This window comes from Ziziphus jujuba, chromosome 1 (genome assembly GCF_031755915.1).
Source record: "Ziziphus jujuba cultivar Dongzao chromosome 1, ASM3175591v1".
In the NCBI taxonomy this organism is placed as follows: domain Eukaryota; kingdom Viridiplantae; phylum Streptophyta; class Magnoliopsida; order Rosales; family Rhamnaceae; genus Ziziphus; species Ziziphus jujuba.
The window spans coordinates 12,477,746-12,621,924 of NC_083379.1; the positions used below are offsets into that span (position 1 = coordinate 12,477,746).

A 144,179-nucleotide genomic window follows, 5' to 3' on the forward strand; every position below is an offset into this window, starting at 1 on the left:
TGTGGCATCTCAACATGGTGACACACGGTCACATTTATTAAGTCACACGTGGCACATTGTTACACATTTAAAAATAATATTAAAATAATACAGTATTTGAAAAACTCTACAGGTCTATAACTAAACCACATGTCCAAATCGGACATGCCGCTAGTCTACGGACTCGTATCAACGAGTACTTCACAACCATGCATGAGTCAAAGCTCAACTTTGCATGAATAAAAAGTCAACTCCGGCACCCCTTGGATAGTTTGGACCTCAACTTGTTTTGCCCATAATTTTCAAACCGTAGCTCCGTTTTCAACGTGCTACTAGTCTACGAACTCGTGCTAACATGTACTTCGTAACGGTACCTCAGTCAACCTAAAATTCCATCCAAGTCAAAAAGTCAACTTTTGACCCCTTCGATCAACGGTCAACGGTCAACGTCAACGATCAACGGACAACCTCGGTCAAAGTTGGAAATTTTCCGTTGTACTTTGGGACGGGGTGTTACACATATCACCATGTATTTATATACATCACCGCACATGTATATATATATATAATGCATGTATTTATCAATACTCCCATACACATATATACAGAAAACACACACACACACACATATATATATAATATACAATTGAATTTAAATCTCCATTTTTCATATTTAATTTAATTTAATCAAAAATACCAACCTCTCAAATACACATCCATAGTTTACAAATAAGATATCAATGCGAAGCTAAGGATATGGAGAATGTAAGTCTGACTTTCGATTGGCTTGAAACCACCGGCGGTGGCCAAAATTTTGGTCGGAAGCCGCTGCTGACTTGCCCCTCCTTTGTACGCCATGAAGGAGCTCGAATTGGAGCAAACGAAGGTCACCATTAGCTTCAGAGGATCCAAATTAAGGGAAAGGGACCAAGAACACAGTCGAAAACGGCGGGAATTCGATGACGAGATGGGCTGCTGCCGCCGGCTTCCATGGCTGTTTCTCGGCGCATCAACGGCTTCCCCAGCAACCAGATCACACTTCGACGAAGCTCACATGATGGGCTGCTGGTTGGTGTGGTCGGTGCAGCTTGGGTGCACCAAAACACGGCGGATTCGGCCGAAGAGAGAGAGATGACTGCCACCGCTTCCACAGCCCGATCTGGGCGCATCACCAGCTGACCAGCCACCAAATTTGACAGCCAAGCTCGCCAGCGGCTAGGCTATGCCTATGGCTGGCACCTCTGAGCAACGGGTGGCCGGAAATGATGCAGGTCGATGGACCCGAGGGAGAGAAGAAAGAAAAGACAAGAAAGAAGAAGAAGGTTTTGGGGGGGGAGCTCCCTTTTTCCCACGTGGGGAGAAGAAAAAAAGAAAAAAAAAAAAGAAAAAGAAATAAAAACAAAATAAAATAAAATAATTAAATAATATTAAAATAATATTATTGTATAGAATAATAATAAAATAATATGGTATTTAACCATGGTTGACATATGACATCTCACCGTTGTGACACATGGCACCTTTTATTAAGTCACACGTGGCACACTGTTCACATATTTAAAAATAATATTAAAATAATACTGTATCTGAAAAACTCTGCAGGTCTATAACTTTCAAACCACATGTCCAAATCAAACATGCCGCTAGTCTATGAACTCGTATCAACGAGTACTTCACAACCATGCATGAGTCAAAGCTCAACTTTGTATGAACAAAAAGTCAACTCGGGCATCCCTTGGACAGTTTGGACCTCAACTTGTTTTGCTTAACTTTCAAACCGTAGCTCCGTTTTCAATGTGCTATTAGTCTATGAACTCGTGACAACGTGTAATTTTTAACGGTACCTTGGTCAATGTAAAATTTCATCAGGAGCAAAAAATCAACGTTTGACCCCTTCTCAGTCAACGACAGTCAAATCCGGTCAATCTTAGTCAAATTTGAGAAATTTCAGTGTAATTCGGGACTGGGTGTTACAATGGATCTGAGGAACAATGAATTAACTTAATCCCAAATACTGCATTCTCAATTCCTGCCCTGTTTTCAATTCTAACAAAATAAATGCCAACCCATATAATTTCCCTGATCACAGAGACAACTGGTTAGATTAACGAAAGTTGATGAAAGAAAATTTTTACCTGTGTGTTAAAGAAAATTTTTGACTAGTGTACCTCTGTAAATCCTTCAATGCATTTTAAACGAATACATTAAGAATTAAATATTTTAGTTATTCCATATCACCTTGCAAAAGTCACAACAATTGTATTGGACATATACCTTTTTTAAGTTAAAATTTTTAGGTGCTCCAGAACACCTAGAAGTGATAATATATAATGCTTAAAAGCTCTTACCATAAATTATAAACAACTTATGCACTGAGACTCAACTTGGAAAGAGCCAGACAAAAGTTTCATACATTTGCTTCGTGGGAGTGCATCTTGTGTGTTTGACTTGGATGCCCCCTCTAGCATAAAAATACTCACAAATGGTAAGCATAGCTCTTTTATGACATGGAATAAATATTAGCAGCACCTCTGGCTGTTAGAGAGGACCGAGAATAACAGCATTACCTTTACTTTTATGAAGTCCATGTCACTTTCCTATCTTGGTTTCCTTTTCTGCATGTAAGAAAATGATGGAGGTGCAGCAACATAGCTCGACAGCACCAGTAGCACCAGTAGTAGCACCAGCATTAGCAACAGCAGCAATACAGCAGCACCAGCAATAGCACCGGTAGCAACAATGCAGCACTAGAAGCAACACAGCAGCACCAGCAGCAATACAGCAGCACCAGCACCGGCAGCAACAATGCAGCACTAGCAGCAACACAGCAGCACCAGCAGCAACAACAGCATGCTTAAAACAGCAGCAGCTTCATCATGAACAGTAACAGATGCTAAAACAGGGGAGAACAAAGTTCTACAGTACCATACAAATGAAACCCAATTTAAATCTTGTGGTCGTTAGCTTGCATGTGCCAAGGTTCACGTCACCCAAATAAAAAACACACCATTTTGATATTTCTAGAGTAATTGTTTAAAACGCACCGTTTTCATTTTTAGGTTTATATATGTAATAGTTTGCCACTTTTTGGGTAGACAATTTTTATCTTCTTCAACATATGAAATAGCTTGGTGACCAAGTTGAGTTTCCAGCACCTTCTTTTGCTGGTTGTTTGTGAATGATAAATTCATTTTTTTTTTTGTTTAATTGAAAGCTTCTACATCAAATTGGTATCAAAGCTCGGAGATCACCGGGAATCCTGTTATGGCCAATTCCGATGAAGGGAGCAACCGTACCATTGGAGAAGACCAGGGTACGAAGGCCATTTTAGCAGCCATCCGAGGTGTGGAGCAGCAAATCAAGAATCTTGCCTTAGTTATCCAACAATCTTTGCTACAACAAACCTCACCACCAACTTTAACACCATCGGTTGCTGGATAGAGAGAGCGAGAGCTAGCTCGCCTCCCACAAGCACCAATTCGGACCCAAAACACCCAGCCATGACCAGATTTTCCCTTAGCAACAGATCCACCACCACCACCTCACTCTCCACAAAACGTTTACCCCAACCAGCTCCCATTGCCGAACACCGACTCAGATGATGACATTGAGGCAACTCTCTTTGACCAACCACGACGTAGGCTTGGAGATCCCTTCCCTAACCACCATTTTGGACAGCCAGGAGCTCCACCCAGGTACAATCAACATCGAGATACAGATTATAAAATCAAAATTGATCTGCCCATGTTTGATGGCCAAATTGGTATAGAAAGCTTCCTAGATTGGATTCAAAATGTTCAGTCATTTTTAGACTACATGAATATCACTGAAGCACAACAAGTTAAATTGGTGGCTTATAAGCTCAAGGGAGGTGCTTCTGCTTGGTGGGAGCAATTGCAAGCCAATAGAAGGAAAGAAGAAAAGGAACCTATTAGATCTTGGCACTGAATGAAGCAATTGCTCAAGGCATGGTTCTTGCCAGAGGATTATGGCCAATTGCTCTATGAACAGTATCATAGTTGCCACCAAGGTAATAGAACTGTGAATGAATACACTACTGAATTCTTTCGTTTGAGCTCCCGTAATAACTTGCAAAATATAGAACGTCAATAAGTGGCTCGATATATCCATAGGCTTCAAAAACCAATTAGAGAGAAGCTCCATTTAAGCCCCATTGCTAACCTTAATGCAGCTGTGAATTTAGCAAACAGAGTAAAGAGGCAACTATCAGTCCCGAATTCAGTTACCCGACCTCCCCACAAATGGAAACTTCTATCAGACTTCTACTCCGATAAACTAAGACCATATCAACAGCACCATAAATCAACCAATTCCACTTCATATCCTACCCATCCCAACTCCAAACAACCACACAAATAGAACACCAAAGCTACAGGGAAAGCACCATTATTCCAACCCAATTATAACCAACCTCCAAGACCATCTAATCACCTCACAAATGCCAATCCTTATGCATGGCCAATACCCAATCAAATGTTTTAAATGTAATCAATTGGGATATAGGTCCAATGAGTGTCCTTAACGAAAATTGATGCATATGCTTGAGGAATTGGAAGAAATTGGTGACGAAGGGGATGAAATGGGTGCTGAATTTGTAGAAGCAATTGATGAGGTTAGTGGGGATGACATTAGGGGAGAGCCTCTGATATGCATATTGCAGAAAATGCTCTATTCAGCTAAGAAGCTCACATCTACCCAACAGTATGCACTCTTCAAAACCAAGTGCACCATTAATGGAAAAGTGTGTGAAGTAATCATAGATGGAGGCAGCACCGAGAATGTTATTTTAAAAACATTAGTTAATGCTTTACAATTACCCACTAAGCCTCATCCTGAACCTTACAAGATTGGTTGGGTTAAGCAAGACTCCAAAATTTAAGTAACCGAAATAAGCAATGTCACATTTTCTATTGGCAGCAACTATTTTAATACTATTGAGTGTGACATAATTCGGATGGATGCTTGCCACATACTATTGGGGAGACCATGGCTTTTTGATCGAAATTTGCAGCACAATGGGAGGCAAAACACATACTCATTCATTTGGCATAATAAGAAAATTGTCCTCTTACCACCAACCTCACCAGGAACAGGTCCACACAAAACTTCCAGAGATAAGCTCAGACACCCACATCAAAACTTGTTGGGCCAACTTAACGCTCTTAGTGTCACAAAATTCCTCACAGTACAACCACTCTCATGCTTTAATTGCCCTTATTCACAAAGATGCAGAGATGACAGAGAGTAACATTACTATCCCACTAACCATTCAACCACTCTTTGAAGAATATAGTGACCTCTCGCCAACTAAACTGCCAAATGAATTACCTCTTCTCTGTGATCTACAACATAATATTGACTTACTTCCTCGTGCAAGTCTTCCAAATCTTCCCCATTACCAAATGAGCCCCAAAGAATATGCAATCTTGCAAGGTATAGTAGATGACCTTTTGTCAAAGAACTTGGTACGTCCAAGCCTTAGTCCATGTGCCGTTGCAGCCCTCCTAGTTACTAAGAAAGACCAAACATGGAGTATGTGTGTGGACAGCCGAGCCATTAACAAATCACCATTAAATATAGGTTCCCAATTCGTCGGTAGAAGACATGTTGGACAAACTTGAAGGTTCTAACATCTTCTCTAGATTAGACCTCAAAAGTGGCTACCACCATATTAGAATCCGACCAGGAGATGAGTGGAAGACCGCATTCAAAACCCGAGAAGGCTTGTATGAGTGGCAAGTGATGCCGTTTGGCCTTTGCAATGCTCTAAGTACATTCATGAGACTCATGAACCAAATTCTCAAACCTTTTATTGGACAATTTGTGGTGGTATACTTTGATGACATTTTGGTGTTTAGCAAATCCAAAGAAGACCATTTAACTCATCCAAGAAAGGTTCTACAAGTGCTGAGGGAGAATAAGCTATACCTTAGCATTCACAAGTGTGAGTTTGCCATTGACCGACTTCTTTTTCTTGGTTTCATTATCAGCAAGGAAGTAATCCACACCGATCCCTAGAAGATACAAGCCATAATTGATTGGCTTCTACCCAAGAATGTCATCGAATTATGAAGTTTTCATGGCCTTGCCACTTTCTATCGGAGGTTTATTAAGAATTTTAGTAAAATAGCTACACCATTAACAGCAAGTCTTAAGAAGGATGATTTAAAATGGGGACAACCACAACAAGACAGCTTTGAACTTTTGAGAATAAACTCACCAATGCACTAGTCCTAGCATTGCCAAAATTTGACAAAGTGTTTGAAGTTGATATCGATGCATCCAAGGTGGGAATTGGAGCTGTCCTCACTCAAGAAGGCTGGCCAATTAGTGAAAAACTTTGTCCAGCCCGGCAGAAATGGTCCACCTAGGAACAATAGCTCTATGCTGTCATTCATGCTTTTGATCATTGGCAACACTACCTCATTCAAAAGGATTTCATTCTCCATAGTGATCATCATCCTCTTAAATATCTCAATTCATAGAAAAAAATCAATGACCTGCATGCTCATTGGCTTGAGTTTTTTCAAAAATTCCACTACACCTTCAACCACAAAACTAGACATCGTAATACTGTAGCTGATGCATTAAGCCGAAGGTATTCACTCCTCACCATTTTGAAATTCAACCTCCAAGATTTTAGCCATCTCAAGGAATTGTATGCTAAAGATGAAGATTTTTCTTTCATATGGGAACAATGCCAACTCCACCACAACATGGATGATTATCACATTCTAGATGGTTATTGTGAGATCCCACATCGATTGAAAAGGGGAACGAAGCATGGCTTATAAGCGTGTGGATACCTTTCCCTTGTAGATGCTTTTTAAACCCTTGAGGGCTGGGTTGTAAGAGGATTCCCCAGGCCCAAAGAGGACAATATCTGCATGCAGGTGGTCTGGGCTGGGTTGTTACAGATGGTATCAGAGCCAGTACCCGGATCGGTGTGCCAGCGAGGACGCTATGCCCCAAGGGGGGAGGATTGTGAGATCCCACATCGGTTGGAAAGGGGAACGAAGCATGGCTTATAAGCGTGTGGATACCTTTCCCTTGTAGACGCGTTTTAAACCCTTGAGGGCTGGGTTGTAAGAGGATTCCCCAGGCCCAAAGAGGACAATATTTGCATGCGGGTGGTCTAGGCTGGGCTGTTACAATTATCTTTTCAAAGGTAACCAATTGTGTATTCCTAAGACATCACTATGAGAGTTCATAATGAATGATCTTCATTCGGGTGGCTTGGCTGCACATGCTGGATGTGATAAGACCACATTAGCTATCATCCAACGTTTCTTTTGGCCTAGAATGACTGCCCAAATAGCCTTTTTTGTTGCTCGTTGTCCCTCCTGCCAAATTGCCAAAGGTCATACCTAAAACACTGGTTTGTATACTCCTCTGCCAACTCCTATTACAATTTGGAAGGATCTTTCTATGGACTTCATCCTTGGCCTTACAATGACCGTAAGACGAGTTGATTCTATTTTTGTAGTCGTTGATAGCTTTTCCAAAATGGCTCACTTTCTTCCCTGTAAGAAAGCCTCAGATGTAAGATTTGTAGCTCACTTATTCTTCGAGGAGGTGCTCCATTTACATGGTATTCCAAAAACCATCACTTCTAATAGAGATGTCAAATTTGTCAACCATTTCTGGAAAGTTTTATGGAAGAAATTTGATACCAAGTTGCAGTATAGCAGTCCTTACCATCCCCAAACCGATGGCCAGACCGAAGTTGTTAACCGCACACTTGATACCATGCTTCGAAGTCTAGCTTTAGACAAACCAAAACAATGGGACTCCCTCCTTCCACAGGTTGAATTTGCCTATAATAGCATGGTCAATCATTCCACCGGTCTTCCACCTTTTGCCATTGTGTATACAAAGATACCCAAAAATACCATTGACCTCATTTTACTTCCTCTGTCAACTCATCAAGAAGCTGCCACCTTTGCTGAAAATTATGCCCAGTTTCATAAGGAGATTCAACATAAAATTGAGAAAGCCAACCTCAAATATAAGGCAGCTGTGGATGCCCATTGTCACCATAAAACTTATACTGAAGGTGATTTAGTCATGGTTTACCTGCGAAAGGAAAGTTTCCCTACCGATACATACAACAAGCTAAAACCTCACAAACTTGGTCCTTTTGTCATCTCCAAATGTGTTGCGCCAAACGCTTATCAACTTGATTTACCTGAAGATCTCCACATCTCTCCTGTGTTCAATGTTGCCAATCTCCATCCATATCTTCCTCAAGATGCTTCTCCTACTCTTTCTTTACAACTTGAGGATGAGTTTCCTGACACCGGGTGCAGTAACATAGCTCGGCAGCACCAGCAGCAATACAGCAGCACCAGCAACAACACCAGCAGCAACAATGTAGCACTAGCAGCAACACAGTAGCACCAGCAGCAGTAACAGCAAGCTCAAAACAGCAGCAGCTTCATCATGAACAGTAACAGATGCTAAAACAGGGGAGAATAGAGTGCTACAGTCCCATACAAATGAAACCCAATTTAAATCTTGTGGTCATTAGCTTGCATGTGCCAAGGTTCACGTGACCTAAATAAAAAACACACCGTTTTGATCTTTCTAGAATAATTGTTTAAAATGCACCGTTTTCATTTTTAGGTTTATATGTGTAATAGTTTGCCACCTTTCGGATAGACAATTTTTATTTTTTTCAACATATGAAGTAGCTTGGTGACCAAGCTGAGTTTCCAACAGCTTCCTTTACTGGTTGTTTGTGAATGATAAATTCATTTTTCTTGTTTAATTGAAAGCTTCTACATCAGAAAATCCATGTTCATATTTGAAAGCTCATATTGAACTTCACAAACAGGGAAGTAAATACTTTTGACTAATTGCTCATCCAATGATTTAATATGCAACAAATGAAACCTTTTCAAACTATACAATCAATGTTTAGGAATCACAAAAATGAACTAGATGTTACACCATCTATACCAAACCATAATTTTCAATTTACATGCTGCAAATAAGAATACCAAATTATTTATTCAACTAATAATTACCACCAATTAACTATATAAAGGAATTTCAACAGGAACTTAGAACTGACTGTTTTTCATAATAATCAAAGAGCAAAGTCCATTTCTCTGTTAAGAATATTTGTAGACAAACATTTGTGAAGAATATTGCTTTTAGTCTTCAAAATCTTCTTGTTAAACGTTCCAGGTTTGACCTATGTCCTTCTGAGTGCGAGCTTAAAATGATTAACAGAAAAAACTATTGTATAGTTTCATTTTAAAATGCCATAGAGAGTTCATTCATTTGTACCCCTAACAGGCTTTAACAATACTAATTCCAAAAATTAATGAAACACACAATATAAAATAAGAATTGTTAATCTCTAAACGGTGTTTTATTGAAGTTAGAAACCCAATTGACTAGAGAATGGTGTCATGGTGGCACACCCCAACAACAATCATTAGTCACATAATACACAGCATCAGCTAAAAACTTGGCAAGAAAGCGCTTAAGCACATACTATATTAATAGATTTAGACACAATATTGAGCAAGAACCTTATACCTTTACATTAATAAAGCAATCCACATCATCATCGATTTCCAATCTTGGGGGATTTATTCCGTACAATATATTTTTATACTTTATTGAGTTTTTAGCCGCTCTATTTGCTCACCTCTTGTACCAGTCTTTATCAATAAAAGTTTTATCTCTATTTGTCTGTGGTTTTTTTGGGTCAAAAATTTTCCACGTAAATCTATGTGTGTTTTTTTTCATTCTTGTTCTTCTATTGCTGTTGTTTTTGTTCTATTTTTTGTAACAGTTCAGCTAAAGCAACTCCAAAGCTATAGAGATCACTCTTTTCTGTTAACTGGCTCGAGTGGAAGTATTCTGGGTCTAGGTACCTTAGGGTTCCTTGAACCAAAGCTGTTAACTAATTTTGGTCTAGTGGAATCAATCGCGAAGCTCCAAAATCATATACTTTTGCTATGTAATTGTCATCCAATAGTATATTTGTGGTTTTTACATCTCTATGTATAATCGGTTTAGTAGTTATGGAATGCAAATATGCAAGTGTTCATGCACTTACTAATACTATCTTCAACCTCAATTTCCATGGAAGTGTGGGTGCTTTGCCTTTGTTGTGAATATGCTGGGAAAGAGTGCCATTGGTTATGAACTCATAAACTAGTAAAGGCACTTCTGTCTCTAAGCAACAACCCAGAAATTTAACCACATTTGTATGATTAATTTGCAAGAGCACAGTTACTTCATTGATGAACTGTGCGGTCTGTGTTTGGTTGCCAATTTTGGACTTCTTTAGAGCAACTTCCCGGTTATCTGGTAATATTCCTTTGTAAACTTTTCCATAACCTCCTTCACCAATTACTCGATTTACATCATAATTTTTTGTGGCCTATTTAAGTTCTTCTGCAAGAAAAAGTTTGGCTGTTCCAAAATTTGGTAGCCGTTGTTGTAACATTAGAATGCTTACTAGCTAGTTTCATTTCATGTGCATGCTTGCTGGTTTAGTTTGTGTTTTTCATCTGCTATGCTTAATTGAACCAACTTTTTGTGTAATTGAAAAACCCAAAAAAGGAAAAAAAAAAGAAAAAAGAAAAAAAAAGAAAAACGAAGATTATATATGTCCATGCAATATCAAGCAAGAAGTTGAACATTTGATAATGAGTAATGGAATTTAGTCAAACAAATTGCTAAAGTACCTGAACTCAGTATCCAAAATCCAAATCTAGATAATTAAACATACATTTGTGCACTGTCCGATATAATAAAAATGTTTATAAAAGATTACATGTCCTCAAAATTTTCTTGTCAAATATGGAATTTATATAATATATATTTATAAATCAAGCTTTTACTTATTATCTTTATCTTTGTATTTTAAATAAAAATAAATCAAATTACTTATTTGTATATGCAAATACTTTTGGTAAAGTACATATAAATACTTAGGATGCATACCTAGTGCAATATAGAGCAAGAGAATACTCTATGATTGATGGCTAACATTATTTTTGCTGCAATAGGAATGTCAACGGGGCGGGGCGGGGTCGGTTTTTGAAATATCGTCTCCGTCCCCGCGGGGAATTTGCCATCCCATCCCCGCGGTTTTCCCCATTTCTTTAGATATGGGGCGGGGACGGGGATTTTGCGGGGCGGAGACGGGGAGGGGTGGTTTTCCCCGTTTTTAATTGATATATATTATTTTCAAACAAATTAATTATTATGGTCTTGCATGAATGATTTTCGAAAATCCAAAGAGTCAATCTTGTTTTCCATAATGCAATGAGTCTTAGCAAGACCATGTTTAATTATTAACACAATATCATGATGCTGACCAAAAAAAAAAAAAAAAAAACAAGTGCACATACTTCGGCCATATTTTTTTTTTCGTTGAATGATGACAAGTGTGTGAGGAAATTAAAATAAACAATTATATATTCTAGGCAGTTTTGCCGCAGTGGCCAAATGCATATATATATATATATATAAATAGTTTTGTCAGAGAGACAAAGAATTCATAGCATTAAAGGGGATTAAACAAGTATACTTCAATGAATGAATCGGATGCAAAATATAAAATTAAAATATTTTGAAATATTTTGTAAGGATAGAAATAAATAGAAGAAATGAAATAAAGAAGAAATGCTATGATCCAATCACTAAATAAGAAATGTTTTAAAATTATTATTTTGGAAAAAGAAGAAGGAAAAATTGGATTAGAATCATTTGTTATAGGGGCAAAATAAAAAATGAAAATAAAAAGTAAGAAAATGAAATAATTAGAAGAAAGGAAAAATAGAAAATGGAAAGTAATAAAATAGAACTTCAGAAAATCAACAGCTTTCCATCTTGCTAACTAGAGCTGGTCCCCCTTCCTAAATGTCAACCGTCCAGACCCCCAATCCCAATCCGCAAACCTCAAACGCCTCCCCACAAACGGAAAAGTAAAGAAGAAAATGTCTGATTTAGAGCAATGGCAGAGAAAGCTCTTACAAGAACAGAAAAACAAGAAAGAAAGAGAGATCTAGTAGCACAAGGAGCTCAACCGTGTTGTTGCAGCAGGTGGCGCGGGTGGTGAGCAGCAGGTGGCGGTGAAGGCTTAAGCAGCAGCTGCAAGTGGCGGCAATGTGTGTCGGGGCAAGAAGAAGATGAAATGAGGGGTTACAAGGGTAGGGTTGTTTTGTTAGTAAAAAATTGGGAATGATAAAAAAATAAAAAATAAAAAAATTAAATTAAATAAATATATATATAGCGGCTCGGGTTCGGGCCGGGGTATTTATTCCCTAGGCCTGGCCCAGCCCCAAATCGGTTTTTCATCTAAAGCCCTGAGCCCACCCTGTTACCCTGATTTTTCGGGGAAAAACCGCCCCATTAGGGGCGGTGCACTGTGGTTTTCGGGGTGTGCGGGGTAAATTGCCATCCCTAGCTGCAACTCGTTCCAGTACTATTGTATCCCTTTGGACATATACACTCCCATTTTCCAGGTAAATTAATGCACTTGCCAGGATCGCATTTATTTGAATTCTCGCATTCATCAATATCTAAAGATTAAGAATATATATATATATATATATAAGTATCATCGGATCGATTTGATAATGTTATGCTAAATTTTGAAATTACAACCATTGGATTTAACAGATTTCTTTAATAAGGTTGGCCCTATCTTTTAAAATTAAAATCTAAATGGTAAATTTCATAGGTTTTGGTGTACTTTTATTTTCCTGACTATAGTGATATCTACTGATAAATGCTGAAAATATATAAATAGTATTTAATTTCCATATATATATAGTGATTCAAAAAATTTCTTTCCACATATATACAGGTTTGCTTCGCAGTTTTAAAACATAAAAGAGATTTAAAATATAACTAATTAATAATTGTTAATACTCCCTCCATCAGTCAAACAATAATTATTCAATTTATATAATATTTTCACATGACAAAATGATCCTTATTATGTGCTTAATATAAAAAAAATCTATTAATCTCTGTTGAAAAATTAATTTTATAGTAATATATATGTAAGTCTTTAATATTTTCAAAATTGAAAATTATTAGACTTAGCCAAATAAAAAAGAAGGATAAGTTTGTCATTTTGGAATAAAATTATGTGTTGACTAACAACAAAGTAAAATATAATTCTTTTACTAGAACTTGACTATTATAAAGTACAGTTTTGGTTTGGACAGAAAATTTCATCCTCTCCTGGAAGTTTGACAAAAATGCAATTAACACTTATAGCTTTGAATTTTCAAACCACAAAAACAGAAAAAAATTAGAGCTTTGAAAAATCGCCACTAAAGTATGACCCTAAACTTTTTAAGTTAACCATTGTCAAAAAAAAATTAATTAACATCTATTTTGTCATTATGTATTTAATAATAAATATTTAACTTTATTAAATAGAACAATACATGTTAATTAAATAATTTACTATGAATTTTGTTTATGTCACGCTTAACTGTTAGATTCGATACCAAATTTGGCATCCCCGTTTGGAAACACTAAATCGGGGAGCATTGCTATAGCAATAGCATGCCTTTGAAGATATTTTAAGTGTATGTTTCATCAAGATTCATGAAATTTACATTAATTATAATTTATTCATTTATATTGTAAAAATTACAATTAGCATCTATATGTAGGGAATGTAAATTAGATTAATCCAAAAAGTGTGAATGAAAAAAAATAAAAGAGGAAGATAATAAAAAATTAATACATAATCAAATGCACCCACTAAATAATAAATTATATATTAGCAATAATTTTATTAGTAATCATCATCCCCAGTGCAAAAAAGAAAAAGAAAAGGAAATTAAAAAAAAAAAAAAAAAGACATTTAAGATCTGGTAGGTGGTATCTGGTATCTTATTATGTAATAGTGACATTATACAAAAAAATGCTTTTCATGTTCTGGATCCCATGTTTTCGTAGTTATATTTAAGTTGGAACTTCTCACTCTAAAAGTAATTTTTTTTTTTTTTTTTTGAAATAGAAAAAGACATGTTTATTTTTTCTTTGGATACTTTAGACTTATTGTGCTCTATTTAATTATATTTTTCTGTAGACAACTGGTCGATGTCACCCACCCCCACGTTAACGTAAGTTGCGTACACTGGACGTTTTATCACCCATTCAACGTGACATTGAATAAATTAATTAAGCTAGTACTTGGGTATGAAATATGCGTCTGGGTTCATACATGCTATATTATAAATGAGTATGAACAATATTTAACCAAAAAACCTTTAACAAAAAATATATATTTAAGTAAAAAACAAAAATGCACCAATAATAATTGGCTCCTCTGCAATTTGGTGGCTGGGAATGCAACCGGATTGTGATCGAGAGCTGGAGGTTGTAAAACGCAAGAGCCATGTCAAAACAAATCGCAGCTCTGACGGACATCATCCCTTTAATGGCAACCAATGCCTTGTACTCGTGTGGGGTCCAGCCTTTTCTTTTAAAATCCGGCCCATTAGGCTTTTAATTTTAGGATTGCAATTCTAAAAAGCATTATAAATAAATGTTTATAATATTCAATTTCAATTTTATAACACATGCATATTAAAAATAACATATATTTTTGAAATTTCAGATGAAAGAGTTTTAAAAAAAAATTTTGTGTATAAGTTTTATAGTAAATAATACATATTTTTTTGATTAATTTTCATGTTTTTATTTTTTTTTTGTTTTTATGTTAGTTTTATGTGTTTTTCGTAATCAAAGAATGACAACAACTCGAAGCTTTTGAAGCTTTTGAGTGGAGATCGTTGGACCAAGAGGCTGAACTCTGGGAAGTAGACAATAACTAATAATACAATTCTATTTCCACAACCTTCTATCGGTCTTCTCTCTTCCCCCATTTTTTAAATTTTCTACGGAGATTAATTGAGTATTAGCCCAAATCCTTAACCCTTTCTTTGCTTTTCCACTTCTTTTTTTTCCCTAGGCCACCCACGACTTGAACCCACGCTCACTTTAGAGGAAAGAACCCCTAATGGCTCGAGTGTTTTTTAAATATGACTTCTAAAATATTGCTTCTAACTTTTTTTGAAAATATTTAAATAATATTTTAAAAGTATTTTAAACTTGCAAAAATGTTTGCAACTCAAATCAATAAAGAATAATTTTTCAAGAAGTTCTTCTAAACAACCAAGAGCTCTAAAAGACAAATAAACAAAGCTTAGGCTTTAGCATTCAAGATTATAATTATTACAGGTTTTCTCCATTTACCAGGGGCATGTGAAGCCTATCCTTGGTGAATGCTATGTTGATTTTGAGTATAAATTTCATAAACAATTTTTTTGGTAAAAATTTGGTTTTCTGATTTATCAAAAAAAAAAAAAAAAAAAAAACCGTTTTCTGATTTTATTTCGATTGTATAATCTGTATACTGCATGTTTATTCTCCTATATATCGGTCAAACGACAGGAGATTAGATGAATTGCAGTAAATGGACACGTACTACGGAAACTACCATTTTTTTTTTTTTTGTTTTTTTTGTTTTTTTGGTAATACTAATACAGCAACTACTTGACTATAAATAAAGAGACGAGGTCAATAGTCTTCCATGGCCATCTTCTAATTTTAATTATTATTTCTTTTAATAAATTTCATTGAACGTCCTATCTCCAATAGTGTGATTCGTACAATTGGTTGCATAAGTCTTTACTCCAATAGTGTCATTCGTACAATTGGTTGGGTAAGTCGTTACATACGTATTTAACAGCTTGCGATGAATGAACCCCCCGCAAAGTTCTCACAGAACTACCAATTCATTATGACCTTAGATGAGACGGACAGAAATGTACTGGTGGTGAAGTTATCATACCATATACAAAGGCAAAGAAAGAAAGAAAAGTTGGTCACTTGGCTGTGCTGAATGTCCCTCCCAGAGAGGAAAAGAGTAAACATTTAAAATTCCGCAGCTCTTTTTGTTTTCTGTTTTTGCTTTTGTTTTTGTTTTTTTTGAGAAAAAATTTCCACAGTTCATGTGATACAATTTCTTATATTGGAAGAGACCACATATAATCGAGTAAAACTATAGTTTTTCTTTTTTTTTTTTTTTTTTGACCAACAAAAAAATGAGACATTTTATTTTTATTCAAATTTATTATAATAAGATAAATTTATTATTTTAAGAACATATTAACATTATTAACCAACAAGAATATATCGTTTAATTAAGGAAGATGTATTACTGCTCAATTTTTTTAATTTAAGGTAATAGTTTTGTAACTTTTAGAAATACCAAGATTAGATTTGAAAAATTGCAAAAATAAAGTGTTAGTAACATTTTTTTTTTTTAATTGTGATATAATAATTTCTATTCTAATTTTTATTCTAAAGGGAAGGGACATATTAATAGTTTCCACTCTAAAAGAAAAGGAGCTCGTCTCAAATTCCGAGGAGGGACATGTTAATAATATCTACTCTCAAATCCATCACAACACCTTGGTGCAGGTGATGTGCCTCTTCTCGGATGTAACAAACCCAACTTCTAGGCTACCTTCAAGAAGTGGCAATTTTCCATAGTGTACTTCAACTATCGTCCATCATTATATTTATTTATAGGACTTAGCATTTGGTTTTGCATGCTATAATACCCACGAATTTTACAATTTCCCAGACTACATTCACCCCCACTACCTTCATCAGTATTTGAACCTGAACCATGCGAGTACTAATTCTCTTCTTTACACAAATCAACTTTTTCCCATTGCTTTTTCTCCAAGTTAATCAGTCCATTAGGCTCATTATCTATTTCGTTCATGGTAGGCCTTTCCTGTCCTTTTACATTTGCTTCACTGGATTGGCGACTTTTCTTCATCCATAATTTCACCACCAAGTAAGCATTTTTCTTCAACTGCAGTGACAAAGAACGTTGCCAGCCTCTATCCGTGGTTTCTTGGAAGTTTATTATTATTATTATTATTATTATTGTTATTTATTTGTTTATTTTGAAAGCCGAAGTAGTTTCCATGTTAATGAAATAGATTTAAGATTCATAAATGTCAAACCGTGCGTTATGTATATTTGATAAAACTACGCATGAAGTAATAAACTTAATTATTATTATTACTATTATTATTATTATTATTATTATTTTTTTTTTTGGTTGTAAGATTTGAGAATAAAGCAAGAAAAAAGGGAGAAGCAAGAAAAACAGAAAGATATTTCCCAATAAACAGAGGAAAATCAGAGGAAGACTAATGTGCTTCCTTCTTACGTCTGTTTACTACCATAATTAAAGTAACAAAAAGCTAGAACAAACAGCACAATGGAATGGACTTCTTGCTGATGTGGAAGCTCTCTCGGTAACCCGTTTATAAAACTCAGCAACCATAACCAGCTGATAAAGTTTTCTTTCATACGAAACAACTATCGTGCATCATAATATTGGCTTAACATCTGGCTTTGCATACTGTCATGCCCAACAATTGCAGTACCACTACTCCTAAATCCACTTTTACCACTAGAATTTTCGTAAGTGTTTGAAGTAGAACCAAGCAAGTATTCATTCTCTTCTCCACATAAATCAACTTTTCCCCATGGATGTTTGTCCAAATTAACCAGTCCCTCCAGCTCATTTGCTACTTCTTTCATGGTAGGTCTTTCCTCCCCTTTCACACTCAAACACATTTTGGTAAGATTTGCAACTTTTTTTACTTCCTCAACATTTTCTTCATCCACAATGTCACCATCAAGAACATGAAGTAAGCAATCCTCTTCGATTGCACTGACAAAGAACATTGCCAGGTTTCTTTCACCTTCAGGCCTGTTAAAAGAAACTACTTCCTTGCTCGTTAGTAGCTCAGCTAAAACAACTCCATAGCTATATACATCACTTTTTTCCGTTAACTGGCTTGTATGGAAGTATTCGGGGTCTAAGTATCCAAGTGTTCCTTGCACAAAAGTTGTTAGCTGATTTTGGTCTTGAGGAATCAGCTTCGAAGCTCCAAAATCCGCTACTTTTGCTGTGTGATTCTCGTCCAAAAGTATATTGGAAGTTTTCACATCTCTATGTATAATGGGGGTAGATGTTGCAGAATGTAAATACGCAAGTGCCCCAGCTGTTTCCGATGCTATCTTCAATCTCAACTTCCACGGAAGTACAGAAGCTTTTCCTTTCTTGTGAATATGGTGGAAAAAGGTTCCATTAGCAATGAACTGGTAAACAAGTAAAGGAACTTCTGTCTCTAAGCAGCAACCCAACAATTTAACAACGTTCCTATGATTGATTTGCAAAAGAATCATCAGTTCATTGATGAACTGTGCAGTCTGTGTTTCGTCACCAATTTTGGACTTCTTTATAGCAACTTCTTGGCTATCTGGTAATATCCCCTTGTAAACTTTTCCATAGCCTCCTTCTCCAAGAACTCTGTTTTCATCGTAGTTGTTTGTGGCTCTTTTAAGTTCTTCTGCAGTGAAAATTCTTGCAGTTTCAAGATTTGAGAATCGTTCTCGCAATATTAATCCACCATTTTGCTCAAAGAATTTCCTTTTTAATTTTCTTAGCTTTATTTTCCTCATTCCCCAACACATAATTGAAACTGCAACCAATAACGCGAGGCTGACACCTGCATTAGTTAAAACGCGAATATTTAGTGAGGAATAAGATCAAGTTATATCTATTATGCGCACTAACGTAAGTAAACTAAAGTTGAAAATAATTATATAGTATACGTAAAAATATGGTTTATTATCTTAAATATAATTGAGATACATATTAGATTGTTAAATGATGTTTGTCTACTTAAATCAAACGTTTAGAGTAAATATTTTATATATATTATATTTAAATTAATGGGAAACTACTTTTGAGCTAAAGAGTTGGCTAGCAAAATTCTTTAGTCTAGTGATGATGCATATCAAACTTAATTTCTTGTTATGTGTAAATAGTATAATTAAAAGCCATAATTTTATTTTTATCATTTTTTTCAAATAAAATTAACTGTATATTTAATGCATATTTTATGAGTTCGAACATACTCACCAAGTGCAATATAGAGAATGAGAACTCTCTCAGATTGATCTATTGCATCCTTCTTGCTGCAGCCCGTCCCATTAATAATTTTGGACCCCTTTGGACATGTACACGTCCAGTTCCCAGGTAAATTATGGCACTTTCCAGGATTGCAGGGGTTTGAAAATATTTTGCATTCATCTATATCTGAAAATTAAGAAGGTATATACTAGCTGTTAAGAAAATATAAATTAAATGACCCACTTCTATTTAACAGTTTAAGATTTAAAAAAAATGATAATACAAGTTGGTATCAAAGTCAGGATCCAATTTCTCTCTCTATATATATTTATATATATATATATATATATATGCAGATGTATGTATGTATGATACCTTGGCAACCATCCCGGTGGTACGGGTTCCCATGGTAACCAGTCAAGCATTGACAGTGGTAACCACCAGAACCGTCCTTGACGTCGATACACTTTGTGTTATTTTTGCAAGCAAAGTCCGAACTCTTTTCAGCATCAGAACAGGTCTTACCACTTTCATCTTCAACTGCCCAATTAATAACCACTGGTAGCTCTTTCACCTTTCGCAAGTCTTTAAAACTGGTCCTGGAAAAGTTGAACTTTTTTTCGTCCACTACGAAGGCAAAGCTACATGGGTTAAACTTCCATATATCTGTATGGTTATAATAGCTATTCACCGACACTGTAATGTTTTTCATCCGATAGGGAATAGAAGTTTGGCAACAGCCCACGCCAGAGCAAGACTCATTGAAGGTGCTGATGCTCTCACACCATGATATGCAACCAGTTGCAAATACTTCTGTGCCTCGGTATCCTTGAACAAATGCTTCGGTGTCGCAGCCAACGGCGAAGAACTTGTTTTTAGTGGAAGAGACTGTGTATAAGGACAGATTGAGCGAAGGCTGCCAATTATTAGTTTGCACACCATTCTGATCGTAGCAGTCTCGGCCAATGAACTGGGAAACGCTCAACTCACCATCATCAAGGGATATGTTAGTAACTTCGACGTTGCCTGTCGTTAGAAACGCTCTATGAGGATGGTAAGATTCGTTGCATGTGATAAAAAATTTCTCTCCCAAATAGCAACCTTCATCCATTCCGAAAGGATATGGAACTTTGAGATCACCACAGCTTTCACGGCAGTGAGCGGCGGACTGAGCTGCTACTACTGTGGTTGTGGTGGCTAAAACAACTAGTACTATTAATATTCCAATTGCCATGGAGGGTACTTGTTTGAGTATACCCTGCAAGCCCAAAACCACTATTATTTTTTTTTTTTTTTTTTTTTTTATAATTTCTCTGAGGCATGAATATATGAACTTTGGCTTATAATATTATATTCTTTTGAAGAGGAAGCAAGTCCTTTATATAGCCCCAAATGACCGAAATAATGATCATAAGAAATATTTGCTAATTTAATTTGTATGGCTTGGGATTGATGGTACCACTACTACTTCTCCATGTTGACGAGGTCTCATCATCTATTTTAATTTCCGACTTGTGGAGTGCAATTTAAGGCAACTGGGAAGAGCAGCATTATTGCAGTGAAACACTCCGGACAGTGACATACGTTCGCATTTACCAAAAATAAAATAAAATAAAAAACCTACGCTGTCTCTGCTTTTATATATATATATATATAATAAAAATCTTAACAGATTTAAGTGGATTTCAATTATAAAAATAAAAATTTTCTTTCAAAATAAAATTATAAAAATAAAAACAAGAGAGCACTTGCCCCAGGCCTAGAAGGACTCCCTTGGGTCTCGGGTGTGAAGGTGCTTGAGAAGTTGTTATTGATGGATTTGATAGAAAGATAAAGTTTTATAAGTTTGTTCAAAATATTTATATATATATAAAATTTCAATATTGACGACGATTTCAATAGTATTACACAGAGAAAAAAAAATCATCATCAATACTGAGACGTGGAATTTTTTTTTATATATATATATAACTTATAAATTTTGAGTTTAGTAAATAAAACCAAAAAAAAAAAAAGTCCTGTATTATTTTTTTTTCATAAATAATGAATTAAATTTTAAAGTAAACAAAAACAACTACATTCTGTTAATCAACCAAAGAAAATAAAAAATAAAAAAATAATAAAAATTTAACAAGAACATGGCACCATAAATTTAATAAATTTGATTTCCTCATTTCATTTGATTGTATGATAGTGTATGTCTGGTGTATACGAACATATTGATAGGAGAGCCGTTGAATTGCAGTTAATTTTCTAAGCCAAATAATAATAATAATAATAATTGCAGTTAATTTAAGAGTAATAAAAGATCTGGAACAACTTGACTTTGACCATAACGACCCGAGGTCAATAGTCTCCCACGGACAGAAACAAATTTCAATTATTATTATTTAAGAAAAAAAAAATCAGTGAACGATACAATTCCTTGTCCATTTCATCTCCTTGATTGAGATATTACATTTTCCGCAACAAATCGATCGTACAAGGACAAAACTCATTGAAATCCCTTGTGTTATTTTTTCCTTTTTTTTATAATCCAAAGTGGTAAACCCATTAGATATTTTAATAATGATAGAAATTTTAAAATTTTTATTAAATTTATTTAGATAATATTTAATTAGTATATTTTTTTATATATTTATTCATTTAAAAGTTCATTTATATATTTTTTACTGGATCGTATAAAGAAAATATTCATTAAAATCCTTTGTGTTATTAACTTTTTTTTCATGATCCTAAGTAGTAAAACCATCAGTACTTGCCAAACATTTGGCATTCTAATAATGCTAAAAATTTCAAAATATTCATCAAATTTTTTTTGGATAATATTTAATAAATTTATTTTTTTATACACTTATCTACTTATAAGGTTTACTTTTTTTTTAAAAAAAAAAATCCATATAAATATATCAATAATAATAATAATAATTTAGTATTTGTTATTTAGTAAATAAATTAATAAATTTGTTCAGTATTTTAGTGTTACAGCCTTACTGTAAAATCCCTTATATGTTCCTGTCTTCATACGTAAATCTCCTTAAGAAACGTTAGAAAATCTCCTCCCTCAGTGATTAATGAATACTGTGTGGCTCAGCAACTGGTCTCAACCAACAATTTGCCATGGAAATTTGTTTTCTGGAAAATTTTCTCCCAGGTAGCAATCTTTATCCATACCAAAAGGATATGGAACTTTAAGATCACCACAGCTTTCACGGCAGTGACGGATGGATTGAGCTGCTACTATTGTTGTTGCGGTAGCTAAAACAATCATTAGCAATCCTATTGCCATAATGATGGAGGCCATGCCCACTTCTTTCTTTCTTTTATGAAGCATATAAAATACTATTTAGGTATAGTATATTATTCTTCTTCTCTTTTAATATGTATAGCTATTAGCTGTATGTGTCATTCTTTAGTCCCTAGTGAAGTGGTGGCAAGTCTCCTCTTATAGTCAATGGAATAAAAATATTAAAAAAAAAAAAAAAAAGGATAATTCTATAGATTGATCAGCAGTCGTATATTTTCACGAAGTCAATTTCAAATTTTTTTTTTTTTTTGGTTGGAAGTAGACTCTTACCAACAGACACTGCCGTCTGTTTTGGGAGTTCTGCATGTAAAGAGATTTTTATAATTTCTGAAACTACGGAAACTCATTGTTATTCTACATATCTTTCTTTCATTGCTATCATTCTTGTAAGTATAATTTTTTTAAAAGTTTTACAAATGTGAATTATCTTCAAAACCTGAAGGATTACTAATTAGCGCAGACCTTATTTGGTAATTATGATAAAAGCAAATAGTAGGCAAGCCATAATTAAACCATTTCCTACTATTAGGAATTCGTGAATTCAAGACACTAAATGAGGAAAAATTTACCATAAATGATATAAAAATAAAGAAATAAAAAAACAAAAAAAAAGTGAAAAAAAAGGATAGCATTTTTAGACCAGCAAAAGGATGGAGTGATTACAAATGGTACTAAGTTGAACACATGGACGATTATAGAGACACACTTTCAATTATTGCTAAGCATTTTTGAACAAATTTCACATGAGGCATTAGAGTTCCATTAAATTTTGTTGAAATAATTTAAGTGACACAAATAGTTAAAGTGGCAATTTGTGTTGGTGAGTCATGTTTGTATCAACTTATTTATAAATCATGTCAGAATTTGTTAATGTTAATCCATATATATTGATATCTGTGATAAACGGATTGACCTATTTAATCTATTTTAATAAAATATTATTAATCTTTTATTATTTGTTACAATATAATATATTAAAATATATAAATATTTATTTATCATTATTTTTAATTTTTATATATTAATTAAACTCATTACTATTACAGGTTAATTTATTAGTGATCATAATTGTATTAATCATGTTGACACTGATATATTATTTACAAATCATTTAAAAATCCAGGTTGTTGTCTCATGACCTTATATTGACACCCCTAACGATTGAATGATAATAAGTTGAATTTGTGTTAAGTTCATCCCTCTTATTTGAGATATTGAAAGGACTTGGATATAAAACTAATAAAATCAAAAGCAAACTGGACCTCAAATTAAATTTTTGAAAGATCATGAACCGCAAAAGGGGATACCCTAAGTGGACAAAGATCCGGTAGTTGGTTTTTTTATCCTCGTGTATGTTTGTTTTTTATCTTAGCCGCTCATTTAAAATCTAATCGTCCACAGTGATGCCACGTCATTATATTTTGATGAGTCCATTTTTGACTAATATGCTGACATGTGGGAAAAAAATGAAGGGTCAAGATTTGTTTTAATATTATTTTATAATTTTGAAATTTTAAAACCTCCAAACTCATTTATTTTGGAAACTTTTGGAATTCTTTGGAAAGAAGGGGAACATTGGGAATTCCATTGGAAAGAAGGGGAAAATATAATAGTTTAGGAACTTATTTTAAATATTTGCATTTATTTTAATATTTGTTTATTTTTTAGTTGTTTATTGGTATATTAATTGTAAATCATTTTTTTTTTAACCTAGCCTAGCCTGCATGCCTCTGGCACATAGGGAACTCCAGGCTCTTTTTTACAAAAATTAAAATAATAATAATAATAGTAGTAGTAGTAGTAATAATAAACCAGGCCTTGCACATCTGAAAAAAACTAAAATACCTCCAAAAACATGTCTATATATATATATACACATATATTATTTATGTGCATATACATTTTAATTCGCATAGTTATGTTTTTTCTTCTTGAAAATTGTATATTATTTATACTGGCCTATTTTTTTTTTTTAATTTTCCGTAATAAAATAAAATTTTCTAACCAGATTAGTACTCATAAAAAAATTTATTTTTAAGGGTCCATATATTAAAATAAAATAGAATAAATAGATGGAAAATGGAAAAGTAAATTTAAGTATGAGTTTTTGAAAGTTTTTATGTTCTATAAGGAATCAGTACTAAAAATCAAAATTTCAGCCTTTCATTTGTTTTCTTTTTATGTTATTTCTGAGTGAAAAAGATGAAAGTGAAATTTGGAAAAAGAAAAAAAAAATACATCTATGTTTTTAAATGTTATCTAATCATAAATTTGACTTAAAAATATTTTTATTTGTTAGTTGCAAACTAATATGCCATTAGTATTATTGGGCATTTTAGATGAATGAACTAGAAATATTTTCCCTTTCTTTACAAAAGAATTTTAAAAGTTTCCTAACTAAGTGAGTTTTGATGTTTTAAAATTTCAAAAATTTATAAAAGAATGTTAGAAATTAATCTTGACACTTCATTTTATTTCCACTTGTGAGCAGATTTAGTAAAAGGATTGGACTCATCTAATATAATGATGTGGCATAGAATAGATTTTAAATGAGCGGCTAAAATTTAAAAATAAAGGAAAGGCAGTATAGACAAGGATCAAAAAATCAAGGAGAGGATTCTTTGTCTAACTAAAAGTTGTTGACAAGGGAGACTATTTACCTCCCCATCTAGTCATGTCAACTTGTCCATAAGTTACCATCCTAAACGATCAGTCGTTTTCGTTTTATATATATATATATATATATATTCTTTTCTTTTCTTTTTTTTGGGGGAAATATGTAGTATTGTACGCCGAAGTCTTTTTCTTTCTTTGATTATTAGAAGATTCATATACAGCACCGTAAACTACTTTCTTTTGGATCTATATCTCTATTTTTTTGGGTCATAGTCTCTATCTCTAGTCAATAATGGAAACTAACTCATATTCAGCGGAGTTTTATTGCTGAAAATTTTATATTTATTATTATACTGTATCTTTATTTTTCAGTATGGGTAGTTTAGTTTTTAATTTTGCTTGTTAGCTTTTATAAACTTTCTTTGTGATGTTGTCTAGATTAATTATTTTGCAATTAAAAAAATAGCATTCTTTTATCTCTTCCTCTTCTTTCATTTTTTATTTTCGCTTTGAATATCTCTACATAGTATCAAAACCACAAATCTAACCCTTCACCTTGTCAGCAGTGCTGTCTTCATGAACAGTTCTCTTGTGAATATGTATATATATATATATATATTTTTTCAAAAAGAAAAGTACGTAGGTGTTTGTTGTTAATCGTATTCTATTCTCTTTATATGTTGCTGACATGATTATTTTGCAATGAAAGATTTGGGTCTTTTGCATTGCTTTCTCGGTATTGAAGTTGCCTTCTCTCCGAAAAGTCATTCTCTTCCGATGTAAGTACACAGCTGACGTTCTTAAATGAGCTCATCTCACTAATACTAGGACTACTGACACTCCTCTTGAGCTCAATTAATGTTTGACATTCTCTTTCTAATGGTATTCCTTTTACCAAATCCTAGTTTACATCGTATATTGTTGGCAACTTAGTATATCACTACTATTCGTCCAACTATTGCATAATGTTATTCACATTGTTAGTTAGTTTGTTGCTTCTCCTATTACGGTTCATTAGGCTGCTATTGTTCGTATTTTGCAATATTCATGGCACATTCTTTCAAAGTCTATTGCTTCCATCAACTTCATCTTTTGAGCTTCGTGCATACTCTGATGCTGATTGGACTAGTGATCCAATTGATCGGAGTCTACCACTAGCTTTTGTATGTTTTTGTTTTATTCATGTTATGTCCTGTACTTGACAAAATTTTCATTGAGGTTTGATATTGGAATATATAAATTCAAATTTTGATATTAAATTACTGTCTTAAATTCAATTATTAAATTTAATTATAAATAAAATAAAAGTGATTATATAAAAAATATTAAAACCAAAATAATAAATACCCAAAATAATAAATACAGAATTATATTTAATTAATGGCTAGTGGTATAAAATAATTATATTTACAATATTATATAAAAGAAAATAATATTTAATTAATATAAATAAATACTAAATATAATATATAAATATTAAAAATTTTTAATGTATTAACAATGTTATCGTATTTTACTGTTACCAATCCATTATCTATCATGTCTTATTGTGTTGACACTATTATGTTAAAGCATATCCAAAAACTGAAAATTCCATATGGGTTTATATCATATAGAATTTTTTTAGGTCTAATTTTTGGATAATTTTCTAATTTTTTAGAAAAGTAAAAAATAAAAATAAAAAATAAAAAATTATTGGCAAACCTTCTACAGCAACCACTAAGATTGTTCGGTTACAATGTTTACTTGCTTATAGGAGGGTTTTCCTTACTCGTCCTATTTCTATGTATTGTGACAACACAATTCTGTTCAAATTACTTACAATTTAGTCTTTCATGAACAAATTAGCACATCAAAATTGGTTGTCATTTCACTTATCACTCTCAAAATGACACTATTTATTTGCAATTTGTTTCTTCCTCTTTACAGATTGCAACTTGTTTATAAAGTTCCACAGTACTTTACATTTTCATTTTTGTAATTAGTAAGTCTCGATAGTTCATGCAATCCCATTTCATGAGTTTGAATGGATTAAAGTTTGCAATATTTTTTAGTAAGGATAGTTTAGTCTTTTATTTTGCTTATTAACCTATATAAACTCTCTTTGTTGTTTAGATTACAATTTTACAATAAAAAATAAACTAGCATTCTTTTCTCTCTTCCTCTTTTATTTTTTGTTCTATCCTGAATATCTTAACAGTATTAATCTCGTATACGGTTAATATGAAAGTTTCACAGATATGGATCCAATGTATATTAATGTGATTTGTACTTTATGAATTATAGCATTTCCTTTCATGTACAATTTTGACAAATTTTTACATTTTAATATTATGAAATTTCCTTGCATAAATCCACATTAAAGTGTTTCTAAAAGTAGGAGCTGTACATTTTAATAAATATGAGTTAAAAGAAGTCCCTTTAACTATAAATTACCTGAAAATAGAAAAACACAGTTCGATCATTATAAAATAAAATTTCTTTAGTGGAATAAAGTCAAGGTCTGTGGTGACTATAAAGGGGCTAGAGAAGCAAACAACTTTCTACCTAACTTAATTATGATAGTCCACAAATAGATGGGCAAATGAAAAAAGCAAGAACTTTCTATTCCAGTTAATCAAAAATTTCCACACATTAAATTCGATGCATAACAAGTCATGATGGAAATTAAAGGATATATATTCTTTTCCAGGCACAACTCGGAATATTCAACCAAGTTTGTATTACATTTTGACAACTCTGTCCATTTCATTTTCTTAATTACGATATTTAGATATTTTCCACCAAACCGATTATACAACGAGAAAATTCATTGATCGAAGGTGTTACTGACCAACACAGGTTCATATCAATTCCCAAGCATTAGATCTTCAATCCGTGCTCATAATTATAAAATATATAGATATTATTTCATGTTTAACCCAACAAATGGTTTCCAAGAGATTACACTGATTAAGACAAGCATGATATGATTTCTGGACATAAATAGTATAATATTTCTACGACTGTCTAATCTAAACATAAGTCCAGAATCATTTTCTCGTGTAAAAAAGGCAGAATCAGTCCACTAGAGTTTCCATCGAATTGGTCCACCAAATTTTCAGTTGCTATCTCGGGCTACAACAGACAATGAAAGCGTCTAACTGATATTTATACATACCTAAAGTCATAAAAAGTTGTAAATATCTTCACTGAAAAGCTCGAGTTGATTTAGTCGAAATTACAAACCATACAAGAGCCTTTTTTCTTGACAAAGCTTCTCTAATTAACTTCTCAGATACTTCTGTGACTTTATCTATCTTTCAAATACAATCTGTAATGGGATATTGGATATCTTTGGCCCACAAAAACAATCCTTAGCAGGCCCACATTTAAGCCACCTAGAACCAAAGCACAAAGGACCATTCTTACTTTCCCACGTGAAGTGGCTTTATGCAAATAGAAGCAGGCCCAAGTCCATAATTATCAAGGCCCTTGAAGGGAGAAGCTTAATTATAAATCATACACTCTTCCTCAATTAACGTCACATAACAAGGAAAGTGGCCGAGGACTAGCCGGGCTACCGAGTGCCATGTTTCTTTACTTATCCTAATTATTAAAAAAAAAAAAAAAAAAAAAAGAACAAGGAAAAAATATGCATCTTTATCTTCAACCAAAAGCGACAACAAATGAAAGGAGAAAATTCGCTGATGGTGTAATCGATCAGACAAGTACATCCCACCGTCGAATGTACGCACAAATATCCTTTCCATTGTAAACGTAAAATTTGGGTTAACCAAATCATATTATTAACAATTTTTTAAATCCAATAGCTAAAATCATTCGATGTCATCATCATTAATTTGGAAAGAATTTCATTGCTTATTCATGGATGCTAATTTCTTTATATAATTTAGAATCCAAAATAAATTAATAAAATATGTTAATTTGATTATTTAAAAAAATAATTTTAGAATATTATCAAAATAATATATAATATTTTCATGATATTTCTCTTTTAATAGTCTTTATAATTAAAAAAATAAATGAAAACATATATATGCTTGCAAATGCAAATTCAAGTTGTTAGAAGAAATCATGTTACTCAACACTCTCAGTCAACACATTAAAAATATTTTAATCTTATTACATGTCCATATGCCAAATCAATTTCAGCAGCCTGGGCTGCATGTAGACATTTCCTTATGTGATCATGTCATCATATGTGCATTTGTATTACATTTTCCCCCAAATGGATTCATATATACAAGGAGAAAATTCATTGATTAATGCTGTTATTGGCCACACAAGTGAAAAAGGAGTCCGTACACTAGAGGCGTTTCCTTGGAATTCGTCCAACTAATTTTCCGATGCTAACTCACTGGCTATGATATTCTACATATGAACTGACATATACATGTAGTGTCTTGGGGCGGCATACCTCAACTTGTATACATCACGACCGGAAAGCTGAGGTTGATTTAGTGGAAAATTACAACCACACAAGATATATCATCGTAGCTTTTCCTAGATAAAGCTTCTCTAATTAACTTCTCTGATGCTTGCTGGGCATCATCTATTTTTTTAATACAATCTAATGCCTCTTGGTTTGACATCACCTGCATAAATTAAGCACAAAGAGATCAATGTATAATTAATGGCTTCAAATCTCCCAATTATGCAATTAAACTGCACCTTATTAATTTGTCTCAATTTTAATTATTTCACTTCTACCATTACGACAAAAGCCTAGTAGGATCAATAATTGGATAATTACATGCATGCATTACCTTTTTTTTTTTTTTAATGCAAAATTATACTAAAAACCACTTACTTTCATAAGCTTAATATTATGCACTTGTTGCTCTACATTCACCGCCCATTATGCTATTTATCAATTTGTCAGCCACTTCTATACTAATTTAGCGTCAGCAAAAATCAATTATATTTCCTGCTTCAAAAATGAGAGTGACTTCCAAGTTACCACAATGTTCTATGCTTAACAAACTACAATGAAACTTTGAAATGAAAAATCATCTATCCCTCTTAGCCATGTTGTCAAATAAATTTAATCCAATGAAAATCTAGCTGTGTACAATTTTCTGTTATGGTCCTAGTTTTTTGAATCTCAAATGATTTCATTACAAATTCCCAACATTAAGATTTCTCTGTTTTGTTCATCCTAATATATGTATGATATTAAAATCATTAATCAAGGACTAAAATCTTTCATCAGATAACGAAAACTGCAATCTTACTTTCCACAGGCCATCGCTAGCCAAAATGATGAATTCAATATCCTTATCAATACTTTCAACCCTAACATATGGTTCGGATGTAATATGCTCTTTCACTCCCGCATCTCCGAATGCCCTCGTCATGGCTAGCTGGCCATCTACACGTGGAACATTTCCTAAAAAGCAGAACACAGAGCAAGGATCATACATGTAGCTCCAGTTTTTTGACTTGGAAGTAAAAAATGGAGTGTGAGAAAAAAAGACTATAGTATCGAATCTTGTTTCAAAGTTTAACATTTACATAACGCATACCATCCACATGAAAGACACTTGCAAAAGTTCAACTCAACTGTTAAAACATATCTTCCAAGGGAAGAAAGAGAATCATTCTATGAATACCCAAATCAAAACCTTTATGAAATGGTAATATGATAAGAACGCCAATTTTCCCTAAAATTAAGTTGAAAATTATGTACCAGGAGATTTAGACACAAATCCACCTCTGCCCTCAACAAGCTCTTTCTCCTTTTGTGGCTCATGATCTACACTTATCCGTTTCGCTTGACCATTTCGGCACAAAATAGCCCGAGAGTCCCCTACATTGGCTATGATTAGCTTTTCTTGATCGATTAATATTGCAGTAACTGCAGTTGAGCCTCCTCGAGAACCAATCATCATTTCCAAAATATCATTATCTGTAGCCTTATATGCTCTCTTGATGGCCTTTTTTGGGTTTGTCCAGAAATCAGGCTACTCATTAAACATCGTTGAACAACATAAGCTTTTCAGCTCAATACATAATGCAGAACATAAAACATACTTAAAGATACATATGGAATCTAAAAAACAAATTGAGTGCCTTTACCTCACTTAGTATGTTATCAAATAGATGGTTTTGCAAGTATTCTGCAACATCACGACCTGAGTGGCCATCAAAAATTGCATATAATCCTAACTCATGGCCATTGACTTTCCTATTTTCGGCCACAATATAATCTTCCATTCCATGGTCCATTTTTCCTCGTACCAAATGGAATCCATGGGTGACATGTCGACTTACTAACTCGTTATCATCTTCTACATCTTCCGCGGACAAAGGGTGTCCTAAATTTTCCTGAGGCATACATATCATAGATTTTAAAATAAAGCAAGTGAAATTGAAAAATTATTCTGTAGAGAAGAATCAGTTCTGGTTTTATCATTATCGAGTTCTTGTACATGTTACTAGGATATAGTGTATGGACCAACATTCTCCATTATAATCAGAGGAACCAAGTAAAAATTTGATAATCTTCATAAATTGAACCATCCCTGAAGCTCTATTAACTTCAAGGCCTTAAAAATGGCGTTGTCTTATTTGACCACGAGCAGGGGAATTCAGATAATTTAAGGAATATTTTAGTAATCTGTGGTTCTGACGAGCAATGAATTAACTTAATCCAAAATACTACATTCTCAATTCCTGCCCTTTTTTCAATTCTAACAAAATAAATGCCAACCCATACACTTTCCCTGATCATAGGAACAACTGGTTAGATCAACGAAGTTGATCAAAGAAATTTTTAACCTGTATGTTAAAGAAAGTTCGTGACTAGTGTAGCTCTGTAAATCCTTCAATGCGTTTTATTCAAATACAATAAGAACTAAATATTTTAGTTTCTCCATATCACCTTTATTGGACATATACCTTTTAAAGTTAAAATTTTAGATGCTCCAGAACACTTAGAAGTGATAATATATAATCCTTAAAAGCTCTTACCATAAATTATAAACAACATATGCATTGAGACTCAACTTGGAAAGAGCTAGACAAAAGTTTCATACATTTGCTTCATGGGAGTGCATCTTCTGTGCTTGACTTGGACGCCCCCTCTAGCATAAAAATATTCACAAATGGTAAGCATAGCTCTTTTATGACATGGAATAAATGTTAGCAACACCGCTGGCTGTTACAACTAAAAGCAACAGAAAGGACAGAGAAGAACAGCACTACCTTTACTTTTATGAAGTCGACGTCACTTTCCAATCTTGGTTTCCTTTTCTGCATGTAAGAAAATCCATGTTCATATAGGAAAGCTTGTATTGAACTTCACGAACAGGGTAGTAAATACTTTTGACTAATTGCTCATCCAATAATTTAACATGCGACAAATGAAACCTTTTCAAAACTATACAATCAATGTCTAGGAATCACGAAAATGAACTAGATGTTACACCATCTATACCAAACCATAATTTTCAATTTACATGCTGCAAATAAGAAATCCAAATTATTTATTCAACTAATAATTACCACCAATTAACTATATAAAGGAATTTCAGCAGGAACTTAGAACTGACTGTCTTTCATAATAATCAAAGAGCAAAGTCCATTTCTCTGTTAAGACTATTTATGGACAAACATTTGTAGAAGAATATTGCTTTTAGTCTTCCAAAATCTTCTTGTTAAACGATCCAGCATGACCTATGTCCATCTGAGTGCGAGCAGAAAATGATTAACAGAAAAAAAATATTGTATAGTTCATTTTTTAATACCATAGAGATTTCATTCATTTGTACCCCTACCAGGCTTTAACAGTACTAATTCTAATATTTAATGAAACACACAATATATGATAAGAAATGTTAATCTCTAAACGGTGTTTTATTGAAGTTAGAAACCCAATTGACTAGAGAATGGTGTCATGGTGACACACCCCAACAACAACCAGTAGTCACATAATACACAGCATAAGCTAAAAGCTTGGCAAGAAAGCCCTTAAGCACATACTATATTAATAGATGTAGATACAATATTGACCAAGAACCTTATACCTTTACATTAGTAAACCGATCCACGTCATCGTCGATTTCCAATCTTGGTTTGCTTTTCTGCAAATAGGCAGTTACGACTCTAATTAGAGTTTTAATCTCCCGGGTCCAAAATACAGTTGATGTACCCCCAACATATAAATTTTTAATCCTGCAGTTCATTCTAAGTTTTGGTTAGCGTTTTTTTCTGTTTAACTTGCTTTCCTTACACCCTCTACTTCCACCATTCCATAGAGATAAATAGATTTGAATGACGTAATGATGATATTAACGACGATTAATAAGTGATTTAATGGGAATAACATGAGAAATGACACAGACGCATCATATACACAGAAAGACCATTAATTGATAAATTAGAACTGCTGGTACCTGCATTTCTGTATTATAACTAATAACTAATTGGAACTAAAAATGGGAAACGGGTTACCTTCATGTCTGACGAATCTTCTGCATCTTCTTCTAGAGCACGCGAGAAAGAAAGAGTGAGATTGAGACTGAGAAAGGTAAATAATAACAGGATATTGATTATTGAGTATGAAAAAGATGCTGATGTGTAATATGATAAATGATACAAAAGAAGGATGATAGGTGCACAGAATGGATATGTGTCGAAACACAAAATGGGTTAAAAGAAAGGAACACGTGACAGCCACCGCTTTTGGAGTCGATTACAAGTGGCCACCATTGGCAGACGGTTTAGGCCGATGATGCTTGCAAATAGTACGCTGCAAAATGCATGCTATTTGCAAACAACAGGAGTCCCAGAAAGACCTGGCTAATCCACGGCACAATCCAGAATCCACAAGAACAGAACCAATGGGTCTTGCAAAACGATTTTGTGATGGAAAATTGTTTTCTTCAGGAAGGTGATCAAAATAGAGCTTGTCTTTTTCTTCCTTAACTTGATATATTTTTATTGATAGGAAACTTTAATTTTTCAATTTAATATATGTTAAAAACAAATTAAAATAAAATTGAATTATAAAATGTTGTGGTGGAGCTGGTCACTTGGGACTTTTTTTTTATTTTTATTATTATTATTTTTTTTAAAATAATTCCTTTTGATCATGGTCACTTGTTACTCAAGAAATCAGTATTGAACGAATAAAAATATATTTTTAAAGGAAAAGGTCAAAGGTTTTAATCCCTCATCAATAAATTAAAAAAATAATAATAATAACTAGTTTCCGGTATTACAAAGGCAATGAAGGGTAACTTAATTTAAACAAAACAAGTATTCAAAGCACAGCCTTTCACTGGAGTCACTCAATCAAAAAAATTAATTATGTTTAAACTTCAAGAAAATGATTTAATATGATATCAAAATTGTAAGTACTTTATCTCCACAGGCATCCAACATTTGCTTGAATATTAGTTTCTTCTAAAATGAAAATAATATAAATAAATATAGAGGAGTGAGTTTTGTTATTACATCCAAATAGTCGACGACGTTACACAATCCAAGAATCCACTAATACAACATTATCGGCGGGCAAAGAACCAAAGGGTACTAGTCCATCAAAATTCCAGCAGACTGTCCAAATAATTAAATTAAAACCGAAAATTCCAAGTTACAAACTATGTAATACGCATTCAAACAAGCATCCACCAAAATTATTCATTTGGTAATCTGTTAGATGAAGAAAAATATTTCTTTCAAACACTGTCCGGGCCATATGTAATTTTTCTAAAGAAAATGCCAAAATATTTCAAACTGTTTAGAAAACCATTTTTCTGCTCTGTTTTCATTCCCTGTTCCTTACTCTGTTTTCCCCTGAAACTGCTACCCGCTTTTGTGCGAACAAAAACGATTTTGTGCTTTGAAATTGTCCATTCACATCCAGATTAGAAATTAAAGAATGACTATCAACTCAATTACAAAAATAATTCAATTCAAAAAGAGAAGCAAAACCTCACTGCAAATCACAAATACTCTGTTGTTGTTGGACTTAGTTGTTTTGGTAACTTTTTGTTGCCTATCTAGAACTGGGTTTGGAGGTAATTGACAACACCCTTATCAAGTTGGAAAGCCCTGGAAAGAACATTGCTAGATATATTAGGAACCGACCCAAACACAGCATTTGCAACTGTAATCACACCAGGATTTTGGCTGCTGAGAGCTGCAATAGCAACAGCATTGCCTGATCCAGCATTTCTCTGATAATGAACCAAACCAATGGGGAAAGCAAACACATCACCCTTCTTCAACACCTTGGTGATGTGCCTGTTCTCAGGGCTAGACGTAACAAACCCAACTTCGAGACTACCTTCGAGCACTGTGAGGATTTCGGAGGCTCGAGGGTGAGTGTGGGGAGGGTTGGTACCCCATGGAGCATAATCTATACGAACAAGTGAAATGCCAAGAGTGTTGAGTCCTGGCAATTGGAAAACAGTGATTGGAGTCACACTGGAGTCAATTGGGTTCGACGTGTTTCCGGCTATATGTAGTCCACTGAAGGTAAAATCATTAGCTCCAACGATCTTTGGATCCTTACACACTATTCCTTTCACATGCACTGTAATGTTTGCAAGTTCACAAATAAATATAAAACATATTAATTTGGACTAAACTTAGTTTGGACTAAACTTTCTTTTCAGCATTAGTGTTTAAGAAAATTGTCTTTGGTTTGTTACCTTGATTTGTTGGGTCTGCAACACAGAAATCTTGGAGAGGACTAAGATCAGATGCTAAAACTAGTGATAAAGACTAAGCAAGAAGCCCAAGTATGGTGATCTTACTTGCCATATATTTAATAATTTTTATAAATTTAAAAAGTTAGATGATATGTGATAATTTTTAGTATTTATCACATATATGTCTTTCATTTTATGGATGATTATAACTCTACATATAATGTGATGATTATTAGTGCTAGTAAATGGTGTGGCCTGCAAGGAGCCCAAGCTGGTTCAAGCAGAGGATTTCTTCTTCAGTGGACTTCACTTACCAGGAAACACATCAAACCCAGTTGGATCGAAGGTGACACCGTTCACAGTAGCACAGCTTCCGGGACTCAACACTCTCAGAGTTGCAGTCGCACGCGTCGAATACGTTCCATGGGGAGTCAATCCACCCCACCTCCATCCCCTTGCATCAGAAATATTGACAGTCTTAGAAGGAACACTCGAAGCCGGTTTCGTCACCTCCAACCCTAAAAACCGTCATATAACAAAGGTGTTGAAGAAGGGAGATGCTTTATTATTCCCCAAGGGTCTCATCCATTACCAGAGGAATATCGGTTCCACACATGCCGTTGCCATTGCAGCTCTCAGCAGCCAGAACCCTGCAGTCCAAGTTTTAGTGAAGAATTCTCAATATGACCGTGCCAAATTATTTGTCGTACTTTGATATTGTTGTAGTTTTTATGCGTTTGTTGTGCGCTTAAATATATTAGGTTTGTGGTTTTTAATATGCATAATGTATCGTTTGTCTTGTACTTGAGTGAAAATTTATAAAATTCTTTTCTCTTTCTTTCGGGATTATAATCATGTATTTTATATACTGGTTTGTCTTAAGCATACACTCCATATTCTACTAAGTTTAAACCCATTGTTCATGTAGTTAATTTTTTTTTTTTAAAGTAAATAAAAATATAAGTTAATAACATTACAATTCTATATATGTTTCCATAAAAACGTAAATGGTCCCAAGGGAGAGATTAGACAGACCCAGGGAAGAAAAAGTCGACGATATCGTCGAAATGCCAGCGACAATATCTGTTGTCGGCCAGTACCGACACCGACAGAGGAGGGGAAGAAATTTCTGTATGGATTATTGTGGAAATGTTGAGAGTGTCGATGAATGTCGAGAGTGTCGATGAATATCCACAGAAATCTCCATTTTCGGATGGATATTTATGGAAATTTGATAGAGATTTCGGTTGTTGGTGGAAATTTGAATTGTCGGTCAATGGTCTATGGTGGCCCTGATACCATTACTTCTTTTGCTCTGGAGGACAACGAATTTTGGCTGAGGAATTTGTTCGGGTTCATTTTACAGGTCATTGATGCTGGTTATTGCTTCCTTCTAACACTTCCCAACAACAAACTGTGGCTTCCAACCATTTTGGTCTTTGTTGTTGGAAATGTTAAATATGCAGAAAGAACAATAGCTCTGTATCTTGCCAGCTTCAACCGTTTTGGAGCTACTGTTCATGATTTTGAAGAACTAGATGCTGAAGGTACCGTGTTTGATTTCTATCTATCTTCAAAATAAAGTCAGATGAGTTGCTGATGGTTTCTTTTTCCCTTTTCGAATTCTTCAATGGGGTTATTGGTGGGTTTCTTCTTCGATAGCTTCATGATGCCTTGTAGGAGTACTCCATTTTCAAACTCAAGTTGCTTGATGGTGCCCTCCATTCTTCAATAAACTTTAGATTTTGTTTGGTAATCTTTGAATTATTAGTTCGCAAATGGCTGTTAGTCTTTGTAGTCAATTCGATTTTTTATTCTTGTTTCATGGGAATGAGAAGAGATTTGGAGCTCAATTGACTTTGGTTCTTGTAGAACATGGATACCAACTGTTCGACAAATTTCCCACATGAAAGTTATTTCTTTTCATTTGAGAATTTGGTTTTCCTTATTTTTAGTTACTTGTTATTGGTTTCGTTTTATATTTTGCAAACTCTACCACTTAAAAGGTTGTTTTTGTTGTCAAAAAAGCATTGTAAGAACGGGTTAAATAATTTGTCATATATATTTTAATTAACAATGGTATTAAGTCAAAATATTTGATCAAACTGGATTTATGTCTCTTGTGTTACGTTTCAATAACTTTAGTTGTCCTAAGGTGATGTGGAATCAATTGCATTAAATAATTTGTAATATTATATTGTAATTAACAATGGGATTAAATCAAAATATTCAATCAAATTGGGTTTATGTGTCTTGCTAGAACATTAATAGGACTATGAACCATGACTTTTTTTGTTTTAGCTACTTTAGTTGTTCTTTTAGTCATCCTTTTTTTAAGAACGAGTAGGAAATAAAGGTTGGGGTTTTAAGTAAGCAATTCTTTTCAATTTGATAGAAGAATGAAAAAGTAATTCTTTTCGATTGTTTTTTTTTTTAATTAAAAAAAATTAAATTTTTTATATTCTAAATTAAATATTTATAGTTTCCATAATTTTATCGATATTTTTATATATTTCCATTGATATTTTCATACAAATATACCCTTAACATTTCCACAGATTTTAATTCATAGGTTTCAAAAGGACAATTTAGGTCATTCCCTTCAAAAATTATTTTTTGTTTGGCCCGCAAAAATGCCCTTCAAGAAGGCTTGCCTGTGTATAGATGATAACATGACTTCCCCATTAAATGTATATTTGGATAAGAATTTATCAGTTCGTGTCTCTGTAGGTTAGAAGCCAGCGGATGGTGGATATACCTTTATGACGACCAAAAATAAAAATAATAATCTGATCAAAGAAGAAATAAAAATAGAAATAGAAAGACGAAGCTATCCTTTATTCCGAACGTGCTCCAAATCCAATCGATACTCTGCTTCAAACAGTAAGCGACTGCCACCGGTGGCATGCCAGCTATATATATAACGAGTCAGCAGCAATAATTACTATTGATTCAAGACAAAATAATATATAAAATAAAATAAAAATGGTGCAACGTCGTCCGCAAAACATGAACAGGGGCCAACAAAACCGTAGCTGTGCTGGGGTGATGACCCTTTGCCGCACCGCTGTTGGAGTGGTAATTTTGACAATCTCCAGCTATAGATTGCCAAACAGCCAACTAACCATCGAGAAATATGTTAGAAAGATGGAAATTAGGTCCTTTGAGAAATGCTTTAGGAGGATGGAAAGATTGGTTACAAGTGACAAGAAATTTGTCAGTCAGGTAACAGCCTCTAGACATCCCGAAAGGATATGGAACAATGAGATCTCCACAGCGATCGGCGCAACTAGGCAAGGATTGGGCAGCTGTTGATGTCCATAGTATAGCCATTACTGTTGGCATTATTGTGGACTTGCTATAATAACAATGCATAACTTATTTTAATTCAATTTATATATTGCTTGTGTTTTGTAATGGGATAAACGCATATTGAATTTAATGCTTAAAGCATTTGGACCCTTACCTGTCATTTACCTATTGTTACCCATCAAATGATAGGCTTATAATTTTATTCTTTTTGGGCTATTAATTCTTTAGATCAACACTATTTATTATCATTCACTAAGCCCATGTTCTTAGTCCAATTTTCGTTTTGAATGGAATGTGGCTTTCACGTATGTGGATGTGCGTGTAATATGGTGCATGTATGTGATATGTAATATAGTGCATGTATGTGATGATTTTTTTGACTATGAATATGTGCAGGTATGTTTAAAAGCTTAGATTTTTTTATGTTTAATAGTTTAGATGATTATGAAGAATAGTTTGTACGCATTTAAAAGTTGTTGAGAGCATATAATTGAGATTGTCATATAATTTATTTGATTTTGAATCTGGAAATGTATCTTAAGGAGGTGGGATAATGATGAACAAATGTTTGTATAAGGTGCAAACTTGTTGAGAGCACTTAATTGAAATTGCAACATATAACATCTTGTGAACTTCCATGAGATGAGTACTTCTTGAGAACTTGTATGGCAAAATTGAGGTTGTATGAGATAACCTGTTGCAAACTTGTTGGGAACTTGTGAAGATCCTTAACTTATTGTGAATTTGTGACATAACTGTGATTGTATGAACTTCTTTGAGGCCTATGTTCCATTGATGAATATGACCAGAAAAAAACAAAGTTTTAGTTTTACTAATATTTTAGTGTTTTGAAATATGTCAGCTTGTATATTTGGAAGATAAGACCATTTTTTTGTTAATTTTTTAAATATGTCAGCTTGCATTTTTTGGAAGATGAGATTATATTAGAAAAAAGGACTAAGATTGGGGTTTCTCTCATTGGTTTCAATGGTGAAGCTAGCTAAGCAACCAACCAAAATTCTTTGTAATTGCAAAATTTAAAACCACTGCATTACATTATACATACGAGGAAAAAAAAAATAATGAAGTTCTTTGTAATTGGAAAATTTATATTTAATTTATTAGCCTTAATATTTATATATTATTATTTGCGTGAATTTTAAAAACTTTATGTATAATTTTTATAAATTTTATATTTTATATTTTTAAAAATTTATATTTTTTTTCTCCAGAAACAAATATATAGTACAATATTAAGGGCTAGATTTATTCTTTGATAATATGGCAATTTATAGAGCCTTGATGAAAAATTAAGGGCCAGATTTCCTTTTCTAGTAGGGTTTTTATAAGACCATTTTGAAGGCTTTATTTGGGTGTTATATATAGGAATAGGAGGCATCAATAGAGAAAGGAGGCCACATGGGAAAGAAAAATTTGGCTGGAGAGTTTAGAGGAGAAGCTAGAAAGCAACATCCAATTTAGAGAGAGAGAGAGAGAGAGAGAGAGAGAGAGAGAGGGAGAGAGAGAGAGAGAGAGAGAGAGAGAGAGAGAGAGAGAGAGAGAGAGAGCTAATTCTAGAAAGAGAAAGCTTGGATTTGGAAGAAAATTGAAGGGATTCATCTACAAATTTCTTCTACTTTTGAGTTTTATCTATTTCCTAATCTCTCTAAATTGTATTTGAATGTACATACATTGTGTATTTGATATGGGTTTAATAATATATATATATATATATATATTCTATTTTGGATTTGATTTGTATTTTCTGTATGGATTGCTAGATTTATTATCTATGATTTTGATGAAACTTCTAACTTAATGATATTTGATTTATGAGTTGATTAATTATTATTTTATCTTTATCCAATTTTCTTATATAAATCTTTCAATTAATGCTTAATATACTCTTGTAATTGGAAAATTGCTTAGGTGTTGAGTAGATTTTCTAATTAAAACTTTAAAAAGATTAATTTAGTAAATTGGTCACTAGATTTACACAATTCGAGTCTTACTCAATGTTGAGAAGCTTAATTGGGAACTGGAAATTTGAGAAAGGGATTTCTAATTTTTGTTAAGAACTCATAGTTTCTAATTTCATTTTCAACAAATGGATTAAATTAACTTAGAAACTCTCCATGTTAAAATTTGGATAAAATTGATCTTTTGTGTAACACTCCGTCCCGAAATACGTTGAAAATTTTCACGTTGACCGAGAGTTGATCAAGTTTGACTGTTGACCAAGTGGGTCAAAATGTTGATTTTTTGCTGTAAAGGGAATTTTGCATTGACCAAGGTACCATTACAGATTTCACATCAATCCGAGTCTGTAGACTAGTAGCACGTCAAAAACAGAGCTACGGTTTGAAAGTTACGAGCAAAACAAGTTGACGTACGAACTGTCCGAGAGCGTCGGAATTGACTTTTTATCCTTGAAAAATTGAGTTATGACTCATGTATGGTTGTGAAGTACTTATCGATACGAGTTCGTAGACTAGAGGCACGCCTGATTTGGACATATGGTTTGAAAGTTACGGATCTATCAAGTTTTCTGAGACAACTGTTACTGTTCATCGATATGTGAGTGTAATGAACAATGATGCCACGTGTAACATTATAAAGGGTGCCATATGTCACGATAAGAAAATACCACATGTCAACAATAATTAAATATCACATTATTTTCTTATCATCATTTTATTATTTTATATATTTGTTTATTTATTTTCTTTTTTCTTCTCCCCCACGGGAAAAAAAAGGGGGTGCGGGACTCCTTCTTCTTCCTCTCTCCCTCCCGTCGGTCCTTCTCCCTGTCTGCACCTTTCCTGACCCTCGGACGGCTACACACACCAGGGGACGGGACAGCCCACGGCTAGGCGAGCTCAGCCGTTGATTCTCCGGCCGGTTGGTCGACGGATGCGTCGGGATCGGCACCCAACACCGATGACTGGTGCCCTCCCTGTTGGCCGTTTTTCCAGCTGCTACCGGCCATGTGACGGGTCCTTTCCCACAAATTTGGGCCCCCTAAGTCGTTTCCAAGCTCAAATTTGCTCAAATCTTGCTCATTTGTGAGATATGACAAAAGCCCATTTCGGCAGCAACTTCACGGCAGGATTTCAGCAACCTCTAGCGGCGGTTGGACCAATTGAAAGTATCTTCTTGATGCTTTCATCATAAGCTTCAAATTGGTAGCTAGAATGTGAATTATAATTGAGTAATTAGGAAGTTGCCATTGATGGAGCTAGGTTGTGTTTATGTTGAAATTGGATAGAGGTTGGACAAGTCCTTAGCCAATTGCCATTACTTTGGGTTCTTAATGATTGTTAGAGGCTAAAGGAATGGTTAATTTGAATTAAATGTCAAGATATTGAAAAATCCCAAATTTGCAGTTTAGGCCATAAGGTTCATCCTGTATTCTATCAAATTAGGGTGGACAATGTTGATAATATTAAGCAGAAGGTGTAAAAGGATTGTTACAGATTTTTTGTGAGTTTACTTGTTATGTTGATTGGAATTATTATACGAAAATTATAGTTAGCATGTGTATAGATTGATATATATATATATATATAGATATATACACATGTACTGTGAACATATGATGCATATATGTATGTATATATATATATATATTTATATATATTGTTAATGGGCATATACATGTGTATATATATATATATATGGAGATGTGTGATTTTATATGAAAAAACATAATTATATATATGTGGATATATATGTGTATGTGTGCGAGTAGATATATGTAATCATATATAAATATATATATATATATATATGTGTGTGTGTGTGTGTGTGTGTGTGTGTGTGTGTATCCTGGTAAGTATTATGATTGACTAGAAAATTTAAGGAAGTATTATCTAATTTATTATGCTATTTAATTGATTTAAACATAATGTTATATAATATTCGTTATATGGTTTGGCAAAATTGATTATATATATATATATATATATATTACTGAAATTTTTGTTATATTCAATTATATGATTGTTTAAAAGAAAATATAAAATTCTATGGATTTGATAAAAAGTGTATATCTATATGGCTGTAAATATATTTATGCCTTTAGATATTTATTTATTCATGAATATGGAATTTTGTTAATAATTGTTAAATCATTGTTGAACTGTTATGTAAATTAGAATGTTATTTGTGAATTCAAATATGAGCACGTATTTTATAATGCGATTTAAATGAGGTTATGTGCAAGTAAATTTCAAGAAAATTTATGAGAATATTTCTATTAATTATTGAGCTCAAAATTTGTATTTATGCATTTGTTTATTATTTATTTATCTATTAATGGATGTACAGTGATGAATTTAAGCTGATGGGATTATGATGGTAGTCTAAAGAAAATGTGATTTATATGGACTTGAAAGGAAGTATTTAATCCAGCGGTATTTATGAGATTTTGATACTTGAGAATATATGAATTATTGGATAATATTTAAAATTGTGGAATTTAATTATGTGTAAGTTTTACTTGGCTTTAATGATATGTTTGATATAAATTGAATTGAAGGTTTGAGAAAAATAATTATATCAAATTATTTTGATCAGGAATATCCGTATGTTTGATTATTTATTATTTATTATTATTGTGTATGAATTGGATTATATTTTATCTAAATTTAATATTTTATAATATTACGAAATTTATAGTTTTTTTTAAGATGCACCCATACACGTACCGGTGTTCTGTATCGTATATGTGATTATGATAAGCACGCAAGTTGTAATGTCTCTCGTGAGTTACCACCGGACCGAGGGCAGGCAAGTTTGATATAGTGCACATAAGCCGCCCCCCTCCATGGCCGAGATGACGGTTTAACCAGCGGCGCTGTCGGGACAACGAAGCGACCGTATGCAAGTTTCTCTCTTTAACGTCCCGCCAGACAGTGCTCGGGATGCTGGGCATCGTAGAGCAACACTAGTATATAGTATGGTGCATCAAGTTTTTTTTTTTTTTTATATGTTCGTACATAAATTTGTATGTTATATTATTTGATATTATACTGCATATACCGTACCATACGGAGGCGGCGAACCAATGTGGTCCAAGTAAAGCTAGCCTCATGACCATGTTGCCTACGAGTCCAGGGATCGGACGGCCAATATAGGCAACCACCCTAGTTTGTATTGGTAGCAGAGTGCCGGCGACAGCTGGAATCATGGATCACGTAGTATGTTAGAAGGTATCGTACGTATCTCCATTACGAGCGTGCATATTTCATTTTATGCTATGGATTTTAAGATATGATTTTATGTATTTATGTTATGTTATCTATTTGTGATTTAATTTCTTACTAATATTCTTAATCGATGTTATTATATTCTTATTACTATTAATTGTATTTAACTATTTATTCAATCATTATTGTCACTATTATCGGGATTGTTATTATTATTTATAATGATTATTTTTATTGTAATTCCAATTTCTATTATTATTATTATTATAATTATAGTTGTTATTATTGTTATTATCAATGGTATTTATTAACAAAACTATTATTAAGTATTATCGCAGTTGCTATTCTCAGTTATTGAGATTTTAATAAATAATTTAGGTCTTTAATATTAATTTTGTTATTGTTCTTATTATTATTACTATCATATGGTACCTTCGGACAAGTATCACAGCCTACGGGCAAGAAAGATAGCCATTGGGCAAGTATAATAGTCCTCGGACAAGTGGTAGCCTTTGGGTAGGTGAGATAGCCCTTAGCAGGTGTGGTTATGTGATAGCCTTTGGATAGGTGATTGCCCTCGGGCATGTATGGGAATATGATAGCCCTCAGGCAAGTTACATTAATACCATTATCATTAAAACGTTTGTTATTGTTTTTTTTTTTTTAATTATTGTTGTTAATGTGATGTCGTTTTACCTTTCTTTCTATGTTACGCATTGGCATATTTGTAAAACGACATTTGAAGTGTAATTGACATGTGCAGCACTAAGTGGGCGGTGTGGGCGGACAAGAATCTATGATGGTATATTTAAATTGGTTATTTACTAAATAAATTCCATCATATGCCTTTTATATAATTTGTTATCGAAGTGCTACCAGTTGTGGAACTTATATTGTATGGTAAGATGGGAGGAATAAGTTGTGTATATAGAAGTGTATTTTTAGTGTAGGAAAATTGTGGTAAGTCCTACCCTTAGGGGAAATGCTGTCGGATTTTCCATTGGAAGATTCGGTGGTGTTTCCTTGGGATCAGGATTTGTCTAGGATTCTGGTGAGGGGTCTTGGACGGGTCCTGACATTTTGCCAACCTAATTAATCAAATATAGGATGGGTAGATGGCAAGTTAAAGTTCTAGAATTTAGATTATAATATTACCATTTCCATTAACATGTATAATGCTTCTCTTGTATTCTTATTCTATTATTTTAGTTTAGAATTAGGTTAGAGTTAGATTAGTATTTAAATGTTATATTAATTTCATTATATTTGATTGCCTAAATATAAAGTTAGGTTGCAATTATTATAGTACTTAATGCTTAAACAAATTTACAATCTTTGTGAGTACGATATCTAACTCTTACAAGTCCATTTTATCAGCGTGACTATTCATTCTCTTGTCCACATATATGAAATTTTTATCGTGGATGTTTCTCCAAGTTAACCATTCCCTCTAGCTCATCAGCTACTTCTTTCATGTTCCTCCCCTTTCACACTTAAAACACACTTTTGCAAAAGATTAGAAACTTTATTTACTTCGATGGCATTTACTTCATCCACAACGCATCAAAAATCAAGAAAAAAAAGTAAGAAACTTGATTCAATGGCCTTGACAAAGAACATTGCTACGTTTTTTTCGTCTTCAGGGCAATTAAAAGAAATTGCTTCCTAGCTTTTTAGTGGTTCAGCTAATAAAAACTCTTCATGTAACATCCCACATCGGTTAGAGAGGGGCACGAAGCGGTCTTTATAAGGCTGTGGATACCTCTCCCTTCAAGAGGCATTTTGACAAAACTTTGAGACCAGGGGGGAGAGAGGGAGTGAACCCTGGACCAAAGAGGACAATATCTTGATGCGGGTGGTACTGGGCTGTTACAGTGGTATCAGAGCCAGACCCGGATCGGTGTGCCAGCGAGGACGCTGGGCCCCAAGGGGAGAGGATTGTAACATCCCATATCGGTTGGAAAGGGGCACGAAGCGATCTTTATAAGGCTGTGGATACCTCTCCCTTCAAGACGCGTTTTAACAAAACCTTGAGGCCAGGGAGGAGAGAGGGAGTGAACCCTGGACCAAAGAGAACAATATCTTGATGCGGGTGGTACTGGGCTGTTACACTTCAAGCTATGTGCATCACTCTTCTTTGTTAACTAGCTTGAGTGGAAATATTATAGGTCTAAGTATCCAAGAGTTCCTTGCACCAAAGTTAATAGTTGATTTTGGCCTATAGGAATCAGCTTTTAAACTCCAAAGTCCATCCTTTTGCTATATAATTCTCATCTAATAGTATATTTGAGGTTTCCACATCTCTTTCCACATCTCTATGTATAATCGGCTTAGGAGTTACAAAATGTAAATATGCAAATGTCCCTGTAGTTTGCAACGCTATCTTCAATTTTATCTCCCATGAAAGTACAAAAGCTTTTCCGTTCTAGTTAGTTAATATCCTAGAAAAGAATTCAACTACTAATGAACTTCTAAACAAGTAAAATAACTTCTATCCAAGCTATATACAACATTCCTATGATTGATTTGAAGAACAATCACCGCTTCATAAATGAAATGTGCGGTCCGTGTTTCACCAATTTTGGACTTCTTCATTGAAACTTCTTGGTTATCTGGCAATATTCCCTTGTAAACTTTTCCATAACCTCCTTCGCTAATAACTCAATTTTCATCATAATTATTTGTGGCCTTTTAAAGTTCTTCTGCAATAAAAATTTTCATTGTTTCATAATTTGCTAGTCTATGTCGCAATATTATTCCACCATTTTGTTCAATGAACTTCTTTTCCAACTTAAGCGTATAAGGAATAGAAAATATCCTTTCCTTAGTTTTAGTTACAATCATATCTTTGGTCCATGCAAAAATGTAACTTATGTACCTACCACCTAAAAAGACAAGAAAGAACAAAATTCACAGACGGTGTAATTGATCAGACTTGCTCTGTATCGTCAAGGAGAAAAGATATTCATGCATCTAAAAGAGTAAATCTGACATATAAAATACTACTTTACCAAATAAAAAAAAAAATGAAAAAATGAAAAAAAAAAAAGAACATAACAACAAAAATATTCAAAATCAACCAAGCATATTTTGCCCCTCTCCTATGAAGTCCAACAGCTAATTACGTTTGTCAGGACCCGTCTAAAATTCCTCACCGGAACCCTAGACAAGCCCTAATCCCAGTAAAATCCTACCGGACCCTCCAATGGAAAATCCGGCAGAACCTCCCTTAAGGGTTGGACTTACCACAATTTTCCTGCACTGAAAACACACTTCTATATTCATCCCCTTATTCCTCCCACAATACTACAAATTGATTCCACAAATTTACAACACTTCAAATGAACAACAGCAATCCAGTGCATAAATAATACATAAGTGTCAAGAACAGTATACAGAGCTTCATGAAGTACGATGAAACATAGAATACAACAAGGAGGAAAGAAATATTACAATTGAAATAAACGAAGACAAAAGTACTTCTCGAACTAAGAGAGTGATGGAGATTTGGTTCACCCCGGAAGAACGTCTATCACCCCTTTCACCTAAGAGAACGGAATTTAAAAACGTGAGATGCTAATCATCTCAGTGAGTGACCCTATCTACTGAACACATTGAATGTTAATAATATAACAAATAAAGGGATTTAATTTATACCAAAAATTAAATAAATAAATAAATTATAAATAATTGAAAATAATAATTTCTCTCAAAACCCTCACTATTCGCTCCGTTGGAAATGATCCCTTTTTAAAACATTTTCACAAAACCCGATATTAGTATTTCCCGAAAACCAAGGGATCAATTAATTTAATAAACAATAAATAAATATCCCAAATATAAATAAAATGTAATAAGATATAATAAATAAATTTTGAATACTTTGGGGTTTAAATTTCTATCCGAAAATTTATACTTGACGCATCACACCATATACCAATGATGCCCTCCGATACCCAGCGTCCCGAGCACCGACGGGCGGGAGGTTAAAGAGAGAAACTTGCATACGGCACTTCGGCGTTCTGACAGTATCGCTGCTGAAACCGTCATCCCGGCCAAGGAGGGGGGCGGCTATGTGCACTATATAAACTTGCCTGCCCTCGGTCCAATGGCAACTCACGGGAGACATAATAACTTGCGCGCTAACCACATATACACTGGAACACCAATACTGTATGAGTGCGTCTAAAATAATTATTAATTTAATTATTACCGTACCGATTTTCCAAAAATCACCGTGGAAAATATACCAGTTTTCAAACTCACCATCCCACATTTTCCTTTAACATTTCTGGTACGAAACCATGGATAACAATATACAAATAATTTTTCTCGTAACACGAGGTCCAACAAATAATATTCCACGGGCATAATTATAAAATTTAAACCACCAATTTAAACAAACAATTTCCTTAAAATATTTAAACCAATTATGCCCAAAAATAATATTAAAACCACATACGATTTATTACTGAAAATACCTTGCTCATGCGTACTAAATAAAATTAAATCACCATAATAAAAATCGGGGTTTCTGAATAACCCAAAATTCCATTTAGCACCAATAAACATACACATACTTATAAAATAATATTTTTCCATAATTATAATTAAATTTCACCACATGAGCATAATTGCAGATATCAATTAAACACTAAATAAATATAATTAATTACCCCAAAATATTTTTAAAGGTAGATCACTCACCTTAAGCACGTATATCAGCTAAAATCCTCCGCAGGATCAACTCCACTACCCACATATGCACTTAAAACATCCACAATACACCAAATCAAATATATTAATATTTTAATCACGTAATTCCCAAACGGGTACCCGGGGAGCGAACACAAACGACAACCAAAAATTACGAGTAATATACCGAATCGAAGCTTGAGTGAGGAGGATTACAAATCCGGTCTCACTTCCCGGAGATCGGACCCGAGGTGGCCGGAATCTCGCCTGAAAGCTTTCGGGATTCAACTCTTCGATTCTCCCAAACCATCGCGAATTGGAGGAAAAAGACGCCGGATTTGGATTCAGGGGGTCGGAATTAGTGGAGAGGGACCGGAGACAAGACTGGGTACTCGCCGGAACAGGGATTTCCCCGGCTAGCCGTCGCGGTCACCGGTAACCGTCCCCTCCGGCGGCGCGTGCAGTGGCTGATGGCCGTGATTTTTGGAGGTTTTGTAGCTTGAAGGGAGAAGGTTCCATCGGTACCGGCAGTGACAAGAACGGAGGCCGGAATGTGGAGATCTCGGCTGTTGAAAGATTCGGAGCCGTCGCCGGAAAAAGCCCCGATCCAGGCGCATCGCCGGTCAGTTGGCCGTGAGATTTTGGGGTTCGGCCTGGAACGAGGAGGCACTCCGTCTGGCCGGCGCGTGTAGCAAGAATCGGTCAGAAAATTTGACAACTCTGGTGGCCGACGATTCTCTCTCTCCCTCTCTCTCTCCCTCTCTCTCTCCTCTCTCTTTCTCTCTCCTCCCCCATTGTTTTTGCCAAATAAAAGCCACCATGGGTGACACTGTTCACCCACGTGGATCAATCGGGTGTCGACACGTGGCATTACTGTGCACTTAAGCCAGATATAATAAAATATTACGGTATCCGGCAAACTTTACACATCCATAACTTTTTAACCAGATGTCCAATTTAAGCATGCCGCTAGTCTATACAAAATTATACAACGATAAAAAGTCAACTCCCGGCACCTTTTGGACTGTTTGCACCTTGACTTGTTTTGCCCATAACTTTCAAACCGTAGCTCCGTTTTCAACGTGCTACTAGTCTACGAACTCGGGGCATCATGCACTTCGCCACAGTACCATGGTCAACTAGAAATTTCAACTGGAACAAAAAGTCAACTTTTGACCCACTCGGTCAACGGTCAACCTCGGTCAACATGCACAAATTCCGATGTGGTTTGGGACGGGGTGTTACAACCTTCCCCCCTTATAAGAATTTCATCCTCGAAATTCCACATGTCACTGGAACAGATAGGGATACTGATCACGCATCTGCGCTTCGGGCTCCCACGTTGCTTCCTCGGTTAAATGATTCCGCCATAAAACTTTAACTAAAGGAATAGTCTTGTTACGTAGCACCCGCTCCTCGCGATCCAAAATCTGCACTGATTGTTCTACATACGAAAGATCTTCCCTTAATTCTATGTGAGGAGTCTCGAGTACGTGTGACGGGTCTGCAATATATTTCCGTAGCATCAAAACATGAAATACGTTGTGCACTTAGGCTAGCTCTTCTGGTAATGCCAATCTATAAGCCACAGGGCCAATCCTCTCTGTAATCTCGTAAGGCCCAATATAACGAGGACCCAACTTAACTCGTCGACCAAAGCGTACTACTCCTTTCCATGGAGATAACTTTAGGAATACCCAATCTCCTACTTCGAATTCCAATTCCTTCCTACGCACATCGACATAACTCTTCTGTCGATCTTGGGCAACTATACCTGGCAATTCGTGTTGGTGGGTCGTGTTCGTGTCAACCCGTTTAATAATCGTGTCAAAAATGCCTAACCCGAACACGACCCATTTATTAATCGTGTCAGGTACCTAAAACACTAACCCGACCTGTTTATAAACAGGTCAACACGACACGACCCGTTTAACACGATTATTTTAACGGGTCGTGTTGACCTATTAACCCGTTAACCTGAAATTGACCTATTAACCTGAAAACTAACCTATTAACCTGTTAACCCGAATATTAACCTATTAACCCGAAAATTTTTTTTATTTTTTATTTTTTATTTTTATGTTTTTGTTTTATTAAAGATGTATTTTTTGTTTTTAAAAAAATTAGTAATAGAAAATTATTTTTATAAAATTTTTAATTTATAATATTTTTTAGTTATTAAATATTATATTAGTGATAAAATATTAATTTAAAATTAAATTTAAATGGGTTGTAATAGGTATATAATCGTGTCAGGTTGAAACTGACACATTTAATAAATGGGTCGTAACGGGTCAATTTCGAGTTAAACAAGTCAACCCGAAAATGACACGATTAATAATCGTGTTAAACGGGTTGACCCGAACCCATTTATAATAAACCCAAACCCATTTATTCCGTGTCATTTTCGAGTCGTGTCACCATGTCATGATCCAAATTGCCAGGTCTATGGGCAACCTTCAACCGATCCTTAATGATCTTCACCTTATCCAAGGTCATCCGTAAATACTCAGATCCAACTGCATTATTCGTTGCAAGGAGTCTCTCTTCTCCTACTTCACTCCAACACAAAGGTGTCCGACACTGCCTCCCATATAAAGCCTCATACGGGGATATCCCAATACTCGCCTGATAACTGTTATTATAGACAAATTCTATCAATGGCAATTGTTCATCCCAGCTACCACGAAATTGCATAACACAAGACCTTAGCATGTCTTCTAATGTCTGAATTGTGCGCTCAGCTTGTCCATCAGCTTGCGGGTGAAAGGCGGTGCTGTAGTTAAGTCTTGCTCCTAGTGCATCAGCCAACTTCAGCCATAGTCGTGATGTAAAACGTGGATCTCGATCGGATACGATGGCTAGCGGTACTCCATGAAGGCTCACAATACATTGCACGAACAACTGGGCTAACTTCTCGGGTGAAAAACGCTCTCGTACCGGTAAGAAATGTGCCGACTTGGTAAGACGATCAATGATCACCCAAACACCATCATATCTCCTGGGCGTAGAGGGAAGCTTGAACACGAAATCTATATTAAGTTCCTCCCACTTCCACACGGGAATAGGTAAGGATTGGAGTAGTCCTGAAGGCTTCCTGCCTTTACTTGTTGGCAAATTAAGCATTTTGATACAAAATCTTCCACTTCTCTCTTCATGCCAATCCACCAATAATACTTAACAAGCGTCCGATACATTTTGGTACTTCCAGGATGCATCGCATACATCAAGCTATGCGCCTCTTCTAAGATCTCCTTCTTGAGTTCTGGGATGTCAGGAACGCAAAGTCGTCCTTTATACACGAAGGCTCCATCCCTTCTTATGGAAAACTCCGGATTAAGACCTTCTTGCACCTTGCCCTTAATTGTTCTCAATTTAGGGTCTTCCATTTGAGTCTCCAATATACGATCCACTAACATCGGTCGCACCTGAAAACTGGCCATAAGAACTCCTGAAGGATGCATATGCATTAACACCCCCATTTTCTTCAACTCCACCATGAGAGGTAATTGGATGGCTTGAATGTGAGCAAAAGATCCGATAGCCTTCCTACTCAAAGCATCTTTCACTACATTCGCCTTGCCTAGGTGATAATCAATCACAAAGTCATAATCCTTCAATAACTCCATCCATCTCATTTGCCTCATATTTAATCCGTTTTGAGTGAAAATGTACTTGAGGCTTTTGTGGTCGGTATAAATTTGGCATGTAGCCTCATACAAGTAGTGTCTCCACTTCTTTAGAGCAAAGACTACCACCGCCAATTCTAAGTCATGCGTAGGGTAATTTTGTTCGTGCTGCTTCAATTGCCGTGATGCGTACGCTACCACCCTTTGATTCTGCATTAGCACGCAACCTAACCCTTGATGGGATGCATCACAATAGACTTCAAAACCTTCATTCCCACTAGGTAAAGTTAAGACAGGTGCGGATGTTAACCTTTGCTTCAATTCTTGAAAACTTTGCTCACACCTGTCCGTCCAGCTAAATTCAACCTTCTTTCGGGTTAAGTTGTGAAGCGGTCCAGCAATTCTCAAAAATCCTTCTATAAAACGACGGTAATATCCCACTAATCCAAGAAAACTTCGTACTTCCCTCACAGTGGTAGGGCGCTCCCAACTCAACACTGCCTTCACCTTATCAGGGTCAACATAGATGCCTTTGGCTAATACGATATGTCCGAGAAAACCCACTTGATTTAACCAGAACTCACACTTGTTGTATTTAGCATATGGTTGATGCTGCTTTAGAGTTTGGAGCACTCTCTTCAAATGCCTCACGTGCTCTTCTTGGCTCCTAGAATAGATCAGGATGTCATCTATAAATACAATGACAAAACGATCCAAGTACGGACGAAACACCCGATTCATCAAATCCATAAAAGCCGCTGGGGCATTGGTGAGTCCGAAAGACATCACTAGGAATTCATAATGTCTGTACCTTATCCTAAAGGCAGTCTTAGGAATATCCGACTCTCGGATCCTTAACTAATGATATCCAGATCTCAAGTCGATCTTGGAAAACACTTTGGCACCTTGGAGTTGGTCAAATAGATCATCTATCATTGGCAACGGATAGCGATTAGGGATGGTTACCTTATTAAGTTGTCGGTGGTCGATGCACAGTCTTAGACTACCATCCTTCTTCTTCACAAACAAAACTGGAGCTCCCCATGGCGATATGCTTGGTCTAATAAACCCCTTATCTACCAACTCTTGCAATTGGACTTTTAGCTCCCTTAACTCCACTGGAGCCATCCGATACGGTGGTAGAGAAATAGGCATGGTGCCCGGAATTAATTCAATGGGAAAGTCAACTTCCCTTTCCGGAGGCAATCCTGGTAACTCCTCAGGAAACACATCCGAAATATCCCTCACAACGGGCATGTCTTCCAATCTGACCCCACTTACTTGGGTATCTATCACATGAGCTAAATACCCTTGGCAACCCTTATTCAGTAGCTTCTTGGCGGTGAGGGTAGATATCAATCTCGGCAAAGGCCTCCTAACTTCCCCACAGAATACCACTTCAGGCAAACCTGGCCTCCTGAAGGTAACTTCTTTGCTAAAACAATCTACGGATGCATGGTTCCTTGCCAACCAATCCATGCCCAAGATTACATCAAGTCCGGATAGATCCAACAGGATCAAGTCCGCTTCCATCACTTGACCTTCGATGTAGAAGAAACACTCCTTGATCAACTGGCTGGGCCACAAGGATTCTCCTGCAGGAGTGGCTATTTCTAATAGACATTCTAAAGGAGTAGGGGTCATACTAACCCAAGTGACAAATTCCCTTGAGATGAACGAATGTGTTGCTCCCGGGTCTATAAGCATACGTGCGTCATTACCAAAAATATTCAAAGTACCTGTAACAATGTCAGGTGTGGCCCGGGCTTCCTGCTGCGTCATAGCAAACACTCGACCTTGACCTGTCTGTTGGGGCTTCCTTCCTCTACCTCGACTCGATCCTGTAGACGGTTGGGCCGATTCCGAAGAACCTCCTACTGCTTGACTCCCCTGGGAACTCTGACCCTGAAATACACCAGTATGCTGTGCTCGCCGACCTGCCCCTGGCATACTGCCACTACCATAAGGGCACTCCCTCCTTATGTGGCCTGGCTCCCACACTGAAAGCATAAACCATCCATCTAACACTGCCCGGAATGCTTCCTCTTACAAATTCGACAAATCCGCATAGAACCAAAGTGTGACTGCTGATACGAGCTTGTATCCCCACTAATCGAATGGCGAGCTATCTGGCGCATACGATAACTGCCTCTCTGCTGAAATTTGCCTCATGGGCTCGGTCCACCACTACCCGATGAGCCTGAACTATGGCTCTTCTTGGATGCTTCTTGACTAGGCGCTCCATTATATGAACCTTCGAATGATCTACGCCTCAAGGGTTTGCGCATCTCCACCTGTCTTTCTAGCTCTAGCGCTGCATCCCTGGCGGACTGATAAGTGGGATGTACTGATCCAGCAAGGGTGAAGGCTATGTTTTTGCTCAAGCCATCTATGAACCTCTCCTTCTTCGCATGATTGTCAGGAATCATGTGCATGCAGAATTTGGATAGTTCCCAAAACCTTCTCTCTTACTCAGACACAGTTATGTTCCCCTGTCGCAGTTCCTCGAACTCTCTCCTTCTTGCCTCACGGTAGGCAGAAGGACAATATTTGGTAGTGAAGGCAACCTTAAACTGATCCCATGTATGCCTTCTACGAGTCTTTTCTACTTTCCACCACTTCCGAGCGTCTCCTTCTAACATGAAACCGAAGATCCTCACCATATCCTCGTCGGGGCACTGTATCCCCTCTTCTAGGATCTTCTCCATGTTGGATAGCCAATTCATGGCTGCAGCTGGGCCTTGGCTTCCATCGAAATTCACAAATCCCAAACGTCGAGCCTGATCCACGGATTGGTTACTAGAGCTTGAACCCCCTAAGGCTCGTGTTAGTTGAGAGACAAGTTGCCTAAGGCTCGATCGACTCCCGAAATTCTCAGCCGAGTGTTCCCGAGTACCACGTGCATCCCGCCTACGCATCGTAGCAAATTCTGAAGAAACAACCAAGAGTTTATAAACAAAGACACTTAAGCATGATTATAAAAAGGGAGAAATTTACGGATGGGCTGTAAAGCAATGCATAGTCCCTTAGGATTATAAGAACCTATGCTTTGATACCAACTATCAGGACCCATCTAAAATTCCTCACTGGAACCCTAGACAAGCCCTGATCCCAGGGAAACCCTACCGGACCCTCCAATGGAAAATCCGGCAGAACCTCCCCTAAGGGTTGGACCTACCACAAATTTCCTGCATTGAAAACACACTTCTATATTCATCCCCTTACTCCTCCCTCTATACTACAAATTGATTCCACAAATTTACAGCACTTCAAATGAATAACAGCAATCCAGTGCATAAATAATACATAAGTGTCCAGAACAGTATATAGAGCTTCATGAAGTACTATTAAGCATAGAATACAACAAAGAGGAAAGAAATATTACAATTGAAATAAACAAAGACAAAAGTACTTCTCGAACTAAGACAGCGACGGAGATTTGGTTCGCCCCGGAAGAACGTCTATCACCCCTTGCACCTAAGAGAACGGAATTTAAAATTGTGAGATGCTAATAATCTCAGTGAGTGACCCTATCTACTGAACACTTTGAATGTTAATAATATAACAAATAAAGGGATTTAATTTATACCAATAATTAAATAAATAATAAATAATTGAAAATAATAATTTCTCTCAAAACCCTCACTATTCGCTCCGTTGGAAATGTTCCCTTCTTAAAACATTTTCACAAAACCTGATATTCGTATTTCCTGAAAACCAAGGGATCAATTAATTTAATAAACAATAAATAAATACCCCAAATATAAATAAAATGTAATAAGATATAATAAATAAATTTGAATACTTTGGGGTTTGAAATTTCTATCCGAAAATTTATACTTGACGCACCACACCATATACCAGTGATGCCCTCCGATATCCAGCGTCCCGAGCACCGACCGGCGGGAGGTTAAAGAGAGAAACTTGCATACGGCACTTCGGTGTTCTGACAGTACCGCTGCTGAAACCGTCATCCCAGCCAAGGAGGGGGGCAGCTATGTGCACTATATAAACTTGCTTGCCCTCGGTCCAATGGCAACTCACGGGAGACATAATAACTTGCGCGCTAACCACATATACACCGGAAAACCAATACTGTATGAGTGCGTCTAAAATAATTATTAATTTAATTATTACCGTACCAATTTTCCAAAAATCACCGTGGGAAATATACTAGTTTTCAAACTCACCATCCCACATTTTCCTTTAACATTTCCGGTATGAAACCATCGATAACAATATACAAATAATTTTTCTCGTAGCACGAGGTCCAACAAATAATATTCCACGGGCATAATTATAAAATTTAAACCACCAATTTAAACAAACAATTTCCTTAAAATATTTAAACCAATTATGCCCAAAAATAATATTAAAACCACATACGATTTATTACTGAAAATACCTTGCTCATGCGTACTAAATAAAATTAAATCACCATAATAAAAATCGGGGTTTCTGAATAACCCAAAATTCCATTTAGTACCAATAAACATACACATCCGTATAAAATAATATTTTTCCATAATTATAATTAAATTTCACCACATGAGCATAATTACAGATATCAATTAAACACCAAATAAATATAATTAATTACCCTAAAAATATTTTTAAAGGTGGGTCACTCACCTCAAGCACGTATATCAGCTAAGATCCTCCGTAGGATCAACTCCACTACCCACACGTGCACCTAAAACATCCACAAAACACCAAACCAAATATATTAATATTTTAATCGAGTAACTCCCAAACGGGTACCCGGGGAGCGAACACAAACGACAACCAAAAATTACGAGTAATATACCGAATCAAAGCTTGAGTGAGGAGGATTACAAATCCGGTCTCACTTCCCGGAGATCGGACCCGACGTGGTTGGAATCTCGCCGGAAAGCTTTCGAGATTCAACTCTTTGATTCTCCCAAATCGTCATGAATTGGAGGAAAAGGATGATGGATTTGGATTCAGGGGGTCGAAATTAGTGGAGAGGGACCGGAGACAGGACTGGGTACTCACCGGAACAGGGATTTCCCCGGTGAGCCATCGTGGTCATCGGCAACCGTCGCCGCCGGCAGCGCGTGCGGTGGCTGATGGCCATGATTTTTGGAGGTTTTGTAGCTTGAAGGGAGAGGGTTCCAACGGTATAAGCGGTGACAAGAACGGAGGCCGGAATGTGGAGATCTCGGTAGTTAAAGGATTCGGTTCCACCGCCGGAAAAAGCCCCAATCCAGGCGCGTCGCTGGTCGGTTGGCTGTGAGATTTTGGGGTTCGGCCGGGAACGAGGAGGAGCTCCCGTCTGGCCGGCGCGTGTAGCAAGAATCGACCGGAAAATTTGACAACTCCGGTGGCCGGCGATTCTCTCTCTCCCTCTCTCTCTCCTATCTCTCTTTCTCTCTCCTTCCCCGTCGTTTTTACCAAATAAAAGCCACCGTGGGTGACATTGTTCACCCACATGGACCAATCGGGTGTCGACACGAGGCATTACTGTGCACTTAAGCCAGATATAATAAAATATTATGGTATCCAGCAAACTTCATACATCCATAATTTTTTAACCAGATGTCCAATTTAAGCGTGCCACTAGTCTATGAACTCGTATCGACGAGTACTTTACAACCATAGAATAGTCAAAACAAAATTATACAACGATAAAGAGTCAACTCTCGGCACCTTTTGGACTGTTTGCACCTTGACTTGTTTTGCCCATAACTTTCAAACCGTAGCTCCGTTTTCGACGTGCTACTAGTCTATAAACTCGGGGCATCATGCACTTCGCCATGGTACCATGGTCAACTAGAAATTTCAACTGGAACAAAAAGTCAACTTTTGACCCACTCGGTCAACGGTCAACCTCGATCAACGTGCATGAATTCCGATGTGGTATGGGATGGGGTGTTACAACGTTAGTCAATAATAGTTGCTGCATTAGTGCAAAAATGGCTCAATAATAGTTGTTGGGCACTTCAGAAAAGTTGGTTTTGAATGTGAAAATCGGTTACAGTTGGATAGCCAACATTGTAAACTTATAAATATGGTTTAGTTCTCCCATATTTGCATCCCATCCTATCCCAGAGAGGAGTATTGAGTAAGAACTCCAAGAAAGAGTTAGCCCTACTGCTAAACTCCATAAAGAGTTTGAGACACAAGAGAGAGCTTGAGAGGAGAGTAAGTAAATTTCAGAAGAGAGCTTGTGAAACTTCAGAGAGAGTGATAGAAGATATGATGCTCGAACTCTTCAAAATTGTTGTGATCCTTTGATCATGGAAAACACACAAATTCAACATAAAAAACAAAGAGAGACAAAAAAACACAAAAATTGAGAAGAAAAAGATGTATTATTTACTATGAAATTTACACACAAAAAGCTTCTCTCAAACTCTCTCTTTGAGTCTCAAAAACTTATGTTGTCTCTACTATGTGTTATGTGATACAAGACTGAAATAAAGCATCTATTTATAATGCTTTCTAGGGTTGAAAAACCCTAATGGGCCAGGCTTTAGGAGAAAAGGCTGGGCCACCATAATTCTCCCCCTCCAGCTGCATTTCAAAAAATTTATGGTCACCCACCATCTAAACTAATTATGTCTCTACACAGCTTCAACTTCTCTGGTGCGACAATCTTTGTAAACATATATATTGGATTCTCCTTTATATGAATCTTCACCAACTTGAACAATTTATGTTTGGTCACATCGCATATCCAATGATAGCGGATATCAATATGTTTTATCTAGGAATGATACATTGAATTCTTGCTCAAATCCATAGCACTATGGCTGTCATAATGTATCTTGTCATCTTTCTGCTTGATGCCCAGTTCATGGAGTAAACGGCTTAACCACATCATCTCCTTACCTGTTTCCGCTGCAGCAATGTACTTTGCTTCTGTTGTGGATAAAGCTATACACTTTTGTAATCTTGACTACCATGACATAACTCCTCCAGTAAAAGTGTAAATATAACCTGAAATAGATTTTCTACTATTAAGATCTCCTACCATATCTGTATTTTTATAGCCATGTAAAACTGGATCACCTACCCTGTAACACAAGCATACTTTTGATATACCTTTAAGATACCTGAGAATCCACTTGACTGCTTCCCAGTATTTCTTTCTAGGATTTGAAAGAAATCTGCTCACGGTACCAACTGCTTGAGCAATGTCAGGTCTAGTACACACCATTGCATACATTAGACTTCCCACCGCTAAATAATAAGGCTATGGAACCATCTCCTCTATCTCTACTTTGGATAAAAGGCACGATTTCTTGCTCAACTTGAAATAGTTTGCTAATGGAATGCAGACTGGTTTGGCCTTCTTCATGCCAATTCTCTTTATCATTCATTTGACATACTTCTCTTAAGATAGCCATAACTTGTGATTCTTCCTATCTTGAGCTATTTTCATTCCTAAAATTTGTTGAGTTGGTCCTAAGTCCTTCATATCAAATGACTAGGAAAGTTCCTTCTTCAGCTGACTAATTTTTATTGCATTTTGTACAGCGATCAACATGTTTTCGACATACAGCAAAAGTACAATGAAGTTTCCATCTGGAAATCTCTGAATATAAACACACTGGTTTGCATCAGTCTTCTTGTATCCTTGACTCGTTATAAAAGAGTCAAACTTCTTGTATCACTGCCTAGGTGCTTGCTTGAGACCATACAAGCTCTTCTTTAGCTTGCAAACGAGGTTCTCCTTTTTTTGAAACCTCAAAACCTTTTGGCTACTCCATATAAATCTCATCATGTAGATCATCATGAAGGAACGCTATTTTCACATCTATTTGCTCAAGCTCTAGGTTTAAACAGGCTACTAAACCGAGAATAACTCATATCAAAGTTATCTTCACCACTGGTGAGAAAATCTCATCAAAATCAATTCCTTTCTTCTGAAGGAAACCTTTGATGACCAATCAGGCTTTGTGCTTCACCACACGTCCGTTGCCATCTTTCTTAAGCTTGAATACCCATTTGTTCTTCAATGCTTTCTTTCCCTTTGGAAGCTCAACCAACTCATAGGTATGGTTCTTCTGTAAAGATTCCGTATCATCTTGCATTGCATGCAGCCATTTCCCTTTGTCTTAATGAGAATTAGCTTATTGGAAATTATCTGGCTCCCCCTCTTCAATAAGCAGAATATATTGAGATTCTGGATATTTCTTTGATGGAACACAGCCTCATTCAGATCTTCGAAGAGGTGTACCATCATTTGATTGTTGTGATGGTCCTGCAGCTTCTGGTGTTTGAGCATCTACCTGCTTAATATCCTTTTCTTTCTTCTATTCTACTTCTAGTAATTCTCTATGCACCTTGTCATCATCTGTGCAGGTTGTGCTGGTGCTGGATTAGGAACAAAATCATGGGCACTAGTACTGGAAGACTTCATTGGCTTTTCAATGTCTTCTATAGTCTGGTTTTTTTGGAATACCACATCCCTGCTTTTGATAACCTTTTTTGCTTTTGGATCCCATAATCTGTATTCGAATTCTTCATCTCCATATCTGATAAAGATGCATGGAGTAGCTCTTGCATTAAGCTTGTCTAAACTTTTTGGATACATGTGCAAAGGCGAAACATCCAAATACTTTTAAATGAGAGTATGAAGGATTCTTACAAGACCACACTTTCTCCGAAATTTCAAAATTTAAAGGTACTGATGGCGATCTGTTAATCAAATAGCAGGTGGCATGAGCGGCTTCTCCCCAGAATGACTTTGTCAGCTTAGTCATACTAATCATACTTCTGACCTTCTTTATAATCATATGGTTCATTTTCTCGACTACATCATTATGTTGTAGGGTGTGAGGGACCGTGTTCTCATGCCGAATGCCGTGTCCTCTACAGTAGGCATCAAACTCTCGGGAAGTGTACTCACCTCCATTGTCTAAGCGGAGATACTTCAGCTTCTTTCCTATCTCATGCTTTACTGTGGCATGAAACTCTTTGAAGTGATCTAAAACTTGATCCTTTATTTTCAAAAAATAAACCCACACCTTCCGAGAAGCATCATCTATAAAAGATTAGGAAAGATATATTGCCACCTAGAAATTCCTCTTCCAAAGGACCACAAATGACAGAGTGCACCAGACTAAGCAACTCTGATTTTCTTGTTGAAGAGGACTTAAAGGAGACTCTGTGTTGTTTACCATACAAACAATGATTACAAGGATCTAGTACAGCATCCTTGAAAACAGTGGTAAGCTTCATTTTTGTTAAGGTAGACAATCCTTTCTCACTTATGTGACCAAGTCTTTTCTGCCACAGATTTTGAGATACCTCTCCTTCTGTAATGTTAAGCTATCTGCACAAATCTTTAGATGATTCTTGTAAAGTATTCCACAAATATGTCCTCAAGCAACAACCATAGTACCTTTTATCATTTTCCATGTGCCATTGTAAAAGTGGTTGTTGAAGCCTTCCTTGTCAAAGGCTATTCCTGAAAGCAAATTTAGCCCAAGGTTTGGAACATGTCAGACATCCTTTAAAGTAATTATATATTCAACATTGGTCTTTATCTAAACATCACTAGTTTTAATGATTTTAGCAAAACTGCCATCTCCTATCTTCACTATGCCAAAGTCTCCTGTTTTATATGTTTTGAAAAACTCTACATGTGGAGTAACGTGGTAGGATGCTGTAGTATCAACTACCCAGTAGACTTCTTGGCATGAAGTGTGAAGGCATGATTTTTCATGTGTGAAACAATATGCCACTTTTCCTCTGACAGTGATCAAAGTTTCACCATCCTTCTTCGACTGATTACTTTTCTACCCCTGCTCTCGCAGCATCTTCCTGTAGTACTTCTTCAAATGTCCTTCTTGGCCAAAATAATGACACTTATATGTTGGCCTCCTTCCATCTATTGATTTGCCTCTACTCTGGCTCCTACCTCTCTTCCTATCATGAGTACCTTCTTGCTGTCTCCCCATCTTTCTATGACAAGGGCATGTGATTGATCATTGCCAATGTCCTTTCTCCTAGCCTCCTCATTAAATAAGACATTAATTACCATAGTCATGGTAAGTTTTCCGTTAGGAACTGAATTTCCGAGAGAGACTACTAGTGTCTCCCAGTTGTCTGAGAGCTAAGAAGTAAAAGTGCATATTCCTCATCCTCTAGTTATAACTCCACAGCAGATAATTGGTTTACCAAGTTCTGAAACATACTGGTGTGCTCGGCTATAGAAGTTCCATTCTTCAACTTTAAATTCATCAAATGCCTCATCAATAAGGCTTTATTCTGAGCAGTCTTGGCTTGGTACATGTCCTCCAACTTCTTCTAGAGGGTGTATGCATCTGTCTCCTATGTAACATAATGGAAGACACTGTGGTCGATCCATTGTCAGATTTGACTGATCATTCTTCTATTCATCTTCTTCCATTCTGCTTCTTTGGTGAGATCGAGATTCCTTCCTTCGGCATCCAAGGGGTCAAACAAGTCCTTGCAATTTAGAAAATCTTCCATCTGAGGTCTTCAAACTGCATAGTTAGTGGCAGTAAGCTTGATCATAGCTTCCAAATATGACTCATCCATTGACATCTTGTCCTACAAAAATTGGAGCTGAATTTGGCAAAATATAGTCCACCAGTACATTTAGAATGGTCAAAAATATTAGGTTTGACTCCTCTCGGGTCAAAATCTGAATCTCCAAAATGTAGGATCAAAGTACAATTTCCAAAAGTTCTGGGCCAAACTACAAATATAAAAAATTCTAAGAAAACCTATAAATACAAAAAATATAGGGGTTCTTTTGCAATTTTAGAAAAGTCTAAGACTAGTGCTACATGACGGATGACGTGGCAGACCGGGTGACTTGTCGCCATGTGACCACGTGAGTTGTCGGATGATGTGGCAAGACACGTGTCATGGCTCGGATCTGGAAACTCAGACGCAGCTTGGCTCGTCTTGAGTGGTGCGTGTGTGGCGTGTGTGCGTTGACAGGCACGTGAAACCTTGCACAGAAATTTGACCCACGCTTGCAGCGGCGGATAGACATCAAGTTGGGCTCATTCTTTTCGTCGCGGTGAGATCTACCTCTTGGTATACTCGAATACTTTATTCGAGCTTTTGGACAATGAACCCTATATCTGAACCTTGTCTCTAATACCACTTGTTGTGATCCTTTGATAACTAAAAACACAAAAACCAACATAAAAAACAAAGAGAGACAAACAAATATGAAAATTGAGAAGAAAAAGATGTATTATTTACTATGAAATTTATACAAAAAAAACTTCTCTCAAACTCTCTCTTGGAGTCTTAAAAACCTATGTTGTCTCTACTATGTGTTATGTGATACAAGACTGAAATAAAACATCTATTTATAATGCTTTCTAGGGTTGAAAAATCCTAATGAGCCAGACTTTAGGAGAAAAGGCTGGACCCACCATAAAAATCACTGAAGCACCCGTGTCGACACGACACGACATAGATATGGGTGTGGAATCCTTTTTGGATATACCATGGGAAAAATAGGTATGGCTATTTTGTACAATCAACATCTATAGAGCTTCCATGAAGAAAACAAAGAATCCATCCATGGAGAAAAAAGGGAGAGAAAAGCATCTGTAGAGAGAAGAAAAAAAAAAAGACATGGAAAAAAGATAAAAAAGAAAGGATCCAAGCTCGCATAAAGAGAGAGAACAAAGATTCTACCGGCTAAGCTTCCATAGAGGAACTGGAAAGAGAAGAGAGAGGAGAAAGGTTTGAAGAAAAGCATATGGAAGACAAGAAGAAAAGCATCGGGTAATGAGATCTGTCTTCTATACATTTACCAATGAGACTTTAGAAGCTCTGAAAATAAAATGCACACCTAACCTACTAATTACCCTATTTTTACTATTATTTTATTAATTTTATATTAAATAAAAATTAGATAAAAAAAATTTTATTTTCAATTTTTTTATTACTATTATCGGTGCATTTAACATTGGGAAGAGATGACACTTAAAGGGATTAAGATTCCCATCTTCCAAAATAAGAATATTATTGGAAACTCTTAAATTTTAACAAAATATAAAAAAAGTTCTATCCGGAAAAAAAAAAAAAAAAACAACAAACAAAACATAAATATAAAAAATCAAAGCTAAATAAAATTTTAATTTTCTAATAGAAATATAGAAAGTGACAGCTAATAAATTATTGATTTTTTAATAAATAATATAGTTTATAATTTTTTTGTCTGCTATAATTTTATTAAAAAAATAATGGATGCAAAAAGAAAAACAGAATAATTTTTAATAATTTATTTTAGTTATTAATAATACTAAAAGTATTTCTATTGAAAGTGTATATATATAATTAGATATTTCTTCCAAAAAAATATATATAATTATGTATTTGGAAAGAGGGGAAGAAAAACGAATAAGAAAAATAAAATGGGTCTCAAATGCTTTATAAGTTTTCAAAAAAGAAAAATAGTTTTTTTTTTTAGACCAAAAAAATTATTCTTTAAATTTTAGATGTTAGTTTTTATCAAATAAAAGAAAAAAGTGCTACACTCTAAGTAATAGATCAATTGAGCAATCTTATAATATAATAAGTTTTGAGATAAATAAATTGGTAATTGTAAATGATAATTAACTTTTAATGATCATAATAACAAGAAAGGTTAATAAGGATAGTATTAGAAATCAATTTATGAATAGATAAATAATATAAAATAAAACAATATTTTGAAATTAATGATATATTACGAAATATGCACTCATAACGGAGGTACATATGATATCATCTACATACTGCACGATCCATGATTCCAGCTATCGTCGGCACTCTGCTACCAATACAAATCAAGGTGGTTGCCCATATTGGCCATTCGATTCCCTAGACTCGTAGGCAACATAGTCATGAGACTAGCTCTTCATGGACCACATCGGATCGTCATCCCTATACGATGTGGTACATACAAACATAATATAATATAGCATATTTATATATATTTATAAACATGTATGTGTATATATAAGAAGATACTTGATGCATCATATTATATACCAGTGATGCCCGACGGTACCCAGCATCCCGAGCACTGCTTGACAGGGAGCTTAAAGAGAAAAACCTGCATCCGGCCGCCTTGGCGTCCCAACGGCATCAATGCTATAACCCTCAATCCCGGCAATGGAGGAGGGCACCTATGACCAATTTTAAACTTGTCTGCCCTCGATCCGATGATAACCACGGGAGAGTATACAACCTGGGCACTTATAACATATACAATACAGAACACCGGTACGGCATGGTACACCAACACTAGTGGTGCTAGGCGGACACAGCGTCCCAACTACCACTTTGAGGGGAAATTATAGAGAAAAAACCTGCATCCAGGCCACCCTGACATCCCAGCACCGCCGATGTTATAACCTTCAATCCCGGCCATGGAAGGGGGCAATTATGTCCAATATTAAACTTGCCTGCCCTCGGTCGTTAGCAACCATGGGAGAGTATACAACCTGCATGCTTATCACATCCATAACTACTGAACACCGATACGTGTATGGCGTATCAAAAATCGATAAAATTTTATAATAATATAATATAATATTATAAAATTTGAATTTTAATAAAATACATTTAAATTCATGCACTTTTATCAAATCCATAAAATTTCATATTCTTTTTTCAATCCATCAACACAAATCCATCAATTTACGTAATCCATCTCTACCACCAGAAAATCAAGTTTATGAATAAATAAACAAATTAATTAATTAATTAATGCATAAATATTTTTTTGGAAATACTAAATTTTAAATAAAATTTTTCTTCAAATCCATGAAATTAATTTACACCAAAACAATATAAAAAAATACATAAAAATTCATACATAATTAAAATCACATAAATGCATTATTTAGACATTAAAATTTCAACATTTAAATCAACAATAAATTTAATAAAAATTAAACCATAATTTTTTAAAATTAATCTCTTCCATAATAATTCAATTCCATAAATAAATAAATAAACACATAAACATATTTTTTATCACAATAATTTAGTATAATTAATTCCTTAAACCTTCAAATAAATTTATACCAAATATCATTAGAACCACATACAATTTCATATACTATAAAGTATATAAAGATACATTCTATTAGATGTCGTAACCTCACAATAAAATTAACGATAGTTTAATAGCAATTTAAAATTTACAGCTTCCTAACATAATTTGGCATCTTCAATATAAATAATAAATATTTAAATTTAAACCGATACACTTTTCAGATTACCACATAAAAAATAATATTTTATTAAAAATGGGATCTTTCAAAATACTCCACCATAATTCACAAATGAGAGACTAATAGAAAGCTAAAGAGACGAGGAATACGTTACCAACCTCCATTGGCTCAATTCAATTGGAGGTGACCAAAAAATGGACTGAAAGTTTCAACCAAAGTTCCCCTCCATGTATCTCACAAATGGCTTGGAATTTGGGTAAATGGTTGTCATTTTTGGAGCCAAATGGTTGAAAACTAGGGGGGAGGAATAACCACAAGACCAATGCCCATCGCAAAACCGGCCAACCAAATAATGCCGACCGCCGACTTTGGGAGCCGATCCCGACACATCTACCGGCCAACCGGCCGGCGATTTTGCCCTCGGGCTCACCCAGCCGTGGGCCACCACATCATCCAACGTGTGCAACGGCCGAAAAAGGATGCACATAAAGAGCACAACCGGGGGGGGGGGGGGAGAGAGAAGGAGAAAGGAAGAAGAAGAAGAAGAAGAAGAAACGGGGTTCACATGTGGGGAAAATAAAAGAAAAGAAAAATAAAAATAAAATAAAATAATAAAATAATAATGATAAAATAATAGTAAAATTAGATGATATTTTATTGAGATAACATTTGGCACTTATAAACGTAACACATGGCAGATCCCAATTGGTGACACATGGTACAAATCAAAAACTCTTTTGAATATTCCAATGCCGGGTAAAATTAGTCTAGAAAAAAATAGATATAATTTTACAGACCCGTAACCTTTCAACTATAGGTCCAAATTAAGCAGGTCACCAGTTTACGGACTCGTATTGATGAGCACTTTTAGACAATACATGGGTCAATGTCAAAATCTACGTAAATAAAAAGTCAACTTCCAACTCATTGATCAGTCCGGATCACACTTTGTTTTGACCATCACTTTCCATTTTTAACTCCAATTTTGGCATACTACCAGTCTATAAACTTGTGTCAACGAATACTTCACCATGGTAACTCGATCAACATGAAATTCCACCTATAATAAAAAGTCAACACGGGACCCGCTTGGTCAACCCCGTCAATCTTGATCAACCTGGTCCAAACTTCAAACTCGGAGTATTTTCTCAGGTTGAGGTGTTACAATCTTCCCCTCAGTAAAAATTTCATCCTCGAAATTTAAAAGGCCCAACTAGGAGCAGAATTATCAAAGACTTCCACCCTCTATTTGGATTATTTAGTATCGTTATCCCTTGATCAACCATAACTATATGGTGATAATTAACCACCCAGGGCACACCATCACATCATATCCTGAAAACTCCCAATGATAACAAAACCTAGAGCTCTAATACCACTATGTCAGGACCTATCCAATATCCCTTCCCAGAATCCTAGACAAACCTTGACCCCAGGAAGAGCCTACAAGACCATTCTATGAAAAATCTGGTAGCATCTCTCTGAATGGTAGAACATGCCCCAAAAATCACTTGCATGAAAATGCACCCCTCTATGATATCACCTTATCCCTCCCACCTTACTACAATAATTTTCACAATTTGCAGCACTTCGATATCAAACTATATAAAAACATATATATATATATATTAGATATAATTCAACAAATAAAAATATCTTTAATTATTCACATCCACCCACACCACCCACTTATTGCCGTACATTTCAAATATCATTCAGCAAATATACCAATGCATAATACAGAAAGAATAATAAAACAACCACCACATTAACAATAACAATAGCAATCATTTTGATAATAATAGTATTAATATAATTTATTTTAAAATTATCACTTGCCCAAGGGCTATCGTATATTTGCCTAAATGCTTTTATACTTGTTCAAAGGCTTCCATACTTGCCCAAAGGCCTTTCCACTTACCCGAAGGCTTATATATTTGCCTGAAGCTTTCACATAATAATAATAATAATAATAATGATAATAATAATAATAATAACAAATATTATTTATTAAAATCTCAACAATTAATAATAGCAACTACGATAATACTTGATAATAATTATAATAATGATAATAAATAATGAAAATAATAATAAAAATACATAAAAATTCATACATAATTAAAATCACATAAATGCATTATTATTGCATCAAAATTTCAACATTTAAATCAAAAATAAATTTAATAAAAATTAAACCATAATTTCTTAAAATTAATCTCTTCCACGATAATTCAATTCCATAAATAAATAAACAATTGAACACATAAACATTTTTTTTTTATCATAGTACTTTAATATAATTAATTCCTTAAACCTTCAAATCAATTTATACCAAATATCATTAGAACCACACACAAATGAGATACCACTAGAAAGCTAAAGAGACAAGAAATACGTTACCAACCTTCGTTGGCTCAATTCGATCGGTGGTGACTTGAAAATGGTTAGAAAGTTTCGGCCAAACTTCCCCTCCATGTATCTCGCAAATGACTTGGAATTTGGGTAAATAGGTGTCATTTTTGGAACCAAGGGATTGAAAACTGGGAGGGAGGAATAGCCACATGGCCGATGGCCATCGAAAAACAAGCCAACCAAATAACACCGACTGCCGGCTTTGGGTGCCGACCTTGGCGCATCTATCGGCCAACAGGCCGGTGATTCGGTGCCTAGGCTAGCCTAGTCATTGGCCACCATGCCGTTTGGTGCGTGTGCCCGTGTGGCAACCGGAAAAGGGTGCACACAGAGAGCCTGACAGGGGGGGGAGAGAGAGAGAGAGAGAGAGAGAGAGAGAAAGAAGGAGAAAGGAAGAAGAAGAAGAAGAAGAAGAAATGGGGTTCCCCCTTGTTTTCCCACGTGGGGAAAAGAAAAGAAAGAAAAAGAAAAAGAAAAAAAAGAAAAAAAAAATAATATAATATTATATAAAATAATAATATAATAATGATAAAATAATAGTAAAATAATATGATATTTTATCGAGATAACATGTGGCACTTTATGAACGTAACACATAGTTGATCCCAATTGGTAACACATGGTACAAATCAAAAACTCTTTTGAATATTCCAATTTTGGCCCATAACCTTTCAACGGATATAATTTTATAAACCCGTAACTTTTCAACTACAGGTCCAAATTAAGTGTGCTGTCAGTTTACGAACTCATATTGATGAGCACTTTTATACAGTATATGAGTCAGTGTCAAAATCAATATAAATAAAAAGTCAACTTTATACTCATTGATAAGTCCGGATCACACTTTGTTTTGATCATAACTTTCCATTTTTAACTTTGATTTTGGCATATTACTAGTCTGTGAACTCGTATCGACAAGTACTTCGCCATGGTATCTCGATCAACATGAAACTCCACCTATAATATAAAGTCAACATGGGACCCGCTTAGTCCAGTCAATCTTGATCAACCTTGTCCAAACTTCAAACTCGGGGCATTTTCTCGGGTCGGGGTGTTATATTTTGGTCCTTGATTAATGATTTTATATATTAGGATGAACAAAACAGAGAAATCTTAATGTTGGGAATTTGTAACGAAATCATTTGAGATTCAAAAAACCTAGGACCATAACAGAAAACAGAAAATTGTACACAGATAGGGTTTACATGGATTAAATTTATTTGACAACGTGGCTAAGAGGGATAGATGATTTTCCATTTCTCTGTTTAAAAAGTCCATTGGAGTTTGTTAAGCCTAATATATTGTGGTAACTTGGAAGTCACTCCCATTGTTGAAGCAGAAAATATAATTGATTTTTGCTGACGCTAAATTAGTGTAGAAGTGGCTGACAAATTGATAAATAGCATAACGAAAGTAAGTGGACTCTCATCGTTGAAGCAGAAAATATAATTGATTTTTGCTGAAGCTAAATTAGTGTAGAAGTGTCTGACAACTGATAAATAGCATAACAAAAGTAAGTGGTTTTTAGTATATTTTTGCATCAAAAACTAAAAAGGAAATGAATGCATGTAATTATCGAATTACTGATCCTACTAAGCTTCTTTCCTAAAGGTAGAAGCGAAATAAAATTGAGACAAATTAATAAGGTGCAGTTTAAACATAATTGGGAGATTGGAAGCCATTGATTATACATTGATCTCTTTGTACGTAATTTATGCAGGTGATGTCAAACCAAGAGGCATTAGATTGTATTAGAAAAATAAATGATGTCCAGGAAGCATCTGAGAAGTTAGTTAGAGAAGCTTTATCCAGAAAAAGCTACGATGATATATCTTGTGTGGATTGTAATTTTCCACTAAATCAGCCTCAGCTTTCCGGTCATGATGTATACAACTTGAGGTATGTGACCCAAGAATCTACATATATATGTCAGTTTATATGTAGAATATACACCAGAACAGTGGCTTTAATTATCTATTATGGTCAATATATCATAGCCAGATAGCCAGCATAGGAAAATTAGCTGGACGAATTCCGAGGAAACGCCTCTAATGGACGGATTCTGCGTTCTTCTTCTTCCTTTTTTTTTTTTTTTTTTTTTCCTTCTTTCCCGCCGCCCCCCTTCTCTCTCTCACAAGAGAAGCATCCTAGAGAGATTCAAGCATAAATAATGGTAAAATATTAAAATTGTTTAAGGTCAAGAATATCAAGTACGTCTTAATCCGTCATCCGTGTAAACTCTCGCTGTCCATTTGTTTTGTTAGCCATGAAATACTTTTATATCCTTTCTAGTTACGTGCACTGTTGAAAATTCTAATCAATGTTCGGGAATGATATGATTACTCGTGTGGCCAATAACAGCATAAATGAATGAATTTTCCCCTTTTATATATTAATCCGTTTGGGGGAAAATGTAATACGGGGAAAATGTAATACAAATGCACATACGATGACATCACATAAGGAAATGTCTACATGCAGTCCAGGCTGCTGAAATTGATTTTGCATATGGACGTAGAATAAGATTAATAAATTTTTAATGTGTTGACTGAGAGTGTTGAGTAACATGACTTTTTCTAGCAACTTGAATTTGCAATTGCTAGCATATATATGTTTTCATTTTATTTTTAAATTATAAAGGCTATTAAAAGATAAATATCATGAAAATATTATATATTATTTTGATAATATTCTGAAATTATTGTTTAAAACAATGGATTAAACATATTTTATTAATTTATTTTGGATTCTAAATTATATAAAGAAACTAGCATCCACTGATAACTAATGAAATTCTTTCCAAATTAACAACGATGACATCCAATAATTTTAGCCATTGAATCTAAAAAGTTGATGTAGTATAATTTGGTTACCCCAAATCTTACGTTTCCAATGGAAAGGATCTTTGTGCGTACATTCAACGGTGGAACGCATGTCGCTTGACTTTGAAAAGTACTTAGATGTACTTGTCTGAGTGATTACACCATCAGTGAATTTTCTCCTTCATTGTTGTTGCTTTTGGTTGAAGATAAGATGCATAATTTTCCTTGTTTTTAGTTGGATTGGAGATATGACATTGACTAAGGAAGAGTGGATAATTGAGCTTCTCCCTTCCAGGGCCTTGATAATTATGGAGTTGCGCCTCCTTCTATTTGCATAAAGCCATTTCACGTGGGAAAGTAGGAAAGGTCCTTTGGGCTTTGGCTTAAGGTGGCTTAAATCTGGGCCTGTTAAGGCTTATTTTTGTGGGCCAAAAATATCGCTAACAGATTGTATTAGAAAGATAGATGATAGTCAAGAAGCATCTGAGAAGTTAATTAGAGAAGCTTTATCTAGAAAAAGGCTCTTGTGCGGTTTGTAATTTTCGACTAAATCAACCAGAGCTTTTCAAGGAAGATGTTTACAACTGTTTATGAATTTAGGTACGTATAAATATCAGTTAGTGGCTTTCATTATCTGTTATGGTCAATATATTGTAGCCCCCGAGATAGCAACTGAAAATTTGGTGGACCGATTCTATCTAGTTATCCTCTTATGGACTGATTCTGGAATTTTTCCACGAGAAAATAATCGTGGACTTACCTTTAGATTAGATAGTCGTAAAAATATGATACCATTTAGGTCCACAAGTCATATCATGCGTGTCTTAATCAGTATAATCACTTGGAAACCATTTGTTTGGTTAGCCGTGAAATAATATCTATATACTTTATAATTATGACCACGGAATGAAGATCTAATGTGTCGGAATTGATATCAACTTGTGTTGGTCAGTAACACCTTCGATCAATGAATTTTATCATTGTATAATCCGTTTGGTGGAAAATATGTAAATATCGTAATTAAGAAAATGAAATGGATAGAGTTGCCAAAATGTAATATAAACTTGGTTGAATGTTCTGAGTTGTGCCTGTAAAATAATATATACCTTTAATTTCCATCATGACCTGTTATGCATCGAATTTAATGTGTGGAAATTTTTGATTAACTGGAATAGAAAGTTCTTACTTTTTGTGTTTGCACATCAATTTGTGGACTATCATAATTAAGTTATGGTATATAACATTGTTTGCTTCTCTAGCCCCTTTATAGTCACCACAGACCTTGATTTTGTTCCCCTAAAGAAACTTTATTTATAATGATCGAAATGTGTTTTTCTGTTTTCAGGGTAATTTATAGTTAAAGGGATTACTTTAACTCATATGTATTATAATGTATATCTCCGACTTTTAAAAACACTTTAATGTGGATTTATCCGTGAAAATTTCATCATATTGAAATGTAAAATTTTGTCAAAATTGTGCATGAAAGGAAATGCTATGATTCATAAAATACAAATCACATTGATCTATGTTGGATCCATATCTGTGAAACTTTCATATGAAGAGAGAAAAGAATGCTAGTTTATTTTTTATTGTAAAATTATAATCTAAACAACAAAGAGAGTTTATATAGGTTAATAAGCAAAGTAAAAGACTAAACTACCCTTACTAAAAAATATTATAAAATTTAATCCATTCAAAGTCATCAAATGGGATGGCAAGAAGTATCGAGACTTTGTTAATTAAAAAAAAATGACAATGTAAAGTTCTGTGTAACTTTGTAAACAAGTTGCAATCTGTAAGGATGAAGAAAAAATTGCAAAGAAATTGTGTCATTTTGAGAGTGATTAGAGAAATGACAATCAATCTTGATGTGCTAGTTTGTTCATGAGACTGAATTGTGAGTAATTTGAATAGCATTTGTTGTCACAATACATAAAAATAGGACAAGTAAGGAAAACACTCCCATCAGCAAGTAAACATAGTAACCGAACAATCTTAGTGGTTGTAGAAGGTTTGCCAACAATTATTTATTTCTTATTTTTATTTTTTACTTTTCCAAGAAATTAGAAAATTATCCAAAAATTAGACCTAAAAAATTCGATATGATATGAACCCATATATAACATAATAGTGTCAACACAATAAGACATGATAGTTAATAGATTGATAACAGTAAAATACAATATCAACTTGTTAACACATTAAAAAATTTTAATAATATTTATATATTATATTTAGTACTCATTAATATTAATTAAATATTATTTTCTTTTATGCAATAATTTAATTTATCTATTTAATATTGTAAATATAATTATTTTATACTACAAGCCATTAATTAAATATAATTCTGTATTTATTATTTTGGTTTTGATATTTTTATATAATTATTTTTACTTTTAGAATTAAATTTTATAATTGAGTTTAAGGAAGTAATTTAATATCAAATTTGGATTTAAATATTCCAATATGAAACCTTAACAAATCGTGTTAAAAAAAAATTTTTGTCAAATACACGACCCAACATGAATACAACAAAAACATACAAAAGCTAGTGGTTGGATCACTAGTCCAATCAGCATCAAAGTATGCACGTAGCTTAAAAGATGAAGTTGATGGAAGCAATAGACTTTGAAAGAATGTGCCATGAAGATATTGCAAAATATGAACAATGGCAGATGAACTATATTAGGAGAAACAACTAATTAACTAACAATGTGAATAACATTATGCAATAGTTGGACGAATAGTAGTGATATATACCAAGTTGCCAACAATATATGATGTAAACTAGGATTTGTGTCAGGACCCGTCCAAAATTCCTCACCGGAACCCTAGACAAGCCTTGATCCCAGGGAAACCCACCAGACCCTCCAATAGAAAATCCGGCAGAACCTCCCCTAAGGGTTGGACTTACCATAAATTTTCTGCACTGAAAATATACTTCTATAAACATCCCCTTATTCCTCCCACATTACTACAATTTGATTCCACAAATTTACAACACTCCAAATGAATAACAGTAAATCAATGCATAATTAATAACTAAATGTCCAATACAGTATACAGAGCATTATACAAATAAATGTGGAATTTATTACAATGACAGATAAGGAAGCAATACAAGATGGAGAGGAAAAAGGGAAGAAATGCTTCTTGGACTTTCGACAATGAACTGAGACGTTGGGCTCGTCCTGGATAATCAATATCTCCCAAACCTTGTACCTAGGGGAACGGAATTTATAAATATGAGATGCTATCATCTCAGTGAGTAACCCTATCTACTGTACAATTACAATAGCAACGATAATTATAGTACACTTGATTAATTAAGAATCAATAAGTAAATAAATAATAATTAATTGAAGAAAATATTTCTCTCAAAACTCTCACCATTCACTCGGTTGGAAAAGTTCTCCTTTTAAAACATTTTCCAAAACCCGCTATTTGTATGCCCCGAAAACCAAGGAAAACAATTAATCAACTAAATATCGATTAAAGCATAATAGATCAAGGATCCAAAATTTATAATGAAAATAAAATAGGAATAGAAATAAAAATAATTTCGTAATAATTACTAAACGATTGATAATGTCATAAACAAATAATATAAGAATATTAATGAAACTTACATTTAAAACAATTCAAAAAATAATTAAAATAATTAGAATGAATTAATTAATTGAACAATTAAATAAAGGAATAATTAAACCAAATTAAAACCTCAATTTAAGATAAATGGTAAAAACATAGTAAGATCTCTTTAAAATCACCAAATCAATGTAAATAGTAAAATCAAGATGAAATGCATTGTTAAAACACTAATATAAATAAGTAATCAAAAACATAATAAAATTCCATAAAATCTGTATTAAGTTTTCCAATTGAAATAAATAATAAAAACAACATTAAATACATTCTAATTTAATTACTGCTTTAAAATTTTAGGATTTGAAATTTATCTCAGAAAAATAATTACTTAATGCACCACACCATATACCAGTTGTCAGGACCCGTCCAAAGTTCCCCACCGGAACCCTAGACAAGCCCTGATCCCAGGGAAACCCTACCGGACCCTTCTGTGGAAGATCCGGCAGAACCTCCCCTAAGGGATGGACTTACCACAAAATTTCCTGCACTGAAAACACACTTCTATAATTGTTCCCTTATTCCTCCCACAGTACGACGAACTGGTTCCACAAATTTCAGCACTCCAAAATAAAAATACAGTAATCCAGTGCAATACAAATACATAAGTGTCCCATACAGTATACAGAGCTTTATGAAGTACTACAAAATACAGAATACAGCAAAAGTGAACGAAATATTACAACTGCAGTAAAAGAAGAACAAGGTACTGCACGAACAAATACAGCGAGGAAGATCAAGTCCGCTCCGAGTGAACACCGACAACCTGGTACCTAGAGGAACGGAATTTAAGAGTGTGAGATGCTAATCATCTCAGTGAGCGACCCTACTACTCTACACTATCATACCACGGTAATAGGTATATAAATAATAATTATTTGGAAATAATAATGTCTCTCAAAACCCTTACAATTCTCTCAGTTGGAAAGGTTCCCCTTTTAAAACATTTTCACAAAACCCTTTATTCATATTTCCCGAAAACCAAGACATCAATTAAATACCAGAAGCGGTAACAATTATATTTGTCATTAACATTTTATTTTTAAAACACAGTTCTGAAAATAATTTGATGCACCCACTATATACCAGTGGCGCCAACAGTACCCAGCGTCCCAAGGTACCGCCAGACAGGAGGTTATAGAAAGAAACCGGCATACGGTCGCGTGGCGTCCCACTGCGCCGCTGCTAACCTGGTGTCCCGGCCAATGGGGGGTGGCCGCCCTCTCCGATGGCATCCACAGGACACCCTCATAATATCAACCGCGCGCTACTCACACCCACCTGCGCGCTAATCACAACCGTGTGCACACTAACCATCTCACATATACCATATCACATAATCAGAACACCAGTACGTGCACGGTGCATCTAAAAATCATAAAATCCATAATTTAAATCATAAAACAAATTTCATATTTTTCGTAAGCATAGCGGGCATAATCCATCCGCTTGAACCGGGAAATTCTCCACAATTTCCTTATAATCCATACCATAAATTCTATGATTTTCAAATCCACCAACTCCCAAATCCATCAATTCAAATATCCACATTTTTTTTCCAAGCATAAATAATTCTCGAATATAATAATCAAATCTCAAAATATTCCATGGGCATATTTTATAAAAATTGAAATCACCAACATAACCAAATATTTTCCTTGAAATATTTGAAATTCAAATCGTGCCCAATTTAATATTAAAACCACACCAATTTCAAAATCCTCAAAACCATAAATTAATTTCACATGGCATAAATTTGTAGAATTCGCATTTTCTTAAATCCAATAAATTCATAAATAATTCCAAAATAAATCCAATAAATATTTAGCACATAGGAATTTAAATTCCAAATATTTAAATCACACATAATATATTCACCAATTAAATTTCCCAAAATTAAATTGAAGGTGGGTCACTCACCTTGTGCACGTATCTCAATCAAGATCCTCCGCAGGATCGACTCCGCTACTTGCACGTGCACCTAAAACATCCACAGTACCAAAACCACAAATATTAATATTTTATTCGGGTAATCCCCAAATGGGTACCCGGGGAGCGAACACCAAACGATAACTAAAATTTACGAATTATATACCGAATCGAAGCTCGAGTGATGCTAATCACAGATCCGGTCTTAATTTCCGATGATCGTACCCGACGGGGTCGGAATTTTATCGGGAAGCTTTTCGGGTTTCGGCTCCGCAATTCTCCCAAACCGTCGCGAATTGGTGGAAACGGAAGTCGGATTTGGGTTCAGGAGGTCGAACACTGCGGACTGGAGCTGGCCGGAATTTTCGGGGTACTCGCCGGAACAGTACTTTCCGGCGGGCCGCCACGTCACCGGCAACCGTCGCCGGAACAGTAATTTCCGACGGTGGCCGTTTGCTGTGAAATTTTGCAGATTTGTAGATCGTGAGGAGAGCAATCCAACGGGACCGACGGTGAGCAAAACGGAGGTCGGACGGCGGAGAAATCACCGTTTGAAGATTTTCGACCCCTCGCCGGAAAACGCTCCGATCCCGGCGCATCGGTGGTCCGATGGCCGTGATTTTTGGTGGGTAGGCCGGACTTGAGGAGAGGATGCTGGGTGTATGGCGCGTGTACTGTATATTGGCCGGAATAGTGCCGATTCGCGGTGGCCGGCGGTGGAGGGGAAAAATCGCCGCCAAACTTCGGACGTCCGATCCGGGCGCGTCCGGCGGCCGTTCGCCGTGAAATTTGGAGGTTTTGCCGGAAATGAGGTGGGCAAGCTTTCTGTCCGGCGCGTGTACAGTAACTCGGCCGGAACAGTGGCAAAATCCGGTGGCCGGCGGTGGCTCTCTCTCTCTCTTTCTCTCTCCTCTCTCTCTTTCTCTCTCTTCTCTCTCTTTCTCTCTCTTCCCCGAGAGTTTTTCAAAATTAAAACCCTGCGTGACACTGTTCATGCCACGTGGACCAATCAGAAACTGACACGTGGTGTTTCACTGTTCACGACCCAAAAACATTAAAATAATACGGTATCCGGTAAACTTCAAACGTCCATAACTTTTTAACCGGATGTCCGATTTAAGCGTGCCGCTAGTCTATGAACTCGTATCGACGAGTACTTTACAACCATACAAGAGTCAACTCACAATTACATCACAAGAAAAAGTCAACTCCCGGCACCTTTTAGACAGTTTACACTTCAACTTGTTTTGCCTATAACTTTCAAACCGTAGCTCCGTTTTCGACGTGCTACTAGTCTACGAACTCAGGGCGTCATGCACTTCGCCACGGTACCCTGGTCAACTCGAAATTCCCACCGAGTCAAAAAGTCAACTTTTGACCCCTTCGGTCAACGGTCAACGGTCAACCTCGGTCAACGTGCACGGATTCCGGTGCGATTCGGGACGGGGTGTTACACCAGTGATACCCTCCGATACCCAGCGTCCCGAGCACCGTCTAGCGGGAGGGGGGGTTAAAGAGAGAAACTTGCATACGGTCGCTTCGGCGTCCCGACAGCGCCACTGCTTAAACCGTCATTCCGGCCATGGAGGGGGGCAACTTATGTGCACTGTATAAAACTTGCCTACCCTCGGTCCAGTGGCAACTCACGGGAGACATTATAACTTGCACGCTCATCCACATATACAGTACAGAACATCAGTACTGTATGAGTGCATCTAAAATAAATAACTAAATTTTATTATAAAAAGATAAGCAATTTTTCCAAAATTCACCGTGGGAATTATACTATTTTTCGAACTCAACCTCCCACATTTTTCTTTAACATTTCCAGCATAAATCTGCCGATAACAATATACAAATAATTTTCTTCCCAAATCATAAAATCATCAAGTAATGTTCCAAGGTATAATTATACAATTTGAAACTACCAAACTTAAACCAATATTTCCTTGAAATATTTAAAATCAAATCATGCCCAAAAATAATATTAAAACCACATGAATTTCATATATAATTTAATTCCACAAATCCTCAATACCATAAAATAATTTCCACATTGCATAAATTTATATAAATGCATTTTTTCTTTAATCAAAATAAATTCACAAATAAATTCCACAATAGATCAATTAATATCAAAATCACAATGCCTTTAAATATCAAATTTCCATAATTTGTCAAAAATCAAAATATGATTTAATTTATTCAAATATGGGCATCAAAATTTCCACATATAAATCCATTAAATATTTTACACATAGAATATAAATTTCAAATATTCAATTCACACAAAATATTCACAAATTTAATTCTTGAAATTAATTTGAAGGTAGGTCACTCACCTGGAGCATGCAATTAACCTAAGATCCTATTTGGGATCAATTCCACGATACACACGTGCTCCTAGAACAACAATTCACACACAGTCAAATAAAATAATATTTTATTCGGGTAAATAATACCCGGTACCCTAGGGGTTTAACACAAACGTTAACCAAAATTGACGAATAATATACCGAATCAAAGCTTGAGTGATGAGGATTACGAATTTGGTCTTACTTTCTGGAGACCGGACTCGTGGTGGCCGGAATTTCGCCGGAAATCTCTCGGCCTTTAGAGCCTCGATTCTCCCAAATCGTCACGAATTGGAGGAAAAGGACCCCGGATCTGAGTTCAGGGGGTCAGAATTAGTGGAAAAAGTGGGTGGTGCAACCTGGAATTCGCCAGAATAGTGGCCGTCGCGGTCATCGGTAATCGTCGCCGCCGGCGACACGTGCGGTGGCCACTGATCGTGATTTTTGGCAGGGAGGTAGGTCTCGAGGTGGGTGTTCCAATGGGACCAGCGATGAGGCAAACGATGGCCGGAATTGGGAGAAATCTGGGTTTGAATGTAGCGGCGCCGCCGCTGGAAAAAGCCCCTATCCCGGCGCGGCGCTGGTCGGTTGGCCGTGAAATTTTGGGGTTTGGCCAGAAATGAAGAGGCGCTCCTACCTGGCCGGCGCATGTGGCAAGATTCGGCCGGAAAAGTTTGCAACTCCGGTGGCCGGTGGTTCTCTCTCTCCTCTCTCTCTTTCGCTCTCCTTCCCCCTCTTCACACCGGTTCAAGGCCACCGTGGGTGATACTGTTCACCCACGTGGACCTCTAAAATGTCGACACATGGCATCACTGTTCATGCACTGTGCATAATTCGAAAATAGAATAAAATATTGCGGTAATTGGAAATCTTTACAGACCCATAACTTTTTAACCGTATGTCCAAATTAGGTGTGCTGCTAGTCTATGAACTTATATCGATGAGCACTTTACAACCATGTGTATGAGTCAAAGCTCATTTCCCCATAAATAAAAAGTCAACTCTGGCACCCTTGGACAGTTTGGACCCCAATCTTGTTTTGCTCATATCTTTCAAACCGTAGCTCCGTTTTCAACATGCTACTAGTCTACGAACTCGTGCCAACGTGTAATTCGTAACGGTACCTCAGTCAATCTAGAATTGCATCAGAGTCAAAAAGTCAATGTTTGGCCCTTTGGGTCAACGGTCAACAGACGAAGTCAATGGTCAATGGTCAACCTCGGTCAAAGTTAAAAATTTTCCAGTGTACTTTGGGATGGGGTGTTACAATTTGTTAGAAAGAATACCATTTGAAAGAGAATATCAGACATTAATTGAGCTCAAGAGGAGTGTCAATAATCTCAGTATTAGTGAGATGAGCTCATTCAAGAACAATCCTCCAATGTTCATCTTAAGGCTGTCAAGCGTATATTATGCTATCTAAAGGAACTTAAGATCATGGTCTACGATTCTTGTCAAACAATTCTTCATATCTATGTGGTTTTTCAAATGCAGAATGGGCTGGTTGCCCATCACCTAGAAGAAGCACCATTGGGTTTTTGCATCAGTATTAGGGTAAATTGTATATCTTGGTGTTCCAAGAAGCAACCAACTATTTTCCAATCCGATACAAAGGCCGAATATCAATCTATGGTTTATGCTATTTGTAACACCCCGTCCCAAAGTACAACGGAAATTTTCCAACTTTAACCGAGGTTGACCGTTGACCGTTGACCGAAGGGGTCAAACGTTGACGTTTTGACTCGGATGGAATTCTAGGTTGACTGAGGTACCATTACGAAGTACACGTTGGCACGAGTTCGTAGACTAGTAGCACGTCGAAAACGGAGCTACGGTTTGAAAGTTATGAGCAAAACAAGTTGAGGTCCAAACTGTCCAAGGGATGCCGGAGTTGACTTTTTATTCATACAAAGTTGAGCTTTGACTCATGCATGGTTGTGAAGTACTCGTCGATATGATTCCGTAGACTAGCGGCACGTCCGATTTGGACATGTGGGTTGAATGTTATGGACCTTTAGAGTTTTTCAAATACTGTATTATTTTAATATTATTTTTAAACGTGTAACGATATGTCGCGTGTGACTTAATAAATGTGACCATGTGTCACCATGTTGAGATGCCACATGTCAACCGTGTTTAATATCATATTATTTTATATAATAATATTATTTTTAATATTATTTAATTATTTTTAATTTATTTTCTTTCTCTTTCTTTTTCTTTTCTTTTTTTCTTTTTTTTCTTTTCCCCCACGTGGGAAAAAAAGGCCACGGGCCCCGTCCCCTTCTCTTCTTCTTCTTCTTCTTCCTTCTTCTTCTTTCTTCATTTTTCTCCCTCCCGCCGATACACCTCTCTCCCTGCTGCACATTTTCCGGCCACCAGAACGACTCACCGCAGCTGGGCGACACCGGCTGCCAAATTTCCGGCCAAATGGCCAGTGGATGCACCGGGATCGGCCTCCAACGCCGGTGGTCGATGTGTCGCTGGTTTGCCGGTTTTCCGGCAGCCACTGGTCCTTTCTCACTAATTTGGACCCTCTGATTCCAATTCTAAGCTCCAATTAACTCAACTCCCGTCGATTTGCAAGATACGAGGAGATCAAGACCGGCCGAAGCTTTCCGGCCAAATTCCAGCCATCGCCGGTTGAATTGAGCTCAATGGAGGTCGATAATGTGATCCTCATCTCACAAGCTTTCCATAGACATATAATTTGTCAATTTTGGTTAACGTTTGTGTTAGACCCCCCGGGTACCAGATATTATTTATCCGACTAAAATATTAATTTATTTGGCTGTGTGTGAATTGTATTCTAGGAACACGTGTGCATTGTGGAATCGATCCTATGAAGGATCTTAGGTTAATTGCGTGCTCCAGGTGAGTGACCCACCTTTAAAAATATTTTAGGGCAATTAATTATATTTAATTGGTGTTTAATTGATATTTGGAATTATGTTCATGTGGTGTAATTTAATTATAATTGTGAAAAATTATTATTTTATAAATGCGTATATGTTTGTTGGTACTAAACGTAAATTCTGGGTTATCCAAAAATCCCGATTTTTATTATTGTGATTTAATTTTTTTATTACGCATGAGCAAGGTATTTTCAGTAATAAATCGTATGTGGTTTTAATCTTGTTTTTGGGCATAATTGGTTTAAATATTTTAAGAAAATTATTTGTTTAAATTGGTGGTTTCAAATTTGATAATTATGCCCATGGAACATTATTTGTTCAATCTCGTGTTACGAGAAAAATTATTTTTATATTGTTATCGATGTTTTCGTACCGGGTATGTTAAAGGAAAATATGTGGGATAGTGAAATTGAAAACTGGTATATTTCCCACGGTAATTTTTGGAAAATCGGTACGGTAATAATTAATTTAATAATTATTTTAGATGCACTCATACAGTATTGGTGTTCAGGTGTATATGTGGTTAACGCGCAAGTATTATGTCTCCCGTGAGTTGCCATTGGACCGAGGGCAGGCAAGTCTTATATATTGCACATCAGCCGCCCCTCCTTATTGGCCGGGATGACGGTTTCAGCAGGGACGCCGAAGTGCCGTATGCAAGTTTCTCTCTTTAATCTCCCGCCAGTCGGTGCTCGGGACGCTGGGTATCGGAGGGCATTACTGGTATATTGTGTGGTGCGTCAAGTATAAATTTTTTGGATAGAAATTTCAAACCTCAAAGTGTTTCAAAAATTATTTATTATATTTTATTACATTTTATTTATATTTGGGGTATTTATCTAGTGTTTATTAAATTAATTGATCGCTTGGTTTTCGGGAGGTACGAATATCAGATTTTGTGAAAATGTTTTAAAAGGGGAACATTTCCAACGGAGTGAATAATGAGGGTTTTGAGATAAATTATTACTTTCAATTCTTATTATTATTTATTTATTTAATTGTTGATATTAATTAAATTCCTTTATTTGTTATATTATTAATATTAAAAGTGTTTGATAGATAGGGTCACTCACTGAGATGATTAGCATATCACATTTTTAAATTTCGTTCCCCTAGGTACCAGGTTTGGGAGATGTTTATCGTCCGGGGTGAGACCGACGTCTCAGTTCTTTGCCGAAAGTCCAAGAAGTATTTCTTCCCTTTTTCCTCTCCATCTTGTATTACTTCTTTATTTGTCATTGTATTAATTCCACATTTATTTGTATAATGCTCTGTATACTGTATTGGATGCATTTTATTAAATACTGCATTGATTCCCTGTTAGTCTTTTGGAGTGCTATAAATTTGTGGAAACAAATTGTAGTAACATGGGAGGAATAAGGGGATGTCTATAGAAGTGTGTTTTCAGTGCAGGAAGTTTTTGGTTTGTCCTACCGTTAGGGGAGGTGCTGCCGGATTTTCCGTTGGAAGGTTCGGTGGTATTTCCCTAGGATCAGGGCTTGTCTAGGGTTCCGGGGAGGAATCTTGGACGGGTCCTGACAGTTGGTATCAGAGCTCTAGGTTATAGTATTCCTAAGGGACTGTGCATTGTTGTGCATCCCATCCGCGCCTAATCTCTCGTTTTACCCATCTTAGAGCGTTCTTTCCTTTTGTCTCGAAGCAAATTCGTTGCCCGAGTTTGAATAACTCTAATCTTCGAGGGTGTCAATTAGAATCACCTATCCTAATGGGGAATTCCTATGGCCTAGTCAATGGTCGAGGATTGTCTTTTCTCTATCGAAGCTCAAGTAATGGGGGCAGATCCAATTCTATGAATCTTTTTGGGAATCGAAGTGGTCCTAGATATGCATTGAGTAGTTATGCATCTTATGTTTATGAACCGTTAGCATAAAGGAGTAAAATTGAAGTGATTCAACTTATCTGAAGTGGTGCTTTGTGGAGGAGTTAGGAAGCCTTTACAGAGGTTAATTTCTGCCGTCATTGTAAGGAGCTATCGGAGAATGGTTGTTAAGGGTCTATGGCCCAGGTGGTTGATGCCAAAGAAGATGGTGAGCGTTGGAACCACTAATAGTGGGAAGCAATTCGAAAGCATTTTCCCAGCAAGTTATCTGGATTACGACCGTAAAAAGGATATCGAATCATTATTGATTTGGCTTTGGACATCGATCCGTTTCAGTATCGCCATGCCGTGCGACTCCATTAAAGTTAAAGGACTTAAAGGCTTAGCTGCAAGATTTGGTGAATAAAGGTTTCACTAAAGCAAGCGTATCATCGTGAATGACATCCGTTTCGTTCATGGAGAAGAATGATGATTGCCTAAGGGTGTGTATCGGCTATCAACGACTTAACAAGATCACCACCCATAATCGATACTTGTTGTTGAGTATGGATGTGTGTCAATCAACGTCAAGGTGTCAAAATATTTTTTCCGATCGATTATTAAAAATTAAATACTTTTCAAGGTGATATTTGAAATTAAAGGTATTTTATTCAAGTATTTTTTGTTTATGTTCGTACGTGTATTTGCATGTTATATTGTTTGATATTATACTGCATATACTGCACTATACGGAGGCGGCAAACCAATGTGGTTCATGTAGAGCTAGCCCCATAATCATGTTGCCTACGAGTCCAGGGGATCGGACGGCCAATATAGGCAACCACCCCGGTTTGTAATGGTAGCAGAGTGCCGGCGACAGCTGGAATCATGGATCACGTAGCATGTTAGAAGGTATCGTACGTACCTCCATTACGAGTGTGCATATTTTATTTTATGCTATGGATTTTAAGATATGATTTTATGCATTTATTCATGTTTTTATTATTGTTCCAATGTGGAATTTTAACAATTGCCTATGCAAGTTAAGGTATTTTAACTAATTAAATTAATTTTTGTATTATTATTATTTCATTGATTTAATTAGTAAATTTCATAAATTATATTTTGATTTTTGAAGAAGTTTGGAAAGTTAATTTGGCTTGATAGATTGTGTATATTTTATGTTGGTGGTATAATTGAAAAAAATATTTTATTATTTGTTTTATGTTATATTTTTCCAAAAGCGACTTAAGGTTTAAGTATCGCCAATTGAGAATCCAAAGTAGGACATCGTTGAGTTCAAAAAGGAGATCCTAAAGGAAGCACTTTATGGTTAGCGTTCGACTATGACCAAGACTTGTAGATTGTGTTTTCGTGGCCTAGTTTGAATATCCTTAATTAGTGGGCATGAGGAGCAAAGTTGCACAAGAGGAAAGTTAAAATTCACTATTAGGCGTGATGGTAGTGTAGTGATAGTGGATGAGGTCCTATTATACTTGCTAAGTTAAGCTGCTCAGGTTCGGAAGAAGAGCCATACAATTGTGTGTATATAGATACACTGGGAGCGAGACTTAACGACTGCATCACCTTTCACCATAGGCCAATGGACAAGCAAAGTGCAGAATTCACACTTTGAAGTTATGTTGAGATCGTGCATTATGCAATGTCGAAAGGAGCTGGATTGAGCAATTGGCATCGATAAGGTTCGTTACGATATTAACTACCAAGTGAGCATCGAGATGTCTTCGTATGAGATTCTATATAGAAGGCAGTGTCGAACCCCACTATATTGGAGTGAAGTAGGTGAGGAGAAGCATCATACGACGACCAACCTAAATTGGATGCAAACACCTACGGATGACTATGAATAAGGTGAAGGCCATCCGAGAGAGTTGAAAGCTGCTCAAGATCGACCAATTAGTTAAGCCGACGTGCATGGAGAAGATCTTGAATCCGAAGTCCGAGATTGAGTTTTTTTTGAAATTATCTCCGTAGAAGAGAATCGTACGCTTTGGTTGACAAAGAGGGCCAAGTTCTTGTTACATTGGTTCTACAGGGTTATTGGAAGAATTGGTTTTGTGGCATGCAAGTTAGTATTTTCGGGAAAGCAGACATCGGCATGCAATGTAATTCACGTGTTGTTGCTACGAAAGGACATCGAAGACCTGTCATGTAAGGAGCGACTAAGACAAATTTTTAAGTCATGAAGAATGCGTATGGGTCAATAAGACTATTTTCTCAGATCAAAGGCCTCGTGGTGAATTAATCTAGTCGAGAAAGCGACGTGGAAGTTCGAGGCACAAATCCGCAATCAATATTCTTATGCGTTTCAGCGACGTAAGAAATTTCGAGGATGAAATTTTTGTAAGGGGGGAAGATTGTAACACCCCGTCCTAAAGTACAACGGAAATTTTCCAACTTTGACCGAGGTTGACTATTGACCGTTGACCGAAGGGGTCAAAAGTTGACTTTTTGACTCGGATGGAATTCTCGGTTGACTGAGGTACCGTTACGAAGTACACATTGGCACGAGTTCGTAGACTAGTAGCAAATTGAAAACGGAGCTACGGTGTGAAAGTTATGCAAAAAACAAGTTGAGGTCCAAACTGTCCAAGGGATGCCGGAGTTGACTTTTTATTCATGCAAAGTTGAGCTTTGACTCATGCATGGTTGTGAAGTACTCATCGATATGAGTCTTAAACTAGCGGCACGTCCGATTTGGACATATGGGTTGAAAGTTATGGACCTATAGAGTTTTTCAAATATTGTATTATTTTAATATTATTTTTAAACGTGCAACGATGTGCCATGTGTAACTTAATAAATGTGACCATGTGTCACCATGTTGAGATGCCACATGTCAACCGTGTTTAATATCATATTATTTTATATAATAATATTATTTAATTATTTTTAATTTATTTTCTTTCTCTTTCTTTTTCTTTTCTTTATTTCTTTTTTTTCTTTTCCCCCACGTGGGAAAAAAGGGCCACGGGCCCTTCCCCTTCTTCTTCTTCTTCTTCTTCTTCCTTCTTCTTCTTTCTTCATTTTTCTCCCTCCCGCCGATACACCTCTCTCCCTGCTGCACATTTTTCGCCCACTAGAACGACTCACGCGCCGGCCGATGCGAAAGCTCGCAGCTGGGTGACACCGGGATCGGCCTCCAACGCCGGCGGCCGGTGTGTCGCTGGTTTGCAGATTTTCCCGCAGCCACCGGTCGTGCAACCGGTCCTTTCCCACTAATTTGGACCCTCTGATTCCGATTATGAGCTCTAATTAACTCAACTCTCATCGATTTACAAGATACGAGGAGATCAAGACTGGCCGAAGCTTTTCGGCCAAATTCCGGCCACCGCTGGTTGAATTGAGCTCAATGGAGGTCGGTAATGTGATCCTCATCTCACAAGCTTTCCATATACATATAATTTGTCAATTTTGGTTAACGTTTGTGTTAGACCCCCTGGGTACCGGGTATTATTTATCCGAATAAAATATTAATTTATTTGGCTGTGTGTGAATTATGTTCTAGGAACACGTGTGCGTTGTGGAATCGATCCTATTGAGGATCTTAGGTTAATTGCGTGCTCTAGGTGAGTGACCCACCTTTAAAAATATTTTGGGGCAATTAATTATATTTAATTGGTGTTTAATTGATATTTGGAATTATGCTCATGTGGTGCAATTTAATTATAATTGTGGAAAATTATTATTTTATAAGTGTGTATATGTTTGTTGGTACTAAATGTAAATTTTGGGTTATCCAAAAACCCCGATTTTTATTATTGTGATTTAATTTTTTTATTACGCATGAGTAAGGTATTTTCAGTAATAAATCGTATGTGGTTTTAATCTTGTTTTTGGGCATAATTGGTTTAAATATTTTAAGAAAATTATTTGTTTAAATTGGTGGTTTCGAATTTGATAATTATGCCCGTGGAACATTATTTGTTAAATCTCGTGTTACGAGAAAAATTATTTTTATATTGTTATCGATGTTTTCGTACCGGGTATGTTAAAGGAAAATATGTGGGATGGTGAAATTGAAAACTGGTATATTTTCCACGGTAATTTTTGAAAAATCGGTACAGTAATAATTAATTTAATAATTATTTTAGACGCACTCATACAGTATTGGTGTTCCGGTGTATATGTGGTTAGCGCGCAAGTATTATGTCTCCCGTGAGTTACCATTGGACCGAGAGCAGGCAAGTCTTATATATTGCGCATCAGCCGCCCCTCCTTATTGGCCGGGATGACGGTTTTAGCAGGGACGCCGAAGTGCCGTATGTAAGTTTCTCTCTTTAATCTCCCGCCAGTCGGTGCTCGGGACGCGGGGTATTGGAGAGCATTACTGGTATATTGTGTGGTGCGTCAAGTATAAAATTTTCGGATAGAAATTTCAAACCCCAAAGGGTTCAAAAATTATTTATTATATTTTATTACATTTTATTTATATTTGGGGTATTTATCTAGTGTTTATTAAATTAATTGATCGCTTGGTTTTCGGGAGGTACGAATATCGGGTTTTGTGAAAATGTTTTAAAAGGAGAACATTTCCAACAGAGTGAATAATGAGGGTTTTGAGAGAAATTATTACTTTCAATTGTTATTATTATTTATTTATTTAATTGTTCATATTAATTAAATTCCTTTATTTGTTATATTATTAATATTAAAAGTGTTCGGTAGATAGGGTCACTCACTGAGATGATTAGCATCTCACGTTTTTAAATTCTGTTTCCCCTAGGTACCAGGTTTGGGAGACGTTGATCGTCCGGGACGAGCCCGACGTCTCAGTTCTTTGCCGAAAGTCCAAGAAGTATTTTTTCCCTTTTTCCTCTCCATCTTGTATTACTTCTTTATCTGTCATTGTATTAATTCCACATTTATTTGTATAATACTCTGTATACTGTATTGGACACATTTTATTAAATACTGCATTGATTCCCTGTTATTCTTTTAGAGTGTTGTAAATTTGTGGAAACAAATTGTAGTAGCATGGGAGGAATAAGGGGATGTCTATAGAAGTGTGTTTTCAGTGCAGGAAGTTTTTGGTTAGTCCGACCCTTAGGGGAGGTGCTGCCGGATTTTCCATTGGAAGGTTCGGTGGTATTTCCCTGGGATGAGGACTTGTCTAGGGTTCCGGAGAGGAATCTTGGACGGGTCCTGACACTATTGCTGAGATTACATGGATTACATATTTACTTCAAGACATTGGTATACCTCTTCTTCAGCCTCCCCGGTTATTTTGTGATAATATCAGTGCTTTATATTTGCCTATTAATCCTATGTTTCATGCACATATGAAACATATTGAATTGATTATTGCTTTGTAAGAGAAAAAGTTGCTTTAGGAACCCTTGTTATTCTTTATGTCTGTCTACAGATCAACCTGCAAATATATTTGCAAAATCTTTTTCTCATCGCAGCTTTGATTTATTTAAATTCAAATTGGGAGTTCACTTCGTTCCCCTCTCTACCTTGAGGGGGAATATTAAAGATACAATATCATGCACAAATCGGGCTGTTAAGGAAAGACTATCATCAAGCCAACATTATTCCAAAGATCAAGGACTATCTTTACCAGTCAAGCAATAATATATGTACATTCCTTTTGTATCTTTGTCATGTTAATGTGTACAGTTCACAACTTCCATATGTGTCATAGTAAGTAAATGTATTGCCATATACAAAACAATATGTAATTGTATTTAAGATTAGTTTTGTGTAATGAGAAAATATACAGCATTATCTATTTCTTAATTTCTTTAATTACCAGATAGCCAGGAAGTTGCTATAAAGAAGTCCAAAATTGGTGACAAAACACAGATTGCACAGTTCATCAATGAAGTGATGATTCTTTTGCAAATCAATCATAGGATCGTTGTTAAATTGTTGGGTTGCTGCTTAAAGACAGAAATTCCTTTACTTGTTTACAAGTTCATTACTAATGGAGGCCTTTTCCAGCATATTCAAAAGAAAGGAAAAGCTTCTGTATTTCCATGGAAGTTGAGATTGAAGATTGCATCTGAAACTGCTAGGGTACTTGCGTATTTACATTCTGCAACATTTACGCCCATTCAGCATAAAGCTGTGAAAACCTCCAATATACTTTTGGATAAGAATCACATAGCAAAAGTAGCGGATTTTGGAGCTTCGAAGCTGATTCCTCTAGACCAGAATCAGCTGACAACTTTGGTGCAAAGAACACTTGGATACTTAGACCCCGAATAGTTCCATACAAGCCAGTTAACAGAAAAGAGTTATGTATATGGGTTTGGTGTTGTTTTATCTAAGCTACTAATGAGCAACGAAGTAGTTTTTTTAACAGGCCTGAAGGTGAAAGAAACCTGGCAATGTTCTTTGTCAGTGCAATTGAAGAGCACTGCTTACTTCACGTTCTTGATGGTGACATTGTGGATGAAGAAAATGTTGAGGAAGTAAAAAAAGTTGCAAATCTTGCCAAAATCTGTTTGAGCGTGAAAGGGCAGGAAAGACCTACCATGAAAGAAGTAGCAAATGAGCTAGAGGGACTGGTTAACTTGGACAAACATCCATAGGGAAAAGTTGATTTATGTGGAGAAGAGAATGAATACATGCTTGGTTAACCTCAAACACTTGCGAAAATTCTAATGGTGAAAGTGGATTTAGGAGCAACCATTGGGTATGGCAGTATGCAAAGCCAAATATTAAGCCATATTATGATGCGGTGGTTGTTTCTTATGAAAGAAAACTGAGCAGCTAGTTATGGTTGCTGAGTTTTATTAAGGGGTAACTGACAGAGCTTGCACATCAGCAAGAAGTCCATTCCATTGTGCTGTTTTTTCTAGCTTTTTTGTTTTGTTTTGTTTTGTTTTGTTTTGTTTTGTTTTGTTTTTTTTTTTTTTTTTTTTGACTTTAATTATAGTAGTAAGAGAAGGAAGCGCATTAGTCTTCCTCTGTTTTTCCTCTGTCTTTTCACAAATATCTTTCTGGTTTTCTTGCTTTTCCCTTTTTTCTTGCTTTATTCATCTTGCAACCAAAAAAAAGAAAATGATTAAGTTTATTACTAAATGCGTAGTTTTGTAAAACATGTATAACGCACGGTTTGACATTTACAAATCTTTAATCTATTTCATTAATTTCATGAAACTACTTCGCGCTTTCAAAACAAATAAATAAATAACAAAAATAACAAAAATAACAAAAATATTAATAATAATAAACTTCCAAGAAACCACGGATAGAGGCTGGCAACGTTCTTAATTTGTCAACGCGGTTGAAGAAAAATGCTTTGGTGAAATTGTGGAAGAAGAAAAGTCGCCAATTTAGAAAAAAATTGTTTGAATGTAAATGGGCAGAAAAGTCCTACCATGAAAGAAAACAAAGAATTAGCTCGATGGACTGATTAACTTGGAGAAAATGTAATGGGAAAAAGTTGATTAGTATAAAGAAGGGAATGAGTAATGGTTCAGGTTCAAACACTTATATGAAGGTAGTGGGGGCGAATGTAGTCTGGGAAGTTGTACAACTGGTGGGAATCATAGCATGCAAAACCAAATGCTAAGTCTTATAAATAAATTTAATGATGGACGATAGTTGAATGGAACTATGGAAAATTGCCACTTCTCGAAGGTAGCCTAGAAGTTGGGTTTGTTACACCCGAGAAGTGGCACATCACCAAGGTGTTGTGATGAATTTGAGATAAGATATTATTAATATGTCCCTCTGAATTTGAGACGAGTCCCTTTTCTTTCTGAAGAAGAAATTATTCTCCCTTTAGAATAAAAATTATATCACGATTAAAAAAAAAAAATGTTTGTAACACTTTGTTTTTGCAATTTTTCGAATCTAGTCTTGGTATTTCTAAAAGTTATAAAACTATTACCTTAAATTAAAAAACATCGAGCAGTAATACATCTTCCTCAATTAAACGGTATATTCTTGTTGGTTAATAATGTTAATATGTTCTCAAAATAATAAATTTGAATAAAAAAAAGTCATTTTTTTTTTGTTGGTAAAAAAAAGAAAAAAGAAAAACCTATATATAGTTTTACTCGATTATGATGTGGTCTTCTCCAGTATAAGAAATTGTATCACATGAACTGTGGAAATTTTTTCCCACAAAAAAGAAAAAAAAAAACAAAAAACAAAAAGAACTGCGGAATTTTAAATATTTACACTTATCCTCTTTGGGAGGGACGTTCAAGAGAACCAAGTGACCAACTTTTATCTCTTTCTTTGCCCTTGTATATAGTGTGATAACTTCGCCACCAGTACATCTCTGTCTGTCTCATCTAAGGTCATAATGAATTGGTAGTTCTGTGAGAACTTTGCGGGGGTTCATTCATTGCAAGCTGTTAAACACGTATGTAAAGACTTATGAAATTTCTTAAAAGAAATAATAAATAAAATTAGAAGATGGCCATGGAAGACTATTGACCTCGTCTCTTTATTTATAGTCAAGTAGTTGCTGTATTACTATTACCAAAAAAACAAAAAAAATGGTAGTTGCCGTAGTACGTGTCCATTTACTGCAATTCACCTACTCTCCTGTCGTTTGACCGATATATAGGAGCATAAACATGCACTATACAGAATTACAGACTCTACAATCGAAATAAAATCAGAAAACCCTTTTTTTTTTTTTTGATAAATCAGAAAACCAAATTATTTACCCAAAAAAAAAGAATTTGTTTATGAAATTTCAAAATCAACGTAACATTTCCCAAGGATAGGCTTCACATCCCCCTGGTAAATGGAGAAAACCTGTAATAATCTCTTGAATGCTAAAGCCTAAGCTTTGTTTGAGATAGTTTTGTTTATTTGTCTTTTAGAGCTTTTGCTTGTTTAGAATAACTTTTTGAAAAGTTATTCTTTATTGATTTTAATTGCAAACACTTTTACAAGTTTAAATTAATTTTAAAATATTACTTAAATATTTTCAAAACAGGTTTTAAATTTTTAAAATTAGAAGCAATATCTTAGAAGTCATATTTAAAAAACAGTCGAACCATTAAGTGTTTTTTTCTTATTTAAAAAAAAATATATAAATGAAATGAAAATATATTTTTTTTAAGTTTTTAGAATAAATGGTATTTCAATATAGTATAAGAGTTAGAGATCTAAGATGTCCTGGATTTAAAATTCAATAACTTCATCTAAAAAATTAAAAATATATATAAAACCTATATGTGAAAAAAAATATTTAAAAAAAATATAAATAAAATGAACCCTGTATACGTTTTTTGCTTAAATATATATAATTTTTTACTAAAGGTTTTTTGCTCAAATATTGTTCATACTCATTCGATATATAGCATGTATGTACCTAGACGCATATTTCCTATTCAAGTACTAGCTTAATTAATTATTCAATGTCACGTCGAATGAGAGATGAAAGGTCCAATGGGAGTGTACACAAGTTACGTTAACGTGGGGCGTGGGATGACATCGACCAGTTGTCTCAGCAAAATATAATTAAACAGAGCACAATAAGTCTACAGCATCAAAAGGAAAAATAAAACTGTCTTTTTTTATTTCAAAAAAAAAAAACAAAATTACTTTTAGAGTGAGAGGTTCCAACTTAAATATAACTACGAAAACACATGGGATGCAGAACATGAAAAGCTTTTCTATATATACCAATACACGAATGATGTGATGTCACTATTACATATTAAGATACCAGATATCATCTCCCAGATCTTAAATGTCCTTTCTTTCTTACTTTTTTGTGTTTTTTTTTTTTTTCCCATAACAATTCGTTCAAAAGCGTTTTGTTATGTGCAACAGGGACGATGATACTATTAAGATTATTGCTGATATATGATCTATTATTTAGGGGTGCATTTCATTATGTATTAATTTTTTATTAATATATTAATTTATAAAAATAAATTATTTTTTACAACCATTTAAATTATCAAATAATATATAGATTTTTTATATAATTGTCACAAAATATGAGAAATAACATTTTTCCATTTAAAAATATTAACAAAAGGGACAAATGAAGTAATGTTAGGTCACTTAATTAATCAGGTCCACAAAGAAAGAACAATAGTCTAAATGTCAAATGTGTCATTTTTGAAAAGGTCTAAATTTGAAAAGTAGTATTATTTGTGATTAATCCATGCTTAAATGATCATACATGACAAATAGTATTTTGCAATTTGTAATGAGTGAGGTTGTCTCGATACTGGTAGGAGCCACACCCGTTGATTAAGTCAAACAAAAGTGGGATTCGCAGGAAATTACCTATAAGATGCTCCTAGAGTTGTGTTATATCGGAATTATATTTTAGGTGTATATATATGTATATATATATATAGATATATATATAGATATATATACGCCTGTTACCATAAAGGTTACATAATTAAGCATCTTTGTATCTCGATGACAATTGGAGCAGTACTAGTCGTTTTAGCCACTATAACAACACTAGTATGGGCTCAATCCCTTCCTCATTGCCGTGAAAAATGTGGTGATCTACAAGTTCCATATCCTTTCGGAATGGATGATCATGAAAGTTGCCACTTGGGCGAAAAGTTTTTAATCTCATGCAACGAATCTTCTAATTTCCAACCTCCCAAGGCATTCCTAAGGAGAAGTGATATCCAGGTCACTAACATATCCCTTGACGGTGAGTTGACGATCATGCAGTATGTAGCCCGAGATTGTTACGATAAGCTGGGAAATAGTACGGCAAAGAACGACCCTAGTATCCGGATGCGGGCCAACACCATCTCTTCAACCAAAAACAAGTTCGTTGCGATTGGCTGCGATACGAATGCATTCGTTCAAGCCAACAGAGTTGAAGAAAGATATGCAACTGGTTGCATATCTTTTTGTAACAGCACTAAAGGTTTTAACGAGTCCTGCTCCGGCAGCGGGTGTTGCAAAGCGCCCATTGCTGGTGGACTCAAAGATATTACGGTCAACGTGTTTAGCTATTATAATCATACAGGTATATGGCGTTTTAACCCTTGTAGCTATGCCTTTGTGGTTGAAGAAAGCAAGTTCAATTTTTCCCTGGAAATGCTCCAAAAAATGGACAATGAACCAGAGCTGCCTGAGCTTCCAATGGTTATTAACTGGGCAATTGGTGATGATGATAAGAGCGAGCGCTGTGATGAAGCTCAAAAGAGAGACAACTACACTTGCAAACAGAATACCAAGTGCTTGGATGTCGACGATGGGTCTGGTGGTTACCGTTGCCAGTGCTTGGAAGGTTTCGAAGGGAATCCATACCACCCAGATGGTTGTCGAGGTATATTTTTTGAGGTTTTCTAAGTGCTAATCTCTTTATTTTTTATTTTTTATTTAAAAAAAAAATTTTAATGAGGTTGCCGGAGGTTGGTGATAGGAAAATTTAAAACAAAACTCTTTTTTAACTCCAAAGTCCAAACTGTTGAAATGGATTAATAAATTAATTTGTTACTTTGCCTCTACGATTGGCTAAAACCTTTCTCTCTCAATTAAATTCTTCAAAACTTCTTATTACCCGGCACGAAGTGAAGAAATCTCTCTCCATACTCTGTTCTACAATTCGACAAGAGAGCCACCGTCGTTTTCCTCTCATGTGTCACGACCAAGCTCTTTGTTTGGCCTTGATTTTCCTTTTCCGCTCACTTTATCTCTTTACGTATGAAGATAACATTCTAAATTTCCTCTATGAGCTTGCTGCGATATATTTTTTAAATAAGTTTGGAGAGACACTGTGTCTCCTCTGGTTCTGTGATTTTTGGAACAACAGCTCTCCATTTGTCATTTCCCCATTGGAAAGTGCATTTTTTTTTTTTTTAATTTTATGAATGCGGTCCATGATCTTTAAAAAAGAAAAAAAAAAAATCCTGGGTCAGAAAAGGTAAATTTGTTGTTTTAATAAAGTAAAAATTCCCATGCATCAACGTTTTCACTTACTTTTTTGTTTTTTTCTTTTATACTAAACTTTTCTAGTTGTCATTATTTATGATCAAGTGGAATGCATACTGAAATTATAAATGTTAAGAGTTATTAGATGTATAAAATAATATATTGATTTTTTTATTTTATAAATTTAATATGGAAAAATATATATATTTTTTAGACAAGAAATTAAATACTCACATTGCATGTATGTTCTATTAATGTTCAATGTTCAGTGTGATCCCAGTACACATATGAGTTCCCCACCTCACTCCATCCTTGGATGTTCAATTTTTCCCTTTCACGGAGCGGTTTTGAATTTTCTATTTATATTTCTTTCTTTCTCGTTTTAATCTTTTTTTCCTCACTTTTTTCTTTTTGATAAATTGAGAAGGGCGAAATTTAGTACCAGGTCTTCCCTCACTTATATATATATATATATATATATGTATGTATATTTATATATTGGTTATATATATGTATATTTATATATTGGTGGCCAAAAAAAAAAAATCTATATAATTTTTTATTCAATTATCTTATATCTAATCATTGATTATATTATTTTAACAGTATACTTTTTTTTCTCTTTTTCTTTAATTATTGCAGTGTACTTATTTAATATATTTTTAATATTAGACTTATATACAAATATAATTATTTAAATACAATTAATTAGTTAATAAGGAAAATATATCTATCATAATTCTTATTCAATTTTTGTTTTAATTGCATAGAAGTTAATATACAATTTTTGTTATTATTTTTTTTTCTACTTTCCAATTACTTTAGCTGTTTAAATCCTAAGAGTCAAAATTTTATTTTTAATTTGGCCTGAAATAGTGTGATTGTTGTGTTTGTTTTGATATATATTTGCAATCAATTTTATTGTATATTGTGAAAGCAATTAAAATCGTATTTTTCTCCAAAAAAATATTTTGAAAAATATTTAATCCTTAACTAAAAAAAATCTAATTAATTGGACCACAAAGCTACAAAAAATGCATTTTTTTTGGGTATTTTTCCACACCATAAATTAAAGAGTATCACTATGTATCATCATTGGTGACTATTACCATTCTATATGATAGTGGGTCCAATATTTATATGGGTTTTATATATACACGGATCCACTGCCGTATTGGCTGTTTTTACTTATCATATACAAGGAATCCACTGACATATAGGATGATGACAGTCACCACTGGTGACAAATATCATTTTTCTAAATTAAAATATAGTTAGGTATTATTATATATTGGTTTTTTGGAAAAATTTTCTAGATATGTTACTACTGTTATTACTGAACTATTTGACTCATAAATGATGTTTCAATGGATGAAAGTGTAATTTTTGGAAATAATATAAGTAAAAATACTTTCCATATTAGGGCCTCTCCAATGGGTATTGCTATTGCTCCCCATTGGATGTGTCCAATAGGGATGTAAAATTTTGACAATGCTAAAGTTTTTTTTTTTCTTTCTTTTTATTAGGGAAAACAAATAAAATTTTGAGGGATGCCAATTTCTTATATATATTTAAAAATTTTAGAATGTCTAATAGAAACTTTAGAAGTAGACATTATTTTGATAGTATCTGTATTACATCAGCTTCGCATTCATTCAAGACAATTTCATTTAAAAGCAATTTTTTAAAAAATATTATCTATATTGTTTATGTGGTATGTTTATTCCCCTATTAGAAATGCAAGCTCCATAACCTTTTATTGAGTTAAAAATTATTATTTTAGTTTTTGATATTAGAAAATGGATCTACTCACCGTTTAATAATGTCTACAATTTTGCAATGCTATTTTTCAGCACATCTTATTGAGTGCTATACTAAAATTTAACATTAACATTAGAATTTGAGTTTGAAAAAACTATGCTCATACAAATACTAAATTATAAAAATAATAATGTCAAAATGATATTTACTATTAAAAATGCTTTCACTGTAATTAAGTAGGTCAATCTACGTACAAATGAGGCGAAGATCAAAATATTATCAGTTTTGGACTTTTTTTCTTTTTTGGTGTAATATATATATATATATAAAAGAATTCTACAGTGTGGATCGTACTTAAATTTGATATTTTTTAAATACAAACATCGATTTTGATGTGTACAATATATAACATAACTGATATTTGTATCAAAAAACATCGGCTTTAAATGCACATGCATATGTACTGTTCACACATATATATATATATATACACACACACTTACGTTCTTAACTTTCAGATATTGACGAATGCAAGCATTCAAGCCGCTGTCATCCTGGAGAGTGCAATAATTTACCTGGCAGGTGGGAGTGTAAATGTCCAAAGAGGTACAATAATAATGGAACTGCCTGCACCAAAAGCAATAATGCCAATCGATCTGACAGACTTCTTCTACTTTATATTCCACTAGGTATGTATATTTGTAAAGAGAGTTTAGCTTGATTTATTGTTATCAATTAATCTGAAGATAAGATAAATAAAAAATGAAACAGCCTTTACTCTTTATTTATTTGACATTTTTTATAATCTCGGACTACATATATACCACTATCAACATGTTGGCCCGGAGGGGTAGGGAGCCATGGCCACCAAAATAAATCCAATTATGGTGAAAAGGTATTTGGCTTCAATAATAAAATATCAAATTGATTTTAAGTAAAACATCATTCTGATGCAATTATAACGTTAAAGGATTTTTTTTTTTTTTTGGTCAAAAGAGAAATATTTTATCAAACAAAAGCCAAATTAGAAAAGAAGATCCTGACAAAATATGAAATCACATTAGAATATCTTTTAAGATTATAAGAATAGTGCTAGACAAAGTAGTACATGAATGTCAACCTTAGTCAACTTCTTTGGGACCTAGCTTACCTCTGATAGTTTAGCTTCTACAATTACTTTTGAACAATAATGTAGTTAGGGATCATAGGAGATTGGGGTCTTGCAAAGTTATAATATTCATTAGCTAAGTTCCTTTAAGTAATCACTTTCAAGGAGTACAAAATTCCATCCTAACTTCAAAGTCTCACTTAATGCTACTATAAAGGGTTTTTTAAGAATATGGAGATCTTTTAGTTATTGGATTGTCAAGATCTTCGCTTGACAATCTCCAAAATATTATACTTAGTAGGCAAGATAGGGTTGCTTTTTTTGGCAGCTCCATCATCCTTTGAATTATACCATTCTTTTTTTTATCATTATTATTATTATTATTATTATTATTATTATTATTATTATTATTATTATTATTATTTTGTGATCATTTTCCTCTTTAAGGGTCAAAAAGATCTTTCTCGTTCTTCATCGTAAGAATATTTATGGAAAAATACCTTTATTCCCGTAATATTCTTGATTGATAAAGGATCTCTTAGATTACAATTTTCAGATTTTTGGAAGCATCCTATATTTGATTAGGGTTTTTTTAAAGTTTAAGGGGAGCTAGAATTTAGGGGGAGGAAATTGCTTCAAAATAAAGTATAAAAGATAAATTGAAACTTGTGTGATTTGTAATTTTTCCTAACAATAATAGATAGTCTAAAAACTAAAACTTTTACAAATGATATAAATAATATTTTACAATTATCACATGAACATATTTTAATGGGACAACTGATAAAACTGCTGTTTTCTAGGTTAATGAATCAAGTTTGAATCCTTCCATCCCCAATATAACAAAACGCAAACATGAATGATTTGTTGCCAGAAAAGAGATTTAGTTTCAAATATTCCTTTTGTCCAGTCATAAACTTTGATGATTAATAGCTATTCAAAATAAAACGACACAATACATGTTTAGTGACGATTGATCCATCTGTGGCTAGAAAATTTAAGAACGATTTTCTAGATTTTGGTACTGAGAGGGGCAGCTCTCTTACTTTGGAAATAGGTAGCCGGGAATCCCTAAATATTATAATTTCCTATGAGGAAACAAGAGGCTTGCAACTAGGATCTCAACTTTGGATTTGTATTAATATCAAATATATGTCCTCAGCTTTAGGTTTAAGTTCACCAACAAATTACACTATACTTTTATATTTATTCTCATTTCAACTTTAGTTTTACTTTTTCAAGGCCACAGAAATATAAGGCGTTAATCCCAAAAATATTGTTATTATTTTTCATTGCAGGAGTATGTCTAACTTTATTGGTTGCAACTTCTTTGATATGTTGGGGAATGAAGAAAATAAAGCTAAGAAAATTGAAAAAGAAGTTCTTTGAACAAAATGGTGGATTAATGTTGCAACAAGGACTATCAAATTTTGAAGTGGCCAAAATTTTTAGTGCAGAAGAACTTAAAAGGGCCACAAACAATTATAATGAAAATAGAGTCATTGGAGAAGGAGGCTTTGGAAAAGTTTATAAGGGAATTTTACCAGATAACCAGGAAGTTGCTATAAAGAAGTCCAAAATTGGTGACCCATCACAGACTGCACAGTTCATCAATGAAGTGATGATTCTTTTGCAAATCAATCATAGGAACGTAGTTAAATTGTTAGGTTGTTGCTTAGAAACAGAAGTTCCTTTACTTGTTTACAAGTTCATATCTAATGGAACTCTTTTTCAGCATATTCAAGAGAAAGGAAAAGCTTCTGTACTTCCATGGAAATTGAGATTGAAGGTAGCATCCGAAACTGCAGGGGCACTTGCATATTTACATTCTTCAACTTCTACACCGATTATACATAGAGATGTAAAAACATCCAATATACTATTAGACGAGAATTACATAGCAAAAGTAGCAGACTTTGGAGCTTCGAAGCTGATTCCTATAGACCAAAATCAGCTAACAACTTTGGTGCAAGGAACACTTGGCTACTTGGACCCAGAATACTTCCACACAAGCCAGTTAACAGAAAAGAGTGATGTATATAGTTTTGGAGTTGTTTTAGCTGAGCTACTAACGAGCAAGGAAGTCGTTTCTTTTAACAGGCCTGAAGGTGAAAGAAACCTGGCAATGTTCTTTGTCAGTGCAATTGAAAAGAATTGCTTACTTCATGTTCTTGATCGTGATATTGTGGATGAAGAAAATGTTGAGGACGTACAAAAAGTTGCAAATCTTGCCAAAATGTGTTTTGAGTGTGAAAGGGGAGGAAAGACCTACCATGAAAGAAGTAGCAAATGAGCTAGAGGTACTGGTTAACTTGGACAAACATCCGTGGGGAAAAGTTGATTTATGTGGAGAAGAGAATGAATACTTGCTTGGTTCACCTTCAATCACTTACGAAAATTCTAGTGGTGAAAGTGGGTTTAGGACTAACAGTACTGCAACCATTGGGTATGACAGTATGCAAAGCCAAATGTTAAGCCCATATTATGAAGTACGATAGTTGTTTCTTATGAAAGAAAACTCATCAGCTGGTTGTGGTTGCTGAGTTTTATGAACGGGTTACTGACAGAGCTCCCACATCAACAAGAAGTCCATTCCATCGTGCAGTTTGTTCTAGCTTTTTGTTACTTTAATTATAGTAGTGAACAGTTATCAGAGAAGGAAGCGCATTACTCTTCCTCTGTTTGTCCTCTGTTTTCTTACTCATCAGCTGGTTGTGGTTGCTGAGTTTTATGAACGGGTTACCTACAGAGCTCCCACATCAACAAGAAGTCCATTCCATCGTGCAGTTTGTTCTAGCTTTTTGTTACTTTAATTATAGTAGTAAACAGTTGTCAGAGAAGGAAGCGCATTACTCTTCCTCTGTTTGTCCTCTGTTTTCTTTTCAGAAATATCTTTCTGTTTTTCTTGCTTTTACCTTTTTTCTTGCTTTATTCTCAAATCTTACAACCAACCAAAAAAATAAATAAATAAATAAATAAATAAAATAAAGTTTATTACTACATGCTTAGTTTTGTCAAACACATATAATATAACGCACGGTTTGACATTTATGAATCTTTAATTTATTTTATTAATTTCATGGAAACTACCTCTCGCTTTCAAAATAAACAAATAAATAACAAAAAAAATAGTAATAAACTTCCAAGAAATCACGGATAGAGACTGGCGACGTTCTTTGTTACTGCAGTTGAAGAAAAATGCTTACTTGATGGTGACATTGTGGATGAAGAAAGGTCGCCAATCTAGAAAAGAATGTTTGAATGTAAAAGGGAAGGAAAGGCCTACCATGAAAGAAACATAGAATGAGCATGATGGACTGATTAACTTGGAGAAAAAGTCATAGGAAAAGTTGATTTGTGTAGGTTCAAATACTTATGAAGGTAACGGGGGTGAATGTAGTCTGGGAAGTTGTACAACTGGTGGGTATTATATCATGCAAAACCAAATGCTAAGTCCTATAAATAAATTTAATGATGGACGATAGTTGAAGGGCACCATGGAAAATTGCCAGTTCTCGAAGGTAGCCTAGAATGTTGTCAGGGAAGTTGCACAGCTGGTGGATACTATAGCACGCAAAACCAAATGCTATGTCCTATAAATAAATATAATGATGGACGATAGTTATGATTTAGTTGTCAATCTGAATGTGAATTGACAATTTCAAAGCACAAAATCGTTTTTGCTCACATAAAAGCAGAAAGCAGTTTCAGGGGAAAACAGAGTAAGGATCAGAGAATGAAAACAGAGCAGACCAAAGGTTTTTTCAGCATGTTGAAATATTTGATTTTTTTCTTTACAAACAACTACGAACACTCCGGATAGTGTTGCATGGTAATCTTGTTCTTCATCTAACAGATTACCAAATGAATAATTTTAGTGAATTGCGCATTGCATAGTTTGTAAATTGGAATTTTGGTTTTCATTTAAGTGTTTGGATAGTCTGCTGGAATTTTGATGCACCAGTACTCTTGGTTCTTTCTGTTCTGGCAATGTTGTATTACTGAATTGCTGGATTCTGTAAATTACTTAATTAGTATAACTCACTCCACTATATTTATTTATATTATTTTTATTTTCGAAGAAACTAATATTCAAGCAAATGCTGAATGCCTTTGGAGATGAAATATTTACAACATTGATATCTTAATTAAACCATTTTCTTGAAGTTTGAACCATAATAAATTGTTTGAGTCAACATATATTGTAGCCAGATAGCTATCAACTGAAAATTTGTTGTGGATGAATTCTGAGAAAACGCGTCTAGTGGACGGACTCTCCTCTTTTTTCACAAGAGAAGCATCCTGGATAGATACAAGCGTAAATAATGGTGAAATATCAGAATTGTTTGGGTCAAGAAATCATATCTTGTATGTCTTGATCCGTGTAAACTCTTGTTGTGCATTTGTTTTGTTAGCCATGAAATAAATTAATATCCTATGTAACGACGAGCACGGTTGAAGATTCTAATTAATGTTTGGGAATGATATGGACTTGTGTGGCCAATAACAGCGTTGATCAATGAATTTTCTCCTTGTTTATATATATATATATATTAATCCGTTTGGTGGAAAATGTAAAATCGTAATTAGAGAAACGATATGGACAGGAGTTGCATTTGTCTACGATAGCAAGTTGATTGATTAGACGATGGAATGCATTTGGTTTGACCCGAAAAGTTTACTTATAGACGTACTCGTCTAATCAATTACACGATCACCGAATTTTCTCCTTAATTTCTTGTTGGTTTTGGTTGAAGATGAGATGCATATCTTTCCTTGTTTTTACGCATGCTTTTCCTTGTTTTTACTTGGATTGGAGATGTGCTGTTAGGAGAGTGGATATGTTTCTCGTTCCTTGCTTGTTTGAGCTGATTTCCATATATCAATAAAATGTAGAGTAATATTTTTAAAGAATACTTTTGATTAAAATACAAAAGTATCTCATATATATATATATATAATAAGCCATGTATAGTACAAGTATACGTAGAAGAAAATATTAAAATATTAAAACTATTTACGAAGTAATGTTTCTTTCAAGAAGAAAACAAATAAAGAGAACAAAATTATAAAAAAAGGGTACACAAAGCGTAAGAGTTCTAAACGAACAACACGTTGTTGGGGAATAGTTAGGATCTCCTTTCAATTTCTTCAGGATTTTGAGATTGATGGCAAAAAGAAAATAATAAAACTAATATCAAAGCACACACAAAACAATAAAATAAATAAACAAACAAAAGAGAAGATAAGAAATTTTTAACATGGTTTGCTGATCAATATGGTTTTTGCATCCATGGAGCATACCCACTCAAAATCTACTATCAAACTTGGAGGTTTTACAAAGATAGTAAAGAACTCTCTCATTCTCTTTTGTCGACTCACTCCTCTCTCCCTAAGTTTTACAAACTCAGAACATCGTCTTATAAAACTAGCATTAAATAAAACCCATTTACACAATAGAAAAACACATCAAAATATCAAAAACTATATTAAACTTGTTGTAGTGCCGCTACCCTGGACAATGGTTTCCACGGCCCAAACTCTTGGGTTTTTGTACTGCATCAGGTTTGAACAGGCGCCGTGGCTTCACCTAACTAGTATGCCAGCCCTACCTGGAAGCCTGCTGCTCACCTGACCAGTGCTACAACTCTGGCCCTAAGGAAGTGGCTCTCTCTAGCTAGGGCTGCAATCCCATGCTGCTGTCCAGTAGCTTTGCATTTTCCTTTGTTCAACTAATTCAGTCTTGTATTTTGGTTTTCATTTATTCAAACTTTAATAATCTTCCACTTGAAGATTGGAAACCAACCTCTTAGGACGCCAAAAATCATCAAATGGGTGCTGGCTTTAACTTCTTTTATTGATCGAGCAAGTTTGACTTATTCCAATCAAGGAGCAAAGTATGTAAATCATTATTAATCCTATTTGGCATCCTACATGATATATGGGAGCTGATTTGGAGCCTAAACTAGCTGGAGATTGGATAAAGACAGCTTAGTTGTCAACTAGTCAACTAGTTTCCTAATTTGAGTTTGACTTTTTGTTTTAGAAAACTATCTTTTATTTTAGTTTTTATTTGTTTATTTGCTGGACAAATTAACTTAGAAAAGTTGATATTTTATTATTTCAATTGTAAATTAATTAAGTCCTAATTTAAAATAAAAAAAAAATAATTAATCTAAATTAGTTTAGGAAAAGAGGAGAATTCGGCCACATCTAGTTTCCTAAACCTATGGCCAAATTCTCTATGGCGCTTTAGGGTTTTTGTTTTATTTTTCAAACCTATTTCAGGCTTATTTTCTCAATAAAAATTCAGTACATTTTTTATACAGAAAAATATTTAAGATAAAGAATTCTCTTTGCTCTCTTTGAACACCTAAAACACTTAGTAGAAATCAAATGTTTTAGTTTGATTTATCAATAGGACATCCATCACCTATTGTGGTATCTTCATCATATACCAAAATTTCTAATCACAAGTTGATTAGGGGTTAAGGTTTCCATTAGAATCTGAACATAATTAAGATCCGGGCTAATACAATATGGGTTTAACAGCAAGTCGACCTAGGTTCGTATCATTAACCATGTAGGATTTTAATATAATCTTCTCACATGAAAAAAACTCTGTTTCTTCCCAAAAAAAAAAAAAAAAATCTGCTATATGAGTTATTTTCTACTATTTTAACATAAAAGAAAATAAAGAAGAGAAAAGCATAATTTCAAACTTTCAATTGCATTTCTTGAAGCTTACTCTCTTTTATTATTATTATTATTATTAATTTGTTTTACTTGTTACACATAGATAATGCCATACTATGATTAACAACAAAATTACGAATTATTTGCATATCAGACACTAAATCAGCAATCCATTTACATTGGATGTGTTGATTTGATAAACATTGCTCCACCAAAAGATGCAACCATCATATTGATAAGAGGTCTTCTTTGCATATCGGAGCATCCATCAACGAAAATCGACACTCCTTTCTTCCTCCATGAATCTCTAATTGGCTGAAGTTTCCTATTAATATGTTCTTTCTCTTGTGCAAGCAAAGTTTTCCTCAATCTATTATAAGTGGGAGGAGTATAACCTGCCAAATTGTTATTCGCTAGTGTCTTTGAGTATTGCCTAAAATAGGGAGACTTTACAAAATTAAAAAGTAGTGCACTGGCGTAGAACATCCTAGCAGCTTCCTTGTCAGCAATATCACATTGAGTAATGTTGAAAGATTTTTCTAAAGATCCAACCACTGCTCCTTTCCTCTTTTTATGTTGCAACAAATCTGAACCGCTGGGTACATTGACATACTCTGTCTTTTGTCTTTCATTGAACTCATCCTAAAGTCTCTTCATTTCAACTTGGTCATGTTCTCTTTTTTGTTGAAAAAAATCACTTGCAATAACTTTGCAACATTCAACCCCATGATCTAGAATCCTGAGTAAATGAGCTTTCACCTTTGATTATGAACCTGTCACTTTTTTGCTGCAATAGTTGCAAGTCCAGCATCAATTTCCATCTCCACCAACAGCTGCATTGAGAACTTTGACATGGTTCCAAAGAGGTTTATCATCAAATTGGGTCCTTTTAATAGAAGAAGATGGTCATCGTGGTGGTTTTCTTGTTTCTAATATCTCTGTTGTAGGGCTTGATTGATTCATTTGATAATTAGATAATGATTAACAAAGAGGAGAAAATGGGTTTGAAAGAACTCTTGATACATATTACTAAAAATTACAACGGGCTTTTTAAAAAAAAAGTGAAAAGAGTGTTGATTGAGAAAGCTCTGTGTATTTTTAATGAAAAAATCGAATGAATATAAAGCCATCTGCTAAAACAGAGAGAAAGAAAAGTTGCAGAGACAAAGACAAATATTTAGGCCCTTTCGCCTCCTATATTTCTATCATATGCGAATACTTTTTCTTTCGTCTTTTTGATAAATTATTTAATAAAAACGAAAGCCTCCTATTTTTTAGGTTGAAAAAGCATGCCAGGCTTTTTGCTTTTTTTTTTTTTTTTTTTTTGCTTTAAATACCACATCTTTTCCTACGTAGATGACAACTGACAAGTGACAATAATAATAATAAATAATTAAAATACAAGACTGAAATAAAACATCTATTTATAATACTCTCTGGGGTTGAAAAACCCTAATGGGCTGGGCTTTAAGAGAAAAGGCGGGATCTCCACAATTCTCCCCCTCCAGCTGCATCTCAAAAAATTTATGGTCACCCACCATTTAAACCAGCTATATCTCTACACAGCTTCAACTTCTCTGGTGCGACAATCTTTGTAAACATATCTGTTGAATTCTCCTTTATATGAATCTTCACCAAATTGACAATAAGTACCACAAAATAATAATAATATTTTATTATTATTTAGTAAAGCAGCATATTATATTTAAATAATATTTTAAAAAATATTTATTATATATATATATATATTGTTGAATATATTTATTATATATATTTAGATAAGTCATTATTCGTATATTTCATCTAGGATTTATTTAATAAAGTAGAACAATATATTTAGATAATGTTTTAAAATATATTTATTATATATGTATAGATTAGTTTTTATCCATATATTTCAAACCTATTATTTTTTTTGTTTGGCATAGCATATTAGATATATTATCATATGACATTATCTATTGAACATACTCATAGAATATGATTTCATATCATGTAAGATGATATATTTATTTAATTAATGTTTGCATATTATTTCAAATGTTGTAGCATTTCAATCATTGTAATAATTTTATTAGTGACTAGTGTTGTAACATACATATATATATATAATTTCTTATGTTCTATGTTGTATGTTTATACATTGAAAGCTTTCAATATATATTGTAATTCATAAGAAAAAGTATGAGATGCTTTCAAAATAGAAGTATGACATTAAAATTTTTATATATTATTATTTAGAAAATTAAAAACATAATTTTAAATTATTATTAAACTTAATTTAGACTTTCTATGCTAGTTATATATATTTTGAACATTGAGTGAATATTATTGAATTTTTTTTTCTGATAATATAATTCAATTGTTAAGTTAATGTCAATTTGATATTTTAAATTTCTATTTACATTATTTTAATAGGATATTGCCAAAATGACTAACCACTTTCATTGGTTAGAAATAGATTTTAATTATTTTACTACTTATTGTCAATTTGATTATATTTATTCTCTTATTTATATTATTTTTATTATCATCATTATCTGATGTGATATGAAAAGTTTAAAATTAAATTCATCAAACAAAGATTAAAATTTAAAAAGTCATCGTTAGTTGAAAAATCTTTTTGTTGATTTTCTAATCTTTTTTTTATCATGTATTCTCTTTTTATTTATTTTAATTATCATTTACAAAAGGTTTAAAATATCCGATATTTCCTCAAAATTTCTTCGATATTTCCATTTTTTGAAAGGGTCGAAATAAAATTTATGTTTGAAATGGAAATGGATAGAACTTCCATAATATCCATTGAAATTTTCAAAATTTCGCAAAATTTCAATGAAAATTTCCATAAAATATCCACATCAAATCCTTCACGATTTGGTTAAAAAATCTATAATTTCTATGGAAATTTCTGAAATTCCCATGAAATTTCCAATGAAATTTCGAAAATATCCACGGAATTTCTTAGGTTTTTTTTTTAATTCATAAATATTATTGATATGTAGTAGATTTTTTTATCAAATTAACTTTATTGATAATTGTTTTTTACCCTTTAATTACTTTTTAGACATTTAGTGATATAAGGAAAATAGAATGAATTAAATTGAATAACATTAGTAAGTTCTACTTATTGAATATCGATAAAGCAAAAATACAAATATTATGGATTATATTTTTTAACCTGGTAAATCTTATTGTCGAGAATATTTGTTTTACAAATGTAGGTAAATAGATGATGAAATATATACATGTGAAATAATAATGTTTGTTCGAAAAATAAAAAAAATTCCTGACAATTCACAATTTTTTTTATTTATTTTTTTTTTTACATTTTTGAAGAAGTGAGAAGAGATAGTAACCAAAAGGAATCACGAAGTCGAGAAGTTTGATTAAGTCCATTTACTGGTGAAAAATTATTACACACATGCAACATAAGATGAAGTTCATGGGAGTAAAGATGCAGGTCAAAGATTCGGTGCTGTTGGGAAAGACTATATACATAAAGAGAAATCTATAATGGAGATGTCACAACAAGAAAAAGATTCGATTTTTATGAATTTTTTATCTATGAGGGTTGTAAGTCATTTTCATAACCCTTGTTTAATGGATATTTATGGAATGTCATCAAGTAGCAATTAATGGGTACCATCTCAAACTCAACCATCCAAGAGTAGTAATTATGCATATAGTCAACCAATAATGCAAGATCCATATGGTTGGCATATTAATTATTATATGCAAAATTATCAAGGAGATACATCTTTTCATAACTATTTCTCACATTTCACATCTCAAAATCAAAATGAGGAAGAAACTGATGATTTTCAACCACTCAAAAATTCTATGTGGTATTAAGATGACATTTATAAACTGCAATATAATTGTAATAATTGTTTTATATATTTTGGTTAATAAATAATTATCATATATATATTTTTTGACATATTTTTATTAATAATTGTGAGATCCCACATCGATTGGAAAAGGGAACGAAGCATGCCTTATAAGAGGGTGTGGATACCTTTCCCTTGAGAGGCATTTTAAAACCGTACAGGCTGGACCCAAAGCGGACAATATCTCATTTGGGTAGACTGGGTTGTTATAGTTGGTATCAGAACCAGACCCGGATTGGTGTGCCAGCGAAGACGCTAGGCCCCAAGGGGGGTGGATTGTGAGATCCCACATTGGTTGGAAAGAGAAACGAAGCATGCCTTATAAGAGGGTGTGGATACCTTTCCCTTGAGAGTCCTTTTAAAACCGTGCGGCCTGGGCCCAAAGCGGATAATATCTCATGCTGGTGGACTGGATTGTTACATAATAATTCATCTATGATCATTAATGTTTATTATAAATCAATTTACTAAGAAGAATATAACATCCATTCAATATTTTAGCAAGTTTTATAATCAATTTGATACTTAATGGATTAAATAAATTAACTCTAAAGTTTCAATAAAAAATTCCATTTTTTAAAACAAATTTCCATCATTTTTTATAATTTTTTATCGATATTTGATATTTTCCAATATTTCCATAGACATTTTCGTATTTTAAATTTTCGATATTTCCATCAATATCGATTTTTTGAACCTTGGTTATTAATATTATTATCTTCATTATCATTATTATTGTTTATTTATTTATCTATTAATTAATTATTATTATCATTATTAATGGTTGAGATTATTATAGTTATTAATTGGTGTACTATTATTGTTGTCGTATTTGTTATTGTTATATTTATTATGATTATTTTTATTATTATTTCCATTATTTATTATCATTATTATAATTATTTTTGCTGCTATTTTTATTATTATTAATGGTATTTATTAACAAAATTATTGTCAAGTATTATCGTAGTTGCTATTATTAATTCTTGAGATTTTAATAAATAATATTTGTTATTATTATTATTATTATTATTATTATTATCATTATTATTATTCTTATTATTATTTTTTATTGGTATTATTATCCTAATCATTATTTTTATTATTATTATTATTATTATTATTATTATTAATATTATGTGAAAGCTTTCAAACAAGTATATAAACCTTCAGGCAAGTGGGGAAGCCTTCGAGAAGTACATAAGCCTTCGAACAAGTGTAGAAGCTTTCGGGCAAGTATATGATAGCCCTTGGGCAAGTGATAGTTTTCAGACAAGTTATATTAATACTATTTTTATCAAAATTATTACTATTATTATTGCTAATGTGGTCGTTGTTTTATTATTCTTTCTCTATTATGTATTGGTATATTTGTAGAACGATATTTGAAATGTACGGCAATAAGTGGGTGGTATGGGCGGACGTGAATAATAAAATATATTTTTGTTTATTGAATTAGTTCTGATATATATGTTTTTATATAGTTTGATATCGAAGTGCTACAAATTGTGAAAATTATTGTAGTAAGTTGGGAGGGATAAGGTGGTATCTAAAGGAGGGCATTTTCATGCAGGTGATTTTTGGAGCATGTTCTACCCTTTGGGGAGATGCTGTCAGATTTTCCTTAGGATGGTCATGTAGGCTCTCTATGAGGTCAAGGTTTGTCCAGGGTTTCGGGAAGGGATCCTGGATGGGTCCTGACAGAGTAGTATCAGAGCTCTAGGTTTCATTTACCCTAGGAGTTTTCGAGATATGGTGTGATGATGTACCTTGGGTGGTTAGTCATCACCATATGGTTATAGTCTATCAGGGGATAATGATACTAAATAATCCAAATAGAGGGTGTAAGTCTTTGATGATTCTGCTCCTAGTTGGGTCTTTTAAATTTCGAGGATGAAATTTTTATTTGGAGGGAAGATTGTAACATCTCGACCCGAGAAAATGCCCCAAGTTTGAAGTTTGGACCCAAGAAAGTCAACCTTTGACTCATTGATCCATCCGGATCACACTTTGTTTTGACCATAACTTTCCATTCTTAACTCCTATTTTGGCATACTACCAGTCTATGAACTCGTGTCGATGAGTACTTTGATACTAACTTAGGTCGATTTGCTCCTAAACCCGTACTGTATTAGCCAGATTAAAAAAATTTAAGTTCAAATTTTAATGGCCACTATAATCCCTAACCAACCTATGATTAGAAACCTTGGTATATGATGAAGATGCCACAATAGGTGATGGATGTCCTATTGATAAGTCAAACTAAAACACTCAAAACAGCAGCTAGATCACAAGTTTGCCATAATTTAACTTATCAACAAAACAGCAACTAAAATAAACAAATACCGAGTGAATTGACAAAACCTAGTCTCGGCCTAACTAACCAAAAATAAGGTAAATCAACAAGCAATTTTTAGAATCACTAAAGAACTTACTAGAATATTAAGAATCCAATAATTCAAGGATATAATTTAGGAAAAAAATTAAAACAATGAACAGGAAACAATTCAAACAAATATGGAGTAGTTGTTGGTTGTTGTTATTGTAATTTAAGTCTTTGTATCAAATCCCTTACCAATTTTAATCCAAACAATTTTAGCACTCAAAATTCAATTTTCCAGCAACCAAATATTGAATAAAATAGGCAATAATTCAGCAACTCCAACAATTTCCCAACAAACAAATTCAAATTCCAAAACTTCAACTAAAAATCGACCTTTTACGAAAAAAAAAAAAATTTATCTTCGGCTTTTCTCTTTCTTTTTTTTTTTTTTTTATCTACTCACAAAATATAAACACATCTAGTACTGAAAATCAACACCAAAAATTGTAATTCCAACACCAAAATTCCACCAAACCCAAGACCACACTCTAAACAAAAACAAATTGCACAACTTTTAGGATTTATGCAATATGATTTCAAATCTCTTTTTTTTATTATTATTATTTTTTTAATATACGAATGCAACTAATTAAGATTAAAACAGCAAAAAAAAAATTAACAATAAACCATATTAAAGAGAACAATAATGCAAAACAACCAACAAACTGGGAAGCAAAATATGGTAAAACAAGGAAACCGAATTTGACTAGGAATAAGAATATATTTTTTTTTAATGCAAAACATGTATGAACTAAGAACAATCTTAACCTAATGCTAAAATTGTAGATTAACACAAAACAAAATAAGCCAAATAAAATAGATCAAACCTGAACAAAATCTTAGCTCTGATACCAAATGATATAAACCTAGGTCGACTTGCTCCTAAACCCATATTATATTAGCCCGGATCAAAAAATTAAGTCTAGATTTTAATGGCCACCTTAACCCCTAACCAAACTGTGATTAGAAACCTTAGTATATGATTAAGATGCTACAATAGGTGATAGATGTCCTATTGATAAATCAAACTAAAACACTCACTCTCTAATGGTGTTTTAGGTGTTCAAAGAGAACAAAGATAAATTTTTCTCACAAATAATTTTCTGAATAATCTGTAGGCTGATTTCTCATTGAAAGTATGCCTTTAAATAGGCTTTAAAAGAATAAAATAAAACCCTAAAAACAAAGGTTGAGTTCGGCCAACAATAGGAAACAACAAGTGTGGCCGAAATTCACAAGCTTTCCTAAACCTAATTGGATTAATTAATTTCTTATTTTGAACTAGGAATTAATTAATTTACAATTGAAATTATAAAAATAGTAACTTTCCTAAGTTAATTTCTCCAGCAAAATAATTAAGCAAAACCAAAATAAAAGCTAGTTTCCTAAAACAAAAAGTCAAACTCAAATTAAGAAACTAATTGACTAGTTTGACAACTAAGCTAACTTTGATCAATTTTCAGCTTGTAAAGGCTCCAAATCAGATCCAATGTATCATGTAGGATGCCAAATAGGATTATATATGATTCCCATATGTTGACCTTGATTGGAACAAAGAGAAAATGCTTAATCAGCAAAATACAGTAAAGTCAGCGGCATAACATGCAATTTCGGCCAAAGAAGACCTCCATGTGCAAATCACCATTTTGGTTTCTTTTGATTCTACTTTGTCTTTATTCCTTGATCTCTTAGTAATATTAATTACATTCAAGAAGTGTTGAACCAATTTCGTGCTGCCCGAAGTCCATAATTACACTAAAAGAGCTACCCGGGTCCATATCGACCTCCACCATCTGGATGCTTAAAACAGGCTTTGAATCTTCGGGTATTGACAAGTCCTTTTGTGAATTGATAACTCCTTGTATAAATCCAGCCAGTTTGTCCTTAAATATCTTAGCTTGAGCCCTAATGATTGGCCCGATCTTCAACTGTATTGGATCTGCACCCCAGTGGGTTGTCGGTTGTACAGGTTCGGACGGGTTCTCATCATACTTCACCATGGTACCTCGGCCAACATGAAACTCCACCTATAATAAAAAGTCAACATGGGACCCGCTTGATCAACCCAATCAATCTTGATCAACGTGGTCCAAACTTCAAACTCGGGGCATTTTCTCGGGTCGAGGTGTTACAAAAATCTTTCATTAGATAAAGAAAATTGCAATTTTACTTTCCACAGGCCATCACTATCCAAAATGATGAATTCATTATCCTCATCAATACTTTCAACTCTAACATATGGTTCTAATGTAATATGCGCTTTCACTTCCACATCTTCGAATGCCCTTGTCATGGCTACCTGGCCATCTACACTTGGAACATTTGCTAAAAAGCAGAACATAGAGCAATGATCATGGTTGTAGCTCAAATTTTTCACTTGGAAGTCAAAAATGTAGTGTGAGAAAAAAATATTATATTATTGAATCTTGTTTTAAAGTTTAACATTTACATAGCTTATTCCATCCACATGAAAGATACTAGATAGAAGTATGTCTAATATGCAAAAGTTCAACTCAACTGTCAAAACATATCTTCCAAGGAAAGAAAAAGAATCATTCTATGGATACCCACAACAAAACCTTTATAAAAAGGTAATATTATAATAACACAAATTTTCCCTAAAATTACATTGGAAATTATGTACCAAGAGCTTTAGACACAAGTCCACCTCTGCTCTCAACAAGCTATTTCTCCTTTTGTGGGTCATGATCTATAGAAATTTGTCAGTCAAGTAACAACCTTTAGACATCCTTAAAGGATATGGAACTTTGAGATCTCCACAGATATCAGGGCAACTAGGCAAGGATCGGGTATTTGTTAATGTCCATAGCATAATCATTCCAAGCAAGAATATCAGTGGCCAAGGCATTATATCATTGAAGCTTATACTCATGACTAGAGAAGCTCAAAGCAAGTGTTTGAGATTTTGTATTTTAAGATTGATAGGTCTGCTTGATCTTGAGATTTGGAATAGTTTTTATGGAGGTCCTCTCTATCCTCTATTGCCAAAGAAATTTCATTATCATTATGTTTGGCTCCTTCACACAGTTTCCTTGTAGTTAATGTGATATGGATGAAAGAAACATATAAAAAAATGAAACTGTGCTACATATGCATGTGACAAACTATGATGACAAGTTCATATCTTATCAATATATTATATCAATGATCGATTTAAGAACAAAAGTGGGTATTGGTTCCTAAACCTGCAACTTAGAGGGTAGTTTACTGTAAATGGATATTTAGAGTAAAAAAGGGAATGTCAAGTGCTGATCCAGTCAGATTTAAGGTAAGATTACTTGCCAAGGGATTTACACAGGTACAAGAGATAGATTATACTGAGATTTTCTCTCCTATGGTAAAGTACTCAAATATTAGGACAATTTTATCATTAGTTGCTCATTTCAACTGGGAGCTAGAACAACTTGATGTGAAAACAGTGTCTCTGCATGGTGAATTTGATGAGATTATATATATGAAGCAACCTGAAGGCTTTAAGGTCTCAAACTCAAGTAAAGAGATGGTTTACTTGCTGAAGAGGTCATTATGTGGTTTGAAGCAATCTCCTTGGTGGTGGTATAGGAGATTTGACACTTATGTGTTAAAAGTTAGTTTTAAGAGAAATGGCTATGATAGTTGTCTATATTACAAAGGTGAAACCTATCATAAGTCAGTTTACTTGCTCTTATATGTGGATGATATGCTATTGACTAGTCAAAACATGAAGAATATCAAGGCCATAAAGGATGTGTTGAAGGTAGAATTTGATATGAAGGAGCTTAGACCAGCAAAGAAGATTTTAGGCATGAATATTGAAAGGAACAGATTGAAGAATTAGCTTTTCTTGAATCAGAAGGGTTTTGTTCAGAAAATATTGTCTAAGTTTTCAATAAATGCTACAAATTCAACAAATGTACCATTTTGGAATCACTTCAAATTATCTGCCAGTTTGTGTCCTTAAACCGAAGAAAAAAAGGAAGACATAAGTAATGTGCCCTATGCAAGTGAAATAGGGTCTGTCATGTATGTTATGATTTGTACAAGGCAAGATCTAGCTCATTCAATCAGTGTTCTTAGTAGGTATTGGAAAATCCTGAAAGAAAACATTAGGAGGCTCTTCAATGGATTCTGAAATATCTTAAGGGAACTTCTGAAGTTGGTTTGATGTTTAGTCACTATAAAGAAGGTGTTGTTCTCAAAGGTTATGTAGACTCTGATTATGCAAGAAACAGAGATAGAAGAAGGTCAACTAGTTCTTATGTGTTTACACTTTCAATAATTGTATTAGCTAGAAGTCTAGACTGTAGTCAAGAGTGGCCTTATCATCAACTGAAGCTGAATATATAGCTACTGCAGAAGCTATGAGAGAGGCTTTGTGGTTAAAGGGTTTGCTGCAAAAATCGAAGCTTTTAGAGGAAGAGGTTACTGTATATTCAGACAGTCAAAGCTCAATTCATGTGTATAAAAATCCAATTTATCATGATCAAACAAAACATATTGATGTGAAGTACCATTTCACAAGAGATGTTGTGAATGAAGGAGTTATTGGCTTGGAGAATATTGTAACAGCATACAATCCAGCAGATATGGGAACCAAAGTCCTTCCAATTAGCAAACTTGAGACTTGCAAAAGTTTGGTTAAGAGTTGAACCTGGTTGATAGGTTAAATTAGTGAATTGAGAAGTTCAAGGAGTCTTGCACGAAATTTTTCCTCTCATTTGAATCGAGGTGGAGTATGCTACGGTTGTGATTCAATTAAGAGGATTCAAAGTCAACATATTATATATATATATACTTCAGTTGTGAAACAGTGACGTTACACTTAAGGAAGTGGTTAGGATGAGTCAGCGAAGTTAGTTTTCTTTTCAAGGCTTATAAATGATGGTATAACTGCAGAACTAGAACAGAGATCATTCATTCTGTTAGCTCTCAATCAAAAAACAACCAAATGCTTCTTGTTTTTCTCTCTCTTTTTCTTCTGGTAAAAATCCTTTTACTCTTAGTTTCATCTCTTTCTCTTGGTATGGACTAGGCCACGCTAGGTGAGTGGTTTGTGAGAAAGTGAGAGGTTGTAAAAGGGCTACAGAGAAAGAGAATTTGTTGTATGATCATTGTTCATAGTGCAAGAACTTCTTGGATGGAGTTCACCGAGGATGTTAGTCAATTCTAGACCGAGCCTCATAAAAATTTATGTGTGTTTCTATGCGTTTCTTTCTTTCTTGTGGCTGCGAACTGAGTTTCATATTAAATTAAATTTCAATACTCCCCTTTCGCACTCAAACACATTTTGTCAAGATTGGCAACTTTCTTTACTTCCTCGACATTTACTTCATCCACAATGTCACCATAAAGAACATGAAGTAAGCAATTATCTTCAATAGCACTGATGAAGAACATTACCAGGTTTCTTTCACCTTCGAGCCTGCTAAAAGAAACGACTTCCTTGGTCATTCGTAGCTCAGCTAAAACAACTCCAAAACCATATACATCACTCTTTTCTATTAACTAACTGGCTTATGTGGAAGTATTCTAGATCCAAGTAGCCAAGTGTTCGTTGTACCAAAGTTGTTAACTGATTTTGGCTATAGGAATTAGCTTCAAAGCTCCCAAATCCTCTATTTTTGCAATGTAATTCTCATCCAATAGTATATTTGAAGTTTTCACATCTCTATGTATAATGGGCGTGGAAGTTGCAGAATGTAAATATGCAAGTGCCCCTGCAGTTGCCGATGCTATCTTCAATCTCAACTTCCATGGAAGTGTAGATGCTTTTCCTTTCTTGTGAATGCGCTAGAAAAGAGTTCCATTCGTAATGAACTTGTAAACTGGTAAAGGAACTTCTTTCTCTAAGCAATAACCCAGCAATTTAACAATATTCCTATGACTGATTTGCAAGAGAATCATCACTTCATTGATGAACTTTGCAGTCTGTAATTGGTCACCAATTTTGGACTTCTTTACAGCAACTGCCTTGTTATCTGGTAAAATTCCCCTAATAAACTTTTCCAAAGCCTCCTTCGCCAATGACTCTTTTCATTATAATTGTTTGTGGCCCTTCTAGGTTCTTCTGCATTAAAATTTTGGCAGCTTCAAAATTTGATAGTCCTTGTGGCAACATTAATCCTCCATTTTGCTCAAAGAACTTCTTTTTTCAGTTTGCTTAGCTTTATTTTATCCTTTCCCCAGCATATCATTGAAATTGCAACCAATAACGCCAAGCTTACTCCACCATTAAAATATCACATGCATGAATATTTTTGGTGTTAACATTATAAGGCATTATATTCATGTCGCCTATAAATAAGTAAACTAAGTTCAAATTAAGCTGTTTCATTTTTATTTAATTTATCTTTTTATTTTTTATTTTTTAGGAAATATTCGATTTACACCCCTTGAGCTTTGAGATAAATAAGCTTCCCTCAGGTTTCTAATAATTTCATCCTCCTATATGACACTCTAAATTGCCTTTATATCTTTAGTAAAATTAAATTACCTTTAAATGCCTTATGTTTCTCTTTCTTTTTGCAAAAAATTTTATTTTTTCGATGATTTTACAAAAATTAATTTGAAGAGTTGAAAGTTTTGTAAATCTGTATTTTTGATTAATTTTATTTATCCTTTGTGATAATTTTTCAATTTAAACAAAAAAAAAAGAAAAAAAAGAAAAGAAAAACTATGTGATGATTTTAACAAATAAGCTTGTTTAAGTAAATGATAATTTGTAAAATTCATTTAACTAAATGTATTAAAATCTATCATATTTTGTCAAATATATGCAACAACATATATTATAAATTTTCGATTATGTTTATTCAAATGAATTTGTCAAATATATAACTTACTTTAAAAAATCTTGTCTAATTGAAATTATTAAATAGCTTTTTTTAAAATACCATATAGTTTAAATAAAAATTAATTAAAAATATAAAAAAAAAAGTTTGAAACCTTCAAATTAATTATTAAAAAAAGAAACAAAAAGAATTTAAATGTAATTTAACTGTAATAAAATATAAAAGTAATTTAGACAGCTAAATAGAAAAAGAAATACTCCCCTTTTTTATTCTTTTTTTCTTATCAATTAATAAAAAATAAATGAAGCTAATAAATAAATAATTTTTTAACATGCAGATGGTCGAAGTTTGAACTTGTAATAACTTACTGATGCATTTTCGTCTTAAAATGCATCAGTAAGTTATGAATGTGCAAATATCCATGTTATAGAAAGACTCAATAAATAAATGCCTATGGAAATTTATTTATTTACTTATTTTTGGTTGTGTCCCGATTTCAATGAACTCGAACACACACGATACATACCTACTGCAATATGAAACAGTAGAAGCCTCTCCGGCTCAAATTGAAAGCCATTACTGATTTGCTGTTCCGTTATAATTGGACCGCTTTGGACATATACACTCCCACGTGCCAGGTAAGTTAGTGCACTTTCCAGGATGGCAGCGGCTGTTTGAATTCTGGCATTCATCAATATCTGAAAATTGAGTACGCATTTATTAAACTTTTCGGCAGACAATTATTACAACAAGTTTTGAAGAAATTAATTAATAGAAAGGTTGTGATTAATTTCGTAAGTAATTTAAAATATTAATCCGTTTCAAATTAACTGATTTGGCTTTTGGAGCTGAATTTTGATTTTAGTCCCTATTTTAATTACCAAATAACATCATAAGGTGACCAAAAAAAATAATGATAATAATAGTAATAACATGATAAGAATTGAGTTTTGCACATGGTTTCCCTTATCATCATCCCCAATTGCCATAATAGAAACTTCCCAACTTCATCATAAGACCAACTTCTCGATGTCCAAGTATCCGGTTTCAGTTTGCACCATTGCTTTACTTATATAATATATTGGAAACTGATCTGTACCCTCTTCTCTTATGAGAACTACACTAACAACCGTAGGCAAAATTGCTAGATATAACAGTAAAACTTCCCTATCAAAGGTTTAAACAACAAAGGTGGTGAACTCAGGTAGTATTTTGGGTCATTGAAAGCCTGCTCACATTCCTTAGTTTATGTGGACTCCTTAGCCTTCTTTAACTTTTTAAAGAAAGGTAAGCATTTATTAGTTGAACGAGAGACAAAGTGGTTCAAGGCTGCCAAACAACCTGTCAACTTTTGAACTTCCTTAACGTTTCTTGGTAAGTTCATCTCTAGTATGGCCTTGATTTTGTCTGGATTCACCTCTATCCCTCTCTGACTCACCATGAAACCAAGGAACTTTCCTGATGACCTCTCCTTCAGGTCGTTGACGTGTTTGCAGCTCTTTGGCTTTTTATCGATATGTCCACATAAACTTCCATATTTTTTCCAATCTACTTAGCAAACATCTTGTTGACCAACCTCTGGTAAGTTGCTTCATTATTCTTCAATTTGAAAGGTATTACCATGTAACAATAAAGTCCATGATCTATGACGAAAGCTGTTTTTTCATGATCTGTGGAAACATTTTGATCTAGTTATACGCTTGATAAGCATTAGCAAAGCTCAACATTTCATTTCTCGAAGTTGAATCAACAAGCTGATCCACCCAAAGTAGTGGGAAACTATCCTTTGGACAAGCTCCGTTAAGATCTGTAAAATCAGTGCACATCCTCCATTATCCATTTGACTTCTTCAAAATGCCACATTCGCCAGTCAACTAGAATAGTATACTTCCTTGCTAAACCCAATTTTCATAAGTTTCTCAAATTCAACCTTGATTGCCTCGTGTCATTCTACATTAAACGTCCCTTTCTATCGAATTGACTTGAAATTCGGATCCACATTTAGCTTGTGGACCATCACGTTGGAATCTATTTCTGGCATATCAGTGTGCGTCCAGGCGAACATATCTGCATACTCTTTTAGGAACTCAGTTATGGATTCCTTCATTTACTCAGGAAACATTACCTCACCATCTTCAACTAAGTGTGGTGGTCGCAGCTAGACAATGGCACAACCGTATTGTTATTCACACCACTGGGGATGTGTTGGTTGAAAAAATATTAATTAAACTGTTTTAGTCTCTATAAGATGCATATGACAGCGTGCCAAAATAAAATAAAATAAATGTGATCCAAACTCGCATAAGAAGCTTATACGATTTAGTCTCCATAAGAGTTGTTGCATCAAATATAAAACTCGTATCCTAAGTGGCAACCTTCTTCCGTTCCAAACAAAAATGGAATTTCTGACCACATCTTTCAAGGCAATTAGGGAGAGATGGAGAGATGCTTGAGACGGGACCTCGTTCCTAACTAGCTACTCCTTTATGATAAGAAGCTTATATATAATTTTGATATAGGATTATTTGTTCAATTAATGCGGAACTATATACATTATTCACTTTGGTTCTGAATTTTTTTTTTTAATGGCATTTTTGGTTCTTAAACTATTTGTTTTGTCCACTTTTTTATAGTTTTGAGTCATAAAAATGTACTTCAGGTAACATGTATTGGGGTCTTGGGAGATGTCTGATTTTGTAGTTTTGTTGTTTTTTTTATCACAGTTAATATACTACATGTCTCCAAAATTTTAAAACCTACACTAAAAACTAGTTTAAAGCCCAAAACCCATCATATATAAAATGAAGTTTAAAGACTAAAGTGCAAAAACAAAAAAAAAAACAAAAAAAGAAAAAAAAAGAAAGTAGAGGAAGTTTAAGGACCAAAATGTAGTTATGGATACGGTTGAGAGACTAGGAGATCGAACAACACCTTTTAACATAACGACTCTTTCTGTCTTTCACTAATTTGTCTTGAACTTGACCTGGTCATTGTGAACACTATGATCCAATGCCAACAAATTGAGCTGGAACTATAGGTATATAGTAATAAGCGGGAAAAAAAAAAAAAAAAAAAAAAAAAAAAGGAGCGTCATGTACTACTTATTTCCGGCCAGTCTCCTGTGGCTGCTAATTTTAATATTAATTTGTTTTAAGAAATTTAACTGAACGTCCAATCTCTCCAATTAGGGTCATTTATGACTTATTAATGGTCGAAAAGCTACTGACTTCTTTTTTTTTATTGATTATTAATTGGATGCTTGGAACCCGGATCTCAGTCGATTATTTGAAGAGTGGACATTATCACCACGCTATCCCAAACAATTCAATGACCTTCCAAAAATAAAAATAACCTTAATGAGAGAGATAAAAATACGTACTGGTGAAGTTATCATAATTGGTAAATATATATATATATATATATCGTAGTTATCGTGTTTTTTTTGTTTTTTTTTTGTGAAAAAAAAAAAAGAAGATTACAGGGAAAAACCGTAGAGTGATGTTAATTAAAGATAAAGAAAGAAAAATGTAGGACCTTGTTTTGTCCCACCCAAAATAAGAACAATGAAAGACTTATGAATTCCTCTAGTTCCATGCATAGAATACAATTTCTTATATTGGGGAAGGTCACAGTAGTATCGAGTAATAAAATTGTTTATACTAATATTTTCAGTCTAAAATAATAAAGAAGAATAAAAGAAAATATCCTTAAGGGGGGGAAAAATGTTGGTTTTTAAAAATATAAGTTTTTGTAATTATTCAACATTGAAAAAGTAAAAAATTTGTGAATGACTTCTTTTATTATATATGGAAGTTTCATATGCTCATTAAAAGCAGACTTTAATGTCTACTATATCTCTTTACACTAGAGAATTTTTTTTATTTTTAATTCTAATTTTCAAAATAAAACGGTCATATAATCGTCCATTATTTAATGTTTGCCTTTAGACCATTTATTTTTAACCATTTAACTTTTTATTGATCTTTAGACCGCCTATTTTATTGATTGTAATTATTATTATTATTATTATTATTTTCTTACATTATAATTTTTTTTCTTTAGTTGATTAAAGTTTCTAATCATTAAAGCATTAGAACATTTTTAATTGTTTGTTTTATGCAATTAAATACAATCATCTTATTTTATTTTTTCAATTGTTGTTGTTATTATTATTATTACTAGCATTCATTTTTATGCAATGCATGGTATATCTAATTATCATAGATGATTTAAAAAATAATCTATGACAATTAATTATATTTAAAAGCTTATTTTAAAATTTTATTATTATTAAATATATTTGAATATTTTTTTTCAATCTATACTATAAAAGTTTACTAGCATCAATCCGTACAATGCACGGTATGTATAACCATAATGGATAATTTTAGAAATAACTTATAATAACTAATTATATTTGAAAATTTCTTTAAAAATTTTATTGTTAATAAGTATGTTTGGATCTTTTCTTAATCTATAATATAAAAGTTTATTAAGAACTATAAATTTAATATTTCTATATAATATTATTCAATTATGGAATTCAAATTCAAAAGTGCTTATTTATCTATTTTTTTCATCTATGAAATTTTTCTATCTAATTTTTTTCATCTATAGAATTTAAATTTAAATTTAAATATATTTAAATAATATTTTTCATCTATAGAATTTAAATTTAAATTCAAATATATTTTTTGATTCATTGCAAATAATTAATTTTCAGATATTAAATACTCATAATGGAATTAAATTATTTATTATTATTATTATTATTTATCCTATAAACATATTTTTACCTTATAAGGTAAATTATTTATGGAATTCAAATTAAAAAATGTCTACCTATTTAATTTTTTTTATTTATAAAATTCAAATTAAAATTTAAACTAAAATGTATTTATATGGATTAATTTAAATTCAAATGTATTTATATAATATTTTCCATCTAAAAAATTCAAATTTAAATTCAGATGTATTTTTTTATTCTTTGTAAATAATTAATTTCTCTATGTTAAATCCTCATAATATAATTTAATTGTACTTATTATTATTGTAATTATTATTGTTACTATGATAATCATAATAGATGATTTTAAAAATAATCTATTTAATTGTATTTATTATTATTGTAATTATTATTGTTACTATGATAATCATAATGGATGATTTTAAAAATAATCTATAATAATTATTTATATTTAAAAAAATTATTGTTAATAAGTCTATTTTAATGTTTTTTTCTTTTTCAATCTATATTATAAAAGTTTATTAAAAACTATAAATTTGATCTCTATATATAATATTATCCAATCATACAATTCAAATTAAAAAATGTTTACCTATTTAATTTTTTCCTTCTATGGTATTTTTCTATCTAATTTATTTTATCTATGAAATTTAAATTCAAATTCAAATGCATTTATATAATTTAATGTATTTAAATAATATTTTTCATTTATAGAATTCAAAATTCAAACTCAAATATATTTTTTAATTCCTTGCAAATAATTAATTTCTATATATTAAATATCATAACGTAATTTATTTTTTATTATTATTATTATTTATCATTTATTTCATAAACATATTTTTACTTTGTAAGGTAAATTATTTATGAAATTCAAATTTTAAAATATTTACCTATTTAATTTTTTCGATCTATAAAATTCAAATTCAAATTTAAATGCAAATGTATTTATATAATACTTTTCATCTATAGAATTTAATTTCAAATTTGAATATATTTTTTGATTCTTTGCAAATAATTAGTTTCCCTATATTAAATCCTTATAATATAATTTAATTTTAAGTACTATTATTGTTATTATTATTATAACCTAACTAACAATAATTTGGATTTAAAAAGAGATATATATATATATATATACATACCATATATATACAGTTTTAATACCATATATGTCGGCTTATAAATTATGATATAGATCAGTATTATATTAAATATAACTAACGTTGTGTTATATATATTTTATTTTAATATTACATATAATTTTATTATGACTTACATTTAATGTGCATTACAATATTTATTATAGTAAAATTATATATATCATATTATAACCATATATTTATTGTTTATTTAAAATTTATTTAAGAAAAAAATTAATTTTATATATATTTGGGTACAACCATAAAAGATAGAAAATTTTATTATAATAATAAAAATATATATTTTTGAATATAATCAATAATGGTAAAAAAATTTCATATTTTTAAATAGCTGCTACATTTGGTATTAATTAATATTTTGATAAAAACATAAATAATAATAAAAAAAGATAAATTTTTATTGATAATTTTAGAGGAAATTTGGAATGATAATTTGCTAACACGTGGCACATGATCATTCTACTTTTATATATTAAGTAGATATGTAGATGTTTACCAATATAATTTTTTCCATCTATGGGATTTTCCTATCTAATTTTTTTCATCTATAGAATCTAAATTAAAATTCAAATGCATTTATATATTTTTTTTTCAAATTTAAATATATTAAATAATATTTTCCATCAATAGAATTCAAATTCAAATGTATTTTTTAATTCCTTACAAATAATCAATTTCCATATATTAATACTCATAATGTGATTTAATTATTATTATTATTATTATTATTATTATTATTATTATATTGTTGTTATTATTATTATTTATCTTATAAACATATTTTTACCTTATAAGGTAAATTATTTTTAAAATTTAAATTAAAAATGTTTACTTATTTAACTTTTTCCATTTATAAAATTCAAATTCAAATTCAAATTCATATATATTTATATAATTTAATTCAAATTCAAATGTATTTGTATAATATTTTCCATCTGTGGAATTCAAATTCAAATTTAAATATATTTTTTGATTCTTTAAAAATAATTAATTTTCCTATGTTAAATCCTTATAGTATAATTTAATCATATTTATTATTATTAGTAGTAGTGTTATCATCTAATTAACAGTAATTTGGATTTAAAAAGAGATTTATATACATACCATATATATACAGTTTCACTATCAAACGTGTCGGTTTTTACATTATGATACAAATCAATATCAAATTATATATAACTTATGGTATGTTATATATATTTTATTTTAATATTACATATAATTTGATTATCACCTACATTTAATGTGCATGACAATATTCATTGTAATAAAATTTTATATATATAATATTATAAATACATGTTTATTGTTTATTTAAAATTTATTTCAAAACAAAATTTGATTTTATATATGGTTAAGTACAACCACAAAAGATAAAGAAAAAAAATGTATACTTTTTCAATCAATCATCTAATATTAAGATAATAAAAATATATATTTTTGAATATAACTAATAAAGGTAAAAAATTTCATACTTTTAAATAATTGCTCCACTTAGTAATATTTTAATAGAATCATAAATAATAGAAAAAAAAAAAGATTTTTTTTATTGCTGATTTTGGAGGGAATTCGGAATGATAATGTGCTGACACATGACACAAGACTCTTCTACTTTTATATATTATATAGATTGGAAACTATAAATTTGACCTTTACATTCAATACTATACAATTATAAAATTCAAATTCAAAAATATTTACTGATATAATGTTTTCCATGTATGGAATTTTCCTATCTAATTTTTTTCATTTATGGAATTTAAAATCAAATTCATTTATATAATTTAATTTAAATTCAAATTTATTTAGATAATATTTTTCATCTATAGAATTTAAATTCAAATTCAAACGACTCTTGATTCCTTGAAAATAATTCATTTCCATATATTAAATACTCATGATGTAATTTAATTAATTAATTATTCTTATTATTTAAGATTATTATATGTTAATATTATTATAATTTTAAGCATTTGTTTCCGTTATATATATATATATAAGTACATCTTAACCATTTTTTGAAAAATATTAAAAATATACATTGTTCAATATAAATTTATTTATAAGAAGATCAATCTTATTATTAGTTACCGTATTTTAATATTATAATTTTACAATAAAATTCCATTTATTACATATCTATGTATGAACATGTATTATTTTATGAAATTATCATGTGAAATATTTTAATAATAAGAAAATTTTTTATTACATACATGTTTTTTAAATTTTAAAAAGAAATCAAATAAGGATATTAATTTTATTATGAATTTATTTATGGTTATATATATTTTAAGGATATCAAATAAAGATATCAATTTTATAATTGAAATCTATATATTAGAATATTGAAATTCCATTTATTACACATACATATATGAGTATGTATTAGTATATGGAATTTTTATGTGAAATATATTTAATAAAAAGAACATCTTTTATTATATAATAAAATAGAGATCAATTCCATTATCTATTATTATGTATAAAATCTTATTATTTTGCAATAAAACAAATATAAAAACTAATAAAAATATTTATATTTAGATTATAATATTTTTAATATTTTCTTCTAAGTATATAAAATTTATATACTCGAATTTGAATACATGTAATATTCTTTATCATTGTTTTTGTATTTTTGTATTTTTATTATTTACTAAGAATATGGTATGAATATATATATATATATATATATATATATATATACAATATTATTTGCTATACATCTATGTCAGGACCCGTCCAGAATTCCTCCCCGGAACCCTAGACAAGCCTTGATCCCAGGGAAATACCACCGAATCTTTCAACGGAAAATCCGGCAGCCCCTCCCTTAAGGGTAGGACTTACCAAAAATTACCTGCACTGAAAACACACTTCTATATTCATCCCCTTATTCCTCTCACGAAACTACAAATTGATACCACAAATTTACAGCACTTCACAACAATAACAGCAACCTATTGCATAAATAAAACATAGGTATCCAAAATAGTATACAGAGCTTCATGAAGTGCTATTCAATACAAAATACAACAAAGATGAAAGAAATGATACAACTAAAATGAACTAGTACAAAAGTACTTCTCGAAACACGATAGCGGCGGAGAATTGGTTCGCCCCGGAAGAACGTCTACCACCCCTTGCACCTAAGAGAATGGAGTTTAAAAACATGAGATGCTAATCATCTCAGTGGGCGACCCTAGCTACTGAACACCTTTAATATTAGCAATAATAATATAACAAGTAAGGGAATTTAAGTAATACCGGCAATTAAATAGGTAAATAAATAATAGCAATTGGAAATAATAAATTTCCCTCAAAACTCTCACTAATCACTCCATTGGAAATGTTCCCTTTTTAAAACATTTTCACAAAATCCGATATTCGTATTTTCCGAAAACCAACGGATCAAACAATTTAATAAACAATAAATAAATAAATACCCCAAATATAATTAAAATGTAATAAATTATAATAAATAATTTTTTGAACACCTTTGGGGTTTGAAATTTCATTTGAAAATTTACACTTGACGCACCACACCATATACCGATGATGCCCTCCGATACCTAGCGTCCTGAGCACCGACTGGCGGGGAGATTAAAGAGAGAAACTTGCATACGGCACTTCAACGTCCCGACAGTACTGCTGCTGAAACCATCATCCCGGCCAAGGAGGGGGGCGGCTATGGCCAATATCAAACTTGCCTGCCCACGGTCCAATGGCAACCACGGGAGACATAATACTTGCCCGCTAAACCATATACATACACCAGAACACCAATACTGTATGAATGCGTCTAAAATAATTATTAACTCAACCGTATCGTTCTTTCACATTTACCATCCCACATATTTTCATTTAACAACCCGGTACGAAAACATCGATAACCAATATAACAATAGTTTTTCTCGTAATACGAGGTTCAACAAATAAAATACCGTGGGCATAATTATAAAATTAAACTACCAATTTAAACAAATACTTTCATAAAATATTTAAACCAATTATGCCCGAAAAATAATACTTAAAACTACGTACGATTATTACTGAAATATACTTTGCTCATGCATAATAAATAAATTAAATCACAATAAAATCATAATTAAATCGCACCACATGAGCATAATTCAAATACCAATTAAACACCAATTAGATATAATTAATTACCCAAAATATTTTTAAAGGTGGGTCACTCACCTTAAGCGCATATATCAGCTAAGATCCTCCTCAGGATCAACTCCACTACTCGCACGCGCACCTAAAACATTCACAGTACACCAACCAAATACATTAATATTTTAGTCGGGTAACTCCCAAATGGGTACCCGGGGAGCGAACACAAACGACAACTAAAAATTACAAGTGATATACCGAATCAAAGCTTGAGTGATAAGGATCACGGATTCGGTCTTACTTTCTGGAGATCGGACCCGAGGTGGCCGGAATCTCGCCGGAAAGCTTTCCGGATTTGACTCCTCAATTCTCCCAAACCATCGCAAATTGGTGGAAAAGGATGCCACATTTGGATTCAGGAGGTCGGAATCAGTGGACAGGGACCGGTGGTGCAACTGGGTACTCACCGGAACAGTGACTTCTAGCAAGCCACTGCGGTCACCAGCAACCGTCACCGGCGGTGGCGCGTGCGGTGGCCGTTGGCTGAGATTTTTGGCGGTTTTGTAGATCGAGGGGAGAGGATTCCAATGAGATCGGCGGTGAGGCAAACGGAGGCCGGACGGCAAAGAGATCGGGGTTTGAAGATTTTCGGCACCTCGCCAGAAAATGCTCCGATCCCGGTGCGTCGAAGGTCCGGTGGCTGTGAAATTTGGTGGGTAGGCCGGAATTGCCACGGGTGAGAGACCGGTCAGGCACGTGTGGCTTGAAAGTGGCCAGAAACTGGTCAACGGCGGTGGCCGGCGGTGGAAGGGAAAAATCGCCGTCGAGCTTCGCTGGCTCAATCTGGGAGCGTCCGGTGACCGTCGGTCGTGAAATTTCAGGGATAGGCCGGAAATGGGAAGGCGCTCCCGTCTGGCCGGCACGTGTAGCAAGGGTCGGTCAGAAAATTGGACGATTCCGGCGGCCGGTCTTCTCTTTCTCTCTCTCTTTCTCTCTCCTCCCCGGCGTTTTTGCCAAATAAAAGCCACCGTGGGTGACACTGTTCATCCACATGGACCAATCAGGTGACGACACGTGGCAAAAACGTTGGCCGCCGGATGCGCCTAGATCGAAGCGACGAAGCTCGGCGGCGATTTTTCCCTCCACCGCCGGCCACCGCCGTTTGACCCCTTTCCGGCCATTTTCCGGCCACACGCGCCAGCCACCCCTCACCACCTCCTCAAGTCTGGCCTACCCACCAAATTTCACGGCCACCGGACCTCCGACGCGCCTGGATCGGAGCTTTTTCCGGCGAGGGGCCGAAAATCTTCAAACCCCGATTTCTCTGCCGTCCGGCCTCCGTTTGCCTCACCGCCAATCCCGTTGGATTCCTCTCCCCTCGATCTACAAATCTGCAAAAAATCTCAGCCAATGGCCACCGCACGCGTCACCGCGGGCGACGGTTGCCAGTGACCGCGGCGGCTCGCCGAAAGTTACTGTTCCGGCGAGTACCCAGTTGCACCGCCGATCCGTCCCGACTGTGTTCGACCTCCTGAACCCGAATCTGGCATCCTTTTTCGCCAATTCATGACGGTTTGGGAGAATTGCGGAGTCGAAACCCGAAAGCTTTCCGGCGAGATTCCGACCACCTCGGGTCCGATCACCGGAAAGTAAGACCGAATCCGTGATTCTCATCACTCGAGCTTCGATTCGATATATAACTCATAAATTTTAGATGTCGTTTGTGTTCGCTTCCCCGGGTACCCATTTGGCAATTACCCGATTAAAATATTAATATTTGTGGTTTGGTGTATTGTGGATATTTTAGGTGCACGTGCGGATAGCGGAGTCGATCCTACGGAGGATCTTGATTGAGATACGTGCTTAAGATGAGTGACCCACCTTCAAATTAATTTCGAGAATTAAATTTGTGATTATTATGTGTGATTTGAATATTTGGAATTTAAATTCTATGTGCCAAATATTTAATTGATTTATTGTGGAATTATTGGTGAATTTATTTTGATTAAAAAAAATATGCATTATATAAATTTATGCAAATGTGAAAATTATTTTATGGTATTGAGGATTACGAAATTCTTGTGGTTTTAACATTAAATTGGGCATGATTTTATTTTCAAATATTTCAAGGAAAATATTTGTTTATGTTGGTGACTTCAATTTTTATAAAGTATGCCCATGGGATATTATGTGATTTAATTATTATATTTCAAGAATTATTTATGCTATTGGAAAAATTGGAATGTTTAAATTGGTGGATTTGGGAGTTGGTGGAGTTGAATTTTCATGGAACTTATGATGTTGATTATAAAGAAATTGTGGAGAATTTCCGGGTTCAATTAGATGGAATAAACCCGTTATGTTTATGGAAAATTTGAGATTTTGATATATAAATTAAATATGTGGATTTTATGATTTTTAGATGTACCGTGCACGCACTGGTGTTCTCTTTATATGTGATATGGTTAGTGTGCACACGGATGTGATTAGCGCATAGGTGGGTGTGAGTAACGCGCAGGTGATATTATGAGTTGTCCTGTGGTTGCCATCGGATGAGGGTAGGCCGCCCCTCCATGGCCGGGACACCAGTTAGCAACGGCGCAGTGGGACGCCACGCGACCGTATGCCGGTTTCTTTCTATAACCTCCTGTCTAGCGGTACCTTGGGACGCTGGGTACTGTTGGCGCCACTGGTATATAGTGGGTGCATCAAGTGATTTTCAAAACTGGGATTTTAAAATAAATATTTTGATATTGTATTGGAATTAAAAATATAATTATTACTGTTTCTGGTATTATTTGATGTCTTGGTTTTCGGGGAATACGAACAAAGGGTTTTGTGAAAAGGTTTTAAAAGGGGAACTTTTCCAACCGAGAGAATTGTAAGGGTTTTGAGAGAAATTATTATTTCCAATTAATTATTATTTATCTACTTTATTACGTTGGTATTATATTGTATAGTAGATAGGGTCACTCACTGAGATGATTAGCATCTCATATTTTCAAATTCCGTTCCTCTAGGTACCAGGTCATCGGTGTTCATCCAGAGCGAACTTGATCTTCATCGCTGTCTTAGTTCGTGAAGTACCATGTTCTTCTTTTATTGCAGTTATATTACTTCTTTCACTCTTGTTGTATTCTATACTTAGCAGTACTTCATGAAGCTCTGTATACTGTATGGGACACTTATGTATTTATTATGCACTGGATTACTGTATTTTTTTTTTTTTTTGGAGTGCTGAAATTTGTGGAATCAACTTGTAGTATTGTGGGAGGAATAAGGGGACGTTATAGAAGTGTGTTTTCAGTGCAGGAATTTGTGGTAAGTCCATCCCTTAGGGGAGGTTCTGCCGGATTTTCCATTGGAGGGTCCGGTAGGGTTTCCCTGGGATCAGGGCTTGTCTAGGGTTCCGGTGAGGAATTTTGGACGGGTCCTGACATGTATACTAATTATGCTATAATTAGTCCATAAATATATATTTGGTAAATAAGATAAAATTAAACATTTTATTTATTTTCAATTTATTTCAAAATTATTACTATATGTAATTTTATCAATTATTTGATAATTATGGATATTTATATCAAAAATTAATTTTATATATATTTGATTATATTTATAAAAGGTAAAATAATGAATAATAAATAATAAATAAAATAAAATAAAAATAAAAATGGTGTTCTTGGAGGGAATTTGGAAGAAGGATATGCTGACATGTGGCACGTACGCTTCTTCTTTATAAATTATATAAATTTTCTCTATTTCTTTCAATTTAGAAGGTGGCATGCTTATACAATCAAAAACGTCTAGTGTTGGATTTTTTTCAACATATATTTTTTTGCATGCCTTGTGGGACCCATTAAATAAAAAACTGAGATAATTTCAAATGATAATAAAGTCATTTGAGACATTTTATGTCAGATGAGTGAAGATATAAAAGATCACAACAGAAAGATAACAGCATCATTCGAATTCATACACCAACAGTTGTAGGCCGTCCAAGCCATGCTAAATGGCATGTGGCAAATTCACGATTAGAATGAGTATCAAGTGCAGGTCTTCAAAGCCATTTTTACTCCGATACTATTCAATCAGGTCGCATTTATCCCGATGCTAGCTCCATATGTCTTATCAACCCCAATGTTGACCCTTCAGGACATATCTATCGAGTTACAGTACTCCCAAGCCACACTGACACATACAATAGTACAGGCCTTCAAAAGTGTCTCTGCCTCAATGTTGGCCAATCATGCCACATTTATCTCAATGCTGGCTTCACAAGCAGTATCAGCTCTAACACTGGCCCCCAGGCTCTATTCATCCAGTTGTAGGAATCCCAGGTCGCATTAACACCTATAGGACTGCTGACCTCCCAGGCCTCCTCTGCCCCAATGCTAGCCTTCCAAATCTCATTGATACTTAAAGGAGTGCTGGCCTCCAAGGCCGTCTCTACCTCGATGCTAGTCCCCCAAAGAAGCATTGAGACTTACAAGAATGCCAGCCTCCAAAGCTGCCTTTGCCCTAATATTGGCTCCCCAAGCTAGATCCAATCTGATGCTGACTGCTCAAGCCATATCAACACTTATGGAATGCTAGATTTTAGGGCTGCATCCATCCTAATAGCACCTTCACTCACTATTGATGCAGCAAGATCGTAAGTAGAAGTATTGCCAATATAGAATCCTTTAACCATATCAGGCTAGGCCTAACAACCTTAGGTGGAGGAATGGGCATTAAAACCTTTAGACTAACCTAGACTTTGGACAGCCAAAGATCCAGGGCAATATGAATAAAGGCTCGAGCAAGGATTTAGAAGCTGTTAGAAACGTTATTTTAAAGATGATTGGTTGTGTGTCTATGAAACATGATCTAAACAGGTTTTGATCCAAACAGAAGACCAAATTCCCTAGATGAAGATAATTAAAGACCAACATGATCATGCCGATAGCTATCGTAGGATATTAGTATGGAGAACTGAGATCAAAAAATTAAAATATTACATGTTCCATCAAATTATTCTAATTTAATGAAATATATGAGGTAATGTTTGTACCAATATTTTTAATCTCAAATAATAGGGAAGTATAAGGAAAAATATCCCACATGGACTAGGAGAAAAAAAAATATTGGTTTTTAAAAATATAAGTTTTTGCAATTATCGCACATTGGAAAAGTAAGAGTTTTTTGAATAACTTCTTTTACTATATATTAAAGTCTCATTTGCTCATTGAGCAAGTCTTCCTATTATTTAGTTTTTATTTAGTGTTGGTCCTTAGGTCACCTATTATTTAGTTTAACTATTTAATTTTTTGCTGGTCCTTAAACTGCTTATTTTATTAGCTTTGATTATTATGGTTATTATTATTATTATTTTCTTTTTTTTGGCATTGTTATTTTTTAAAAAATTTTCTATATGATTAAAGTTCTTTAATCATTTAGACATTTTAACTTTTTAATTGTTTGTTCTTTGCAATTAAATACAATCATCTGATTGTATTTCATTTTTATGATTGTTATTAATATTATTTTCTTTATTTTCTTTCATCTAGAAGGTGACAATCTCTTGCACAATAATTAAAAAACTATATAAGTTGTCTCATTTTAAGGTGAATTTCATTATCCTGATTTATTATGAGATGGATAAATTTGTTATTTTCAAATCATATTTAATTTACACAAATAATAACAATAATAATAATAATACATATAAATTACTTGAGAAAGGAAAGAAAAAAGGACATCCTATCTAAATTGGTACTCCTTACAAACCCAACTTTAATCAAGCATAAATAAAATTAAAAGAAAAGGAATTATAAACCACTATTCATCAAGGCAATAAAAACCTGACCCCAATATCTCTAGCCTGTGTTAAAACCTAATCGAATAAAAACTTCAATGGAGAAAACTGCCAACACAAAAAAGAGTACTAGGGAAATAAAATACCAAAAAATGAAAAACATAAAAATAAACCACATCCAAAAAACAAGATGAAACCCCATAGTCTAATTACAAAAACGATGGGTATGACTCCACATTAAATCATCTAAATGCGGTATATTAAAACTTCATCAGAATTTGAAATGACTGCTGCCTTGGAAACAGAGCATATTTTATATCCTTGCCTGCTTGAGTTGATTGAATAGTAATTATAAAATGTAGAATAATATTTTTTCAAGAATACGCATTTATTAAATTCAAAAATATTCACGGCTAGCAAAGCATGGAAAAAAAAGAGCGTTATATGACTTTATCTTGAACATTTTATAATATTCTACCATTGTTTATGTTTGTATCTCTCCTTGCAGGGTTGAAGCCAGAAAATGACCAATGGGGGAGATAAGATATTTTTTTAAAAAAAGAAATAAGTTTATTTAATAAAATTATCTAATTATATATGAACAAGTTATATGAAATTTTTATCATTTTTTATATGTTAAATTAAATACTATAATGTATGAGGAGCAAACAAAAAGGTGTTATCACCAAGAAAAAAATGTTGATTGAAATTTAAAAAGAAAATTCGGGTCTTTTTTTTTTTTTCGGTTTTCTTTAAGAAAAAATAATTACATTTAGATATGTTTTGTTTCCAAATATGTATTATTCCTAAAAGTACTATTTCCTAATTGATCAAAATATTGATATATATATATATATTTCAAAGATCAATATCATTTTCCTTTTTTGATCAAAATTGAAATATCAATATCATGATATCAAATATGTATAAAATTCTTCTAATTGTTCCTTTCACAAAAAAAAAAAAAAAAAAAAAAAAAAAAAAAAGAAGCCTTCAACGATTAGGGACACCAATAGGGATCCAATTCAATATAGTGGGAAGTTCATACCCCTCTTATTTGAAAGGTCTTCGATTTGTATTAATAAAACTTTGTATATCAACACAAACTCAACAAGAAATTGGACCTCAAATTAAATCTCCGAAAAATTACCAACCACAAGAGGAAATTATTCCAAACGGTGAAAACATGCAGCTAGATTTGAGAATAAAGCATGAAAAGGGCAAAGCTAAACAGAGAAAGATTTCAGCATAAGAAAACAGAGGAAGACATTCTGCTTCCTTTTTTTTACTACTATAAGTAGCATAAATCTGCCAATAAGTCGTCATTTAATAAAGCCAAGCAACTCAGCAATCATAACGAGCTCATTGGTTACGCTATCGTGCATCATTATATGGGCTTAACATTTGGCTTTTCATGCTATCATACCCAATGGTTGCAGTACCATTACTCCTAAATCCACTTTCACCGCTAGAATTTTCATAAGCGTTTGAGGATGAACCAAGCAAGTACTCATTCTCTTCTCCAATTAAATCAACTTTTTGCCATGGATGTTCGTCCAAGTTAATCAGTCCCTCTAGCTCATTTGCTACTTCTTTCATTGTAGGCCTTTCTTCCCCTTTCACACTCAAACACATTTTTGCAAGATTAGCGACTTTCTTTACTTCATCGACATTTGCTTCATCCACAATGTCACCATCAAGAACATGAAGTAAGCAGTCCTCTTCAATTGCAGTTACAAAGAACATTGCCAGGTTTCTTTCACCTTCAGGCCTGTTGAAAGAAACTACTTCCTTGCTCGTTAGTAGCTCAGCCAAAACAACGCCAAAAATATATACATCACTCTTTTCTGTTAATTGGCTTGAGTGGAAGTATTCTGGGTCCAAGTACGCAAGTGTTCCTTGCACCAAAGTTGTTAGCTGGTTTTGGTCTATAGGAATCAGTTTTGAAGCTCCAAAGTCCGATACTTTTGCCATGTAATTTTCATCTAATAGTATGTTTGAGGTTTTCACATCTCTATGTATAATCGGTGTAGAAGTTGCAGAATGTAAATATGCAAGTGCCCCTGCAGTTTCAGATGCTATCTTCACTCTCACCTTCCATGGAAGTAGAGGTGCTTTTCCTTTCTCGTGAATATGCTGGAAAAGAGTTCCGTTAGTGATGAACTTGTAAACAAGCGAAGGAACTTCTGTCTCTAAGCAACAACCCAGCAATTTAACTACGTTCCTATGATTGATTTGCAAAAGAATGACCATTTCATTGATGAACTGTGCAGTCTGTGTTTCGTCACCAATTTTGGACTTCTTTATAGCAACTTCTTGGCCATCTGGTAATATTCCCTTATAGACTTTTCCATAGCCTCCTTCTCCAATAACTCTATTTTCATCATAGTTGTTTGTGGCTCTTTTAAGTTCTTCTGCAGTGAAAATTTTCGCTGTTTCAAGATTTGAGAGTCGTTGTCTCAACATTAATCCACCATTTTGCTCGAAGAACTTCTTCTTTAATTTTCTTAGCTTAATTTTGTTTACTCCCCAACACATCATTGAAACTGCAACCAACAACGCGAGACTTACACCTGTATTTGTTAAAATGTGACCATGTAGTGAGGCATAAGGTCATGTAGTATACAAATATGGTTTACGATCTTGAAATATAAGTTGAGATACGTACATAAGAATTAAGTTGAGATACGTTGGTCTACTTGAATCCAAAAAATGAGAGTAAATATATATTTGATATATCAATCAACAAATTTCATGCCACGAACAAATATATTATATTAATGGCAACCTATTTACGGTTCTAAAAGAGTTGGCTAACAAAATTCTTTACTGCTGAAAAAGTTTTGAGAATGTTTTGAGTGGTGCATCTGATAAGTGAGTTTTAGCTCACTTATTTAGTCATCTATCGCTTAATTATTTATGGAAAACTCAAGCATTTATGGTTATTTTGATATGTTTTTGTGTTCTTGTATAGGTGAGCTTTAAAATGAAATTAAGGGTAATTTTTATGGTTTCTAAAGCTTCGGGGATCACCTTAGAGAGGAAGAAGACTCACTATACCTAATCCAAGTCAAAGATGCCACCCATTGTTCAAAATTTTCAAAATGTTGACTTTTCATGCCTTGATTTTTAATTTTGACTTTATTGATTTTGATCATATTAGAGTTTTAATGAGAGCATGTGCAAGACATGTGCCTTTAGTGTAGAGATTTGCATGTTCAAATCATGTGACTCATTTAAATTAGGCATATGAAAGCCATGTGCACATCTAGGACCCTTTAATCTTGATCTAAAGGTTGGATTTAAGGCTAGGATTTTAGAGATGATTTAGAGGGGGTTTTATTTGAGGAGGCTTGGTAGAGAAGAAAAGGGGGAGCCACCATTGTAGATAGCTTGGAGAAGAACTAGAGAGCAACACACTCAATTTAGAGAGAGAAAGCTTGGGCTTGGAAGAAGATTGAAGATTGAAGAGATTCCTCTACAAGATTCCTTCTCCTTTGAGTTTTCTCTATCTTTTATTACTCTCTAAATTGTATTTGTATGTATGTATATATATATATATATTGGGATATGGATTGCTAGATTTACTATCTAGGGTGTTGATGGAACTTTTATTTGGATTGTAATTGAATGATGGGTTGATTACTACTATGCAATTCTATTATTTTCTTGTGTATTCTTTGGATTTAATGTTCTAATATGTCTAACTAGAATGGAAATCAATTGCGTATTGGGTAGATCTTTGAATTTCTCTTTGGAAAAGGGTTATTTAATGGATTTGTCACTAGGATTACACAACTCATGTTTTAATTATAGTTGGAAAACTTAATTAGGAAGTAGATAACCTAGAAAAAGGGAATTAATGCATGGCTTTTTAAGTTAATTTAGGAAGGGATTCTTGAATTTCCACTAATTATCCATAGATTCTAATTCTCCTAGGGATAAGGAATTAAATGTAATTAGAAACCTTTTGGTTAGAATTAAAGATAGAAATCCAATGGTAATCACCCAAGTTAAGTTCAATTATAGGAAGAATAGAGGGAAATCAATATTCTAGAGTTTTAGATCATAATATTTGCCATTTTCATTACTTAGGTGTGTTGTTTCTCTTGATTTCTTATCCTACTACTTTAGCAAATTTTAATATTAGTTTTAATTTACGTTCACACTAGTTTCTAGTCAAATTGGATGCCTAAATAAAAAGAATTAATCAATAATTTTGATACTTAACAAAGTTTCGAACATCAATAAACGATACACATTCATCACTTTATTACTTGTGCGACCTGTATACTGGTGGAATTAACGCATCAGCATCTCAAGCTTCTTTTTTTTGTTAATTAAATTTACTACCATTAACTATTATATATTTTGTACCTAGGGCTTCAAATTATAAAAAGGGTCAAACTGCCCCTAAACTATTATTTCTTGCCACATTAGTCTGATCATGCAATTTCTACTAATAAATTTGGCAAAATTATGCCTATGTGCTAGTCAAAATTTGAAATAAAACACAATAAAAGAGTTTCAGTTATAGAGTAATGCATGTTTAATTTCATCAGATTCAATATTCGTTAGATAACAATAGTTCAAGAGACATTAAATATGTTTTATAGTTTGGAGCCGAGAGCGCAAAACTGTGTAATAGTTCAAGAGTCTAAATGTATATATTTTCACATAAACTAAATTTTATATAAGTGCTATTGGACGCCCGCAGTGCATAAGTCTAGTCAGGAGTTCGAGCATGCTTACCCAGTGCAATATAGAGAACGAGAAGTCTCGCAGATTGATCTATTGCATTGCTTTGGCTGCAAGCCGTTCCATTAATAATTCTGTACCCCTTTGGACATGTACACGTCCAGTTCCCAGGTAAATTATGGCACTTTCCCGGATTGCACGGGTTTGAAATATTCTCGCATTCATCAACATCTGAAAATTAAGAAGGTAAAAGTTAACGATGCTGAAAACCATGTTATAAGGCTGGCCAAACACAATTGTTGATTTTATACTTGGCCAATATTTTTAGCTTTTACTCAGTATTAAGGTGACACCATTCTTAAGCTATCTACATCATTACAGTTTCTACTAAAATATGGTCCTTTTTTTTTTTTTTCGGGGGGGGGGGGGGGGGGGGGCGCGGGGCGAAAGTGAAAGATGGTCTTATCATTAAATTAAAATTGTGTATATAAACAACCAGATTCACAAGAATATTAAAACTTTCTTTATCGACATTTAAATGGAGATTTAAAAATGCACAACCTGTTTGATTTCAAAACCCTTTTTTTTTTTTTTTTTTTGATTTGTTGCATTTTATGTTTCATTTTCTCTATTTGTATGTGTGTAAGCTTTTTTTTTTTTGGGTTCAAATGTGGTAGAAGTTTGAGGTTGCTCATTTGTTTGACTTTAAGCAACTATTGCACCCAAAATGTTCGATAAATTGTGAAACTTAGATTATAAAAAAATGTTACTGTTGGAGAGAGATGTCACAACAAAACAAAGAATCTGATGCACCAAATCTATAATTTCTAAAAACGAAGTTTGTAATTATCTTGAGAAAAATCATATAATACAGCTTTTGGTGTTTGTGTTTTACAATCAGTATCAACATAGCATTTATCATGTTATTTTTTTTTTTAGGAGAGTTATATGTACAAAGAAGCTTTTATCAAGGATGCAGATAAAAATTTTGCCCAAATTAGCTTACATACGGTTATAGGCACTTATTTTTCTTCTTTCATATGCTAACAGGTGGTTATTAGCGCATGTACGCTATTCTTGGACTTAAATTTCATTCTAGGTCCTCGGTAAGAAAATTTATGAATATATTTGTATATGTAAGTATATATGTGATTAGTTTGATACCTTGGCAACCATCTCGGTGGTACGGATTCCCTTGGTAACCGGTCAAGCACTGGCAGCGGTAACCACCAGACCCATCGTGGACGTCGATACACTTGCTATTATTTTTGCAAGCGAAGTTCGAACTCTTTTCTGCTTCATAACAGTGCTCATAATCACCACCGCTCTCATCCCCTATTGCCCAATTAATAACCATAGGAAGCTCTTCAATGTTTTGCAAGTCCTTAAAACTCGTGTGGGAAAACTTGAACTTGCTTTCGTCGACCACGAAGGCAAAGCTACACGGGTCAAAATCCAATATACCCGAATGGTTATAATAGCTATTCACTACCACTGTAACATTTTTTATTCCATATGGGATGGAAGTTTGACAACACCCCACGCCCGAGCAAGACTCGTTGAAGGTCTCGACGCTATCACACGAGGATATGCAGCCAGTAGCATATCTTTCTGTCCCTCGGTATCCTTCAACAAAAGCATTGGTATCGCAGCCAACGGCAAAAAATTTGTTTTTCGTAGAAGAGACGGTGTATAAGGGCAGATTGAGCCTAGGCCTGTTCCGATAAGTTCGCAGAGCCGTTGTCTCATCGTAACAGTCTCGGCCGATGAAGTTGGTGATGCTCAACTCACCATCATCAAGGGATATGTTAGTAACTTCGACATTGCCTCTCATTAGAAATGCTTTGGGAGGATGGAAAGATTGGTTGCATGTGATTACAAATTTCTTTCCCAAGTAACAACCCTCTCTATCCATTCCAAAAGGATATGGAACTTTGAGATCACCACAGCTTTCACGGCAGTCAAGGGCGGATTGAGCTGCTGCTTTGGTTGTGGTGGCTAAAACAAGTAGAATTCCAATTGCCATGGAGGATACTTTTTTTAGTATGCCCTGCAAGCCCATAACCATTACTTCTTTTTTTCTTTTTTTCTTTTTTTTTTTTCCTTGATTTCTTAAATATTTGAACTTTAGCTTATAATATTATGTTCTTATGAAGTGATAGCAAGTCCTTTATATAGCCAAATGACCGAAATAATGATGACAAGTATTTGCTAATTTGTATGGCTTAGTTTTTTTTGTTTTCTTTTTTTTTTTTTTTTTTTTTTTTTTGGTTGGTAATCTGCTAATTTGTATGGCTTAAAGGGATTGATAGTACCACTACTTTTCAATGTTGACGAGGTCTCATCATCTATTGTATTTCCTGGAATGCTGACAATTTGAGATAATTGGGAAGAGCAGCACTGCGTATATTCAAATTATTTAACACGGCTAGAAGTCAACCCTCTGGTCTCGGGTGTCAATGTGCTTGATCCAACTTATTTAGCAAGGCTAGATATCTACCTTCTTTTCTGGGGTGTCAAGGTGCTTGAGAAATAGATGAAGATTGATGGATTTAACCGAAACATCAAGTTTTTAATAATTTTGTTCAAAAAATATTTTGAAGACACTTCGGTTAAGACACAAGTCAAAAACTTTGACTCTTCCAAATAAGACCAAAAAAAAAAAAAAAAAAAGAGGCTCAAAATTAAGTTTTAAAGTAAACAAAAACAAACAACACTCTTGTTATTCAACGACGAAAAAAGAAATTAACAAGAACGTTGCACATAAATTTAGTACATTTGGTTTCCTGATTTTACTTTGATTGTATGATGGTGCAAATAATTATATGAAAAATTTTCCAATGCTCCGACAAGCAATGAAAATTTGCTATAATTACGTCGAAGGACAGTGGTTAAATTGCAGTTGATTTAAGAGTAGGGCCTTTAATAATCGACGTCTAAGTACTATCTGACGTTGACCATAAAGACCCGAGGTCAATAGTCTACCATGGACAGTAATAACAATAAACCTCTTAAATGTCTGAACCAAAATAATTTTGGTAGGTAAGAAGAGGTTATAATTGAAAATTTTATTTTCTAATATATCTTATATAACCTTCAAATAATTAAATTATATTTTTTATTAGAAAAAAATGTGTAAATAGTTTAATTTAATATTTAAATATACTTTTGAAAAGATAAAAATATTTTATGTTCAACAAAAAAAAAAAAACAAAACATGCTAGTTTGTTGTTGTAAACCTATAAAGTCATAAATGTTGTAACAATTCTAAAAAATAAATTAATATTCCAAACAATTTTGTATAAATATTTTATATCATATGTAACGTATCATATATTTTTTTACAATATAAATATAATAATAATTATTATTATTATATAAAGACAAAGTTTCTTAATACGAGATTTTAAAATTTTAAAGTTTATTCTTATTTATAATTGATTTAAATTGAAATCATAAATTTTGATGACTACATAGAAATTATTCCGTCATCAAATATTAATATAAAGAGGCTTTATTGTATTATTTTTTCAAAAAATAGAAATTATTAATTAAACCTCATATTTCTTATTAGTGTCATTATTCATGCATGTGATACAATTCCTTATATTGGGGAAGATCACATGGATCTAGGCAATTCTTGCCATTTCATTTTCCTAAACCGGAAATTAGATTTTCCATACCAAACGGATCGTACAAGGATAAAATTCATTAACCCCGGGTGTTATTTTATTTATTATTTTTTTGCCCCAAAAAAATTGTTTGGGTAGAGATTAGCATACCAAATAATACTAAAAGTATCATCTAACCTTCTATATTATTTGTCAAATGTGTATCCATATCATTATTTAATTAGTTTATTTTTAATTATATTTATAATTGCTTTAAAAATTAATTTATTCATATCTAAATTATATTAATATATCAATCGGTTAATAACAATACATATATATTTAATAAATAATTTGTTCTACTAGTTTATGTATTGATATTACTCTGAAAGCTTATACCAATTAAGACGCACATGACATGACTTACTGACCTAAACAAAAGCCCACAAGATGATTTCAGAAAAGAAAGAAAGGAAAAAAATAAAAATAAAAATCGACAAGATGATTCTCACGTGGAAAAACAGCAGATATTGATTAAGCCACTGCTCTACCAATTAACTTGACACATAATACGTACGTACATAGTCTTTGGGCAAGAAAAAAAGTTGAGGAGGAAAATCACAACCTCACAAGATATATCATTGTCGCTTTTTCTAGATAAAGCTTCCCTAATTAGCTTCTCAGATGCTTCCTGAGCATCATCTATCTTTCTAATACAATCTGTTGTGGGATATTTTTGCCCACAAAAATAAATCTTAGCTGGCCAAGATTTAAGCTACCTTGATCCAAAGTCCAAAGGATTTTTTTTATAGGTTTGGCAAAATCTCACATGACACTATAATACGACATGAACCTACATAATAATTTACGGATTTTGATTGATAATATCGTATCATGTTCATATCAGTACTATCTAATAAATTAATAAGTTTTAACAGGTGAAATACGATAATACACGATAATAAGTTTTATAATATTGAAATTATTTAATTTATTAATAAACATACATTAATTTATTTC

At 33.9% G+C, this 144,179-nt stretch overlaps 4 protein-coding genes and 2 pseudogenes across 8 annotated transcripts; 2 read left to right on the forward strand and 4 right to left on the reverse strand.

The window, feature by feature from the left end:
- Positions 1–17,180: 17,180 nt before the first annotated feature.
- On the reverse strand, positions 17,181–20,327 carry LOC125423535 (wall-associated receptor kinase 2). Its single transcript, XM_060818316.1, has 3 exons — positions 19,382–20,327; positions 19,016–19,192; positions 17,181–18,599 (listed from the first exon to the last, which is right to left on the reverse strand). Exons 1-3 carry the CDS (start codon positions 20,238–20,240, stop codon positions 17,401–17,403), a joined length of 2,235 nt encoding a protein of 744 aa, XP_060674299.1. The 5' UTR covers positions 20,241–20,327; the 3' UTR covers positions 17,181–17,400.
- Positions 20,328–29,026: 8,699 nt separating this feature from the next.
- Positions 29,027–33,529, reverse strand: LOC125418347 (probable protein phosphatase 2C 28). Of its 5 annotated transcripts, none has more exons than XM_048464771.2 (8): positions 33,387–33,529; positions 32,960–33,016; positions 32,139–32,186; positions 31,970–32,017; positions 31,011–31,259; positions 30,622–30,895; positions 30,167–30,321; positions 29,027–29,527 (listed from the first exon to the last, which is right to left on the reverse strand). In XM_048464771.2, exons 1-8 carry the CDS (start codon positions 33,390–33,392, stop codon positions 29,390–29,392), a joined length of 975 nt encoding a protein of 324 aa, XP_048320728.2. In that variant the 5' UTR covers positions 33,393–33,529; the 3' UTR covers positions 29,027–29,389. The 5 variants fall into 5 exon arrangements, with proteins under 5 accessions (XP_048320728.2, XP_048320736.2, XP_048320732.2 ...); XM_048464779.2 differs by having other exon boundaries at positions 32,960–33,107; positions 33,387–33,508; XM_048464775.2 differs by lacking the exon at positions 32,960–33,016 and having other exon boundaries at positions 33,387–33,500.
- A 932-nt stretch (positions 33,530–34,461) lies between these two features.
- Positions 34,462–35,705, reverse strand: LOC125420666 (putative germin-like protein 2-1; annotated as a pseudogene).
- A 1,056-nt stretch (positions 35,706–36,761) lies between these two features.
- LOC132799274 (wall-associated receptor kinase 5-like) lies at positions 36,762–91,210 on the forward strand (annotated as a pseudogene).
- A 3,667-nt stretch (positions 91,211–94,877) lies between these two features.
- Positions 94,878–101,684, forward strand: LOC107417814 (wall-associated receptor kinase 2-like). The gene is made up of 3 exons (XM_060816412.1): positions 94,878–95,787; positions 98,672–98,842; positions 100,560–101,684. Exons 1-3 carry the CDS (start codon positions 94,914–94,916, stop codon positions 101,552–101,554), a joined length of 2,040 nt encoding a protein of 679 aa, XP_060672395.1. The 5' UTR covers positions 94,878–94,913; the 3' UTR covers positions 101,555–101,684.
- Positions 101,685–135,985: 34,301 nt separating this feature from the next.
- On the reverse strand, positions 135,986–141,665 carry LOC125423564 (putative wall-associated receptor kinase-like 16). The gene is made up of 3 exons (XM_060819649.1): positions 140,665–141,665; positions 139,603–139,779; positions 135,986–137,423 (listed from the first exon to the last, which is right to left on the reverse strand). The coding sequence occupies exons 1-3, from the start codon at positions 141,614–141,616 to the stop codon at positions 136,225–136,227; spliced, it is 2,328 nt and encodes a 775-aa protein (XP_060675632.1). The 5' UTR covers positions 141,617–141,665; the 3' UTR covers positions 135,986–136,224.
- Positions 141,666–144,179: the final 2,514 nt, after the last annotated feature.

Excerpts from the sequence above, each read along its gene's own strand:
- LOC125423535 (XM_060818316.1), bottom strand. The coding sequence starts at position 20,240 with ATGGCAATTGGAATATTAATAGTACTAGTTGTTTTAGCCACCACAACC. Across the intron at positions 19,193-19,381 it reads CCACCGGGATGGTTGCCAAG|ATATAGATGAATGCAAAATA; the intron begins GTATCATACATA and ends CTTAATTTTCAG. Across the intron at positions 18,600-19,015 it reads CATTCTCTATATTGCACTTG|GTGTCAGCCTCGCGTTATTG; the intron begins GTGAGTATGTTC and ends TAACTAATGCAG.
- LOC107417814 (XM_060816412.1), top strand. The coding sequence starts at position 94,914 with ATGACAATTGGAGCAGTACTAGTCGTTTTAGCCACTATAACAACACTA. Across the intron at positions 95,788-98,671 it reads CCACCCAGATGGTTGTCGAG|ATATTGACGAATGCAAGCAT; the intron begins GTATATTTTTTG and ends CTTAACTTTCAG. Across the intron at positions 98,843-100,559 it reads TCTACTTTATATTCCACTAG|GAGTATGTCTAACTTTATTG; the intron begins GTATGTATATTT and ends TTTTCATTGCAG.
- LOC125423564 (XM_060819649.1), bottom strand. The coding sequence starts at position 141,616 with ATGGTTATGGGCTTGCAGGGCATACTAAAAAAAGTATCCTCCATGGCA. Across the intron at positions 139,780-140,664 it reads ATATACAAATATATTCATAA|ATGTTGATGAATGCGAGAAT; the intron begins ATTTTCTTACCG and ends CTTAATTTTCAG. Across the intron at positions 137,424-139,602 it reads CGTTCTCTATATTGCACTGG|GTGTAAGTCTCGCGTTGTTG; the intron begins GTAAGCATGCTC and ends TAACAAATACAG.
- LOC125418347 (XM_048464762.2), bottom strand. The coding sequence starts at position 33,118 with ATGAACTGCAGGATTAAAAATTTATATGTTGGGGGTACATCAACTGTA. Across the intron at positions 32,187-32,959 it reads ATCGGTTTACTAATGTAAAG|AAAAGGAAACCAAGATTGGA; the intron begins GTATAAGGTTCT and ends TCTTACATGCAG. Across the intron at positions 32,018-32,138 it reads TCGACTTCATAAAAGTAAAG|AGGGGGCGTCCAAGTCAAGC; the intron begins GTAGTGCTGTTC and ends TTTTTATGCTAG.